This window comes from Prionailurus viverrinus, chromosome E2 (genome assembly GCF_022837055.1).
Source record: "Prionailurus viverrinus isolate Anna chromosome E2, UM_Priviv_1.0, whole genome shotgun sequence".
NCBI lineage: Eukaryota > Metazoa > Chordata > Mammalia > Carnivora > Felidae > Prionailurus > Prionailurus viverrinus.
Genome location: NC_062575.1, coordinates 54,042,693 through 54,144,841, shown reverse-complemented (window position 1 = coordinate 54,144,841; position 102,149 = coordinate 54,042,693). Strand labels below are relative to the sequence as shown.

The following is a 102,149-nucleotide window of genomic DNA, read 5'->3' as shown; positions in this document are numbered from 1 at the left end:
GCTAGAATCCCAGGCCCTCTCTGCCTGGCCCTTCCTGTAAGGAAACAGATAAGAGACCATAGTCTCAGAAAGCAGTGGAGTCAAGTGGATTATGGCAAAGTGGTTAACTATCTGCTAATTGGTGACTTCCTCCTGTCTCTCTTAAGCAGGAATAGCTGATCCATTTACCAAGTCTACCAAGGAGCTTAAACCTTTATCCAACATTATATATTTTTCCTAAGGTGGTCTAGGAGCCTGAAGGAAGGATATTTGCCAGAGAATGAGGGAGACAGTAGAGGTTAACTTCAGAGTTTGAAGACTCAAGGAGGACTTCATTGAAGGCAATATGACAACAAAATAAGACAAACAAGACACACCATAGATTAAGACACCTAAAGTGTAACATCAAGTATATTTCAACAATCCTCTTTATTTCTTTAAATTTTTTTAAGTTTATTTGTTTGGGTGAGAGAGAGTGAGAGTGAGAGTGAGTATGCAGGGGAGAGAGAGGATCCCAAGCACTAACAGTGCAGAGCCTGAGGTGAGGCTCGAACTCATGAACTGTGAGATTATGACCTGAGCTGAAATCAAGAGTCAGATGCTTGACCGACTGAGGCACACAGGCACCCCAACAATCCTCTTTAAATGCATAGATGAGCTTAGAAGAAATTAAGGGAAATCTTTAAGAGGTTCAAAAATTAGGGGTGCCTGGGTGGCTTGGTTGGTTAAGCGTCTGACTTGGGCTCAGGTCATGATCTCACGGTCCGTGAGTTCAAGCTCTGCGTCGGGCTCTGTGCTGACAGCTCAGAGCCTGGAGCCCGTTTCAGATTCTGTGTCTCCCTCTCTCTCTGACCCTCCCCTGCTCATGCTCTGTCTCTCTCTGTCTCAAAAATAAATAAACGTTAAAAAAAAATTAAAAAAAAAAAATTAAACCTAAGCTTGGGGCGCCTGGGTGGCTCAGTCGGTTAAGCCTCCAACTTCGACTCAGGTCATGATCTCATGGTTCATGGGTTCCAGCCCCACATTGGGCTCTGTGCTGACAGCTCAGAGCCGGAGCCTGCTTCAGTTTCTGTGACTCCCTCTCTCTCTGCCCCTCCCCTGCTCGTGTTCTCTCTCCCTCTCTCTCTCAAAAATAAATAAACATTTAAAAAAAATTAAACCTAAGCTTGAATTCAGCAAGGGTTAAAGCTAGTAAATGCCAGTGTAGGAACTTAGAGATTTTGGGTTTAAAGTTTAGGTGAAGACTAAAGAAGAACTTGGGTTCATGGAAGAAAAGGAAATCCCCACACATAGAAAGCTATGAAAGGGTTAGATAGCAAGAAAATATGTATGTATTGGTTCTGTTTCTGATAGCAGGCAAGTAATGTCTTTTTTTTTTTTTTTTTTTTTGAGAATTTGTAACCCAAAACCTTCTCTCACATGGAATTTTGGTTTAGATTCACACAACATGCATAGTCTGAAAAACCCAGTTGAGATTAATATAAAAGGTGCCGGTGGATAGCAACCTTGCCTCCAGCACCTGTCATAAGTAAATATACATAATCTCTGGGGGAAACACAACCTCTCCCAAGCCCCATAGCGTTTCATGAACATGAGGTCACAAAAAGAAATCACAAAATATGCAAGGAAAAAGGTACCCTAAGGGAAGATTAGAAGAAAAAAAAAAGTAGTAGAATTAGACCTTCAAAAACCTAATGTACTGGAATTAACAGGTACATAATATAAACTCAATATGCTTAGTATATTTAAAGACAAAAAGAGTTGAAATTAAAAACAAGATACAAAAGACTCAGAAATGATCAGGGTATTTGTAAAAGAACCAAAAAGAAGTGAAAAATCACAAAGATTAAAAACATCAATGGATGGGTTAAATAACCAATTAGAAAACTAGAAAGAGGCATATGGAAATAAATTACCATCAATGTAGCACAGAGAAACTATAGTATTAAAAATATGAGATTAATCATATGTGGAATTTAAGAAACAAATGAAGGGGCACCTGGGGTCTCGGTCAGTTAAGCCTCTAACTTCGGCTCAGGTCATGATCATAGCTCATGAGTTCAAGCCCCGAGTCAGGCTCTGTGCTGACAGCTCAGTGCCTGGAGCCTGCTTCAGATTCTGTGTCTCCCTCTGTCTCTGCCTCTCCCCAGCCTGCTCTCTCTCTCTCTCTCTCTCTCTCTCTCTCTCTCTCTCTCTCTCTTTCTGTCTCAAAAATCAATAAATATTTTAAAAAATTAAAAATTCTTGGTATATTAGGGAAATTAAGCTTTTTGTTATAAATGAACTTTTATGAGTTTGATGCCTTTTAATTTGTTTTATTTTCTTATTTTTTTAATTAATTACTTATTTTTTAGTTTACATCCAAGTTAGTTAGCATATGGTGCAACAATGATTTCAGGAGGAGATTCCTTAATGCCCCTTCCCCATTTAGCCCATCCCTTTTCTTATTATTTTCCCTACAGAGATTTCGTTTTTATATGGTCAAACTTACCAAATTTCTCCTTTATGGATTCTTGTTTTTATGTTATCCTTAGAAAGCCCTTCCCCGTGCCAAGATTATAGAAATGTCCGCCCATGTTTCTTCCTAGTGAATTCTGTTTTCATCTTTTATAGTGTGATCCTTGACCCATCTGAAATGTATTGTGATGTAAGGAGCATAATCTTTCCCAGGTGCCAATTGTTTCACCCCAATCACTGAATAATTCATGTTTTGTCCACCCATTTGAAATTCCACTTTATCACATCCTAATTTCCATCAGTACCCAGGTCCTCGTCTACACTTTGTAGTCTACGCCATCAGGTTACTGCGAACCTGCTCCCCCCTCTTTTAGATATTGAAGCTTTACATAATGTTGAATCTTTATGGCACAGTGGCTAAGAACGTGAACTCTAAAACAGGCCCCCCTCGGTTCCTATCTTGGCTCTCCCCTTACCTCAGTCCGCAAAATGTGTTAACCGTGAAGTCCACCAGCCAGACGAAATCTGCCTGGCAACCGGTGACATCACTCCGCCCACTGCAAGGCCGAATCTGGCAGGTAGCTGGTGACCCCTGGGCTCTAACCCAAAGAATAAGCTTGGAGAGATGATGCTACAAGGAGTAAGGGATGGAGGCGGGGTGGGGAGAACCGCTGGTTCTCGCTTCACACTTAAGGACTCAGATCGTCGGGTTTCTGCCCGCGAAACCGCGGGGCAGGCGTCGCTCTGCAGAGTGATGGGGCCCAGACGCAGGCAATGGGATGTGGGCTATGGACCCGAAGCCCAGAAGAATGAATCAACAGGCTCAGGCACGCCTAGGGGCTGGGCTCAGTTGTGAGCATCTCCAGGGTGAATTGCCTAAATCGCCTTATGGCTGCAGCGAAATATTAAAATCACCGCCGGCCCCAATAGCGGTGGTTCCCCGCAGAAACTCCGACCTTTGTCGCGCGCCCAGGCAGCCCCCCCTGCCTCGCCACGCCCACAGAAGCGACCGGTCTTCTCCAGACTCGTGCGTCAGTGGCGGGTAAAGGGGGGTGCAGTGGCCCTAGCCCCCGGCTCCTAACCTCTCGGGGCGCCAGCCATCTTGTTTCCCCGGCCACCACCCCCCACCGCCTCTGGATGTAGACCACCCAGCCTCCCCTCCTAATCTCCCTTTCTCTCCAGGAATTTAGGGATCCAGGATGCCCTGAGTCTGGGAGGGGAGGGTTGGACACCAGACACCGAGAGGCAGAGTAGTGAAGGCCAGCAGGTAGAGCGGAAGTCTGGTGGCACGTCTTGCCCCTTCCTCCCTCCCCATCCCACCTCCCCTCCCCTCCCCCTCTCTCTCTCTCCCTCCTCAGGTCACCGATGGGGGACACCAACTTTCCCCAGCAGGTCACCTGGGCTGAGTCTGTGGGGTTGGGATGCTGTAGGCACATCCTTCACTGACCGGCTCCGAGGTGGACTCCTGGGACGCTCCCATCTGGATCGAAGAGTTTCCTGCCTGGTCTTCAAACTGCTTGTCGCTCCTTTGATTCTCTGAGAGCCTGGCGGAGAGTAGACAGAGCAGGGGGGAGCCCAGAAAGACGGAGTTCCCATATCCAGGCGGGGCTGGACTGGTGACAAAGACAACTATCCCAGGCAAGTGCTACCTGGGCTGACCCCTCTGGCGGGGGAGGGGGTGTGAAGACAGAAGAAGCATTGGCAGCAGAGTGAATTGCAGGTAGCCTTGATGGGGTGACAGTGGTGGCCGCAGCTGCGGGTGGGGGCTGGGAGGAGCTGGAAGCACCGGCCCATTCAGGAGGGTCCCTGGATGCTGACCTAAACAGGACTGAGTCCCCTCAGGAAGATTTAAGCAAATGATAGATTTGGTCAGGTTTATATAATGATGCTGGAATAAGTACCCATTAAAAATCATATTCGTAAAGAATATCACATAGGAAAACACTCCTGATAAAGTGGAGATATATATATATAATCTCCAATATTATGTCCAATTTGCAAGTAATACACATATTCATAGAGTATATATTAATATATATTTATGTGCTATATGCTGCATTTAACATTATCCAATACATAATATATAGTAATATCCAGTTTGTAAGAAATACACATGCATAATATATTCATATATACATATACTATAATAATACCCAATTTATAAAATTGGCTGTGCCTCCTTCTAAAACCTAAAGGGAATCCCAGCAGTGCCTCCAAAAGAAAAAGAAAGAAAGAAAGAACTAAAGGGAGCAAACATTTTATTTTATTTCTAAATGTTTGTTCATTTTTGAAAGAGAGAGGGAGACAGAGTACAAGGGGGGAGGGGTAGAGAGAGAGGGAGGCACAGAATCTGAAGCAGGCTCCAGGCTCTGAGCTGTCGGCACAGAGCCCAACATACGGCTCGAACTTAACAAACGGTGAGATCATGACCTGAGCCGAAGTCGGATGCTTTAACTGCCTGAGCCACCCAGGTGCCCCAGGAGCAAACATTTTATTTATTTATTTTTTTTTTCAACGTTTTTTTGTGTGTGTGGTTTTTTTTTTGGGGGGAGGGGGGTGGACAGAGAGAGACAGAGCATGAACAGGGGAGGGGCAGAGAGAGAGGGAGACACAGAATCGGAAACAGGCTCCAGGCTCTGAGACATCAGCCCAGAGCCTGACACGGGGCTCGAACTCACGGACCTCGAGAGAGTGACCTGGCTGAAGTCGGACGCTCAACCGACTGCGCCACCCAGGCGCCCCATCAAACATTTTAAATCATGGTATTTTTAAAGACTGTATAGATGTTGCACCTAGTTAAACTAAAACCTCAAACTTAAGCAAGAAGAGGCAGATGGCCTGCCTTACAAATAGCAACAACCCTAAGCCATCTTCTAAAGTCACCAGGTTGAACTGAGCCAGACTGTGTGCTGCACTGGAAGCGAATGCTGGTGCCAGTACTGCCCACAGAGGAGCTGAGAGGCATTTGCAGGGCAGGGTGACTGGCTGCCCCTCAGGCTGGAGTCTGTGCAGTGGGCTCTTGAATGGGTGGGGTGGGAGAGGGGCCACACACTTTCCAACCTCTAACTGGAAACTGGTTACCTGACAAAGGGCTGTTCTAATAAGAGGAAAAGCCTGGGAGATGCGATCCGACTACCAAAATAGCAACATTTCCAGATTTCAACAGTTTGTGGAAGAATTGTGTTATTTTTTTTAAGTTTATTTATTTATTTTGAGAGAGACAGAGACAGCATGAGTGGGGGAGGGGCAGAGAGAGAGGGAAAAAGAGAGAATCCCAAGCAGGCTCCGAGCTGTTAGCGCAGATCCCGATGGCGGGCTCCATCTTACGACCGTGAGATTGTGATCTGAGCCAATATCAAGAATCAGACACTTAACCGACTGAGCCACCCAGCCCTGTTGGAAGCATTTTAATCAGGACATCCCCAAGAGGGGCTACTGGGGGCATTGCACTAGGCACGAGAAAGGGTGTTTAGGTGTAAAGTGTATTAAAATCTCAAGAGACCTCTGGCAAAGGTGATCAAGGCTGGCTTCCTGGAGGAAGTTAGATCTGAGAGGAGACATCAGTGATGAGTTGAAGTTATCTGGATGAGGGAGGATGGGAAGGGGCAGAAGGGAGGGTGTTATGTGAGAAAGAGTCCTCTGTGCATTTACAGGCGTGTGTATGAACACTTAGAAACGTGACGTCTTCTTTATATGGATTCTCTTTTTACATAAATGGTATCAAACATTTGATATTCTGTGACTTTTCACCCAGAAGTGTGTTTTGGAGACTCTGTTATGTTCTTACATACCATATACCTCTTTTTTATTATAAAATATTATACATATTCACGGAAGTCCACAAAACTGAAATGTTCAGCTCAACGATCTATTCTCAAGCAAATACCCCAACCATCCTGGTCAGAAAAAGAACATTGCCTATATCCTCCGAATATTCCCTTGAGCCTCTCCCAAACCCCAACTCCTTCTGCCCCTCCGTGGGACTCACCATTCTGACCCTTAGGACCATTACTACTTTTCTTTCACTTATGGTTTTACCACCTCTGTGCATGCCTAAACACTTTAGTTTTTGGACTTTGATATAAACAGAGTCATATGATATGTATTCTTTAGGATGTAGCTTCTTTCACCGAATATGAAGTTTTGGGGATTTATCCATATTGTTAAGTGTGGCTGTAGCTCATTTTCTTTGTTGTGTAGTGTTCTTTTGTACTGGCGATATCACTATATATATATATATATATATATATATATATATATATCCACGCTACTGTGTTGAACTTCCTGATCGTTTCCTGTTGGGGTTGTTGCAAACAGTGCTGTTAAGGAAATTCCTGTATGTGTGCTCTGTTGCACACAGTGAAATTGCTGTTCGTGGGATATATATAGCTTCCTTTTTTTTTTTTTTTTTAATGTTTATTTGCTTATTTTGAGAGCGAGAGGAGAGGGAGTGTGAGCTGGAGAGGGGCAGAGAGAGAGGGAAAGAGAGAATCCGAAGCAGGCTCCACGTTCAGCACAGAGTCCCACTCGGGGCTCGATCTCACAAACCGTGAGGATCATGACCTGAGCCTAAATCAAGAGTCAGATGTTTAACTGATTGAACCACCCAGGCGCCCCTGTATACCTTCAATCTTAATAGTAATGGCCCACCCATCTCTAAAACTAATTTTGTAAGTTTCCATTCCCCTCCCCCGCCAGCAGTGTATAATATTCCCCATGGCTCCTCATCCATCAATATTTGGTGTTCTTAGCCTTTCCATTCTACCAGTCTGACTGGTGTGAAGTAGCCCCTCAATGTGTTTTTTAATTAAAAACATTTTTTTGAATGTTTATTTATTTTTGAGAGACAAAGCATGAGCAGGGAGGGACACAGAGAGAAAGGGAGACACAGAATCCGAAGCAAGCTCCAGGCTCTGAGCTGTCAGCACCAGAGCCTGACGAGGGCCCTGACCTGAAGTCGGATGCTTGACTGACTGAGTCACCTAGGCACCCCTCCCTCGGTGTGGTTTTAATCACCGTTTCCCTTCTGTTTAAATAGTTTGAACCCTCTGATATATTGTTCACTGCCCATTTATTTGGAGGATGACTTTGGTGAAAGGTCTCCACATTTCCTGGAACATTTTTCTATTGGGTTATTTATATTTTTCTTATTAATTTGTAGGAGCTTTTTATAGATTCTGGACTTTTTAAAAAAACCTCCCTCAGCTACACGTGTGGCAGATTTTTTTCTCTGTGGCTTTTAACATTTTTAATGCTGCCTCTTGACGAATAGATGTCCTGAATTCTAATGAACTCAAATTTACTTATTGTTTCCATTATGGTTAGTGTTTTCCAAGTCCTGTTTCTGAAATCTTTCTCAACCTACAGATCATGAAGATACTCCCTCTTATTAACTTCTTTAGAAGCTTTATGAATTTGCCTTTCATTTTTTAATCTCATGGTCAAATTTCATTGTTTCCGTATGAATATACATTTTCCCATCCTAATTATTTAATACTGTCATTTCCATGATACTCTGGGTTGACATGAAATCTCTCTCCATTTATTTAAAATTTTTACTTCTCTTAATAATCTGTTTTAGGTTTTGGTATAGAAGTCTCATCTTTCTTTTGTTAGATTTATTCCTAAGCACTTGAAATATCTCAATGTTATTATTAATGCCATCTTTAATTTTTTTCATTACCTATTTATTTCTTGCTGGTATCTAGAAATGCTATTTATTGTATTCCGTTAACCCTGTATCCAGCCACCTTGCTAGACTCACTTGCTGGTCCTAATAATGTGTTTATAGATTCTGTTTTATGTTTTACATACATAATCGTATCTGTAAGTAATGACATTTTTTACTTCTCATCCCAACTTTACACTTTAAAAAATCTTTAAAAAAAAATTTTTTTTTCAACGTTTATTTTTATTTTTGGGACAGAGAGAGACAGAGCATGAACGGGGGAGGGGCAGAGAGAGAGGGAGACACAGAATCGGAAACAGGCTCCAGGCTCTGAGCCATCAGCCCAGAGCCCGACGCGGGGCTAGAACACGGACCGCGAGATCGTGACCTGGCTGAAGTCGGACGCTTAGCCGACTGCGCCACCCAGGCGCCCCTTTTTTTTTTTTTTAATTTTTTTTTCAACGTTTATTTTTATTTTTGGGACAGAGAGAGACAGAGCATGAACGGGGGAGGGGCAGAGAGAGAGGGAGACACAGAATCGGAAACAGTACACTTTAAAAAATCTTGTTGCGCTGGCTGGCACCTTGTACCAATTATCAATTGCCACCCAAATGCTGCAGAACAAATTACTTCGAAATTCAGTGAGTTAAAACAACAAGAATTTATTATTATACCTCATAAGCCATGAGGGTGGGCTCAACTAATATGTAAGGGCGTTAGTTGACTGGCCATTGACTGTTCGACACTAGCTTGAGCTGGGACCACTGGAGTGCTCAGCTCAGCTCAAATTTACATGTCTCGTCTTCCAGCAAATTAGCCTAGATATGTCCTCAGGGTGATGACAAGAGTGTAAGAGAGCAAGAAGTGGGGCACCTGGGTGGCTCCATCGGTTAAGCGTCGTGATCTCCCGGTTCTGAGTTCAAGCCCCACATAGGGCTCCATGCTGGCAGTATGGAGCCTGCTTGGGATTCTCTCTTTCTCTCCCTCTCTCTCTGCAACCCCCCCCCCCCTCAAAACTAAATAAAAATTTTTTTAAAAATGAAGAGAACAAGAAGCAACAAGGAAGGTCTTTTTCAGCAAGGCTCTGAATGGGCACACCAGCCCCAATGCAAGGGGTAGGAAAGTAGATTATGGCCTCGTTAGTGAGAGGAACTGCAGAATCACATTGCAAAGGGAGTGGATATAGGACAAACTGAAGACTTAGAACCATGAATGCTGTCAATCAGCCCAGACTTTAAATCCAGTTTGACTAGAAGGGACTGTGGTGGGCATCTTTGTCTTATTCCCGAACTCCAAGGGAAAACTTTCAACATTTTGTCATTAAGTACAGTATTTGCTGTAGCTTTTTTGTAAATAACCTCTATGAAATTACAGATGTTCCTTTCTACTTCTAGTTTCCTAAAGTTTTTTTTTTTAATGTTTATTCATTTTTGAGAGATAAGAGAGAGACAGAGCATGAGCAGGGGAGGGGCAGAGAGAGAGGGAGACACAGAATCCGAAGCAGGCTCCAGCTCTGAGCTGTCAGCACAGAGCCTGATGTGGGGTTCGAACCTACAAACCACGAGATCATGACCTGAGCCAGAGTCTGACGCTTAACCAACTGAACCACCCAGGCGCCCCAGTTTGTTTGTTTTTTTTTTAAAGGAATGGTTGTTGGGTTTTGTAGAATATTTACACAAATATTGAAATGATTGTATCATTTTTATCCTTTTTATGTTAATATTGATTTTTTACTTCTTTTTTTAAATGTTTATTTTTGAGGGAGAGAGAGAGAGAGAGAGAGCACGCGAGCAGGGGAGGGGCAGAGAGAGAGAATCCCAAGCAGGCTCCACACTGTCAGCACAGAGCCTAGTGCAGGGCTCAATCTCACTACCCAGGGGTCTCTGACATTTTACTTCTAAACTTCCCTGTATTACTGGAATAAACTCAATACAGTTGTGAAGTTATATTGTGTGTGTGTGTGTGTGTGTGTATGTGTGTGTATGTTTTAGTTTATTTATTTTGAGACAGGGCACGAGGTGGGTAGCGGCAGAAAGAGAGAAAGAATCCCAAGCAGGCTCCACACTGTCAGCAGAGAGCCCAGTGTGGGTTAGAATTCACATACCATGAGATCATGATCTAAGTGGAAGTCAGATGCTCAACCGACTGAGCCACCCAGGTGCCCTGATATGTAGTATTTTCATTATCATTCTGTTCAAAATATTTTCTGATGTCCGTTATAATCAATTCTTTAACCACTGGTTATTTTTAAATGTAGTTCTTAATATCCAAACATAGGGATCTTTAAACTAATTTTTGTTAATTTCTAGCTTAATTGCGTGTGGTCAGAAGTGTACTCTGTGTGACTGTGATCCTTTGGAATTTGTTGAGATTTGTTTTACAGAAAATATGGTTGCTTTTTTGTGTAATTGTTTAGCATGTTCTTTAAAAGTATGTAATCTGCAGGTGTTGAATATAATGTGTGTCTGTGTGTGTACATATAAATATATATTCATTAGGTCAAATGTGCTAATTAAGTTGTTCAGGTCTTCTACATCCTTAATGAATTTTTGCTCTTTATCTTTTATGCCTAAGATAAGTAGATTCTATCAATTTCCTACATTTTGAGGCCACATTAAGGAATGTATAACATTTTAGAGGCACTGGAGTGGCTCAGTCAGTTGAATGTCCAATTCTTGATTTCAGCTCAGGTCATGATTTCATGGTTTGTGGGATCGAGCCCCACATCCCTGACAGCACAGAGCCTGCTTTGGGTTCTCTCTCTCCCTCTCTCTCTGCCCCTCCCCCTACTCACACTCTCTCTTTCTCTCTCAAAAAAAAAAAAAAGGCATAACATTTTAGGATTCATATGTCTTCCCAGTGAAAGGGAACTTTTTATCATTATTAAATTTCCCTCTTGGGGTGCCTGGGTGGCTCAGTCCTTTGGGTGTCTGACTTCAGCTTAGGCCATGATCTCCTGGTTTGTGAGTTTGAGCCTCAAGTCGGACTCTGTGCTGACAGCTCAGAGCCTGGAGCTTGCTTCTGTGTCTCCCTCTCTCTCTGCCCCTCCCCCATTCACACTCAATCTCTCTCTCAAAAATAAATAAACATTAAAAATTTTTTTAATTTCCCTCTTTATCTCTGGAGGCTTTACTTTAAATATTAAATACATCTTAATAGGGGAGCCTGGGTGGCTCAGTCGGTTAGGCGTCCGACTTTGGCTCAGGTCATGATCTCATGGTCCGTGGGTTCGAGCCCCGCGTCGGGCTCTGTGCTGACAGCTTGGAACCTGGAGCCTGTTTCGGATTCTGTGTCTCCCTCTCTCTCTGACCCTCCCCCGTTCATGCTCTGTCTCTCTCTGTCTCAAAAATAAACATTAAAAAAAATTTTTTTAATAAAATAAAATAAATACATCTTAATATATAAATATTAAGTACATATAAACATTAATACTATAACGTGTAAAAATTATATATTAATATATTAGTAACGCTATACAAGCTTTCTTTTGGGTAGAGTTTTCATGAAATACTATTTTCCATGCTTTTTACTTTTAATTATTCCAAATTCTTACATTTTAGGTGTCTCTTGTTAACAGCATTTAGTCTGATTTCAGGTTTTTATTAAGTCTGAAAACTTCATCTGTAAGTGGAGCATTCAGTCCATTTACATTTAATACAAATACTGAAATGTTTAACTTTAAATCTCCCATTTAATTAGGTGTTTTGTACCTGCCCTATCTACTCTAGATTACTTTTTCTCTTCTTCTTGCATTCTTTGTGCATGGTTTGTTTTTATTAGTCTATTTTTTCCCTCTTATAGCTTAGAAGTTCCATTTCTTTGCTGTTCTTTTAATGGTTCCTCTGGATATTAAATATGCATGCATTTTATCAAATAATATTTATCGGTACCCTAAGCGAACCAAATGAGAGTTCGTCCACCTGATGCTAAGCAAGCAAATAAAAACCGGCACCAAGCTTTTGCAGTGAAGAAAGATTTACTGGGTGGCCACCACCCAGGGGAACCAGGAGCTAATGCTGAAAAGTCCCAAACTCCCTGATGACTTCCAAGTGGGGGTGGGGGAGTGGAGTTGGAGGGTAGTTTAAAGGGTGAAAATTCAGGGTGAGGGTCTCAGGGTCTTGGATCACTCTGATTTTTTGTTTATTTTTGAGAGAGAGAGATTGCGCACAAGCAGGGGAGGGGCAGAGAGAGAGAGGGAGACACAGAATCCGAAGCAGCTCCAGGCTCTGAGCTGTCAGCACACAGCCCGATACAGGGCTTGAACTCACAAACTGTGAGATCATGACCTGAGCCACAGTTGGAGGCTTAACCGACTGAGCCACCCAGGCGCCCCAGATCATGTTGATTAATTAAGGATTCGCTCAACTATATTTCCTTTCTTGACCATCTTGACCTTCTGGCAAGTTCCTGACTGGTTTGGGTGTGACTGGAGCAGGGCCATCGCTCTGCTTTAGGGGCCTGAACCGATAAACCATTCTGAGCAGACTGCATTAGTGATGTCATCTCTAGAGTACAGAGGCAGAAGTTCCACATCCTGTGACTACTAAGCCGCAAATTATTATGTTTTCTTGCAAACGCGGCACCTTAGACTTGTTACCTCCGGCAGAACAGCATCCCACAGACTTTTCAGGAGGCAACTCATTTCCTGAGGCAGTTTCTTTAACAGTAGCTAAGGGCTACGTGACTCTGGTCAGAAGCAGCTGAGAGCCCCATGTCTAAATTGTGGAGGGGGGGGGCGGGGGCTTGCATCGCTGGTCTCAGGACTTTTATCCTCTTCCCAGACAATAAAAAGTACTTACAACAATTAAATTCCACTAACCACCCTCCTTATCTTCACCACTGTGGTGCAATTCTTACTCTTTGCTTAATTAAAACCAAACAAGATGTTACCATTACTTTTTGTGCAGTCTCAGTTCCATCCCCATATTTGCATTTCCATTACTCCTGATTCCTTTCTGCATGTCTGACCTTCCATCGAGGATAATTTCCTCTCTTGGGGCGCCTGGGTGGCTCAGTCGGTTGAGTGTCCCTCTCTTTGGCTCACAGTTTGTGGGTTTGAACACTGCATCGGGCTCTGTGCTCACAGCCCAGAGCCCACTTTGGAGTCTCTGTCCCCCTCGCTCTCTGCCCCTCCCCCGCTCTCAGAAATAAACATTTTTTTTAAAAGATAACTTTCCCTCTCATGGAAGAACCCTCCGTCTTATTTCCTGGAGTTGAGGCCTTCTGGTGAGAGCGCTCTCTGAAGTTTTGTCTTTATTCCATCTTCATTCTTGAAATAATTCGGGGATCCACTAATTCCCAGCTGATTGCTGTATTGCTTTTGACAATGGCTGATGCATAAATTGTTCCACAATCTAATCCAGTTAAATTCAGGCTTTTTTATGGCAGTAAGTTTTTGAACTCAGTGTTTGATGTTTGTTCTGATGCCAGGAGGGATCTTCTTAGCTGTCTCTTTCCCCCCGTTCTCTCTAGTGTATTCCTGGCCTAAATTTACTGATTTTGAGTGTGCCCTCAGGCTTAAACTTCTTCACACCCTGTTTCAAATAAAGTCAGTTCCTTTGGGAAGAGCTTCTGGGCCCATTTGTTCTGAAGGCCTGTCTCTCTCCCAGGACGAGATCTTCAGAGCTGGATGGGAACAGAGGCCTGCTTCTCTCTGAGTGCTTTTGGAGCAGGGTGCCGCGTGGAGCATTAACCTCTGGTCTTACTGAGTTGCCCCTCCTGACATATAACCTCCACCTCACCAATGAGCTGGGGCAAGGGGGTGACCAGGGCCCCCAGTATTCTCCACTTGTCGAGCCACAAATGAGGGCAGAGTGGAAGAAAGGGGCTCCGGACCTTTATACCACACACTTTCCTGGAATTTCGTCTCTGCCACATGTCGCCAAAAAGGAATGACAAATGCTGGTGATCTGCCCCTCCTGGGAAGGTGCCTGTAGCCTCTGAGTGGGAACTGGGGAGAGAGGGAACCATGTGCAGTTTCCACAGCACTGCGCTGGGAGTGAGGAGGGAGGGAGCAGGCTGTGGGTCACATGCCACAGACTCTCCCTGTTCATGGTGAGTTTTAGTAGATTTTCCTGACTAAACATTTGCTGTGTGCCCTGAAGACATTTTCCAGAGTCATTGAATGTTTTCTTTCTTGGTAATGTTCACAGGCTGTGTTTGTTTCACTAGGGGATGGGTCCACAGAAACTCACTGCTCCCACCACCACCCCCCCACCCCCCCCCGCCATCTTGCTGCCTTTCCAGAAATAGAACCCCAAGGAAGCTCTTTAATTCCACCAATCTCTATACCCCACCTTAGATCTCTTGAATCAGAATCTGGAAGAGTGAGGCTTGGAGAATGAAAGGCAGGAGTCTGGAGGGTTTTGAGAGCTCCTCAAATGGTTGGGATACACAGGTTTGAGAACCGCTGGCCTAGAAGCCTGCATGCATTAGCTAGGCCAAGTAGACTAGAAGGAGAAAGGAAAGAAACCTGAGTTTCTTGAGTCTTTACTGTGTCCTTGGCACCAATATCCACTATGTCATTTTTAATCCTTTCAGATGGGGCTGATTTTTTTTTAACTAAGTTTTTTAAACTTTATTTATTTATTTTGAGAGACAGAGCATGAGCTTGAGCAGGGAAGGGGTAGAGAGGGGGGAGAGAGACAATTCCAAGCAGGCTCCACATTGTCAGCGTGGAGCCATGTGGGGCTTGAACTCACAAACTGTGAGATCATGACCTGAGCCAAAATGAAGAGTCAGACGCTTTTAAGCGACTGAGCCACCCAGGTGCCCCCAGATGGGGCTAATGTTCAGCTGACATTCCACGGGCTATGGCTGGTTCATTCTGATTGGTGCTCACACCATAACATTACTAAATATTTTGAAATTCATCTAGCTTGTAAGATGAGAGAGAAAAAAACAACAACCGAGTCTCAAGGCGATGAAATTATTTGCCCAAAGTCCACTAGTGAGAAGGGCCAAGAGGTAAATTGTGGCCCTTTGTTGCCCTGAAACCCTGCCGGCATGAAGTTTCAGTGTCTGAGACATAGCCCGTAAAGTCTGCTATTTTTGATGACCCCAAGATTCCGTCAGGAGTTAGTTGGCCTGAAAGAAGAAAGTCATGGAGTCCCTTGAAGAAATATCAGAGGAAGAGCCTCCCAAAGGACCCAGAACTTCCTCCTTCCTGTCCGGGAAGCTCACAGCCAAGGAGATTCTGGCCACCAAGACCCAAAACTACTTTGCTGAGACTAAAAGAACTGAGGATATCTTAATGCAGGTTGCTTTCTCCATTGGGCTGGGTAGCATATGGCGTTTCCCTTACCTGTGTCAGCGGAACGGAGGAGGTAAGGCCAAGGACCTGGGTCTTGAGTTTGGGGAAGGAGTTTTAAGGCTTGAAGCCCAGACTCCCGGGTCCTGGGGGAGGAGACACCTGGAGGTTCACCCAGACTTCAAGGGGATAAAGAGGAGGGGGGCCGGGACTCCTGGCTGCCTGAGCACAGCGCCTGGCTCCCTTCTCCAGGCAGCTTTATCCTGATGTACTTCTTCATGCTCCTCTCGTTTGGGATTCCCCTCCTGTACATGGAGATGATCATGGGGCATTGGCTGCGTGTGGACAACATCCGGGTCTGGAAGCAGCTCGTCCCCTGGCTGGGCGGCATAGGATACGCTAGCATATTGGTGAATGAGGGGCCCGGGCAAGAGGCATCCCCAAGTCACCCCCTGTGGTCTCCAGGCCCCCCGTCTCTGTCCATCCTGTCCCTCAGGCCCACTGTGTCCACCCCTAGGTGTGCATCTTAGTGAGCTTGTATAATAGCGTCATCATCACTTGGAGCCTCTCCTACCTGGCCAACTCCTTTGATAACTCCCTGCCCTGGAACCAGTGCCCACTGGTGAAGACCACCAATGTCACTGGTGAGGAGAGGCAGAGAGGAGGCCGGCAGGGCCAAGGGAGGCAAGGGCACCAAGGAGCAGGAGAGAGGCAGTGAGAGCCACGGGGGAGGAAGTGAAGAGCAGGGGATAGGCACCTAGTGAGGTGGTGCCTAAGCACCTGGGTCCCCCCCCCCCCCAGACCTCTCTTGCCTTCGGACTGTGTCCCACCAGTACTTCTGGTACCACACCACCCTGAGCGCCTCAGGCCACATTGAGGAAGGGGTCGACGCCCTCGTCCTGCACCTCACACTGGGCATCTTCGCAGCCTGGTTCCTCCTCTTCTTAACCATGATCACAGGGCTGAAGATTTCAATGCAGGTAAGCCACCACCCCTCCCCGCCCACCGACCCCGCCACAATCCGGCCGGACACCATCCCACTCCTTCCTGCTGACCTCTCTTCTCCAATCCCCAAGACCCTCCCCCACTCCCAGAGGACAGGCTCTGCCATCCAGGGCTCCCCAAGGCAGCAGCGTCAACCCCTCCTGTCACAAAGAACTGCCCCTGTCCCACCCACTGCAGGAAGGAGCGCCTGGTACCCACTCTTCCCCATGCCTCACCCCCAGGTCACAGCAGTGGAGACCTTCTAGAGCAGACCACAGCCTCGCCCCTTGAACCTTGCACCCTGTGCCTGCCCGAATATTGACAGGGCCTGTTAATCCCTGAAGGAGCCAGTTGGCTACCAGTTCCTTTCCAGAGTCTTCCATTTTATTTTATTCCAACCCATACTTCCAATCCACGCCCCTGCCACCTGGATCATCTTCTCCTTACGTGGAAAATTTATTCTGGTGTGTTTATTAGGTCACTTCAGTTAACCTTACCCGCAGCTTCTGGCCCCCAAAACAGTTCATGCAGTCGGTTTCCACCCCATGTGTCCCTGGAGCCATCTCTCCACAGCCTTCGAGATAAAGCAGATTTTACTAAAGGCTCAGTAGGGGCACATGGAGGGAGGGGACCTGCCTTCCTCTCCCAGAGCGGAAAGAACCAGAAATACTTCAAAATTCCCACTGACCGTGTTACTGTCTCCCAAAGTCCCTCCTCGGTTGCTTTTCCTCTGTCTTCACCGGTGACATTGTCCCATGCGGTTAACTCACGCCAAGACCATAAAACCCAGGCAGATGATAATGTCCAGCTGCCCTACCACATAAAAGCCATCTCTACTTGGTGTCTCACCCCTCACCTCTGAGCAGCTTATTGGCAGATTCTTCCCCCAAAACAACATCACCGTCTTGTAAGGATAATCCTCCAACAGTTCCCTCATGTCACAGCCAGGCCACCTTCACCTGGCTCAGCCCAGCTTATCTCCCTCTCTCTAGGCCTGCTGACCTGTGCTCCCTGTATTGCTTGCCTCCGCCTGCCCCTCCTCTCCCCTTCTCCTGACTTCTGGTTTCTGTCTTGACCCACCTGGCCAGATCCTGATTTTTTCGGTATTCCTCCTCTACATCCTCCTCCTCTGCTTCCTCATCCGAAGTCTCTTCTTGGAAGGTGCAGTTGCCAGCCTCAGACGTATGGTGACCACAGAGGTGAGGCTGGGGACTCCACACCTCCTCCCTCCCACAGCTCCCCAGGCCTTCTCTGACTCTTCTTCTCAGACACCTTTCCTAAGGCCCCCAGCCTGCCCCTCATCCCTCTGCTCCCCAGCCCAGCTTGCCCTTCTTCCAGCTCACCGATGGGTCTACCCTCAGGCTCATCCCCAAACGTCTCTCTCTCCCAACCCCATCCACAGCTCTCATCCTGGGCCTCGCTGGACCTCTGGCGTCAGGCAGGAGGCCATGTGGTTTATTCCTTAGGCCTGGGCCTGGGCACCACCATCAACTTCTCCTCCAAGGCTGGAGGCAACAGCTACATCCAGGTGGCCTCCTTGGTGGCCCTGGTCAACCTGGTGACCTCATTGCTGCTCACATCCATCATCTTTACAGTGCTGGAGTTCTGGGCCACCACCAGCGGCCACACCTGTGTTGAGAAGTGAGTAATTACAGCCTTGCAGGTCCAACAGGAGGTCCCTCCCTCCACTTTGGCAGTCCCCCAGCCTCATGGGCTTTCACGCTCCGGCCTCTCCAATAATAATAACAATAACAGCAACAGTTATCATAGTCATCATAATATCACATTCTCAGAGAAAGCTGCCAAATGATAATATTCTAAAAATTTTTTTAATGTTTATTTATTTGGGGGTGGGGGTGGGGGGAAGGGACAGAGAGAGAGGGAAGGAGAATCCCAAGCAGGGTCTGCGCTGTTAGCACTGAGCCTGAAGTGGGACTCAGTCCCACAAACTGTGAGATCGTGACCGAAGCTGAAACCAAGCATCGGACGCTCCGCCAACTGAACCACCCGGGTGCCCCCAAATGATACTGTTCTAATATCCACCACTTTATAGATAAGAAAATAGGCCCAGAGACAGGACTGTCCAAAGGTTTCCATAAATTGTAGTTGGTGTAAAGAAGACTTCAAAATCAATTCTTTAACTTGCAGAGGTTGTACAGCATCCTGGGCCACAATCAAAGGTTACTGGCCTAGGCTACATATTGGAATCATTTGGGGAACCTTAGAAAACACTTACACCTGAGTCTCACTTCCAGCGATTCTGATTTACTTGGTCTGGGATGCCTTCAGGCATTGGGATTTTTTTTTTTTTTTTAATGTCCAAGGTGGGGGATGCCCGGGTGTCTCATAGGTTAAGCATCTGACTTCAGCTCAAGTCATGATCTCATGGTTCATGAGTTCGAGCCCCACATTGGGCTCTGTGCTGGTAGCTCAGAGCCTGGAGCCTGTCTTGGATTCTGTGTCTCTGCCCCTCCCCTGCTCTCTCTCTCCCTCCCTCTCTCTCTCTCTCAAAAATAAACAAACATTAAAAAAATTTTATAAAAAAAAATCTCCGGGCCGCCTGGGTGGCTCAGTCAGTTAAGCGTCCGACTTCGGCTCAGGTCATGATCTCACAGTTTATGGGTTCGAGCCCCGCATCAGGCTCTGTGCTGACCGCTTGCTCAGAGCCTGGAGCCTGCTTCAGATTCTGTGTCTCCTCTCTCTGCCTCTCCCCACTCACGCTTTGTCTCACCCTGTTTCTCAAAAATAAATAAATGTAAAAAAAAAAAAAAAAATCTCCAAGGTGGGATTTTTCTTCCAGTTAGGATGTTGAAGGATGCAAAAGTCCATGCTTCCTTGGTACCAGCAATTTAAAAAATGGATAAAATAAAAATAATACTTTCCTATAATGTTACTGAAGAGCAGTAGACACAAAGGAGCCCTCATGAACTAAATAAAGCCTGGAGAGTAATGAGTTCATCCTACATGAGCAAAGAGCCACGAATGCCTTCATATCTGGGGGTAAGTGGCTCCTCGGGTGCATGTGGCTGGAGGCACAGGCCTGTCACGGATGGAGAGACTTTGCACTGGCAAGGAGAAACCGTGCAAGCATTTAATAACAGTATGGGCTGCCAGCAGGTGTTGGAATCGCAACGAGCCCCCAAGGAGGAAATACACCACTGGACCCAACGGTTTGCCTCTCTATTCCCAGGAAAGGTTTTTGGAGAAGAGGCAGAAGTGCAAGGGAGACAAGGGAGCAAGCAGAGGAGCTCCGCCTAGTCTTGTGGTTTCAGGACCTGTGGCCCCACTGGAGCTGTGTGCGAAGACAAACCCAAAACATCTACAGCTACTATCCAGCCCACTTCAACCCAAATAATGACAACATCAAAGATATTAGGCCTCATGGTGGGGGGGAAGGGCAGTGTGCAGGAAGTTGGGGCATGGCCCGAGGGCAACGTGAGCCCTCCTTAATCCCATCTGAAGGCAGAGAAAAAACTAATGAAAACTGTCACCCACCCCAGCTCGCCTCAACGCTTAGAAAACTAAATAGCCCTAACTCTTAGCTGCCTGTTGGAATAAAAGTCTTAAATTTATCGAGATTTCGCAAAATAAAACAGATCACAGACCTTCCTCCTTTGTTCTATCTACAACGCCCCACGTGGAATTGAACACTCTCGAGACATTCTGAAACCCAGGAAAATAGAATCCATAGCCAAGAGAAAAAAAAAGAAGACCCAAAGATCATCAAGACATTAGAATCAGCAGACAAGACCTTTAAAACACCGATTATAAATATGTTAAGGGATTGCATAGAAAAGATGAATAAAATGGAAGCAATGGAGGTATTTTAGGAAAGATATGGAAAATCTAACAAAGGACCACATGGAAATTATAGAACTCAAAAAGTCGATGAAAACAAAGTTTCACTGGATGTATTTAGTATTCACCCAGCAGAATAAAGGATCAGTTAATTTGAGGACAGGTAAATAGAAGTTCTACAAAGTGAAACACAAAGAAGAAAAAAAAGAACGAAAAAACTGAAGAAGACCTTCAGTGACCTATAGGACTAATATATGTGGCGGGGGGAGGGTTAGTTTATTTTTTATTTGTTCTGAAAGAGCAAGCAGGGGAGGGGCAGAAAGAGAGAGAGACAGAATCCCAAGCAGGCTCTGTGCTGTCAGTGCAGAGCCCGATGAAGGGCTCAATCTCATGAATCATGAGATGACCTGAGCCAAAATCCAGTTGGACACTTAACCAACCGAGCCACCCAGGCGCCCCAAGATTAATCTATGTTTATTTGGAGTTGTGGGATGAGAGGTATAATGGCCGAAACTGCAAACAATCCAAATGTCTGCTAGGAGGTGAGTAGATAACAAATCTTAGTATAGTCATTCAATGAATGGAATACTATCTGCCAATTAAAATGAATGAACTGGGTTTATTAATGTATATTTTTTAATGTTTATTTTTGAGACGGAGACAGAGCATGAGTGGGGGAGGGGCAGAGAAAGAGGGAGACACAGAACCTGAAACAGGCTCCAGGCTCTGAGCTGTCCGCACAGAGCCCGACATGGGGCCCAAACCCATGAACCGCAAGATCACGATCTGAGCCGAAGTCGGACGCCCAACCGAGCCACCCAGGCGCCCCTATTAATATTTTTTAATGTTTATTTTTGAGAGAGAGAGAGAGCATGAGCAGGAGAGGGGCAGAGACAGAGGGAGACACAGAATCTGAAGCAGGCTGCAGTGTCTGAGCTGTCAGCACAGAATGTCATGTGGGGCTTGAACTCATGAACCACAAGATCATGACCTGAGCCGAAGTCCAATGCTTAACCGACTGAACCACCCAGGTGCCCCCAAATATCCCCCTTTTTATTAGGACACCAGTCCTACTGGATTAGGGGCCAGTATGACCTCATCTTCAATTACTTCTGTAACAGCCCTCTTTCCAAACAAGGTCACATTCTGAGGTAGTGGGCCTTAGGACTTGAACATATGAATTTAGTGGGGGGCACACTTCAACCCATAACACTGAGGAGTCCTAGCTACAACAAATCTAGAGTCTTCTGCCCCTTCGGGGACTCCCCAGCGCAACTCCCCTGCCAAGTCCACCTGATTCACTTCCAGCCCCTGTCTATTTGCCCTTGTGACTCGGCTGAACTCCTCTTGCACAACTCACTTTCCTCTCAGGCAGCAGAGGGGCCAGACTGCTCACCACATTTCCTTTGCTTTTCCCGTTCAGGAGTGTCTCAAAATTGATAAGCCTGATAAAAAAGGGGGTGCTGCCTCAGGATGCCAAGCCCCCAGAAGACATCCTCCTCCTGCCCGCCCTGGACTACCTAGACTGGATCAGCAATCTCCCTCAACACCTCCAGTACCCGGTCATCCGCTTCTCCCCATCCTGCAGCATCATGACCCAGAAGGATAAGGTGTGTTTGTGGGGGTGGGAGGGTGCTTCCCAGAGGTCCCACAGGACACTGGGAAATGCATTTCCCAGGAGCCTCATGGGCCACCCACGCATCTTCAGAGGAAGGTGGCAGTTATAATCAAGTTTCCACCACCGTTACCTGTGCACTAGGGTCTTCGCTAAGTGGTCACTTGACTTTAATCCTCACATCAACCCTAGGAGCCCAGTTTGTTAGAGGAGGAAACTGCGGCCTCAAGAGGTGAAGCTCACACAGCTCAGGAAAGCAAGCAGGGCAAACACTCAGCCTTCTGCCGGCTGCCCACCACTCTCTGCCTCTTTCCTCTGTCCGAGACAGACATTGCTAATCGATCACTGCACCATTCCCCCCTCCCCCAATCCAGACCCACCACTGCCTGAGAGCCCTTCTCCCCCACAGTTCATGGAGGGCCCTGGCCTGGCATTCGCAGCTTTCTCCCAAGCCATCTCGCTGTTCCCTGGCGCCTCTCTCTGGGCCATCCTCTTCTTCTTGGCCCTGGTCATCATGGGGCTGAGCACCTTGATGAGCATCTTGGAAGGCATTGTCTGTCCCCTCCAGACCTCCTTCTCCCTCTTCAGGAGGTATCCCAAGCTGCTCTCAGGTACTGTGGGTTCTCGGCCTAGCAAAGACCCTGCCCTGCTGCCCCCTCTCCCCAGGCCACCCCAATCTCTAGAGCTCACTTTGACCCCTAGCCCAGCCCTGCGCATAGACCTCAGTGTGGCCAAACCTGCCTTTGTCACAGTGCTCATCTGCTTGGGAGGTTTTCTGGGCAGCCTCGTCTTCACCAGTCATGCTGGCAGCTACATAATGTCCTTGTTTGATGACTGCCTGGTCCCGCTCACCCTCATCGTCATTGTGGCCTTCCAGAATGTGGCCCTGGCCTGGATCTATGGAGCCAGGAGGTGACGTCCAAGCCCCGGGGGCCCATCCAGCCAGGGACCCACCCCAGGTCTCTGCTCCCTTTGTCCATCCCACAGCAGGGGGGCCCAGCCAGCAGCTGGCGGGGTACAGGCACAAAGAGCAGTCAGGAACCAGGGGCCATAGGGGACAGTCTGAAGGCAGAGGGCTGGAGCACTACACGCATGCAGGTTCCCGTCCTCAGCGAGGGCCCAGCAGGACTTGGCAGCCAGTGAGAGAACCGCTCCCAAGCGCTCGGGTCCCGGCTGCCAGAGGAGGGCTCCTACCCAGACATCTACGCCTGTTGTTCCCTCCCCAGGTTCAGGGAAGAAATGTTCAGTAAACTGGGCCACCTGCTGTGGTCCTTCTTCACTTTCCTGTGGCGCTACGTGACCCTGCCTGGGCTGCTGGCCCTCTTCACCATCTGCCTCACGCAGCTCCACCGGAGGGTACCGTCCTACTACATCGCCTGGAACAGCAGTATGGTGAGGTCCCCCTACCCTGGCCTCTCACCACCACTCCGGGCCCCGTTCATCTCATCTCCCACTCCACGGAGACCCGAGGTCTGGGCTCCTTCCATCCCCAGGGAACCTTTAGCCAGCTTCCCAGTCCCTGGGGAGTGGAATCCCCAGCATCGCAGGGATTGAACCCCCCCCCCCCGACTTCCTCCCACCCTGCTCCCTTCTTTCGGCCTCCAGAGCCAGGAAGTAAAACAGCCCTACCTGCAGAGCACCCTGAGCTGGGTCACCTTCCTCAGCATCCTCACCTTTCTGCCAATCCCAGTGCAGCCACTCCACCACTGGTGGCACCTCGAGGACCACATTGCTTTTGATCCCTTTGAAAAGCTACAGTCCAAAAAGATGCCCTTGGTGCCCCCCAAGTCGTTACAGTACCCCAAACACCAATTGGTGACGTCCCAGAAGACAGACACTGAATGCTCATCTAGAAAAGTCAACCCACCCTTGATTAGGAGGCTGAACCTGAGCTCCTTATGGAGGTTCAGCCTACCCTTGAGTGAGTACAACCAGAGCTCTTCCTGGTTCAGCCTGCCTGTCATTTCATCCCTGACGTCTGCACTGTCCATGAGGAATACCAGCACTCCCGTTTCAAGGCAGGTGAGCCCGGCCTCAGTAAGCATAGACAACAGTGACAAGAGCAGGGAGACCCAGGAAGAAAATTAGGACTCTGTTCAATAACTGGTGACACCACCCATTTTTCCAAATCTGGCATTAGCGTCCATCTTGCTACAGAAATAATCGGTCCTGTCGGGAAGTAGGGAGAGGGACACATGGAAATTTTGCCTAGCAACCACTGACATCACTCAGTTGGCCTTGGGAGGAAACGGACAACTCAGGAGCGCCTTCCTCTCCTGGAATAATACCGATTCTGCTAAGTGGAACACTCTGATCTGGGGTTGGAGAATTCAGAAGAAATCAACTCAGCCATTCACAGGGCTGCACCTAGGGCCTCCTTTCTCCCTGTGAGGAAGGAGCATCATGTTGGCATGATGGAGATGGGCCTCGAGGCACTTTCCGGGATCCAGCCTTCCCAGTTATCATGGAGACAGACAGTGTTCTCTCCAAACCCCAAACTCCACCACCAACCTGGAACACTGGGGTAGCTAACGCCTCCAGGGCTGCTCTCTCAGAACGGGGCTGGGATAACAAAGCTGAGTCAATAAATTGATCCACTGAGACCCCGCGCACAGGCTGTGGGCACAGTGTTCTTTCCATCAGCCTCCTTCTACACACATATCGTCCAGATCTCCAACCTCTGGCGAACCGAGTGTCCAATCTGGTGATCCCAATCTCCCACTCCCTTTGGGACACAGATACTGAGTTTCTAGACTCCTCCTTGTTCTGGAGTTGAGCCAAGCCATTGGGGAACTTTGCAGCAATCAGTATCACTCAATCTAGAAAGTGTGTTAACCCTTAAACCTAACTTGGTAGTTGGGTGACCATACTAAATGTCTTATAATTATCATCTACCAGGAGGGTAGCATGCCTAGAACAGCACCTGGCAGGTAGGTCCTTTCTAGCTATCATGCTTTGTTCTCACGTGGGGTGGTCGGTCACCCACTTGGGTGCTGGGAGGGAGGTCACCTGGATTCTGTGGGCTCAGGACCCAGGAGTCTTAGAGAAAGAACTTAGAGCTTACTAGGTTTGTCTGCGGGGACAAGTGGCACCACCCTACCTCTTTGAATATCAGATGGAGTGAAGGCACCTGGGGGGTGGGGGGAGGCACCTTCTAGAAGCCACACCTCTTAGGGACTTCCTGGGTAACTCCCCATCCCCAGAGGTCATGACCTTGGGCATCAAGGTCCCATCACCACCCTCTCTGCTTCCCAGTCACCTCCCAAGTGCCTGCCTGCCCATTCGTACCTTCTATTTACCTCAGAGGCCTCTAAACATTCTTTATCACACTCCCCTATCCATGACAACCTTTTGAGAAAATATTCCCAACATATGTAAGAAATCTACTTGTGACCTGCTGTCATTCTACATACTTAATATTGGCAAAGCTTTGTCTTGCTTATTTTGGTTGAAAAAAATCTAAATTTTTCCTCCTGCATCTCCAGTGTAAATGGCTTCTACAACCCGATTTGAAGAGCCCCGGAAAAGGCAGAGGCAGAAGCTCACAGGCCCTTCCTTGTGTCTAAGACTCACCCCTCCGGCCTTCCTGCCTCCTCCCTTGCTCTCTAGGGACCCTGGGTCTGGGATGACATGGCTCAGGAAACGAGCTGGGTGGAGAGGGCCTGGTCCCCGTACCCTCTCTCACCCTCTCCGAGTCTCTTCCCCTCTCCGAGCCAGGGCCGGCCACCCCAGGCCAGGTATGCCAAGAGTCCGGCGGGGTAAGATAAAAGCCAGTGTAGATGATGCATCTTAACCCACGTAGGGCTCTAGCAAGAAGGTGTTTTTTTGTGCGAGGTTGTGGGGTGAGAAGTCCCGGCATGGAGGACGCGGTCCCAGGTCCTCTGGGACCTCAGAAGCCCCCAGGCCTCTGTTAGCACTTAGACAAGGCAACAAGACGGGCCCTTTGCTGGGCTCCTTCACGCACCTCTCCTTCCAGGGAGTGGATACTGCAGGAGGCTCAGAGAAGAGAAACAGCTGCTCTGAGATCAAGTAACCAGTCAGTGACTCAGGTGCAAATAGAATTGAGGTCCTCGGGTTTCTAGTCTGGGAACCTTTTCTTTTTCATTTCCATACCAGGTTAACCACTTCTTGACCTACATTCCCCAGTCTGAGGTGGGTGCTTCCACAAGCATGGAGGCGAAAACGAGGACATTTGAGGTGACCTGTGTGCCGGGGGTGGGGGGTGGGGAGGCGCGGCGGGCAGCGATCTTGGTGAAAGTGGAGTGGGAGCCTCTGGCCCCTCTGCAACGGCTGTGGTGGAAGAGGTCTTGCAGCAGGGGTGAGGGGGGTTGTTTTAACCTGGATTTGGATGACCATACATTGGCTAAGTTAAGCCACATGCGTGGCATCAGCAAGTAGCTGCAGCTCAGACGGGAGTCGGCAAACCTTTCCTATAAAGGACCAGATAATAAATATTTTTGGCTTTGCAGGACATATGGCCTCTATTGTATATTCTTTGTTAATTTGTTTTTTTTATAACTTGTAAAAAGGTTAAAAAAAAAATCAGTCCTAGCTCAAGGGCCAGAGATAACAGGCCGTAGTTTGCCAACCTCTGATCTAGGGCCATGTCAGGCCAACAAGAAAATGCTGGTGGCTAAACCAGAATTTAGTTTGAACTCCGTAGTTGGCCCGCTTTGGGCTAGGCTGTCATCCAGAGGGTTGGAACCACCAGGCTGTCCAGCAGAAAGATGACCCAAGAATGGTCAGGAACCAGAATCCTTAATTTTCAGAATAAGTCTTTGTAACTCCCCCACCCCTTCAGCCTCAGCCATTATCCAGGAGACAGCCTGGAAGAGATGAAGCCTCTCCGGAAACACGCACATTCAGGGACCAAACCGCCTACCTAAGGTGTGTGGACCAGGAGAACGCGAGGAAGGTAGTCCGAAATATATTCTGAACTGATTTTTGAGGAAATCGTTCCAATAATACCAGATGCTTGTGGAGGGTAGGGAAAAGAGAAAGTCTCATCCAATACCTTAACTATAAATTTCAGTCTGTCTTCCCGGGTTGGCTTTGGGGTTGGGTGGCTGCCGCACCCCAGTGGATACTACCAGTTGACCTACCCCAAAACGAAGACGTAAGGCTAGAGAGTCACAACGCCTCCAGGGGCGGGGCCTCCTCTTTCAAGGAGTGTTTCACAGCGAAGCGGGAACAGCCGCCTTTTCCTAAAAGGTGCGTTCATGGAGGTTGTGTCAGCAGGTGGCGCTGTTGTGCTGGGAAATGGCCTCCCTGAGGGCCGCGGCAGGCGTGAGGACAGGAAAACCGGGATTCCCCTTTCTCCTTTTGGGATTCCTGCGATTTCTGTAGACCGCCCTGGAGACGACCGCACGTGCTCCAGTCTCTGGACGGGAGAATCCCCTGACAACAGGACATTCACAGTACGGGCCGGAGAAACATGTACCAGTAGAAGCCATAACAGCACGTTGAACTGGCCCCAGGGCCCCTACCCAACAGTCACTTCAGCTTACTTTCCCCCAGTGTGCCTCATCAGTTGAATTCAGGTTTTTCTCCTTGGGGAACATGGACCAAGGAGCTTCAGCAAAATCTCCACCTGTGAGCTATACAAGAGCCGCAAAAGGCTGATCCTTGTTGGAGGCTTGAGGACCAACCACTCGTAGTTTAACGAAATGTCTGAGCCCACATAGTCCTCAGGTGATGACTTGGGTCACGGGGCCTTCTTTTTGGCTTCATTTCAAACCCACCTATTCCTAGTTAACAGTGATTGGGTGGCAGGCAACGCAACGAAAGTGGTGGAGCTCATTGCTAACAGTCATTCCTTCCAAAGATGCACAAAGGGCCGACAAGCGCAGGTGAAGAAGGTCAACGTCATTCATTAATCATCAGGGGAACGCAAATCAAGCCCACAACGAGATACCACTTCACACCCACCAGAATACCCATAACCAAAGAAAATGGAAAGTCCCAAGTGTCAGTGTGGATCTGAAGAAATCGGAACCTCAGGCGTGGTGGGTGGGAATGTGAAATGTTGCAGCCACCGTGAAAATCAGCTTGGCAGTTCCCCAAAAGGTAAACATAGAAATATCAGCAATTGCACTCTAGGCACACACCCAAAGGAACTGAAGACACTGTTCAAAAAACAAAACAAAAACAAAACCTTGTACGTGAACGTTCATAGCATTATTCACAATCGTCAAAAAGTAGAAACCATCCAAATGTCCATCAACGGATGAATGGACAAAAGTGGTAAGTCCGCACCGTGGATGTTATTCAGTCACAGGAAGGCATGAAATTCTGATACAACACCGATGAACCTTGAAAACACTGTGCTAAGTGAAACAAGTCAAACACAGGGGACCTCATATGTTCTGATTCAATGTGTATGAAATATCCAGGATAGGCAAATCTAAGCGATAGCAGAATGGTGGTTGCCGGGGGCTGGGGAAAAGAATGAGCGGTGAGTTCTTCATGGGTACAAGGTTCCTGTTTGGAGTGAACACTTCTGGAACTGGATAAATAATAAACTGGAAAACAAATCTCTGTGCCCTTCCCCTGCTCGTGTTCACTCTCTAATAAAAAATTGGGGGGGGGGGGGTAGGGGACGTCTGGTGGCTCAGTCGTTTAAGTGTCTGACTTCGACTCAGGTCATAATCTCCCGGTTTGTGAGTTCGAGCCCCACATCCATCGGGCTGTGTGCTGACAGCTCAGAGCCTGGAGCCTGCTTCGGATTCTGTGTCTCCCTCTCTCTCTGCCCCTCCCCTGCTCACTCGCTTTTTCTCTCTCTTCCTTTCTAAAATAAACATTAAAAAAATTAAATTTTTTTACAAATTAAGAAAAAAAAAGGGGCGCCTGGGTGGCGCAGTCGGTTAACCGTCCGACTTCAGCCAGGTCACGGTCTCGCGGTCCGTGAGTTCGAGCCCCGCGTCGGCTCTGGGCTGATGGCTCGGAGCCTGGAGCCTGTTTCCGATTCTGTGTCTCCCTCTCTTTCTGCCCCTCCCCCGTTCATGCTCTGCCTCTCTCTGTCCCAAAAATAAAAATAAAACGTTGAAAAAAAGAAAAAAAGAAAATCCCAAAGAACCTGCGAAAATTATACTAGTGAATTTAGCAAAGTCATAGAATACATCAATGAACAAAATAAATCAGCAGTATTTCTGCAGACCAGCAATAAGCAATTAGAAAATTTAAAAATTTCAAACAGTGCTGTATTAATATTGCCACCATCGTTTATATTATTACTACTTGGGCTAGTGAGAATTCAGCATCTTCCGGAGAAATCTGGTTGCCACACAACACTTGGCAATATTTCAAAGCTATTCTGCACCCGAAGGTGCCAGATAGTTGGAATTCTTCCAATTTGGAGGAAGGATGTTTTGGTTTTGATTTTTGGATGCGATGGTTGTTGGTGGTTTTCTTGCTATTTAATAACTGCTGTCAGTTCAGTCTTGTCATTACCAGTTTAGGTTGTTATGGGTTGTTTAGTTAAACTGCATGTATAATGACGCATATTTGCCTCAATTCCATGTGTGCGTGGCCTGCAATTTCCCACTAATTAGACTCTTTAAAGACGTTTCTGCAGTGAGCTTCTCAAATTTGCATCATCTGTTCCCCTCTTGCCAAAGCAGATGTACGCAGCACCCACCCACCCCCTCTCCAGGAAATAATTTGCTTATTATCACTGAGTTCTTCTTCCACTGGAAAGGAAAAACTAAGGGGGTGCAGATGGTTGGGGGTTTTTGTCCCACCAAAGTGAAAACCAACAAAATAGTGCCAAGATGTGCTGGGCCTGGGGACACCTGGGTGGTTCCGTCAGCTAAGTGTCCGATTTCGGCTCAGGTCATGACCTCACGGTTTGTGAGTTCAACCCCCACAATGGGCTCTCTGCTGTCAGCACAGAGCCCGCTTCAGATCCTCTATCTGCCTCTCCCCGGCTTGCACTCTCTCTCTCTCAAAAATAAACATTAAAAGAGAGAGAGAGATGCTGGGCCTAAGTCAGACAGCAACAGTGGGCCTGGGATGGGGGAACAGACCGGGAATTATCTAAAATACAGCAACAAACTTCTCAATGACCCCAAACCCGGCCCCGGCCCAGCAAATGGCACACACTCATCATTCCCCCAAGAATCAAGCAGCAGACTCTACTCCTCTCAAATGGCTTTATTTCCCCAGTGTGGGGAGCTACAAGTAGGATCTGTGGTCCCTGCATCCCAAGGACCCTGCAGCCTTCTGCCCAGTGGGCTGTGGCAGGACCTTCAGAAGGTCAATGCCTGGGTTCCAGAGGCCGATCCTTCTAGATTGGGACTGGTTCTATGGGGAACCAGGCCTGCCGTGGTCCCAACGGATGACACTCCCTGAGGTGGTCCTGACAGCAGCCCAGGTGGTCCTCCATGAGCATGGGGCCCACCTCGAGGACAAGGCCAGGAGGTGCAAGGGTCCAAGACCAGCTAGGACTTGGGGAGTAAAAACGCCCTATGGGCCTACTCCTTGAAGTCTGCCAGCAGGGGTCAGTCTGGGGGAGAGAGAGAAGAGAGAACAGATGGTGGGGATGGAGAGGACAGAAAAAAAAATGGAAAAGTGGCAAAAAAAAAAAAAAAAAAAAGGAGCAATAAGGACGAAAAGCCCAAAGGAGACTGAGAGAATGACCCAGGGCCAAAGGAAGGGCGGCAAAGTGAGAAAAACACTCAGGGATCGAGGAACACAGAACCCAGAAAGCACGGTGGTGGTGACAGAGGCTAGGGATAGACACAGGTGGACCCTACAACACTGACCTTTGGGCCCAGGTGGGGTTGGAGGCGGTGGCCCCCCGGGGGGCAGCAATGCCGAGCGGCTCAGGGCTTCCGCCACCCAGCCCAGGACACGGCTGCAGTGCTGGACCTTGGGAGCAGGAGGGACGTAAAGGAACGAGACCAAAACCCCACACCCCGACCATACTCCCCCAGCCCGGTCCAGAAGTCCTCACCTCCCGTTCCAACCCTTTGAGACGCTGCTCATACTCGCGGATCTGTCTCAACTGCTTCAATGCCGTGTCCACCCTGCAACCCGGGACAACCTACGGCATCAGGCCAGTACCACCAGCCCACCAGCCCCACCCTCGGAAAGCCCCGTTCCGTCCCCCCCCCCCCGCCTCCCTCCCCAAAGTTCCAGGACCCTGTCCCGTGCAGGCTCCACCTGGAGCACCGCTCTTCTCTAGCCCTGCCCTGGGTTCCACTCAACCCAAGTCACAAGATCCGCCCCCGAAGCAGGAAGCCCAGTCCCCGGCCCGCCCCGCCCTCACTTTTGCGAAGTGCGCTTCAGACGCTCTGAGTCGCTCTCGCGCTTGTCCCGGGCGCGTGCCAGCAGGAAATTCTCCTTCTGCACCGACTCCCATGTCAACAGCTTCCGCTCTGCTTCCTTCGAAAGGTAGACCCCTGGAGGGCAGAGTAAGGATGGAGTCCTCGACCTCGCCTCCCTACCCAAAGCATCCCGAGGGAGCCCTCCCAGGCCACGCCCCCTAATATTGCACACCCGCCCCACTAGTGAACCTGGGTATCCTTCCCCGCCTGTCTATGCTCTTCTTTCTCTCCAGGTCCCGTCCCCTGTGTTTTTCACCAAATCCCGCTCTCACGAAAATGTTCGAAGATCGGGGAGGACGGCAAGCTGGCCCTGCGCCTGCGTAGTCGGCGGATGAGGAGGCGCACGTGCGAGACAACGATAAGGGGCGGGGCCAGTGCAGGCCTAGAGTGATATTCCCGGATGAGGCTGTAGCGCTGCGCCTTCCAATAGAGGTCGCTGTTTCCCTGTACTTTGCCGAAGGTGTAGCTATGGGGACGAGAGGTCAAGGGTCACCAGAGGTCAAAGCCAGCAAGAGACCAACGTTAGATGTTGAACAATATGTTTGAAGTCCAAGGCACCAGGCAGATATTGGAATCCATAAAGTCAGAGGTATTACAGGATGCACTTAGAAGCTGGGTGAGGAGGGCCAAGGGTCAGATGTCAGGAGTCAAGTTGGCATGGTGTCATGAATTAGCAGTCCAACTCTTGATTTCGGCTCACAGGGGCTCACAGTCGTGAGATCAAACCCTGTGTCAGGCTCCATGCTGAGCGTGGAGCCTGCCTGGGATTCTCTCAGCCTGCTTCTCTCTCCCTCTCCCTCTCTCTCCCTCTTCCTCTCTCTCTCATAAAAAAGAAAAAAAAAAAAAAAGTCAGCTGAACACAAATAGCTATAATCAGAATGAAAATGAGGGCATTACTACCGACCTTACAGAAATAAAAAGGATTATAAGAGAACACTGTCACAATTGTATGCCAACAAATTAGATAACCTAAATGAAATAAATGGGACAAATTCCTAGAAACACACAAATCACCAAAACTGACTCAAGAAGAAACAGAAAACCTCAAAAGACCTATAATAAGTAAAGAGATTGAATCACTCACCAAAAAATGTCCCAACAACAATAAAGCCCAGGCCCAGATGTTTTCACGGGTGAATTTTACCAAATAGTCAAAAAAAAAAAAAAAAAAAAAGAAAGAAAGAAAGCATTAATACCAATTCTTCTCAAATTCTCCAAAAAAATTAAGAGAGAACAGTTCCTGACTCATTCTATGAGACCAATGAGGTTACCCAGATAAAGAGATCACAAGAAAACAAAATTACAGATAAATATTTTTTATGAATATACATGCAAATACCCTCAACAAAATACTAGCAAACCGAATTCAGCAGCATATTAAAAGGATTATACACCATGACCAAGTGATTTATCCCAGTAATACAAAGGTGGTTCAACATACAAAAATCAATACAACACACCGCCTTCATAGAGAAAAAAAAAAAAAAAACAACATGATTATCTCACATGATCATCTCAACTGACATAGAGACACAGAAAAGGCGTAGGACAAAATCCAACACCCTTTTGTGATAAAAAAAAAAATTTTTTTTTTCCTTTTGACTTAGAACAGGACTGAAAGGAAAATTCCTCAACATAGTAAAGGATAATTATGAAAAACCTAAAGCCTACAAAATATTCAATGAAGAAAGACTGAAAACTTCCTGCTAAAATAAGGAATAAGACAAGGATGCCCAGTCTCACCATGCTATTCATCATTGGACTGAAAGTGCCAGCCAGAGCAATTAAACAAGAAAAAGAAAACGCATACAAATTGGAAATGAAGTAAAACTATTTCTAGTCACAAATGACATGCTCCTATATATCAAAAATCTCAGAGGAGCACCTAGTTGGCTCTGTTGGTTTAGCGTCAGACTTTGGGTCAAGACAGGATCTCACAGTTCGTGAGCTGGAGCCCCACATCAGGCTGTCTGCGGCCAGCACAAAGCCTGCTTCAGATCCTCTGTCCTCCTCTCTCTGCCCGTCCCCCACTTGCCCTCTCTCAAAAAAAAAATAAAATAAAAATAAAACATTTTCTAAAACATCTCAGAGAATCACAATAACAAACAAATTCAGCAAAGTTGCAGGGTACAAGATCACCAACCAAAAATCAACTGTGTTTCCATACACCTGCAATGAACAATCCAAAAAGGAAATTTAGAATGCAGTTCCATTTATAATAGAATCTAAAAGAATAAAACACCTAGGAATAAATTTAACCAAGGCAAAAGACTTCTACACTGAAAATTACAAAACAATACTAAAAGATATTTAAAAGAACATCTAAACACATGGAAAGACAACCTGTGTTCGTGAATCCAAAAACTTACTATTGTTAACATCCCAATACTATCCAAAGCAATCTACAGATTCAACACAATTCATACAAAAATTCCAACAGCCTTTTCTGCAGAAAAGTAAAAGCCGATCCACAAATGAATAGGGAATTGCAAGAGACCCTGAGTAGCCAAAACAATCTTGAAAAAGAACAAAGTTGAAGGACTCACACTTCCTAATTTCAAAATTTCCTACACAATCAAAACAGTGTGGTTGTACTGGCATAAGATAGACATATCAACCAATGGAACAGAAATAAGGGTCCAGAAATAAACCTATACATCTATGAACATTAGGAGTTGAATTGTGTCCCCTTCCCCCTCAAAAGAGGTATGTTGAGGGGCACCTGGGTGGCTCAGTCGGTCGGGCGTCCGACTTTGGCTCAGGTGATCTCGCAGTTCATGGGTTTGAGCCCCGCATGGGGCTCTGTGCTGACAGCTCAGAGCCTGGAGCCTGCTTCCGATTCTGTGTCATGACCTGAGCCGAAGTCGGAAGCTCAACCAACTGAGCCACCCAGGCGCCCCGGCCAAATGATTTTTAACAAGGGTGACAAGTCCACTCAATGGGGAAAAAACAGTCTCTTGAACACAGACCTGTAAGTACTGGATTTCTGCAAGCCAAAAAGCATGAAGTTGGACCCCTAGCTCATACCATGTACAAAAATCGAGTTGAAACAGACCAACAACCTGAATAGAAGAGCTAAAACTATAAAACATAGGAGTAAATCTTTATGACCTTGGATTTACTGATGAGTCCTTAGATATGACACCAATAGTACAGTTAATAAAATTTAAAGCTTTTGTGCATTAAACGGGATTGTCAAGAACAGGAAAAGACAACCAACAGAAAAGGAGAAAATATTTACATATCACATATCTGATAGGAGTTTACATCCAAAATATGTAAAGAATTGCTACAACTCAACAACAAAAAGACAACCCAGTTTATAAACAGGCAAAAGACCTGAACAGACATTTCTCCAAAGAAGAAGTGCAATGGACAATAAGCACATGGAAAGATGCTAACCATCATTGGTCATTAGGGCAATGCAAACCAAAACCAGAGTGAGGGGCGCCTGGGTGGCTCAGTCGGCTCAGCATCTGACTCTTGGTTTCGGCTCAGGTCATGATCACATGGTTCCAAGCTGACAGAGCAGAGCCTACTTGAGCTTCTCTCTCTCCCTCTCTCTCTCTTCCCCTCCCCTGCTTGTGCTCTCTCTCTCTCAAAATAAACTTAAAAACAAAATTATAGCCATCCGAGTTAGTTGGTATGATATGAACTGATATTTCACTGTTGTTGTTTTTTTTTAAGGTTATTCATTTACTTTGAGAGAGAGAGTCGGGGGGAAGGGGCAAAGAGAGAGGGAGAGAGAGAATCCCAAGCAGGCTCCTCTCTATCAGCACAGAGCCCGATGCGAGGCTCCAACTCATGAACCCATGGGTTCAGGGAGACCTGAACCCAAATCAAGAGACGCTTAACTGATTGAGCCACCCAGGTGCCCCCCAAGCCAGCATTAGATCCGAGTCAGAATTCAAGGACTAAAAACAGAATTGCTTAGGCTGGAATCACCAATCATGCTGGGGACAGGGTCAAGCTGGGATTGAGGGTCACGCTGCGGTCAAGGGTCATGCTGGGTGAGGTCAGATCAGAGAGCAGTCAGGTCTCACCTGAACATGGCGATGAGCAAATTCAGCAGCAGGATGTTGGCCACGAGCAGGAAAATGATGAGGAGGAGAATCACCAGCCAGTTGGCATAAAGCGAGACGCAGGAGCCTGCCTGGGCCCCCAATGGGCGTGCCCAGAAGCCCTGCTCCGACGAGCAGTTGACATGCTCCATGAGGGCCACTGTAAAGGGAGACACTCAGAGGTGGGGCCAGGGAGACAGAGACCGAAGAAAAACAAAAATTCAGGGGGGCGTGGGGGAGCAGAGACCCTGAGAGAGGGAGACAGAATCCCATAGAGATGGCACGGGGCCACCCAGAGGCCTAGGGAGAGCGAGGCAGAGACTAAAAGAGAGGGGTATAGAGACCCAGAGACAGGGGGACTGGTAGGGAGCCCCGAGGGAGGGTGTCAAGCCCTCTCATCCTCCATACCATCCATGTCCTCCTGGGGGATCTGCCCAAAGATCTGAAGGTAGGGCCGGTAGAAAACACGGCGCAGGATATTCGGGAGGTCACGATCCCGGGGCCTAAGGAGCCCCTCCGTGGCCACCCCGTAGGCAACCAGCCACACACCGAGGAAGAAGAGGAAGAAGAACACGTCCTTCATCTGTGTGGGGGAGGGGGGCGGGAAACGAGACGAAGTCTGGCCCCGCCCCCTGGGACCGAAGCTCCACCCCCACTCTGTTCCGTGCACGTGTTCCCAGCTTCCCTGCCCCGCCCCTTCCCTCCTCTGGACCCGCCCCCGGGCCCCGCCCCCCTCACCATCTTGTTCACGATGACGATCTTGGGCCCCAGTTGTTTGTTGACCGTGAAGATGTGCAGCAGCCGCAGCGTGAAGACCATGAAGTCGAGGCAGAGGACAGTGCGGCCCAGGTCATACAGGCCGGGGGTCAGCCTGGGTGCGAGGAGACGCGGCAGGGGTCACCAACACCAGGCTTCGGGAGGGGCCGCAGCCGGGACCCTCCGATTCCCCCGGGGTTCACCCAGGTTTCACAGGGCCAAGCTGAGCCCCGCGGGGCGCCCGCACACCCTTAAAAATGGCTTCGTAATCCACGGCCTTGGCAAGAATTTGGGAGGTCCCTGTAACAATCAAGTTGGGAAAACCGCCAGAATACCTGTCCAACCTATAAGAGGCCCACTAGAGAGTTCCAGCAGACCAGTAAGCAGAAGACAAACGACCTAACGGGAGAGTGGTTAAAGAGAACACACAATTCACAGAGGAAGGTCAAAGGCCAGTAACCTTAGCAATCCTATGGGGGAAATAAAGAATCACATCCCTGTTTTGCAGCATCACGTACTTGAACTCTGAATGGATAAAAAACGGAGTAAAAGGCAACACATTAAAATCTGACAAAACTGGGGCGCCTGGGTGGCTCAGTCGGTTGAGCGTCCGACTTCAGCTCAGGTCATGATCTCACAGTCGTGAGTTGGAGCTCCGCGTCCGGCTCTGTGCGACAGCTCGGAGCCTGCTTCGGATTCTGTGTCTCCCTCTCTCTCTGCCCCTCCCCTGCTCATGCTCTGTCTCTCTCGGTCTCAAAAATAAATAAAACATTAAAAAAATTTTTTTTTTAATAAAATAAAATCTGACAAAACTATAGAAGAATTCCTTCCTGGGCTTCAGAGGATGAGCTGTCACATAACAAGCGAAGCCTTTTATGCAAGTGATATATATAAGATCACACTAAAGGAAAAGACAGATTAATTTGACAACCTGGACATGTGAAACTTCCTTGCAGCAAAAGGTAACATAAATACGACCGACAGTGAAAGGCAACGCTGTTTGCCAAAAACGCATCGCCTACGTTTGCTCGTGAGGGAACCCGAGACTAACTCAAATGGAGCCAAATCGTACACAGTAACTGGTCTGGACTGTCCAAGGGTGTTAAGATCATAAGGGCCAAAGGACTGGCGAACTGGATTGGCTCCTGGAGCAGAAAAAGGACATCAGTGGGACAACGGAGGGATTTGAATAAGAATTTCCTGGTTTGGGTAATGCAAGATGTTAACACTTGGGGATCCCCGTGAAAGGTGTGGAGGAATTCTCTGTACTGTTGCTGCAGCATTTGTTGTAAGTCTCGGGGTATTTCAGCATGAAAACTTAAAGAGTAAAAAAATGTTCAGGATAATATACAAGGGGCGCCGGGGTGGCTCAGTTGTTCGGCATCTGACTTTGGCTCACATCATGATCTCATGGTTCGTGAGTTCAAGTCCCACATTGAGGGAGCTTGAGCTCCACTTTGGGCGAGCTGGAGCCCCAATTCGGGTAAAAATACGAACGCTGCTTCCCTCTCTCTCTTTCTCTCCCTCTGCCCTTCCTGGGATTCTCTCCTCTCTGCCCCTCGCTCACTTGTGCCAATAAACAAACAAACAAACAAACAGACAAACAAAATGCGGAACTATTCAGAGAAAGGGAGCAATTTACAGATAATGATGACAAAAAAAAAAAAGGATAATATACAAAAGCGAGGTGCCTGGCTGGCTGAGTCGATAAGGGCATCCAACTTCTGATCTCACGGTCGTAAGTTCCAGCCCCACGTTGGGTATGGAGCCTACTTTAAAAAATAAAATAAAATAAAATAATAATAATAATAATATACAAAAGTGAAAAGACAAGCTACAGACCGTGGGAAGATATTGAGAACAAATCCAAGAGTTTGTGGTGCCTGGCTGGCTCAGTCAGTAGAGCATAGGACTCTTGATCTTGGGGTTGTGAGTTTGAGCCCCTTATCGGATGTGATCACTTAAAATCTTTAGGGGCACCTGGGTGGCTTAGTCAGTTAAGCATCCGACTTGGGCTCAGGTCACGATCTCATGGTTCGTAGGTTTGGGCCCCCCATTAGGCTCTGTGCTCACAGCCTGGACATTGGAGCCTTCTTCAGATTCTGTGTCTCCCCGCCCCTCTCTCTCTGCCCCTCCCCCACTCTCTCTCTCTCAAAAATAAATGATTAAAAAAAATTCTTTAGGGGTGCCTGGGTGGCTCAGTCAGTTGAGTGACTGACTTCAGCTCAGGTCATGATCTCACAGTTTGTGAGTTCAAGCCCCACGTCGGGCTCTGTGCTGACAGCTCAGAGACTGAAGCCTGCTTCGGATTCCGTGTCTCCTTCTCTCTCTGCCCCTCTCCCACTCATACTCTGTCTCTCTCTCCTTCAAAAATAAACAAACATTTAAAAAAAAAAAAAAAACCTTAAAAAAAAAAAAAAAACCAGGGTCACCTGAGTGGCTTAGTTGGTTAAGCATCTGACTCTTGGCTTTGGCTCAGGTGGCGATCTCATGGATCCTGAGTTCAAGTCGGCTGACAGTGTAGAGCCTCCTTGGGATTCTCTCTCTCTCTCTCTCTCTCTCTCTGCCCCTCCCACACTCTCTCTCTCAAAATAAACAAATACATAAAATAAATAAACTTAAAAAGAAAAACAATAACAAGGGTTCAGAGAGCACCTACCCATACACATATGTAAAAGATCAACAAACATAAACGGACATGTATTTTCTTTTAATGTTTATTTTTGAAAGAGAGAGAGAGAGACACAGAATCCGAAGCAGGCTCCAGACTCTGAGCTGTCAGCACAGAGCCTGACGTGAGGTTCGAACCCACGAACAGTGAGATCATGACCTGAGCCGAAGTCGGTCGCTTAACCAACTGAGCCACCCAGGCGCCCCTGGGACTTTATTTAAAACAAAAAAAACAAAAAAAGAAACCTCATCAGCTAATACCTGATTAGAACTTCCTGTTATCTTGAGTAGAAAATGAAAGAGACTTTGTGGCAAGACTTTCGGCCAGATTTCTACCTCTTCCAGTTTAGAAATTCAGTCTCCCTGCCTTATGAAAAGAACTCATTCATTCAATACACTCTGGCCAGGAGAAGTCGGTCTTGTCTAATCTGTAGCCAACGGCGGCTGAAACCCCCTTCTTCTGGAACCGGATGACACATGTTCAAAGACCAAGGTATATCTGCAAACACGGTCACGGAAAGGATGGCAGGACATACCGAAGAGCGGAAAAAAAAGTTGGCGAAAAATACCGCAAATATAATGTCATTTGTGTGTAAACGTATGTGTCTCTGTCCATGTAAAAGCACAGAAAAAGAACAGGCAGAATGTGGGGCGCCTGGGTGGCTCGGCCGGTTAAGCGTCCGACTCTTGATTTCGGCTCAGGTCATATCTCAGGGGTCGTGAGTTCGAGCCCCGCACTGGGCTCTGCGCTGACAGCACAGAGCCTGCTTGGGATTCTGTCTCCCTCTCCCTCTCTCTCAAAAATAAATAAATCAACATTAAAACAAAAGAAAGACCAGGCAGAACGTGCACCAAACTCTTGATGGCGACCGTGGATGGAAGAGTGAGGACTCTCGGAAAGACTGAAGAATAATGTCGGTTTCTGTTCTGTGCCTTTCTTTTGTTTAATTCTGTTCACTGAGGACATCGTTCTGCATTTCTTTGACAAGAGACTGTATTTCAAAGACATTTTAAGTTGCTGGGAGATGCTGTCGCGTTTATAATCTTGTGTGAGGACAAAGACAGCACAAGCCAGACTGACAGCACCATTTGGGGTGACCTCAGGACAGGAGGGAGGCACACGGGAGGGACCCGGAGTCTGGCAAGGATAAAGGAAGCCTTCCAGAGACAGAGGCAGCAAAACTGAGGCCTAAAGGAAGCGGAGGCATTGGCTTGGCCAAGGAGAAGAGGGAAAAGTGTTTCGAGAAAGGGGAACAGCGAGACTCAAAGACACGACAATTTGTCCCCAAGGATGTGTTGACATGCCCCTGCCCTTTCCCTGGGCACCACACAGTATGATCTGGAAACCATGGAAGAAATGAACTAACATTACACAGCCCAGTCTTGGCGACAGAAATATTTGAGGTGAATTCCTGACAATTTTTTTTTCTTTTAATGTTTATACATTTTTGGGGGGGCGGGGAGGGACAGAGAGAGAAAAGGGGACAGAGGATCCGAAGCGGGCACTGCACTGACAGCAGAGAGTCCGATGCGGGGCTCGAACTCACGAGGGTGATGGAATCAAACCCCCAGTCAGGCTCTGCACTGAGCGAGAAGCCTACTTAAGATTCTCTCTTTCTCTGCCCCTCCCCCACTCTTGCACTTGCCACCCCCCTCTAAAATATTTTTTTTTAATTTAAAAAACTTAAATATAAATGTGAATCTATAAAATTTGACCCAGGAAAACTGGACACGAATGAATCAAAGCCACAAAGTAAAATTCACAAACCCAGAACCTAGGTTTGGGCAAAATTCGATACAGACAATAACACAAATGATAAGCCCAATATTTGTGGTACGACTTAACCCAAATAATAATTCATGAGGTTGAAGTAATTTCAGAAACTGAAAATAAAAATAACAATATGGAGTGCTTGGGTGGCTCAGTCGGTGAAGCCTCGACTTCAGCTCAGGCCATGATCTCAGGGTTCCTGAGTTCAAGCCTCACCTCTGGCTCTGTGCTGACAGCTTAGAGCCTGGAGCCCGTTTCCGATTCTGTGTCTCCCTCCCCTGCTTGTGCGTGCTCTCTCTCTCCCTCTCTCAAAAATAAATAAACATTTAAAAAAAAAGAAGAAGAAAGAAAGAAAGAAGAAAAAGAAAAGAAGGAAAAAGAAAATTAATTAGTTTAACTGCCCTGCATATAAAACTGACCGAGGAAGTTTGAAGAAACTGGAAAACACTTCCTTGATAAGAACTCATCTGTCCTGGTCAAATTCTGATTCCAATTTTGTAACTGCACAGATTGAAAATATTTAGGATCAAGGTCAAAGCCCCCGTGGCTGTGAGGAAGGAACTGCGAGCTGCTTGGAGGGGCCGGAGCCCGGATGACGAAAAGAGAAAGAAATGGGGGCACAGGCTGGGAGAGATGGGCGCGCCAGGACCGTCCAGGGCTCCCAGTGCCAAGTGCAGGGGTGCTGGGCAGCCACGGGTCAGTTCTGGGAGTAGAAAGACCCTTGCGGGCCCCACGGGAGATGGACTGGAGGGGAGAGGGGCGTCCAGGAGGCTGGGGCGGGGGGGCGGGAGGGAGAGGGGATCCAATGGGGGGGGGGGGTGGGCAGGAGGACAGAGGAGAGGAGAAGGCCAGGATGCTGTCCGCGCCCGGCCGGGTGTCTGGGGGGAGGACTCCGGTCCACCAGCTGGTGCTGCAGCTGTGGGGCCAGGTTCGAGGACTAGAGAAAAGCCCGAGAGCCTGCAGATCTAGAACAGCAACAACCACAGTGCGGTTCTTGCCCGATCCCCACGTCCCTCAAGCCGGATTCCCGCACGCGAGCGAGCAAACTGCTGGGGGCCCGCGGTTCCGCGGTGGGTGCCTTCCAGCAAGAAGGGGTTGCCTGCTTTTCAAGAAGAAGCGGAGCTGGCTCCAGCCCAGCGGGGAGGGCCCGCGGCCCAAGGTCACGGGGACACTCACCGGCAGCCCACGCCGAGGAGGAAGCAGGTGAGGGCCACCAGGTCGCACTGGTTCCAGGCGTCCGCGAGGTAGAGGTGCAGCCGGTGGCGCAGCGGGGCCCGGCGGGGCCCCGGGCCGGGCCCCCCGGTGGCCAGGCTGCCCCAGCCGCCGCCCAGGCCCTGGCGGAACTCCTCGCAGAGCAGGGTGAAGGCCCAGAAGTAGAGCAGCAGCTCCGGGGCGGCGGGCGGCTCGGGCCGGAAGTCGACGAGCAGCACGTGGGCGAAGAGCAGCAGGAAGAGGAGGTAACTGACCACGTTGCCCATGAAGGCGGTCACCGGCGCCCCCCAGAACTGGGGCCAGCGGCGCAGGCGTGGGGGGCACCTCCCGCAGCAGCCCCTGCGTCCAGGCCGCGTCAGCGTCCCCACGGGGGTCTGCTCAGGGGGCTCTGCCAGCCTGCGGGGGGGGGGGGAGAGGGGGGAGGAGGGCTCAGCCTGACCTCTGAGCCCCTCTTCCCCATCATCAAGCCTCTCACCTTTCCCATCTGACTTCTAACCCTGCCGGACCTGAAACCAAGTCGGCTGCCTGCCATCGCCTTGACTTCTGACCCGTGTATCTAACCCCTGACCTCTGAAATCTCCTACCATCAAGACTGCTGACTTTCTACCTCTGACTTTCTCCACCCTCTGGCCTCTGACCCGTGTCTGACTGCCGACTCCCTCTTCCTTCACCTTCATAGCCTCTGACTCTCTGACTTTGGACCATCCCCCTGACCTCTGACCCCCCTCACTTTCATGATCTCGGCTCCCCAGGTTAGACAGTGCTGTCCCTGAACATTAACTTCTGACCCACAAATTCTGATGTCAGGCTGTCTGGCCCAGTGTTCTCCGGATCTGACCTCGGACCACACAGCCGTATTTGGCTTCTGGATTCTGACCTCCTCGGTCCACTCCTGTCTCTGACCCTTCTCCTCCAAGTTCTGATCCTCTGTCCCAATTTCAGCCTGACTCTTAACTCCGACCTCAGATCAAAAACGCCAAAATAGGAGCATCAGGGTGGCTCCGTTGGTTAAGCTTCCAACTCTAGATTTCGGCTCAGGTCATGATCTCATGGTTTGTGAGTTCAAGCCCAGCATTGGGTTCTGTGCTGACAACTTGGAGCCTGCTTGGGATTCTCTCCCTCCCTCTCTCTAAAAATAAATGAATAAACTTTATTTTTTAAAAAGCCAACACGGGGCGCCTGGGTGGCGCAGTCGGTTAAGCGTCCGACTTCAGCCAGGTCACGATCTCGCGGTCCGGGAGTTCGAGCCCCGCATCAGGCTCTGGGCTGATGGCTCAGAGCCTGGAGCCTGTTTCCGATTCTGTGTCTCCCTCTCTCTCTGCCCCTCCCCCGTTCATGCTCTGTCTCTCTCTGTCCCAAAAATAAATAAACATTGAAAAAAAAAATTTAAAAAAAAATAAAAAGCCAACATGAATAATGCAAATTAATAGTAAACTCAGAAAGCTAACAGGAAAATTAAATTGGCTTGGAAAGGCATCTTCTTTTTATAAACCAAGCAGAAGGGGCACCTGGGTGGCTCAGTCGGTTGAGTGTCTGACTGCAGCTCAGGTCATGATGTCATAGTTCATGGGTCTGAGCCCCACGTCAGGCTCTGTGCTGACAGCTCAGAGCCTGGAGCCTGCTTCACGTTCTGTCTCCCTCTCTCTGCCCCTTCCCCAGTCATGCTGTCTGTCTGTCTGTCTCTCTCTCTCTCAAAAATAAACATTAAAAAAAAAAAAGGTGTATATATAAACCAAGAAGAAAGATAATAGCCCCAGAGTGGAAACAACCCAAAGGTCCACCTGCTTATCCATGGATAAGTAAAATATGGTGTGGCCACACACCAGAATATTATTTAGCGATATAAAGGGATGGAGCACTGACTGACACATGTTACAACATGGATAAATCTTGAAAACGTGATGATAAGTTAATGAAGCCAATCATAAAAGACCACATAGTGTATGGCCCCATTTATACAAAACGTCAGGAATAGGGAAATTCGTAGACACAGAAAACCAATTATTGGCCCCCCAGGGCTGGGGGGAGGGAGGAATGAGGAGTGACCCTTAACGGGTACAGGGTTTCTTGTGGCAGCGACAGTGTTTTCAGGTTCATTGTGGTGACAACGGCACAATTCTGTGAACATACTAAAAACCACTGAATCATAACCCCTTCAATGGGTGGACTGAATGTGAATTTTATCTCAGCAAAAGCTGCCCTCAAGAAAACAAGAGGAAAGAACTGTAAAAGCTAAAGCGAGTGAGATGCAGAGAGGACAGAAAGTTCCCTAGGGTCAAAGGAAAAGAGACCTGTTATCTGGCATTTCAGCCTCCGTGGGGCCCTGGGACCCAAGACCGCGTGGTGGGTCAGAAGCCTCCCCGCCGTCCGCCATCTTGAATCAGGCACGGCCGGGTCACACAGTTTCCTGGGCGCATCCCGAGCCTCCCTGAGGAGGCATCCGGGACTCTGTCTTTCTACAAAGCTCTCCATGGAGGTGGCTCTCCACAGCGGTTAAGAGCACGGACGGCTTCAGGAACAAGAAGCTGGTTCAAATCCCAGCTCCCCCATCTACCGGTCACATGAGCTGAGGCGAGTGACTTAGTCCCTCAGTCATTTCATCCTCAAATAACAGACTCTACGGCATAGGGCTGTTGAGGGAATGAAACTGATTTTCAAAAGGATTTAGCACCCTGGCTGCCCACTGCGAGTGTTCCAGGACATCAGCTATGGTTGCCGTCACTGTCACCATCATCATGGTGCAAAAGTCGGGAGCTCACTGGGTGAGCACATCGTTACTGATCCTGACACTGGGGACTTTTCTCAGCGGTCCCAATTTTTTTCTTAGCTTTCTCTTCCATCTTGACAAATATTTCGTATTCGTTGTGCGTTATCTCGGAAAAATACGTGTGTGTATACATATATACATTTAAATTTGCTCCTCGAGGCAGGTAGTGGATTTTAGAGACCGCCGGTCATGTTTCTAACACTTACCAGAAACATTTTTTCTTCTGGGATACTGGGGGCCAGGGTCCCTCCCTCTTCTCACCTAACTGCCTAAAGTAGAGACAGAGGCTATGTCTCTGTCTCTCTCTGCCCTGCCCCCCCCCCAGACTCTGTCTCTCTCTCTCTCTCAAAAATAAATAAACACTAAAAAAAGGGGGGGTGGCGCGTGGGTGGCTCAGTCGGTCGGGCGTCCGACTTCAGCTCAAGTCATGATCTCCTGGCTGGTGAGTTCGAGCCCCGCGTCGGGCTCTGTGCTGACAGCTCAGAGCCCGGAGCCTGCTTCGGATTCTGTGTCTCCCTTTCTGTCTCTGCCCCTCCCCTGCTCTCTCTCGCTCTCTCTCAAAAATAAATAAACATTAAAAAAATTTTTTTTTAAGTAGAGACGGAGGGTACAAAGATGCATATAAGCGTGCGCCTCGTTTTCTCCGTGTCTCTGTTACCAGAGGTTGAGACCCTTACGCCTACACACGTCGTTCAACAAAATAAGTGATAAATGGGTTAATAACCACAGTAGCAATGAACGATCCCGTTAATTGAGCGCTTACTGTGTGCCAGACAGTGTGATGCACTTGACACGTTATCCCCGTGAGGCCCCCACACTAACACGCCTCGCCGTTCCGCGGCAAACATTCTGCTTCCCTCTCAGTGGGAGAATGGGGGGCTGAGGAGTTACCATACGCCTCGTTTTTGCCAGTAAAATGTGGGCACCAGGGACACGTGTCTCTTCCACGTGGCGGCTTTAAGAGCCAGTACCTCGTTCCCCATTTCCCTTTTCCCGCTGCCCTGAGACCAGCAACATCCCAGCTGGGAGCTGCTCACTCGCCCCCCACGTGGAAGCCATATTGGAGGCATGACACAGACAACCCAGAAAGGGAGCGTGAGGAGTGAGCGTTGCTTGTGGCCAGTCGCTGAGAGTTTAGGGTCTTTTCCTTTTTGTCTTTTAAAGACCGGAGCATTCTTTTTTTTTTTTTTTTTAAGTTTACTTATTTATTTCAAGAGAGAGAGCATGCACGCGAGCGTGCCAGCGAGGGAGGGACAGAGAGAGAGAGAGAATTCTAAGCAGGCTCCACGCTGTCGGCACAGAGCCCAACCCGGGGCTCGATCTCACAAACCGTGAGATCGTGACCTGAGCCGAAATCCGGAGTCAGCCGCTTAACCAACTGAGCCACCCAGGCGCCCCTGGGATGTTTTCTTACGCAGCACTGCCCAACCTGAGCTGACACGGGTACAACCTTCCATGCACCTTCATTTAACAGAAAAGAAAACTGGGGCTCGGGGTGAAGTCACTTCCAAGGTCAAAGTCAAGGTTTGAACCCAGGTCTGCTTGACCCACCGGCCAAGTCCCTCAGCACCTCCACTCTGTGGCATCATCACAAGTTTGGTAGACCGTTTGCGTAGGCCTGGGTACCACAGCACAGAGCTTCAGGGCAATGGCCCTGGAGTCAGAAAACAAACAAACAAACAAAAAACGACGAAGGATCCCCTGAATGAACCAAATCCAGCTGATTCCACTTGCTACACGGAGACGGAAGTATGTGTGGCATGAGGCAAACTGGCTTCCAAACTTCGCGGCAGAACCAAAGCTTGACGCAAGCCGAGCGTGGCATTTGGGACACTTCCTCCGTATCGTCAACGGCTTCATGAAGCCATTACCCCCAGAAGCTCCGCCTCTGCCCTCTGGCTTTGCTCTCAGCGCCTGGGGCTCCTGAAGCTGCCCAGGGTGCCCCCCGTCACACGGAGCTGGGGCTCCACTCACCCCACGGGGCCTTCCCCGTTGACGCCCGGATCCACGTCAAAGGCCAGGTCCTTCTGGGTGGACTCCTCCTCTGGCTTCCTGGCATGGAGGAAAACGCAGGGTGAGGAACGGGGACGGGGCAAGCGGAGGAGGAATTCTCCAGACACAGACCCAAACTTCTTCACCCAGAGACATTGGCAGGGAGACAGCGAGGAACTTTCCTAGACTCACCCCAAAGGGATCTTCCCCCCCCCGGGCCACAGCCAGAGGGCAGAGGAACCGTTCCCCAGAGACACTGCAGAGCCCCCCCCCCCCCCCCAAGCTCACCTCCCAGACACGCCCCCAGTCTTGGGGAGGGAAAGAGAGCGAACGGGGAGGGGAAGCACTGGACACACCGAGTGGGGAGGTAGCCAGATGCGAGCAGGAAGGGCAAACTGAGCACCACCCCCTCCTGCCGGTCGGACCCCAGGGACTGACCTGAAGGTGATGAGGTTGGTGTAGATGAGTGGGGGGCAAAAGAAGGCGAGAACCAGGGCCCAGATGGGAGTGGTGCTGTCCATCTCCCCCCACCACTTCTGTGTCAGCAGAGACTGTGGGGTGTGAGGAGGGTTCAGAGCCTGAATCTCCCCACAGCCCCTTTCCAAAGACCCCAGGGAAGAACTGGGCAACAGCTGCAGCACACAGAGCAAGCGCCCAATATGGCGGCCGTAACTTTTTTTTTCGGGGGGGGGGAGGGTCAAAGGTGAGGAGAACCTGTCCCAGGTTTTAGGGGGTAGAGTTTCAAAACCAACGTTTATTAACACAATATGCTAGATACCAGGTGAAGCATTTTACATAGATGAGATCACTGAACTCTCACCACCCCCCTCCCCCCCCCCCCCCCAGGAGAACAGGTACTGACTAGTATTTTCTCCCTTTGCACAGATGGGGCACGGAGAGGTTAAGGAAGAGACCCAAGCTGGAACTCATAAGTGTCACCACCATTCAAAGCAAAGGACTCTGGGTAACTACTTGAAATGCCAGACAAATCCTTCCGGACAGGGGAGGACAGGACTTCCGGTTGGGGTGGGCAGGCTTCCTGAACTGAGGGTGGGATTCTCTGAGCCCCTGTCAGGTGTTGTGTTTTTTTTTTTTTTTTTTTTCTAAGTAAGCTTTATGCCCGACGTTGGGGCTTGAACTTACCACCCTGAGCCTGAGATCAAGAGTCACTGAGGCAGCCAGGTGCCCTACCCCTGTTCAGCTTTACATTGATATTGGGAAAGGTTTTAAAACGTCAGGATGGTCAGGATGGGAGCGACCGTGAGCCAAGCAGGGCTTCCCAAAGGAGAGGATTTCCCGGGGGGGAAGGGTGGGATTCCTAAATCAGAGTTCAGCTCTGTCCAAAACACTAGGTAACTGTCCAGAGAGGTCATTCTAATTGCTGAGACCTGGAACTGAGGACCTCTCAAAGGAAGCAGGAAGGCCTTCCTGTGGAGGAGGCAGGGCTTCCTTTGGGAGGAGTGAGACTTCCTGTGGGAGTGGGGAGGACTTCCTGTGGACGAGGCAGGGCTTCCGTTGGGAGGAGTGAGACTTCCCGTGGGAGTGGGGAGGACTTCCTGTGGACGAGGCAGGGCTTCCTTTGGGAGGAGTGAGACTTCCCGTGGGAGTGGGCAGGACTTCCTGTGTGCCAGAGGGGACTTTCTAAAGTCACCAGGAATTTCCCTATCGCGGAGGGAGCTTTTTAGGAGGGTGGGCTTTGCTGTGGGAGGGTTGGCTTTCCCGTGGCAGGGGGTGGGGCTTCTTCTGGGAAGAGCAGCCCTCCTGGGAGAGGGCTGAGAATTTCTGGAGGGTGGGTGGTCTCCCAGCGGGAGGCCGGTCAAGTCCATTCGCTGCCCGCAGTGGCAGGGGCTTATCCTCCATACATCCCAAAGTCCAGGTGGGAACTGTTGAGGATGCTGGCACCTCAGGGGCTCACCTGGACCCCATCCTGGGCAAAGAAGGCACGGGCGTCGGCCTGCATGGCAAGCTGCAGGCAGGTGGCATCCCCCCAGAGCGGGCAGCGGCGGAGCAGTAGGCGAGCGGCCCGTTTCTCGCTGCTGCGGTAGCACTCCCCGAAAAGGTCTGGGGGCGGGAGACACAAATGAGGGAAGAGAAGGAGCGAGGGCGCGGTGTGCGGGGAAGGACGAGGGGACCGAAGGGGAAGGCGCAGGGCTGTGAGAGGAGGAGTGGGGGGGGATGTACACACCCCTCAAGGCAGCGCCCTGTCCCCGCCCCCACGCACGCGTGCCTGACGCACCAACACCCAGGCCCTCAAACTTGGCCGCCAGGTCCTTCCTCCGGGCCGCCTCCTCCGCCTCCGACTCCAGGCGTGCCAGCACGCGGAGCAGCAAACAGGCCCCGAGAGCCGAGGCCACGGCGTTGGAGCCCTGAAGAGACAGAGAGAGGGGTCTTGGATACGGGTCACAGTTTATTTGTTTTTCAGTGTTTCATTTATTAGTTTTGAGACACAGAGAGACAGAGCATGAGCGCGGGAGGGGTAGAGAGAGGGAGACACAGAATCCGAAGCAGGCTCCGGGCTCTGAGCTGTCGGCACAGAGCCCGAGGCGGGGCCGGAACTCACACACCATGAGATCATGACCTGAGCTGAAGTCGGATTCTTAACGGACTGAGCCACCCCAGATGGGGTCAGAGTTTAGAGAGGCTCACGGAAGGTGGTGGTGGGGGGAAGCCTGTGGTCAAGGGAAAGGACAGAGCCAGAAGTGAGAAATTAACCAGGGTCATCAGAGGCCAAGATTGAAGCAATGTTTGTAGGTGAATCTGGGCATCAGGTGAAAATGTCAAAAGTCAGGAAGTTCAGGGGCACCTGGGTGGCTCAGTGGGTTAAACATCCGAATCTTGATTTAGGCTCAGGTCATGATCTCACACTTCGTGAGATCAAACCTCACATCAGGCTCTGTGCTGACAGCACGGAGCCCGCTTGGGATTCTCTCCCTGTTTCTCTCAGTTCGTGCACGCGAGCTCTCTCTCAAAATAAATAAATAAACTTAAAAAAAAAAAAAGTCAGATAGTTCAGGGAGCGGGGCTGGGGTAGAGTTCGAATGACCTCAGAGGTTACAGACAGGTCAAGCAGCAGTTGGAAGAAATGTCCCCTAAACTGGCAGAGTACGGAATTTCAAAACTCTGTCTCTCCAAAAAGCAACAGATAAGCTGGCAAAAGCTGTCAGAACCAACTTTCTCAGAGTCCAAGACCGGACTATAAAACTTACAACAAATAGGAGAAAGTTCAACGAAGAAAGAAAACGCCAACTTTGGGCAAAAGAGCACTGTGACATTTTAACTACCACTGTCAACACCCCGGCTCAAGGGCGGCCTGTTCCTGGTGCAAGCTGTTGGTACCAGAGGGAGATTCAGATCTTCTCCTTAAATAATTGTGGTTGTGTGCGCGTGTGGATTTAGCTGGTGGCTATCTGAAGGAACAGCTCAAGGGCCTGCGTTTTGTCTCAAGGTTCTCGGAGCTTCCCCCAACCAGAAATGGCTTCCCGGGCGGTGTCAGAAAGCATTTAAGGACAAATAGATTAGCCTCAGCCGCCTGAGGCAAAAAATAACAGTCAAGGCGAACAAAAGATAAATATACTCAGCAGCTGGGGAGGAAAGCGGCTGGGGGAGAGGAGAGTTGAAGGAATAAGAGTTTGAGGAGTTCCTACGTGTATCAGGGAATCTAGAAGGCTACATGCATGACTGAGATGGTGCAGGCTCCGAAGAGATTCGAGAAAACGCTAACTTTTCACCTCTTGCTGACCTTTTGTGTCAGCAAAAGCAGGAAGTGAAGGCTAAGGCAAAATGGCAAACAGCCTGCCTGAGTGTCGAAAGACAGCTCCAGGGGTGTCTGCGTGGCTCAGCCAGTTGAGTGTCTGACTCTTGGTTTCGGCTCAGGTCAGAATTTTTGGGCTCAGGCTTAAAAATAAACATTAAAATTTTTAAAAAGAAAAAGAAAGCTCCAACACAGAGACAATCTGCAAACCAGGAGTGTTGGGCCCTTCACCCCTCACCCCCCGCCCCCACCCCAGGCCCTGGGCATTTAAGGATTTCTCTGTCAAGTCACTAGCTGGCCACTAACCTAACAGAACAGGGACTTCAGGGGCCACACATGACAAAGAATAAAGACTTTACAAAAGAGCTTAGAAAAGTCACTGAACAAACACCACCACCGTCAACACAACAAACCACAACGCACCCTGAAGGAAGGGGGTGAGCTGACTTCCAGAGCGGCCACACTATATTATTCCAAATGCCCAGTTAAAACAAAACAAAACGATGAGGCAGGCAAAGAAACAAGAAAGTACGGCACGGTATCAGGGAAAAAAAAAGAAACAGAAACCGTTCCTGCAGAAGCTAAGACACCAGACTTACTAGACAAAGGCTTTAAATTAATTGCCTGAAATGTGCTCAAAGAGCTAAAGGAAATCATGGACAAAAACTCCAGAAAGCCAGGAGAAGGATGTCTTACTAGAGAATAGGAATAAAAAGACAGAAATTACCAGAAAACAAAAACAAACGTAATAATTCTGGAGCTAGAAAGTGCAGTCACTGAAATGAAAAATTCAGTAGAAGGGCTCCACAGCAGCTTTGAGGAGACAGAAGAAAGAACGCATGAACTTGAAGACAGATCAATTGAGACGATCCGGTTTGGGGTGCAGAAAGAAACAAGAATGAAGACAGATAAACAGAACCTAGAAGACCTGTGGGACACTATCAACCACACCAATATATGTATAATAGGAGTCCCAAAGGGAGAGGACCGTGAGAAATGGCTAGAAAGAATATTTCAAGATATAATGGAGTAAAACTCCCCAAATTTTGATGAAAGACATGACTCTGTACGTGCAAGAGCAAGGAACTCGAAGTGGGATAAATTCAAAGAGGTTCACGTTGAAAAACATTTTAATCCAATTGTCAAAAGCCAAAACCAGAGACTCGTAAGATCAGCAAAGGAGAAGTGACTGATCACACATGGGGAATCTCAGTAAGACTAACGTGTAGGATTAAATAGTTATAGTTCATATAATTACAAAACCATAAAGCCCTCGGAAGATAACACAGGGATAAAACTTCGTGACCTTGGATTTAGCGATAGTTACTTAGATGTGACACCAAAAGCAAAAACAAAGAAAAAAGACAGACAAGTTGGACTTGGTCAAAATTTAAAACTTTTGTGAATCAAAGAACACTGTCAACAGAATGAAAAGGCAACCCACAGCAAGAGAGAAAATATCTGCAAGTCATATGCCTGATACGGGATTGATATCCAGAGCATATAAAGAACTCGTACAATTCAACAACAACAACAACAACAACAACAAGATAAACAAACCAATTTATAAAATGGACAAAGGACTTGAATAGACATTTCTCCAAGGATAAACGGATGGTCAATAAGCCCATGAAAAGATGCTCCGTGTCATTAATCATTAAGGAAACACAAATCGAAACCACATTAGGATGGCAATTATAAAAAACAAACAAACAAACAAACAGAAAATAACAATGGTGGTGGAGATGTGGAGAAATTGGAACCCCTGCACGCTGCTGGCGGGAATGTAAAATGGTGCGGCCACTATGGAAAATAGAATGGCAGTGCCTCAAAAAATTTAACCCAGAATTACTATATGATCCAGCAATTGGAGTCCTCAGTATATACTCAAAACAACGGGAAGGAGGGACCCGAGCAGGTATTTCCACACCAGTGTTCACGGCACTATTATTCACAATAGCCAAAAAAGTCAAAACAACCCATGCGACCAGCAAGAGATGAATGGATAAACAAAACGTGGCGTATCCATACAAGGGCATATTATTCAGATGCAAAATAGAAGGAAGCACGGCTATACCTACAACCCGGGATGACCCACAAAAACACTATACTAAGCGTAAGAAGTCAAGTGCAAAAAAGCCACATCCGAGATGATTCCATTTCTATGAAGTATCCAGAATGGGCAGGTCCATAGAGACCGGGAGCAGATTAGTCATTGCCAGGGGCTGGGGGAGGAGGGAATGGGGAGCGAGTGTTAAATGGGTTTGGGGTTTCCTTCTGGGATGATGAAACCATCCTGGAACTAGAGGTTGAACCAACACTGCGAGCCTACTAAAGGCTACTGAATTATGCAGTTTTAAGTGGTTCCAATGGTGAATTTTATATTAGATGAATTTGATCTCAATGAAAAAAGAAATCTAAGGGCCCCTGGGTGGCTCAGTCGGTTGAGCGTCCGACTTCAGCTCAAGTCATGATCTCATGGTTTGTGAGTCTGAGCCCTGAATCAGGCTCTGTGCTGACAGCTGAGAGCCTGGAGCCTGCTTCAGATTCTCTCTCTCTCTCTCTCTCTCTCTCTCTCTCTCTCTCTCTCCTGCCCCTCTCTGCCCCCCACTTGTGCTCTCTCTCAAAAATAAATATTAAAAATGGGGGGGGGGGAACCCCTGGGTAGCTCAGTCGGCTAAGTGTCTGACTTTGGCTCAGGTCATGATCTCACGGGTGGTGGGTTCAAGCCCTGCCTCGGGCTCTGCGCTGTCAGCTCAGGGCCTGGAGCCTGCTTCGGATTCTGTGTCTCCCTCTCTCTCCCTCTCTCTGCCCCTCCCCTGCTTGTGCTGTCTCTTTCTCTCTCAAACACAAACATTAAAAAACATATATATTTTTTTAATTCTATATTTAAGCCATGGCCTGATGGGCTGAAAACAACAACCCAAGGCTGAAGAAGTCCTGTTAAGATATTTCTGTGCTATAAAAATAGGCTCAATCTTAGATCCTCCTCAAACCCTCCGACTCTTCTTTTTTTTCTTTCTTTCTCTTTAAAAACTTCTCAAGCTTCTCAAATGGGTCCCAACACCTCCATCGCACCTGTTTTAGTCCAGGCCCTCATCTTGGCTGCCTGGAGGCCTCCAGATTCACCTTCTTAGCTGGTGTCCTTGCCTCGGGTTTTGTCCCCTTCGACATGGCCACTACCACGATGCATCTCGATTTTCCAGGTGTAACTATATTTAAACGACTCCCCCTCGGCTACCAGATAACCTTCTAACTTCCCCCTTGGAGGTAACCATTCCGAGAGAACGAGGCGGAGTCCCGTGTATGGACAAGGGAAAACGCCCAATATATATTGCTGGTGGAAACGACAAGTCAGGAGAAAGGCGTGATATTGGGGGTGGGCGGGTGGAGAAGCAGGGGATGGCGTCATCTATCAGGAATGGCGAACGGGGGTGGGGGTGGGGGTGACGTCAGGGGCCGGGCACTGGGGTCCAGTAGAAATAAAGGACAGGGCGGGACACAGAGAAAAGTAGAATCGGAGATCACGTCAGCACTCACCATCTCCCAGAAGTACAGGGCCATCTGAGCCCTGTTCAGGAGCAGCGCCCAGAGGAGCAGGTCACTCCAGGGGGCCTGCCCGAGGACGGCGTCCAGCGTGAGTTCCGACGGGGCCTTGTCCTTCAGCAGGCACTTCTGCAGGCGAGGGAGGCGCGGTGAGGACTGGCCCTCCCTGACCCCGCCCCCGGCCATCAGCCCCACCCCCGTCCAGGCGCACACCCCTCCCCGGCCCCGCCCCCAGGTCCTTCGGCACCTCCTCCCCGCGCAGCCCGGCCTCGCTCGCTCCTTACGCTCTCCTGGCAGCCTTGGCCCGGGTGGGGATCCACGACGCCCCCGGCGCTGTACCTCGGCGCGCACGTCTCCCCCAGCAGCAGCCGCAGCACCTGCCCCACGTCAGGGGGTCGGGGCTCCCCAGAGGGTGTAAGGGCTGGGGTTTTGGTGCCCGCGCCGTGGGACGCCTGCTCCAGAAGGCTGCGGATGAGCGAGTTGGCGGGCGCGGCGCTGTAAAGCTGGGTCAGGCGCGTCGGGGTCAGGAAGTGGCCCACGCTAAGGCCGTGGGAGATGAGCAAGCGCACGAACTCGGGCCGGTCGTTCAGGAGGGCGTCCATGAGGGAGGCCTCCAGGTGGAAGGACTGGCAGGGCGAGGATTGATGGGGTAAGAGAAGAGCACAGAAGACAGAAGGCCCGCGGAGGGCAGACGTTAAGGACAAGAGATGGGGTACAGAGCCAGGAGTGCACCACGGATGGGTAGGTGGGTGGGTGGATGGGTGGGTGGATGGATGGGTGGGGATAGTGGAAACAAGACGGGAACAGATGGACAATTAAGAGAAGGCTGGACAGGCCACAATGCAAGGGCGAGTCAGATGTGGAAGAAGTCAGGGAGGGAGGAGAGTGCATCCTCCTTGTCAGGATCCACAGCCGCCGCCACCACCACCCCCGCTCCGCCCCCTCACCCGCCATTCAATGTCCCCTCGGAAGAGTTCACTCTGGGCAATGTCCACGCGGTTCCAAGCCACAGCCAAACGCAATTCGTCCAGGTAAGCTGAGGCTTCAGAGCTCCCACAGGCTGAAAGGGGGGGGGGGGGGGGGGCAAGAAATGGGAGGGGGGACTTCAGATGAATGTCTGTTTTGCTTCTGTGGGGGATACCTGACATTTAAACCCCATAAAAAGGGGATGTTGTCGGGTACAGCCTGGGGTCTTTAAGAAGTCAGGCTATTGCAAGCATGAGATCATGCGCAGACCAGTGGTCTAGAGTCCTCAAGAAGAAGGAAAGGAAATCATGTATCCATTTAACATTTATTGAGGTAGGTTATGGACCAGGCAGTGGGCGGGATAGAGAGAGAAACCCCATACAGCCTCTGCCTTGAAGGAGATCATTCCAGAGACATGTGTCCAGGAACCACAAAACTACCCTCAAATGGAATGGGGGGGGGGGGAGGCTACGCTTGCGGAGGGGTGAGGGGGATCCAAGGGGGCCTCCTAGAGGAGGGGCACTGAGGTAGGGCTTTTGAAAGACAGGCAGGATTCGGAGGTGTGCGTCTAAGATGAGGAAAGAAACTTCAAGGCAGCAGGGAGCAGCCCAAGCAAAGGTCTGGGTGCAGGAAAACACAGGATGTGATGGCAAAAGTGAGTCGCTCTGATTTCCTGAAACTTAAGGGTATTTGTGAGAAGACAGAGAAGAAAAATGAGTAGCAGAAAATGAGACTGGAAAAAGTATCCAAACATGAAAAGGGCTCTGGGAGACCCTGGAGATCACTGGGGTGGGGGTGGGGGACGAGGAAGAGCAAAAGTTGGATCCAACAATGCATGGATCCAAACAGATGCGGTCAACGAGAGCCTGAAAGGTGAGGCAGCCAGTGGTGCCAAGAAGTCGGGCAAGTGTAGACACGGCTGGGCCTCAGAGCCCCTGTGCCATGGAGTCCGTTTTTCCTTCTCCCTCTGCTTGCTCCACGCCAATTTCCAAAACAAAGGAGGGACTTTCAGCACATTTTGGTGGTTCCCAAAGTGGGTATGGCAGAAGGAGGGGGTGTAATCTAGTGGGGGGGCCGATGAGCAATGGGCCGAAGCAGGCAGACCTGGGATCCCATCCCAGCTCTGCCGGCACCAACTGAGTGTCTCGCCAGGAAAGCCACTGGACCTTGGGAGCCTCAGTTTCCTCATCTATAAAATGGGAATGACAATGGTTCCCCGCTTTGGGGACGCCTGGGTGGCTCAGTCGGTTAAGCCCCTGACTTCGGCTCAGGTCATGATCTCACAGTTTGTGAGTTCCAGCCCTGCCTCTGGCTCACGGCTGACCGCTCAGAGCCTGCTTGGGATCCTCTCTCTCCTCCCCTCTCTGCTCCTTCCCTGCTCGCTCGCGCGCTCTCTCAAAATAAATACGGTTAAAAATTTTGAATTAAAAATAAATAAACCTCCCCTACTTTCCTCACAGTTTCCAGAGAAGGAAAAAAAAAAAAAAAAAAGATTTGTAACATCTCGCTTTATATTCTGCCTAATCACGTCTCCCCAGTGGTCACCTGGACCTCCCCCCACCCACAGCCCTTCAGGTTCATCATGTCCCCCTGTGGAGCTCAGCGTCTTTCCCCAGAACCGACCTTCCCTGGGTTGGGCATCTCAGGGAGGGCCCCCCTTTGTCCACCCAGTGGATGAGGCAGCCCCCCTCCCACCCCGATTCGCTGTGCCTGCCCCCACTTCCGTTCACATCCCCAAGCCCCACCTCTCTAGCCCCCTGACCCTCTGGCCCTAGCCCCACCCCACCCCCTGCGGGCAAGAATGGAGGATCACGGGCAAAATGTATGCTAACTGCTCAGCCCAGGCTCATCCCACGCTCTTTAAGGAACATGCTTCCTTCCACACCCGCTGAAACCGCATCCATCTGCTATGACCCAGTCCGCCCGGCCATCTCCAATTTCCCCAGCAGAGGGGGATCACTTGCACCCCTTCAGCCAACACTGTCAACACTGTCCCCGGCAAAGCACCTCTTGTACAGAGCCACTCTCTTTTCTCCCAGGAGGCTGGGAGTCAACTTCTGTGAAGTGAACCAGATTTGCTCGCTGATTGCCATTCTCCATGTAAGAAAGTGTCCCCACAAGGGGCGCCTGGGTGGCTCAGTCGGTTAAGCGTCCGACTTCGGCTCAGGCCATGATCTCACAGTTCGTGGGTCCGAGCCCCGCGTCGGGCTCTGTGCTGACAGCTCGGAGCCCGGAGCCTGTTTCGGATTCTGTGTCTCCCTCTCTCTCTGCCCCTCCCCCACTCACGCTCTGTCTCCCTCTGTCTCAAAAATAAACATTAAAAAATTTTTTTTTAAAAAAAGAAAGTGTCCCTACGAGAAATGGAATTATATTAAGAAGAGCTCCCATGTAGGGGCCCCCCGGGGGCTCAGGCGGTTAAGCTTCCGATTTTGGCTCAGGTCACGATCTCCCAGCTGTGAGTTCGAGCCCCACCTCCGGCTCTGTGCTAAGAGATCAGAGCCTGGAGCCTGCTTTGGATTCTGTGTGTGTCTCTCTCTCTTTGCCCCTCCCCCACTCGCACTATGTCTCTCTCTCTCAAAAATAAATAAACATTTAAAAAATTAAAAGAAGAAGGAGAAGAAGAGCTCCCATTTATTGGCCCGCCCGTGGGAACCAGGCATTGTTCATGAGCTGTCCCTGGGGCTCACAACACTCCTGCAAGGTATTCTCTCCATTTTTCAGAGAGAAACAAACTGAGGCTCAGAGGAGGGTAGTCTCTTTCTCAAGGTCACACAGAAAGGCAGGGGCCAAACTGGTATTCCAATTCAGCTTTATCTGATTCCAAAGTCAAAAGTAACTGCTCGTGTCGGTTAAGCATCCGACTCTTGATTTCAGCTCAGGTCATGATCTCAGGGTTTGTGACGAGCCCCGCATGGAGCTCACCCCTGACCGTGCAGAGCTTGCTTGGGATTCTGTCTCCCTCTCTCTCTGCTCCTCTCTCTCTCTCAAAAATATTTTTTTTTTTAAAAGAGTAACTGCTCTTTCTGTCACATCCCAGAACATGACAGATACACCTGGGGTGGGGGCCTGGGGCTGAGAACGAATTATAAATTGACGCTATGCTCTCGGGAGTTTTTATCTATGGGAGTGTTTCCCCTATAACATTTCTGACACCAAAAACGACCCTCCCCACTCTATCATTTTTTTTTAATGTTTCTTTTTGAGAGGGCGCAAGCTGGGGAGGGGCAGGGCAAGAGAGGAACAGAGGATCCGAAGTAGGCTCTGCGTGGACAGCAGAGAGCCCGACGTGGGACTCGAACTCACAAGCCGCGGGATCATAACCTGAGCAGAAGTCAGACGCTCAACCGACTGAGCCACCCAGTCGCCCCTACTCCTTACCATTTATTTATCCCACTTCCTCATCTTACTAAGTCCAGATTCTACGAGCCCTTCAAGGCCCGCTTAAATACCTCCTCCTTGTCTCTTTACTGACAGTGGTTCCTCCCCTATGCTTTGGTCTTAAATTTTACTTAAGGTTGTGTCGGGACAACCCTCATAGGATCTGGGGTCCTTGAGAGCAGGAAATGGATCTGCTTTGATCTCTGGACCCTAAGGTGGTGTTTGCTGAGTGAATAAATGATCCCCAGCCCAGCCTCTACCAGGTAGCCATTATGCTCCCACCCTCGGTTTTCGCCATTCATTCTAATAGTGAAATACTGGGAATTTCTCAGCAGGAAGCAGCATTCTGGTTCCTCTCTGACTCCCCTACCCCTCGCTGCTTGAAACAGAGGAGCCACGTAGGCAAGGAAGACAAGGAGAGTGGGAGAATGGATGGGCGGATGGACGGATGGTTGGACGGATGAAAGATGGATGGACGCGGGCACTCGTGGATCCAACAGAAAGAAACCAATGTTGGCACATAACGAAAGTCTCTTGGGAAAACTGTCCAAATGACCCCAGGCAAAGCCCCAAGAAACACGGCCAAGGGGAATAATAAAAGGAAAGAGATAAAAAGGAGCCCGATGTAGATTAGAGACGATGGATAAAGTGCCCTGGGCGGGAAAGGGGTCCAAAGTCGAGCGGAGAGAAGGGAAGAGTTTGGGGGTCCAAGGCTCACCTTTGACAAGGGCCCTCAAAACAATGGTCTCAAATTCCTCAGGGCCATCCTCAGATGAATAGACTGTCAGCAGCTCCTTCCGGGTCATGATCCTCTCCACCTGCGGAATACCACCTTCTGTAACTCCCAGCCCAACTCCACCTGGGCCCTGTCCACGGTCACAGGAGACCGTTCCCCTCTAGGGCCTGGTAGTCTAGGTGCCAGCACCCTTCACCCCCCAGAACCTGGGGGGCTGGGCCCCCAGGCCTCTCCTCCCCAAATCCATGAGTCTAGGCCTCCATTCCCCTCTTCCCTGAAATCCAGGGCTCCAAGTCCTCAGCATTCTCATTTCTCAAGACCCAGGAGCTCCCTCCCATCTCAGGATCCAGAGTTGGACCCCCAGTATCATACCTGGGCCTGCAGGACCTCAGGGTCCCCTTTGGGGAAGAAACGCCTAATCCGATCTTGGACTTCACCTGGCCTGCTCCCCCCTCTCCCTGGAGCCAGAGTGTCTTCCAGAATCTCCGCCAGGCAGTCTGCAGCTCCCCCAGACCCAGCCACCAGCAGGCAGGGGAGCTGAGCCTGGGTGGCATTCTCTATCCGCTACAGGACAAAGGGGGGCAGTCAGGTGCGGGAAGGCAGGTGTTCGCCCCACCCAGAGTCCAGATCCCCAGCCTCCTCCCCCACCCAAGTCTCAGGAGCCAGGAGTCAGGGCCCCCACTTAGACCCAGGTGTCTGGGCCCCCACACCTGTATTATTGATTTATTGATTTGGAGCAAGAGAGTGCAAGCCGGAGAGAGAGAGAGAGAGAGAGAGAGAGAGAGAGAGAGAGGAAGAATCTCAAGTAGGCTCCAATGCTCAGCACAGAGCCTGATGCAGGGCTCGATCTCATGACCGTGAGACTGTGACCTGAGCCAAAATCAAGAGTCGGCTGCTCAACCGACTGAGGCCCCCAGGGGCTCCACGGGCCCCTATACCTTTAACATCTTCTCATCACCATCGATCAGGAGGAGGAGGACAGGGATGTCAATTCCAGTCCCTGAGGAGAGAGAAAGCCGGAAGCTTGGTCAACTCCTATCAGCCTTTGCCAGGGATGGGAAAGAACCACGTTTCCCATGAGTCCCCGGGACAAACATGGCTGCTGTGTAATCCTGTGTCCTGAGGCCCACGGGAATTGTCCTATCTTTGAGCACGTTGGGAGGGGCAGTCAATTTCGGCTTGCCAGGGGAGTAGGGGCTGGTGGCCCGGACTCCTGGACTCCTGACTGAGGCAGGTATTTATGGTATGAGTCACTCCTATAATTGGTTAATGGCCCAGGAGCCAAGAAAGGATGAAGTTCAAACAAAAGAGAAGGAAATAAGGAACAGAAAGGCCTATCTAGGGACACCTGGCTGGCTCAGTCAGTAGGGCAAGAGGCTCTTGATCTCAGGGTTCTGAGTTCGACCCCCATGTTGAGTGTAGAGATTACTTAAAAATAAAATCTTTAGGGGCGTCTGGATGGCTCCGTCGATTAAGCCTCCAACTTTGGCTCAGGTCATGATCTCACAGTTTTGTGAGTTCGAGCCCCGCGTCGGGCTCTGTGCTGACAGCTCAGAGCCTGGAGCCTGCTTCAGATTCTATGTCTCCCCCTCTCTCTACCCCTCCCCTGCTCACGTTTTGTGTCTCTCTGTCTCTCAACAACAAATAGACGTTAAAAAAAAGAAAAGAAAAAGAAAAGAAAGAGGACTATCTAAATGTTTTTATTTATTTTTGAGAGAGAGCGTAAGCGGGGGAGGTGCACAGAGAGGGAGGATCCAAAATAGGCCCCGAGCTGACAGCCGTGAGCTCCGTGCAGGGCTCAAGCTCACAAACCTTGAGATCATGACCTGAGCGGAAGTTGTACTCTCGACCAACTGAGCCACCCAGGTGCCCAAGAAAGGACTACCTAAATACAATAAAGACCTTTCCCAAAGCCCAACAGCAAAATCATCTCGGACAGTTTTCTCCTAACTCTATTCCCATTAAAATAACGAACAAGACAACATTACTCCTATTCATGCTCATATGTGAGTATTGAGCCAATGTAATAACGCAAGAAAGTAAAACTGTAGTACAAACTCGTATTTTTTCGAGCTGGAAAAGACAAAGGGATCTATTGGAAGAAAACATGGTTTATACTCTCAGAAAACTGGAAACTCCACTGAAAATAAACAAATATTGTTTTAAGAAATTATTTCTTTTTTTAATGTTTATTTATTTATTTTGAGAGAGAAGTTAAAAAAAAAAAAAAGATAAATTGGGGCGCCTGGGTGGCTCAGTCAGTTAAGCGTCAGACTTCGGCTCATGTCATGATCTCGCGGGTCATGGGTTCCAGCCCCGCATCAGGTTCTGTGCTGACAGCTCAGAGCCTGGAGCCTGCCTCCGATTCTGTGTCTCCCTCTCTCTCTGCCCCTCCCCTCTCATGCTGTCTCTCTCTCTCTCAAAAATAAACATTAAAAAAAAAAAAGATTAATTTTGTTCTTAAGTAATCTCTACGCCCAACATGGGGCTGGAGGCCACAACCCGGAGATCAAGAGCCTTCTGCTCCACCAACTGAGCCAGCCAAGAATTCCGTGGATACTTTTTAAAAGATAAAAAATGTTTACAAAGAAACAGCTTTTGGTTTAGTTGATTTTCTCCACTGCACATTTGTTCCTATTTTATTTATTTATTTATTTATTTACTTACTTACTTATTTGTTTATTTACAGATGGTGCAAATGCAGGAGAGAGGCAGAGAGAGAGAAGGAGAGAGAATCCCAAGCAAGCTGTGCACTGTCAATGCGAGACCGACGCGGGGCTCCATCTCACAAACCATAAGATCGTGACCTGAGCCAAAATCAAGAGTCCCACACTTAACTGAGTGAGCCACCCAGGTGTCGCTTTCCCTATTTTATTGATTTCCGCCCTTGTCTTTATTATTTCCTTGCTTCTACTTTTCCCAGGTTTGATTTGCTATTCTGGTTCTAGGGGTTTGTTCATTTAATTTTTTTGAAAGATTTTACTTTTAAGTAATCTCTACACCCAATGTGGGGTTCAAACTCACAACCTGGAAATCAGGAGCCCAAGGTTCTACTGACTGAGCCAGCCAGGGGCCCCTCTAAGTTTTGTGTGTTTGTTTGTTTTTCTCAATTGGAGCCTTAAACTCTTGATATTCAGTGTTTCTTCTTTTTTTTTTCTTTCAAAAACTTTTTTTAATGTTTATTTATTTATTTTTGAGAGAGAGATAGAGAGCGAGCAGGGGAGCAGCAGAGAGAGAGGGAGACAGAATCCCAAGCAGGCTCCGTGCCATCAGCACAGAGCCCGATGTGGGGCCCGAACCCAAAACCATGAGATCATGACCTGAGCTGAAACCAAGAGTTGGGGGGCGCCTGGGTGGTTCAGTCAGTTAAGTGTCCGAGTTCAGCTCAGGTCACGATTTCGCGGTCCGTGAGTTCGAGCTCCGCGTCGGGCTCTGGGCTGATGGCTCAGAGCCTGGAGCCTGCTTCCAATTCTGTGTCTCCCTCTCTCTCTCTGCCCCTCCCCCATTCATGCTCTGTCTCTCTCTGTCTCAAAAATAAATAAAAAACGTGAAACCAAGAGTTGGATGCTTAACCAACTGAGCCACCCAGGTGCCCCTCTTTTTTTTTCGATTTATGCATTTTAAATCTATAAATTTCCCTCTAGATACTGCTTTAGCTGCATCCCCCAAGTGCTGATATGTGATATGTTTTTTATCATGCAGTTGAAAATATTTCCTGGCTTCTTTGACCCATGGGTTATTTACAGACTACAACTCCTGCAATGATATGGATGAATCTCACAGAAATAATATTATCACAAGCCAGACTCCAAAACGTACAGATGGTGGAATCGATTCACAGGAAGCATAAACAGGGTCAGAACCATTCCACGCCCTAAGAGCAGGACCGGGGTGACCCTCGGGTGCAGGAAGGAGAAGGCTTCTGGGGGCCAGTAATTTCTTGAGCTGGGTGCGGGCTGCCCACGCGGGGTCAGTGTAAAACCTCCCCCGAGCCATCCACTCTTGTGTAGCTTACATTTCGAGATAAAGATTTTTCAAAACAGAGCAAATAATGGGACAAGACGCTTGACCAGAGGTAATTCCTCGGTCCCTCAATCCCCAAACCTCAACGAGACTGGACCACTGGGATCGGGAGCCTCGGGCCGCTGTCCCGAGTGGAAGCAGCCACTCACCTCCCACGCCCGTCTTCTGCTGGGCGACATAGGACTCGAAGCGCAAGCGGAAGCGGTTCTCCCCGCCCAGGCGGCCATGGGTGCCGTCATCCACCAAAAAGAAGGCCGAGTAGTTGTAATCGAGCGGAAATTGGACCCCGTCGTCCGGCTCACCGCGCCACGGATACCTCGCAGGGAATGAGCCCTGGGGTGGGGGGTGGGGTGGCGGGGGGCGAGGGGTCAGACAAGAGCGTTTCTCCCATCAGGACCAGGAGGACAGACACCAGCCCCTCCTCCCTCAGACCCAGGATTCCCAGCCCCCTCCTCTTCCAAGACTCTGGGTCCCACCTTGGGGTTGGTGAGGAGCTCTCTATTCCGAACCACACCCCAGGGGGCCACGCCCATGGCCACCACCTTGGTGCCCCCGGTGCTGGCTGTCTGGTGGTCTCGAACAGCCACACCAACGTGCCGGCCAATGCCCCTGTGCAGCCCCCCGGTGACAATCCAGGCCCCTACAGGGAGACACGGAGAGTGATGGTGAGGTCCAGAGACACAGGTGTGGAGAGACAGAGAGAGTGAGACAAAAACCCATGCAGAGCCGCGGGGAGACCGCATGCCAGCGATGCGGGGGGGATGGGCAGCGGCCGCCCAGCCTCAGTCACCTGTGCTCTGGGCAGCCCGCACCAGCCCGCGTCGCAGCAGGTCCTGCAGCCAGGTCTGGAGGACGCGGCCCCTTGACCCCCCCAACACTGACACCACCAGGTTCGGGGCCCGGAAGCCCCACGTGCGCGTGACCAGATTGTAAACTGTAGCTGGATCCGTGCGGTCAGAGAGCCGGAGGAACTGCGGACACACAGGAGGAGGGGACACGGGGAAAGGGGCAGAGACAGAGGAGGGGACAGAAACCCAGAGAGAAAGGCACAGAAACAGAGAAAGGGACAGAGACCCAGAGAACAGAGATGGGGGGTGGGGGTGGGAGTAGGGGGAGAGGGACAGAGACCCAGAGAGAGGGAGGATGATTTAGAAAAGACAGACAGGGGTGGAGGGAGAGAGATCCAGGGAGAAGCGAAGACAGGGATGGGAAATGGGGAGACACAGCGTTCAGCTGCGGCACCCCCACACTCTAACTCTGAGAACCCCCGAGGCATGCAGCTTCCGCTCCCGGACCCCAGCCCCGCCCAGACAGGCAAGCCTCACATTGCTGGCCTTGCGGCCGGCGCCCAGGAAATCTAGGTCCCCGTAGGCATCCGTCGGCTTCTCTGTGGTGTGCAAGTCACTGTCCCACACGGTCACCACGGCTGCCCCAAATGCATCCTCCACGGCCACTGACGGGTGGACACTCCGGGGACGCCCGCACTGGCACAAGTTTCCTCTGGGGAGGAGGGGGATGGGGGACCATGAACCCCAGGGGTGTCCCCCAGGACTCTTATTAAAGTTTCCTGCAGAAGAGCCCCACGGCCCATGCTGACCCTGAGGCGGAACAACAGCCAGAGCCACTTGCCCACCAGACAGAAGCCGCAGTGGTTCAAGCACAGGGTCCCACCCTCACAGCTACCTGCAGGGAGAAGGGCCAGCGGCCATCAGTACAAGGAAAATTCAGAGCGATCCAGAGAGCACTTGGGGGGGGGGGGGCAGCTGCGTGGCCTTGGGCTTCACCTCTCTGAGCCCACGTTTCCTCCTCAAATCAAAAGACAACGGTAACACAGCCTCCTCCGAGGAATTGTGAGGCGTCAGGGAAACAACACAGCGTTTTCTGAAATGAAGGCTGCCTACCAGACTCAGGCGGAGAAACCGCTCCACGGGACACGCCACACAGAGCTTTAAATAACCTCGAATGACACAGCGAGAAAGTCATTTCTTTTCCAGTGCTCCTGATTCCCGTGGAGGAGAGAGGCTTAAGCTGGGCGCTAGAAGATCTTTAACACCTAACCCTTTGTTACACTTTTTTTTTTTAAGCTTATTTATTTATTTAAGTGATCTCTACACCCAGCGTGGAGGTCGAACTCACCACGGGGAGATCAAGAGCCCCACGTTCCACCGACTGACCCAGCCAGGCACCCCATTACTCTTTTTTTCCCCCTTTATATTTATTTTTTTGAACTCACTCTGGTGTTTATTGGCTGGAACCCATTACTTTTTTTTTTTTTTTTTTCCTTAACAGAGAAGCCGGCCTCAGGCTCCAAAAATTGGGCTGGCAACAGTATCCAGTTAGAAGGTAAATACTTCTTTTTTGCTTTTCATTGTAATCGGCTCTTCCTGCTTGTTTCTTTCTCTTTGTGGCAAACGGAGGTTTTTCCATTTATGGTAACCATGGATGAAGCTTTTTGCTTCAAATGCGCAAGTGATTGGCACCTGCCTTTTAAAGAGCAAGCGACATGGGTTTGGCGAGTGAGGGATTTACTTGAAAATGTATCTAGGGGCGCCTGAGTGGCTCAGTCGGTTGAGCGTCCAACTTCGGCTCAGGTCCCGATCTCGCGGTCCGTGAGTTCAAGCCCCGTGTCCGGCTCTGTGCTGACAGCTCAGAGCCTGGAGCCTGCATCAGATTCTGTGTCTCCCTCTCTCTCTGCCCCTCCTCTGCTCGTGCTCTATCTCTCAAAAATAAATCAACAACAACAAAAAAAAATTAAAAGAAAATGTATCTAAATGTCTTTGGTCCCTGACTCCAGAAGAGACCCGCATTTACCTAAGTGGAGCCAGCCTCGACTTAAGGACCAATCCACACATAAAAGAATGGCCATCAATCCACACAGGATGAACAGAATACACTCAGCCCAACTCCTGGCACAGAGAACTACAGTGAAGGACACATCCTTCTTCATTTCTGAGTCTACCTTCAGGGACCCGGCATGCCTCAGTTTACCCTCTTGATCCTTTCACCTGTTTCAACCCCACCCCTGGACCCCCTCATTACCGTCCATCTACTTCCCACTAGCCCTGTAGGCAAAACTCCTTCATGGAATGTTCCAGAACCTCAGCCGTCTAATACAGTAGACCATAGCCGCATGTGGCTCTTTACACCTTTTTAAAATAATTTTTTTAAGTTTATTTATTTATATATATTTTTGGAGTGGGGGGGGGAGACAGCACAAGTGGGGCAGGGGCAGAGAGAGAGGGAGACAGAGAATCCCAAGCAGGACCTGTATTATCAGCGCAGGGCCGGACATGGGGCTTGAACTCACGAGCTGTGACGTTATGACCTGAACCGAGATCAGCAGTCCTACACTTAACCGACTGGTGGCTCTTTACATTTAAATAAATTAAAATTAAATACAATTAAAAATTCAGCTCTGGCCACGTTTCAAGTGCTCAGGAACCACATGTGGCCAGTGGCTGCCATATTGGATATGGATTCGGAACACTGCCCCCATTGCAGAAAGTTCTGGTGAGCAGACTCCCTCTCTGCACTTCTCACCTCCTACCTTTCTTCCTCTGTGAAGTCACCAGAGCTGAAACTGTTCCTGATAACATCAGCAATTACCGACATGTCCCCAAATACAATGGCCCCTATTCAGGTCTCAGGTGACTATCATTAAATAGCACTGGTCACTGCTAAAAGGCTCTGAGTCTAAAAAACCCTTTCCTTTCCTTGGCAGGGAACCCCTCCTTCCCTAGCTGCCTTGTCCCGGCATCATTCGTGGCCTTCGCTCTCTCTCTCTCTCTCTCTCTCTCTCTGCGCCTCCCAGAACCCTGGGCCACATGGCTTCCCAACTTGGGTCTCAAACTCGATGCCCCCAGAGGCCAAGCAAGGAACGCAAGGGAAAGAAAGAAGCAGGAGGTAGAAAACCTGTGGATGTGCTAGCAACTGGGGTGGCCTGAGGTGGCATGTTTGTTTTCAGGTGTTCAGAGACAGGTTTTCAAAAATACTCTTCCACGCGGGGCCCCTGGGGGGCTCAGGCGGTTAAGCGTGCGACTCTTGATTTTGGCTCAGGTCATGATCTCACAATTCGTGGGTTCGAGCCCCCTGTCAGGCTCCGAGCCTGCTTGGGATTCTCTGTCTCCCTCTCTCTCTGCCCCTCTCCCACTCTTTCTCTCTAAAAAAAAAAAATACTCTTCCGTGAAAAAAAAACCAAAAACGAACAAAAAAAAAAAACCAAGTCTTAAAATTACCAGCACAGCCCCTCCTCCTCCTGGATTCTCCACCTCAGGGACAATCCCACTGTCTCCCAGGTCCCAGACCAGAGGTCCAGGAGCCATCGTCCCCTTTCTCACTCCCCTCTTACTCCTGAAATCCATCAGTCCCCAAGCTCCTGCCCCTGTCCCAGCCCTGTGTCCCCACAGCCGTGGCCTGGCTCAGGCCTCTTCTGGTCCCACCCAGACCCTAGCCCAGCCTCTTCCGGGCCTTCCAGAACTCCTATTCAACCTGACACAAGTCCCAGCGGGTACTTCCACACCCAGAGCTGACCCCGCCCCTCCCACAGCACCCCAGCACCCCCAGGCCAAGGTCCCCGCCGCCGCCGGTGAGGCCCAGAGCCATCCGGCCCCACCCTCCGCCACAGAGCCCTCCTGCACCTTGAACTTCACTCCATTCTCCAGCCACACCGCACATGCTGCACATCCCATACCTGGAACCACCTTCACACCCCCCACCCCCACCCCACCTCTTCTCTCTATACTGCCTTCAACTGTCAAACTCCAACTCACCCTTCAAATGCCACTTCCTTGGCTCCTCCTCCTCCACTAGCCACCAGTGACACCCTGTGTCCCCTCCCCAGCCTTAGCCAGACTCTCCTCGGGGCTCCCGCAGGGCCAGCTGCAGTCTTGCCGAGTTCCTGTCTCCGTGCCTTCTGGTCCTCTTCCCACCAGCCCAGAGGTTCCGAAACTGCCTTGGCCACACTCCCCATCAGCAGAAAGGTTTAGAGCACTCACCCCCCCAGTAATGTAGATCTGTTTATTTATACATAATCGCAAGCCACACTGTGCTAATGTGTTCACAGCACACTCAACGTTAGGAATGCTGACATTTCCCACGCCCCAGAGATTGTCTTGAAAACAACCACAAGGCCAGAATCCACTGGAGAGACCGTCACTGAAAGCGGGGAGCTCCTCAAGGGAGGCAAACACCCCAGGGACTCACGCAAGTGGCCCCGGGCACCGGGCCCGCACACGGCGGTAACTGCTATCTTCCAGGGGGGATGGCAGGCCTTTTCCAGCGCAAACCATGTGCTGGGCGCTGTTCCAGAAACATCACAAGCATTTACTTGTTTAAATCCTCACAATACATGCTCCACTCAGGAGGCGGCCTGTCTGTCTGTCCAGGTGACAGATGAGGCCCAGAGAGGTGAAATGATTTACCCAAAGCCACACAGCACCAATCCCAGGTGACATTTGAACCCTGGCAGGGCCCGTGCTCCCGATAATTGTGCTCCCTTGGGAGCACTGAATGAAGGCTTCTTGGATGGACGGCCGGACGGATGAATGAATGAATGAATGAAACAGAAACAGCCAAAGGAGAAAGGGAGGCAAGGAGACACAAAGAGGAGACGCAGGGCAGGAAAGAAACAGAACCAAGCCCTGGGGCTTTAACACTGACTCTGACCAGGCAAGGGAAATTGGAAGCGTCCACAGGGACCCAAACCCTCCCCCGAGGGAGAGCGCCACCGGGAACGCCCTTGGGAGTGTCCGCAATGACATAAGGGGGTGGGGGGGTAGGTGAGTGGGGTCGGTGGGCCGGGACGCTCCGGGGACGCTCCGGGGATGCTCTGGGCTCGGTCCCTGGGGCGAGTTCCTCACCCCGAGTCTGTGGGGTCAATGATGAATGTCGTGCACGTCTTCTTCTTGAAGATCTTGGGGATCCAGCCCTAGGGACAGGAACAAGAGGTGGGAGGGCTCCAGTTCAGTCCTATAGGACCCGGAGTCGTCCACCACCCCGCACCCTACCCGGGGACCCAGCAGTCCGGGACCCCAGCGCTTTCCTCCCCCAGCCTCCCTCGTATTTGTCCCCAAGGACCCAGGAGTCTGGAGCACCCCCCCCCCCCCAGCGACCCCCACGACCCTCTCCTTTGTCTGACCCAAGAATCTGGGTCTCCAGCGCCCTCCTCTCCGGGAACCAGGAGGCTAAGCCTCCAGCTCCCTGTTCATTCAGACCCGGGAGTCCGGCCGTTGTACCTGCTCCTTCTCCGGACCCACCATGCTGCCGCAGCCGCCGCAACCTATCCGGCTCCCTACATTCCGTCCGGGCCAACCCTGACTCCAGACCCGCCCAGGACCAACCGGATCCGCCACTTCCCAGCTCAGCCCGGGGCGTTGCAGGATCTGGGGGGCGGTGCAGGATCTGGGGGGCGGGAAGTCTTGTGGACGTGTAGGGCGAGAGGCGGGGCAAAGGGCCTGCCGGGCCGGCCAGAAGGAGACGCACAGGGGGGACAGAGGCTCGGAGAGAGGGGGACAGAAATTCAGAGAAGGGGAGAACAAAAACCCAGAGTAGGGGGGAGGGGCCAGAGAACAGAGACAGGGGACCAGAGACCAGAGAGAGGGGGCAAGGATCCAGAGAAGGAGGGACAGAGACTCAGAGCCCGGGGAAGAGGGAACCAGAAAGAGGGGGACAGGGACCCAAGAGGGAAGGCCAGAGATAGAGAAGGGGTAAATTAATCCATGGGTGGAGGGCACTGACATTTAGGTGGGAGGAAGAGAATCAGAAAGGGGTGAACAGAGATGGGGGCGCGGGTACACTGACTCAGGGAGACACAGAGAGAGAGACCGAGAGTTGGGTGGAGAGCAGAGGTTCAGAGTGACAGGAAGACAGAATCCTGGGGTGGGGGGAGCGGGGACCCTCAGAAACTAAATGACAGGAATGAGAGCGGGTGACCCATAAGGAGGGATGGGGACCCAAAAGCCAGGGCAGTAGTGGCAGGGTGAGGAACAGGAGATAATGACACACAGATAAGCAGGGCCACGTGTCCCCTGCCGGCTCTGACAGGGACAGCTGCGGCCTAGCTGGGTAACCTGAACCCCCACCCCCTTGCTGTATTTATAGCCCTGGCCTGGCCTGGCCTCCTGCCCTTGGCTCTCAGTTCCAGGGACAGGAGGTCACAGGTGTGTGTGTTGGGGCCAATTGTCTCCACCCGTGTCCAGGGCCTCCATGTTGTCATCCATTCTCTCAACAAAGGATCCCATTCTGGCCAGAAGCTCCCCCCAGTCTAACCCCCGGTCTTCCACGGGAGGGGTCTCTCCTCTCAGATGCGTCCCTTCTGCCCTCCTCCCCCATGCCTCAGGCTCCCCCAACCTGGCCCACTAAAATTCTATCCATTACCTTTGCCGCTGCCAAACGTGAACTCGTTGGCAGTCCAAAGTCAAGTCCTTGGCCCCCATTCCTGGCCAAGGAGAGACCCCTTCACCCACCCCTTCCCCAGCTGGGAGGAAGAACAGGAGGGGAGGGGCAGGCGGGGACTGACCCAGAATAACTCAGGGCCGAAAGTAAATTTAGCCACAGGGAGGGGAGGAGAGAGACCCTATTGGCTGGAACTAGGGAGGGAGGGCCCGAGAGGGGGGTTAGGGGGCTCCTGAGACTGCCTCAGAGGGGTGTCCAGCAGTGAGGGCCGGAGGAAGGCAGAGACGAGAGAGACACAGCGAAGGAGAGACACAGACAGAAAGAACGAGAAGGACCCTAAAAGGGACAAGGACCTCAGAACTCATCCGGAAAGCCACAGCAGCAGCTGGAGCCAGCCCTGGACTAAGCTCTGTTGTCTGTCTGTCCCCATGGGCCAACGTGGGCCACGGGTGCACACTTCTCTCCTCTGGGCCGCCCTGGCCAGCCTGCTCCTCCCCCCTGCCATGACCCAGCAGCTGAGAGGGGTTGAGCCAGGCCCCAGCAGCTGGAACAACAATGCAGGAGTCGTGGGGCCCTCGGAGGACGTGTCAGGTGAGTTTGGCCACCCCATCCACAGCCACGGAGGCCATGGAGATGAGAAGGAGGATGTTTCTACAGAGAGAGAGTATCAACTCCGGAGCCACAGAGGCCATGGGGAAGAGAACGAAGATGTCTCCGGGGAATACAGTCACGGACTCCGAGACCACAGGTACCGAGACCACGAGGTCAGAGAGGAGGATGTCCCTGATGAGGGAGTCTTCACAAAGCATGCTCGGCAAGCCCGTGGGCACAGAGGTCATGAGAATGAAGATGTGGACGATTCAGCCGAGCATGGGCACCACTTCCCCAGCCACAGAAGCCACAGCCATGAGGACGAGGACGAGGGTGAAGTTGTGTCCAGCAAGCATCACCATCATATCATCAGGCATGTACATGGAGGCCACGGAGAGGAGGAGGATGAAGATGAGGAGGAAGGGGTTGTCTCCACGGAGTACGGACACCAGGCCCACAGGCACAGGGGCCACGGGAAGGAAGAGGATGAGGATGTTTCAGATGAGCATCCCCATCACGCCCCCAGCCACCATGGACGCCGAGGCCACGGAGAAGAAGATGACGACGATGTTGATGATGATAATGATGTCGTCTCCACTGAGTACGGACACCACATCCACAGGCACCAAAGCGACGAGAAAGAAGAGGATGAAGACGTCTCAGAAGAACATCCCCATCATGTCCCCAGCCATGGACACCGAGGCCACGGAGAAGAAAATGACGACGATGATGATGATGATGATGATGATGATGATGTCGTCTCCACTGAGTACGGACACCACACCCACAGGCATCACAACCATGGGAAGGAAGAGGATGAAGGTATCTCAGAAGAACATCCCCATCATGTCTCCAGCCACGGACACCGAGGCCACAGAGAAGAAGATGACGATGATGTTGATGAAGATGATGATGATGTCATCTCCACTGAGTACGAACACCACACCCACAGGCATCACAGCCACGGTAAGGAAGAGGATGAAGACGTCTCAGAAGAACATCCCCATCATGTCTCCAGCCACGGACACCGGGGCCACGGAGAAGAAGATGACGACGATGTTGCTGATGATGATGAAGATGTCATCTCCACTGAGTACGAACACCACACCCACAGGCATCACAGCCACAGGAAGGAAGAGGATGAAGACATCTCAGAAGAACATCCCCATCATGTCCCCAGCCACGGACACCGGGGCCACAGAGAAGAAGATGACGACGATGTTGATGATGATGATGACGATGTCATCTCCACTGAGTACGGACATCACACCCACAGGCATCACAGCCACGGGAAGGAAGAGGATGAATACATCTCAGATGAACACCATCATCATATCCCCAGCCACAGACACCGAGGCCACAGAGAAGAAGATGAGGAAGAGGATATGTCCACTGAGTATGGACACCAGGCCCACAGGCACCGAGGCCATGGAGACAAAGAAGATGAGGAAGAGGATGTGTCCACTGAACACTGGCACCAGAGTCCCAGACATACTCACAGCCTTGGAGAGGAGGAGGAAGAGGAGGAGGAGGAGGAGGAAGAGGAGATCACAGTCAAGTTCAGCCACCACGTTGCAAGCTCCCAACCCCAAGGCCACAAGAGCACTGAGGAAGAGGATTTTCCAGATGAATATAAATCAGCAGTCCCAGACCATCACCACCATGAGGTCCCCAAGGAGGAAGATGCAGACGTCTCTGACAAGCTTGGCCACCAGGCTCCCAGCCACAGGCAACAAGGCCACCAAGATGAAGGAACTGGCCATAGAGGATCCATCAAAGATGAGATTAGCCCCCAGCCCCCAGAACACATGGGGATCAAGGATAGAAGCCATTTGAGGGAGAGAGATTCTAAGGAGGAAGAGGAGAAGGAAGAGGGCCACAGCTCCCATGAAGAGGATGATGAAAGTTCAGAACAGGGAGAGGAGCACACCCGCCATGGCAGCCTGGACCAGAAGGATGAAGAAGATGAGGAGGAAGGTCACGGCCTCAGCCTGAGTCAGGAGGAGGAGGAGGAGAGGAGGGAAGGGAAGGCTGAGGTTCAGGCCCCTCTGAGCCAAGACCACCAAGAGGAGGAGGAGGAGGGACTGGAGGAAGATGAGCTCCCCTTCACCATCATCCCTAACCCACTGGCCAAGAGGGAGGTGGCTGGAGGTGGCTCCAGTGAGGAGGAAAGTGGTGAGGACACTGGTAAGTGATCTGGCCAGGTGGGGGCAGGGAGAAACAGAGTCAGCTGGCTTCACCGCTGTTCTCCTGTCCCCACAGGCCTGCAGGGTGACCAGGAATACGGGAACTACCAGCCGGGGTCTCTGTGTGGCTACTGCTCTTTCTGCAATGTGAGTCCCCAGCCCAGGTCCAATCCAGGCTGTCCCTGGAATTCATCCCTGGGCTCTAAGGTGGTGCCTTGGGACTGCTCTGAGCAAAGGAGGGGCAGGGGCAGGGGCAGTGCCAGACCAAGACACTTCTGGGGCCATGTAGGGGACAGACTGGAGGCCAGGAGCTGGGGAGGAGGCTGGGGCATTGGTCTAGGAAAAAGAGAGTGAGGTCTGAGCTGTACCTGCAGATATGGGGACAGAGGGGAGTGTCCGTAGGGTGGAAGGGGCAGGTGGAATGGGGCTGGGGACTGGCAGGCTGTAAGGAGAATAGGGAGTAGGGACGAAGAAAACACCCGCACGTCTAGCCCACAGTGACAGAGGGATGTGGTGTCGCCCCGTAACAGGGGAAGCAAGGGGGAAGGAAAGTGGGTTGGAGGAAGATGCTGAGCGGGGGAGGGGGGGAGGGGGGCGGGGGGCAGAGGTAATGAACCGTCAGGAGTTGGGGACCTGTCCAGGGGGCAGGGTGGAGGACTGGCGGGTGGCTCCCAAAAGGGGTTAGGGTTTCCTTCTAAACCAGAATCCTCCCGTCCCCAGAGATGTACTGAATGTGAGAATTGTCACTGTGACGAGGAGAACATGGGAGAGCACTGCGACCACTGCCAGGTGACACTTTCCCCGGACCCAGTCCCAGGATGCCCGGGAACCCCCTGGGCACCCACAGTCCCAAACCCTAGCCTCTGTCCTCAAACTGACCCAACCCCCTATCCCTGATGCCGCCTCAACTCCACACTCCATTCCGCCTCTGACCTTAACCTCTGCCTCAGGCCCCCGTACGGCACCCGCCCCCAACCTGGCTCCGCCCCTGATCTCGTCTTAAACTTCTCTCTCCCCATCCCCGCCCCCAGCACTGCCAGTTCTGCTACCTCTGCCCGCTGGTTTGCGAAACGGTCTGCACTCCAGGTGAGCGCGGGCGAAGCCCAGCGTGGCAAACCCCGTGGAGGCGGAGCCAAACCCCGCAGGCGGGCCCGGGAGGTTTGGGGCGGGGCCAGGCGCGGAGGCGTGGCCAAGGCTGGAAGTCTACGGGTGGAGCGGGGCGCGCGCGGAGGGGCGGGACCTGGGCCGAGGGAGGGTTTGGGACTGATGCTGAGGCCCAGTAGGGAAGGGGTGGAGGCTTCAAGGGTGGGCCTAGAACCGAATGGGCGGGGCCAAAGCAGGTAGACTTGGAAGGACCCGGGCTCCTGGAGAATGGGAACGCCCAGAGCGAGGAGGAAGGAGCAGGACCTTGAAAGGAGTTCCATTAGAAGGAATTCAATTGAGGGAAGGAATTAGGAAAAAGGGGGCGGAGCTAGTCGTGATTCCGGATTCGGTGAATAAGTGGCCCCCTAATTTCACCCGTGGGGTACCCCTCAAGCCTCTTCTCTTTTCTCCCGCAGGAAGCTACGTCGACTATTTCTCCTCCTCCCTGTACCAGTAAGTGTGTGTGTGGGGGGGGGGGGGGGACAATTTAAGGGCCCTGTTTAGAAAGGCACTGACCCCTGAGTTGTGGACTACCCTGGGACTCCATTTCCCTGTCGGTAAAATGAGCAGATTAGCGATCTCTAGCTAAGTGCCTGGGGTGAGCTTTGAACACTTCGGCTGTCTAACCCCTGCACCCCCCTCGCCAGAGCCCTGGCGGACATGCTGGAAACTCCGGAACCCTGACCCGGCGGCGCGGCTGCGGCGCAGACGCACCTCCCTCGCCCTCCAACCCCTGCCCACGAGCCATATTTATTGAACTGAATATGAATAAACATGTTCCCCGAAACCTCATTGTCAGGCGTGGGGTCTGGATTCTCAGGGCACCAGGGAGCGCGCGGGGGGGGGGGGCACTGGGGACTGAGGAATCTGAGGGAGTCTGAGGCCACTCCCTGTGGCCTCCTGGGTTCTTGAGGAGGTTGGTTCCCTAAGGTCCTGGCAAATAAATCAGTCAACACGGGAGCTTTTTGAAACAGTTCTCTTTACCCGTGATCACTGAGTGACGCCTGGGGCAGGGAGGCCGACCAAGAGTCTCGGGCGAGGGCTCCCCCACCTTCCTCCCTCCCCCCACGCCACGTCGCCCAGTGGCATCGTGGAAAGAGGATTCTCCCATGCAAACCCCGGAGCCGGAGGGGAACCGGGAGCGCAGTTCTGCACCCCCTACCCCCGGGGCACGGACACGGCCACAGCACGGGGGGCGGAGAGGCCCCGGGGACACGAGACACTGGGGAGGAAGAGGGGACTCCGCCCGCAGCTGACCCCAGGCACCGGCGACCTGACCCGGCGGGGCGGGGATGAGTGGCACGTGGGGCGAGGCTTGTAGCAGCGAGTCCCCCCTCCCCTCCTGTCGGACGAAGAAGGAAGACTTGGGCCCCGCGACGGGGGAGGAAAAAGGGGAGCGGGCAGCCTCTCCTAGCATGCGGCCCGGGAGGGAAGCCCCGCTCCCTTCCCGCGGGGAAAGGGCCCCCATCTCCCATCGGAAACTGCTCAATAAATTACAAAGTAGAGAAAAGGGAGGCGGAAGTTTGGGGCGGGATTTCTTCCCGCCCTCTTCTTTCCCCCTCTCAGTCCAGTTCGTGTGGTTTGGTCCAGGCCCAGTCCTTTTGAGAGGCGGGGACGCGCACTCCCCGCTTGTCTGTACAGATGGTCCGGTCCGCGGCGCGAGCTCCCCCGCCCGCTCTCCCCGGCGAGACCATACTCTGGGCAGGAGGGGGAACAGCCCAGCCTCTGGAAGATTCTTCCGTCCGAGGGAGGTCACCTGCATTGACGCCGGGGCAGTACGTGGAGCAGTGAAGATCCATTGTGCCGCCCCGGACCCCCAAGATCGCCCTGTACAGTCCTCACCTGGAGGCCTACACTAGCAGGAATAGGTCCGGACCGAAACGCCGTCTGCCCGGGAACTCCCAGAAGTCTGGCCTGGAAGGAGAGCAGGGGGTGTGTTCAGTCTGGTGCGCGTGTCAACCACACACACAAACACAGACGCACGCACGCACAGAGCAGGGTTTCTCTGATCCTCAAACTCAAGCGTCCTCTCTTGGATTTTCCCCTCCCGAAATAACAACGAACGCCTGGCTCCACGCCGGTTTCCCTCCCTCTCCCCCAGCGCCCCCCCCCCCCCCCCCCCCCGCCCCCTGCAGCCTTGGATTCATCTAGGGTGCCCCGGGTAACAGCGGGCGAATTCATTTCCCACTCTGGAAAGGGGGTGCGGGAGTAATCCATTCCACACCCCGAGGTGTGGCATACTGAGCAATCCATTTTTCTTGGATGGGGGAGAAGGGACTAGGCCATTTCGGAACCCGGAGGGAGGCTTCTGGAATGTAGAGTTGGTCCTCTTCCCACCCCGAGAGAGAAAGGGGAAGGGAGGAGGGGCTGCCGCATTTGGGAGCCGCCCACCTTCCGGCTGCAGCTTGCGGAGAGGGAGCCCCGGAGATCCCAAGGCCCCTGCTGCGGCCGAACGAAAGTTGGGGGGCAACATCTCAGCTGAATCGGGGGTTACGCCTCGGAGGTCCTTCTCTCGGAACATCTTCCGCCAGGATGGGGAGCGGCTGAAGGACTTGGCGCTGTCCTAGGTATAGGGGCCAGACAGAGCGTGAGGGACGAGAGCCGGGGTCTGAGTCAGCCGCTTCCTTTGACGCCAGACCTCTCGGATTTCATCTCTCCTTTAACCCCGCCCCTGCCCTAGTCCCGCCTCCAACCGCGTCCCGCCGCAAAGTCAAGCCCCACCCCTTCGGCTCAGACCCCAGAGGTGCCGCTAGGAGCTGAGACCCCTGAGCGGCCGCCGCGCCCACCTCGTCCAGCCGCCTGTCTGTGCCCAAGGAGATGAGGTTGCTGAATTCCTTCTCCAGGAGCTGCCGGGCCTGGGGACGAGAGGTGAAGGGAGGGTTGCAGCGTGCAGTCTGCGAGGTGGGGATGCCCAGTGTGGCCCAGTGTGGCCCGAGCGGTAGCTCACCTGCGCATTCTGCGTGGGGATCTGCAGGAGCAAGGCCAGGTCGGAGTAGTCGAAGGTCTCGTCCAGGGCGAGAAGCGCCCCGTGCACCCCGCTCTCCGTGAGGTTCGTGGCGAATTCCTTCAGTCCCAGTCCGGACACCCAACCCATGACCCGCTCATTGGACCACACCATCACGTCTGGGACAGAAGGGACTGTCAGCTGCTAGCTGGTCCAATTACCCCCATTTCCTCATCCTGGCCACGCCCCCATGCTGGCTCCACCCCCTCCCCAAAGGCCCCTGCTCCTGCCTTCCCAGTCCCCCGCCTCCCCTAATCATACCTCCTCCCTCACCCGTCCTCAAATCCTCCACCTGGCTGCCAGGGAGACCTTTACACTCCTACTCACCTCGGATCTGGGTCTGACTCTCTTCCCGCCTCCGCTCCAAGTCCTTCCGGTCGTAATTGAGCCGTTTCAGGCACATGATCCCATAATGCAGACTCACCCTGAGCAATAGGGAAAGTGGGGTCACAGATGAGCCTGGACAACCCCAATGGCTGCTGTTTCTTCCCTCCCCATTGGCTGCGGTCTTCTGGGAAAGGCTGGGGAGTTGTTCCACAGGGTCAGTTTTACGGATTGCTGACCTTCCCAGGAGTTGGGGTGTTTCCAACAGGCAGGGCCTATTGGTTCCCCTGGGCAGGGTATGGGGTCAACTAGCTAACTAAGCTTTTCGAGGACGTGGACTTTTCCTAGTGAACTATCTTATTTGTGGAAAGGGCACGGAAGTCGGGATTTCCTGAGAACCCAGGCTAAAGGGACAAGGATAGTCCAAGGAATGTCCCTTCACCAGTCCCATTGGCCAAAGACTCTGGGAGTGAGGCTCCCCCCTGGGCTGCCCCCATTGGCCGGGCAGCCCCCACCTGTGGAAGCTGTCCACCATCTTGAGTTGACCCCGGAGCTCCTTCTTGTTGAGATGATCCAACATGCGGGCATCCACCAGCGACTCCATGAAGTAGCTTCGGTATTGGGGCAGGCCCAGGCTGGGCAGCCAGTCGTTGCCCACCCACTCGTGGTTCATGTCACCATATGCCAGGATCTGGGGCCATGGGCAGGTGGGGGAGGGGTCAGGCCCTCTGACCCCTTCCCATGTGTGTATGAAAGGGTGCACCCCAGCCCCCGACCCAAGGTTGTTCTTTTTCCACCCCATATGAGGACAATGGTCATTCTCTGCTCAGGACAATGGACCAATCCAGTTGTCTCTTACTCCTTCGGAATGACAGAATAGACCCTTGCCTACTCAAAAGTAGGGGCCGTGGACCCGCAGCATCACCATCACCTGTGCACTTTCTGGAACTGGAGAATCTCAGACCCCACCCCAAGGCTACTGAATCAGAATCTGCATTCTCACAAGATCCTCGGGCACCTGAACAGCACGGTGTGCGAAGCACTAGGCTACCACTGTCCCAGCTTAGAACAATGGATTAGTCCAACATCACTACTCCCCCCAAGTCAGGACCACGGATTCTTCCCACAACAAACGATAATGGATCTATCCATCACTCTGGCACTGTCCAAAAATATTAATGCTATATCTGGCCCAGGACAATATTCTGAATCAGCCCAAAGTCCTGCACTCCCTGTAGCATAAGGAAACAATCAATACCTCCCCCTGACCGGAGGCAAAGACCCCAGTCTAACCTAGGTCAGGGGAGTTCAAGCCTTCCCCTTCTTGAGAACCAAGTGTAGCTCCTCCTCCTCCCCCCCAACTTGAGGCCTGACCTGCCGCCTCCCCAAAATGCTTTCCCTTTTGCCCCAGTACACGGACCGGTCCCACTCCCTCCCAGCCATAGAGAACACGGACTGCTCGATGTCTCCCTCTAGTTACAGCAGTGGAACAGCCCTGGACCCCCGCAACTCACGATAATGGAATGGCCCATGCCCCACGCTAACAATGGAAAAGTCCAGACTCTTACACCGACCCCCAACAAGCCACAACTAGACGGTCCAAAGCCCAGCTCAGTGCAGCGCCCCCCCGCGGTGGTGATGGAACGCTGCGGCCAGGGTGGGGGTGGGGCTTGGGAAAAGAGGGGTGTGCATGCAGCGTGCACAGCCTGTTCATGCGTCCACGTCCCGCCCCACGCCCCCTACCTGCTCCCAGCTGATCTCCTTGGTCTCCTGACCCGTTAGTGGGAAGAGGGGAGAGAAGGGGTGGGTTAAGGGGCAGGCGGACGGCGGAGGGAGGGAGGGACGAACAGACAGACGAATAGACAGACGAAGGGACAGAGATTCGCCCCCCCACCCCTCCCCAGGGACAGTTAGTGCCACCCCCAAGGTCGCCGGCAGGGGGCACTCACAGGCTTGGTCGTTGCCGTAAGGGACTCCATCTCCTCGTGTGTCATCCACACGTTTCCTGTGGACTGAGGGACAAGGGGTGTTACGGAGGTTGAGAGAGGGCTTGTGGATAGGGGAGGGGAACCGGGTAGTATTCCTAGAGGCCCAGGCCAGATCCATTTATATACATTCTGCTTTCTGCCTCAGAAAGGACAGTCACTGCTCTGGGTCAGGCAGCGGAGGAGAAAACAAATGATCATTTATTGAGCACCTACTGTGTACCAGGCAAAAGAACATGGGCTTTGGGGGCGCCTGGGTGGCTCAGTCCCTTAAGCGCCTGACTTTGTTGCAGGTCACGATCTCGCGGGTTTTGAGTTCGAGCCCCGCATCGGGCTCTCTGCTGCCAGCACAGAGCCTGCTTCGGATCTCTGTCCGCCCGCCTCTCTCTCTCTGCCTCTTACCCGCTTGTGCTGTCTCTCTGTCTCTCTCAAAAACAATAAATAAACATGAAGAAGAAGAAGAAGAAGAAGAAGCAGGAGAAGAGGAAGAAGAAAGGGTCCGGGGTCCGACAAATTTAGGTAAATTGCTGGTATTTTGCTGTGTGGTCCTGGGCACAACGTCACCTCTCTGACCTCACACAGATGGATTCACAGTGAGGTGGCAGATACAGCAATGGGACAAAAGTTTGGAGCGGGGGGGGGGGGGTGATATGGGGATGCGTAGTCACATTTATTGGCCACCTGCACCCAGCAACCCCACGGGTTACGAATTCATACACTGATTCAAAAACATTTATGTAGCTCCTCACGAGTGCACAGTTGGTAGGGTCTGGGATGCACGAGGGGAAATTTGAAAATAGACTGAATAGATGACTTTGATGATAATGGTAACGTCCTTGGATATGAGGGCACGGTGGCTACGTAGGCGAATGTTCTTATTGTTAGCAGGTGCCCTGCAGAAGTCATTTTTCAAGCTAACCAGTAATGACGTCCGCAAATTACATTCAAGGGCTTCAGATAAACACGAGTGCGCACGCGTGCACACACACACACACACACACACACACACACACACACAGCAAGCAGGGCAAGGAGTTAACAATTGCTGAATTAGTTTCTTCACGGATCAAAGGATAAATATTAGAAGGCAATAAACACTAGGGAGGAAAATTAGGTGTTAATGTGTTGGGGTGATGGGGCGGGTGACCAGTTCGGTTGCTGAGTTAGGGAGGCCTCTTGGAAGTGGTGACATTTGAGGAGAGGCCTCAAGGATAAGAAGGAGAAACAGGACGGGGTGGGGGGTGGGGGTTGGGGGGCGCTGCTCCAGGAAAAGGAGCAGCATGTGCTAAGCCGGGGGTGGGGGGTGCTCATCAAGGGGGGTTTATAAGGAACCACATGAATTCAACTTTTTCTCCAGGATGGGGTCCCCTCTGTATAAGACAGACTGAGGTGTGGGGGTACAGGGAAGGCAGGGAGACCTGAGGAGGAACACCTCCCCCACCCCCCACCCCACCCCACCACCCCAGGGATAATCCAGGTGAGAGATCAAGGGAAGGGAGTCTGAGAGACCAGGCTGGAGTTAGCGAGCCCAGTATTGGCTAGTCTGAGGACAAGAGGCGGGGCCCTGAGGCGGCAAGGGCTGGGACTGGCCTCCGGACACTCACCGTGCGGGAGGAGGCGGGCGCTGAGGGCGAGGTGAGGGAGACCATTTCCTGGATGGCGAGGCGCAGCTTGAGCCGGTGCAGGGGGTTGCTGATGCCAATCTCCCGCTGGATCTCCGTGTCCGACAGGTTGGCCATGATGGCACCGCTCTTGACGTTGGCCCGGCAGGCGGCCACATACCATGCAGGCATGCCTACCCACAGCTGGGCCGGAGGAGGGGTGGGGCGGGGAGGGAATGAAGAGACAGGGCATGGAGACGGAGACAATATGGGAGGAGAAACGGGAGAGACAGGAGAGAAACAGAAAGAAAAGGAGAGAGGGGGAGACAGAGAGGTGGGAAAGTTAGCGGTGAGAAGCAACAGAGACGGGGCAAGGCAAACAGACAAGAGGGCGTCAGGAGGAGACACAGCAGGGGGAGAAAGGGGGAGAGTCAGAGGGTAACCCCCAGAGTCACAGGGGAAAGAGGGACGGGGAGAGACAGAGATGAGGAGAGACATACAGAGATGAGAGAGAGATGGGGAGAGAAAGAAGCCAATGACATTGGGAGGGAGACACGGGAAGAAATGTGGGGAATGACAAAAACACAGATGGAGAGCGAGACAGAAGAGAAGACACAGAGAATCCCATGCAGTCAGAGACATGGGGAGACACAGAGAGAGAAAGAGAGAGACCACAGGAGCGGAGCGTAGGGCCGAGGTGGGCATGGCCAAAGGGGCAGGGGATGGGGGGAGAAGAAGGAGGAAGCTGTTTAGATCAACAGCGAGGCTGACCTCTCCCGGGGCCTCATCCCCCTCTGGCCTCCGTCCCCCCGCCCCCTTCGGGCTACAAGGAGGATGCGGGGTGGTGCTGGGCAGCACTCAATGGCAGGGCTGTCACAGTCACAGGAGTTGGGGATCAAGATCAGGGCATTTCTGGGCCCCAGTACCTCCAGCCAGGAGACCACGGTGGGCCCATCCCAAGCGGCGAAGGGCAGGCCCTGGCGGCAGGCCTCTTCCAGAAGTTCGTGCCTGGGGGACAGAGGCTTAGGGCAGGAGCTCTCAGGAGTAGAGACCCCCAGCCCTCCAGGATGGGCCCCTTTACCACAAATTCCCCCCCCCCCCAGCCCTTTTCTGTTATTTAATGGAATGCTTCGTGAATTTGCTTGTCATCCTTGCACAGGGGCCAAGCTATCTTCTCTGCATCGTTCCAGTGTTAGTATATGCGTTGCCAAAGTGAGCATCCAAAGCACTTTTTATGAAAGTAGAAAATTTGGAAGGAGGTTTTAAGAAAAAAAAAAAAAAGTGAATCTCTGTAAGTGGTCTCCCCCAGTCCAAACAAGAAAGAAGAGGGAAAAAAATGATAAAAACTTGGGGGTTCCCAAGTTCTCAGGCAAGCAAATCCCCTTCCAGCATTTTCTTCTCACATATGACCACCAGCCCGCTCCTCCCCCCTCCCCCCCCCCCCACCACGCATGCACTCACTTCCTCTTGTTCCTTCGGTCCTTGTCTCCTGGGCCTGTCAGCTTGGCTAGCCCCAGAGGATCCGTGGCCAGTGTCTCGTCTGAGGGTGTTCCTGCTGGAGGCAGGGAGGGGCCAGAGTTTGGAGAGTCTCAAGTGGGAAGGAGATTCTTTGATGTTGGGGGATGCTGAGAAGGATGCCAGGGAAGCAGAGGTCCCGAGGGAGTCGTAAATGAGGCCACAGAGAGGAAATGACAGAGCCAAGCAGGAACCAATTGCACCTCCCAGGCGGTGAATTGGGGACATCCCCAAAATGGGGATGTCTTCCTGGGGCTGGCCTTGGTAAGGTGGTAAATGTTTAACAACTAGCTCTCCAGGGAGGGAGCGGGTATTCCCCGATTTGTAGTGGTTGTCGGTTTCCATGGCGGAAAGAATCCCACAAATTTCAAGCTACCAAGGTAATGTCAAGCAGCTCACTAAATGCCTGCAAGTTGGCTTTCACAAGCCAGTATGAGCAGGCTTCAGGACACCATGTGCCTTGCCTTGAAGCGGTCCTCTCTCCTTCTCTACTAAAGAATAGGCTGGGGTGCATGGGTGACCCAGTCAACTGAGTGCCCAACTCTTGATTTCAGCGTGGGTCATGATCTTTACGGTTCATGAGTTCGAGCCCCACATCAGACTCTACACTGCTTGGGATTCTCTCCCTCCCTCTCTCTGCCCCTCTCCCTGCTCCTGCACGCTTTCTCTCAAAAGAAATAAATAACCATTTTTAAAAAGAGGTAAATGAAATAAATCTGTTTAGCCTTCTCCTCACCAAGTCACACAGGCAGGGCTCAGAGTACCTTCTCCTTGTCCTTCCTCCTTCTTGCTACCTCTGCTAAGTCTGACCCCTTTCACATCCTAGACTCACATGAATGTCAAGTGAATTTGTGAAAAAGAAGATGGAAGGAAGGAACAAAGGAAGGTAGGAAAGAGGGGAGGGAGGAAGGAAGGAAGGAAGGAAGGAAGGAAGGAAGGAAGGGAGAAAGGGCAAAAGGGAGAAAGGGAGAAAGGGAGAGAGAAAGGAAAACAGGGTTGGCATCAGAGTACTCACCCAGAGAAGAGCTGTCCCGGCCTGGTGGTCCCATTCGTCCCTTCTCCTTCTTGCCAAAGAGACGGCCTATGGATGACTTGATGCTCTTCTTCTTGGGGGCTTTGTGCAGGGAATCTGGGGTGCCTTCACTGGGTGAGCAGGACAGAGTAAGGGCCGACTCCATCTAGGATGTCTGCTCTTCTCCCAAGTCCTTGTCCATCCCCCTGATACATCCTCCCAAGCAAGCCCCTCCCCATCCCATCCTTTGTCCCTGCTGACCTTCCCCGTGAAGGTCCCCCATCTTCCAGGGATCCTGCTTGCAGTGCCAAGGCCTGCGTCATTCTCTCAAGACGGGCAGAGCGGGGAGTGGGAGGTGGGGTGTCTCCTGGGATGGCTGGTCCCTCCCCTCGTGGAGCACCAGCTTCCTCCTTGGGGACATGATTCTGGGGACAGAAAAGCAGAGATCCTGAAATGAATTGGAGGGGTCATGTTGGGGGCTCTTCATTAGTTGGGATGTCTACTAGGGAGTGTCTGGAATGGCCTTGGTTCTGGGTACCATTTCTGAAGGTAGCCTAGATCAAGTAGGGGTGAGTTGCAGAAATATAACAGCAATGAGTCCCACTGGAGCTTGACCAGTGTTCATGTATCCTAGCTTCTGGTGTCAGAAGTGGGATCTGCTCAGACTCAAGGAAAGCTAATAAGTTACTCATTCTGGAAGCTGGGAAACTGGGTTTAAGGTAGTAAAATAGGCCTAATATACTTTATTCCTCCCCAAAGGTCAATTCTGATGATCTAATGGTAGTTCTCAAATGTACGTTTAGTCACAAAAAAAAACCTTATAGAAACTTAATGCATACAACAGGTAAAAGCAGGCCAGATTTGACTAAAGTTCAAGTTAAGGTTCATAAACTCAGTAGCTCAGGCTTTATGCCCTTTAAGTTGGAACTTTTAGGAAGAGCTAAGGTTACTTTTGAAAATCACTGGTGTGAGGGGCTATTGTTGCTGTTTGTTGGGGAGCCCTGTATCTGACTTCCCCTGGCCACCCCACCAAATGAAGGATTTCAGAACACTCACAGCTTTGTCGGTGCCCTCGCGGGCAGGGCTAGGAGGTGCCAGACGGGGTGTTGAGTGGCCAGAGCTGGGAGGGGAGGGGCTGGCAAGGGTAGAGGTAGTGAGGGAGGGGGGCAGTGAGCAGCTACTGCGGTAGCGGCCCAGTGAGTCCAGGCCAGAGCCAGACACCCGGCTCTCCAGCTCCTCAGCCCTTTGTTCTGTTGTCTCCTTCTCCTCTTGGATGAGCCTGAGGAGGGAATGGGGGGAGAGTGCATGAGAGGACAGAGGCAGGCAATGGGGGACAGAATCTGGGGATCCCAAAGGGCCAGGAAGGCTTGATGGGGCACAAAGAATTTCTGGGGAAAGCACAATGAGGTTAGAGGGTCTTGAGGTATTATTCATCATGGCCTCATGGGTTCAATGGGAGTCAAGGGATCATCATAGTTCCAGAGATCATGGAGGAATGGGGGACAACAGGATGATTAGGGTCTACATCAAGGCTACCAGGATGGTAAGCTCATGGTTCTGTAAAATCGTAAAGATTACAGAGCGGGAGGTCAAATTCCAAGGAGGAGAGAAAAAAAGCAAGATCATAATATCAGAATAAGATCAAAGACTCTGAGGTCCACCTAGGATGTGGAACTTCACGGAGTCATTTGGTATGTGAATCGATGCCTCAACTCAGAATGAATGACTTTGGATGGAAAGTGGTGGTCATGTTGGTATATCTGCTGAGACCCACGAAGAGTTGTTGTTAGAAAATTGCCAAACAGGGCAATTTCTGGGAAGTCAGGGTAGACTTTATGGCAGTGGAGGATTTATAATAAATTGAGGATTCTTGTTAGGTAAAAATTCTTGGTATCTTGAGTTGAGGTTCTTGAAGTATTAGGATGAGATTCTTGGCGTTTTGGATTGGAGACCTTGTGTTGTGTTGAGATTCTTGGGATACCGGGGGACTCTGGGCATTAGTTGTGTGAAGCCATGACCTCCATGGTGTATCAGAGGACTCTTGGTGTAGTGGCTTAAGAACTTTGGCATTTCAGGATGCAGTCTTTGGTGTATTGGGCAATTGTGAATACTGGATGGGGAATAGATAGAAAGATGATAGATGGATACACAGATAGATAGATGGATAAATAAAACAATAGATAGATAGATAGATAGATAAGAAGCACATAACATAGGAGACTTCTGGGTGTTTCCTGGGGTATCCTCGTTACTGGAGGGAGCGTTGGGCTGGAGGAGTTCCTTGAAGCTAGTAGGACAGGAGATACGCTCAGACCTTCAGATCAGTCTCCAGAGCCAGAGGGGCTATGGGGTCAGCTCAGGCAGGGCAGAGAAAAACTGGGCCAGTGCTCACTTGATCTCCTTGTTAATGGCTTCCAGCTGCTCTTGAAGCATGATGGCCAGCGTCTGCACGTCGGCCTGTCCGCTGGGGGAAAGTAGCTCAGCTCCAAACATCCCCTCAGCCTCCTCTTCGTCTGAGCCATCCAGCTCCCCAGGGAACGGGGGTGGCATGGACCCCGCAGGGGCAGACCGCTCCCACTCCTGTCTCTGTGTGGGGACAGAAGGATGCCAGGTGGGTGGTGGCCAAAGTAGGTGCTGGGTCTTCCCTCACCTGTACTGATCTTGTCCACCCTCCATGACCCTGCCCATGTCCCCTGAAAATGACTGGCCACACCATGTGATCCCACCCGACTTTGTCTCTTGACAGGTCCCTTGCCTCGACCAACCATGACTCTATCCCGTCTCCTGATTCCACCATTTCCCTCGACCCAGCCCCCTTCCTTTCTTCACCTACACCCCCACTGTAGGATTCTATGCCCTGCCCATCCCCCAGACCCCACCCCTCTCCCCACCTCATCATTCCTGTAAAGTTCTCACCAGGTAGCAGGATATCCACGTGAATAGATGTTCAGGCAAGTGGGGATGATGGAGTTGTGGGAGAAAAAAAAGACAGCATGGGTCCAGGAGACCCTGTTTCTCAGCCCAGCCCCCTTCCAGAGCCATTGGACGCCACCCCCTGCTCAGTCCAGGCCCCAGAAGTGGCTGCTGACCTTGGAGGACTCATCCTTGACCCCTGACCAGCGGCCCCTCTTGCCTGCCCGGCCACTGCCGGCCCCATAGGGGTCCAGGTGGGCACCAGAAGGTAATGTGGGTGCCTGGGAGTAACGAAGTTCCAGGGCACTACCGGGGAGAGACCTGTGGGCACGGAGAGGGCAGTCAGAGACCAAGGGGTCAGGAAAAGGGAAGAGAGGTCAGGAGTCATGGGAAACGGCCTGGGGTCAGGGGACGGGGAGAGGGATCTGAAGTCAGAGGTCAGGAAAGGTCAGAAGTCATGAAGTCAGGCGTCAAAAATAACAGGAGTCAGCGGAAGCTTTGGGAGGACAGGGAGTGGGGGGTGGGGAAGACCCGGCCATCAGAAAGGTTGCGCTTGGCCAAGGGGGCTCCTGTGGGCAGAAGGACTGTTGTCACCTGGAGTAGGAGGATGGTGGCCTGCCCCGCAGCTGGTCGATCTCCATCTGCATCCGCTCCATCTCTGCCAAGAGCTGCTCCTGGTGGGAGAAAGTTGGAAGCACCGCTTCAGAATCTGCCCCATCCCCGAGAAACAGCCTTCCCCTCCCAGCAATGCCCGCTCCGTGTCCCTGGTCCCAGGCATCCCCCCCACCCCCCGGGGGTCTTCCAGGCCCCTCCTTACCTTGTTGAGCAGCAGTTCGTCCTGAAGCTTCTTCATGTTGGCGATCTCCTCACTCAGTGAATTCTGTGGAGGACACGGGTGCAGTGAGGGGTGGAGCCTGAAACAGGCATGTCCTGGGGGCTGTAAGTGTCCAGGGACTGGCCGAAGGCAACCCCAGGGGAATGAGGTGGGCATGACTAGTGAGCTGGAGGGCATGGGGGTTGTGGGGCCAAAGATGCATCTGGGGAGGGGAATCCCTGGGAGCCCCAGAATTTGGCATCCTGCATCATGAAGATTCAAAGTTTGAGGGTGCCAAGGATCAGAGGCTTGGGGAAAAGCCAAGAACTCAGGCTCTGGGTGCCCCAGAATTCAGCCCTCGGGGTGTTTAGACCAGGTGAGAGAATGGTACCAGCCAGACCAGAGAAGTCTGTTGGATTCGAACTCGCAATGCCCAGGTTTGGGATCTCAACTACCATTACGGGGAAAGGTCTGGGGCCCGGGGATTCGGGCAAGAGGAGGTCCAGGATTCCGGGTTACTGGAGTCCTGGGTCGGGTCGGGGCACACCTTCTCCTCCAGCGCCCCCATGCGCTCCTTGAGGTGCAGCTGTAACCGTTCATTGGACTCGCTCAGCAATTTGTCCACTGTCTCTGACAGCCGCTTGTTGTGGTCATCGTTCATCTTCTCCCGCTGCCGGGCCTGCCCAAAAGTCGGCGGAAGGGGATGATCAAGCCCACGCGGCCCAGAGCACCGCCCCTGCTCTCAGCTCCCGCCCCCGACTCTGCCCCCTCACCTCAGATCCTCCCCCTGCCCTACCTCCCCCGCCCCCCTCCCCCCCCCCCGCCCCGCCGCTTCAAAGCCCCACCCTCTCCCGTCTTCCGCCTGCTCACCCGTTGCAGCTCCTGGTTCTTTTCCTCCAACTGGGCCTCCAGCTGCCGAAGCCGCTCCTCGAAATTCCCATGACGTTCCTCGGCCTAGTGGACGGAACCCCAAGGCATCTGACTTTGCTCCGCGAGGACTCAGTTGGGCCCAAGGTCCCGCCTCCCCCAAGGCTGGATGCCAGGCCCCGCCCCCCGCGCTCCAGGCTCCTCCTTCGAAGGGCTACAGACTCCGCACTAGGATTCAGGCCCCGTCTTTTCCTCAGGCTCTGTTCTGTCTCTTTTGCGTTCCGAGCCATCCTTTCAGTACAGACTAGAAAACACCCCCCACCAAACCTCCAGGCCCTGCCTGCATTCCAAGCTCCCTCACTTTCCTGGACCCCGGGCGCTGCCCCTTTCCCCAGAATCCCAGCTGCAAGTCTCCTACCCTACTAGACGGAAGACCCCCGTCTCATCCCCAGACGCCACACCCCACACTCCCGCCCCTGGCCTCTCCTCACTTTGTTGAGCGCAGCCACACGCTGGGCCAGCTGGGCCTCTATCTCAGGCAAGGTCTCGGCCTTTTGCAGCGTCTGCTGAAGCTTCTGCTTGGCGTCGTCCAGCCACTCGGCTAGCTGACGGCTCTTCTCTTCACTCTGGGGGAGGACAGGGATGGGGGACGGGGAGAGCGGGAGAAGCTAGGTCACGCGGGCCACGGCCTCGCCCCCACAGCACCTCCCTGGCCACGCCCTCACCTGCCGGTACAGCGACTCCTTGCTGGCCAGCTCGTTCTCCAGCTTGTCGTTGGCGTCGTGCAGCGACGTGGCCTCACGCTGGGCACTCAGGTAGCGCTTCTCCAGCGTCGTGATCCGCTCCTCCATATCCTCCCGCTGCGCAAGCGCCTGCGGAGGGGGCAAAAGTTCACGTGGACCACAGCTCCCAGAAAGCCCCGGGGGGTGGGGGTGGGGGGGGAGTGTAGGCTTAGAACCCCGGATCAGACACCCCAGGGCATCCTGGGAAATGAAGTCTCCCGTATCGGGGCGTCAGAATGATGGAACCACACCTGCCAAGAACTCCCAGGAATAGCCAACGTTAAGACCCCGACCGACCACCGGAGGGTTGAAATGGTGGTACCACGCTTTCCATGAGCTTCTAGGGCAGTACTGTCTGAGACCCTCCCCCTATGGATGACCTAAGGTCCATGGAAGGGAAGTCTTCACTCTTCTTGGCCCACTTCCCTCAAAAATCCAGGCCTTAGGGCGCCTGGCTGGTTCGGTCAGTAGAGCATGCAACCCTCGATCTGGTGGTCATGAGTTCAAGCCCCACACCGGGGGCAGAGCCTACTTAAAAAATAATAAACTACTTAAAAAAAAAATCCAGGCCTTAGGTTTTCAGCAACTTCTAGCACAGCCTAGGCTTAGAACCACAGAGCAAGTGCCCTAGGGTCTCATAAAAAACAAAAGTCCCTTCCATGTAGGAGGCAGCATCTCCCAAGAGCCCCAGGGTCACACATGCTTAGAAAACCTAAGACGGTGCCCCAGGGTCTCATGGGAGATGGACTTCCGTCTGGGAGCCCGTGAGGCGGGACCACACTTTCCAACAGGTCCCAGTGCCACCGAGGTTCAAAAGCGGAGGCGAAAGTCCCAATGATGAAGAAAAAGGCTCACTCTCGTTTCTCATCAGATGACTTCCAGAATCCATACCCTACACTTCCCAGCGGTCCCAGGGGCGTAGGACTTAGGCTCAAGGGGCCTCAGCCAGGATGGGGTGAAATGCAGACAAAGGAATTCAACTTAGAAGCACAGAGAATTTTCCAACGGTAACCTAACTACGACCAGTCATTGAGCGCCTACCATGTATGTGTCATGTTCCAACCCTCTGGCAAGGGTCATAAATCCCATCGTACAGGTGAGGAAACTGAGGCTCAGAGAGGAGGAGAGTCCACACAGCTTGTGGACTGAATCCAGGCCTGCACCATTCCTGAGCTCTGTGACTTTGGGCGAAGGGGGACGGGGAGGGTTAGGGGGAGGGAGGGACAGAGGGCAGCCCAGCAGGGGCTCCGGCCTCACCTCCTTGAGGTCGCGCTGGAGCTTGGCGTTAGCTTCCTCGGCCTTACCCAGCTCGCGGTGGGCGGTGCCCAGCTCCTCCTCCAGCTGGCTCATCTGGCGGCACAACACCGCCAGGCGCTCCCGCAGCTGGCACACCTCCGCACGCTGCCTCTCCAGGGCCTCCTCCAGCTCCGCGGTGCGCCGGTTCGAATCCCCGCCAGGACCAAGGCCGTTGGCAAGGGGCTGGAGTAGGGACAGTGAGAGAAAAAGGGACAGAACCCAGAGTGGGGGACACAGAGATAGAGAGAGGATGTAAGGAGAAAGTTGACGGAGGGCAGGGGAATCAAAGACCAGTAAGGGTCCTGGAGGTCACAGAAGTTAGCTAGATGACTTGAATCAGAGGTCAAAGGCCAGAAAGGCTCTTAGGACTTCCGATGTCATAGAGACATTGAGGATCGCATCAAACATTAAACGGACCATCACAAAGTCAGGGGGCTGAGTGGAGGTCACGGGGATGGGGATCCTTGAAAAGCAAGGGGAGCGAGGTACTTGCATCTCTCACCTGCCCATCCCCCTCCTTGCCGGGCTCCTCCAGCCCCGACCGGCGCCTAGACAGCTGCTCTCGAAGGCTCAGGGTCTGGGAACGGGAAAGGGAGATCAGGATAAAGGGAGTCCTAGAGCCCCCAATTCTACTTCTCACTGGCTCTGGTCCTGCTGAGGCCATCCCAACCCCCAGTCTATCCTTGTGTCTCTCCTTGGCCGCCCAGCATGGAGTCCACCGTTATTCATCCCCCTAGCCTCCTTGTGGCCCTGTCCTCTACAGTCTTAACTTTCCCCGTCCAACTATTTCCTCCGCTTTCAGTTCTTGCCCTTAGCCCCGAACCCACCCAATCAACTTCGCCCCATTGGTAGCCCCTTAGTCCCTCCTCCTTCTTGGCCACGCCCCCACCTCCTGATTGCTTAGCTCCAACTCCTCCTCCAGCACCGCCACCCGCTCCAGCGCCATCCGCAGCCGCTCCCGGACCTGGGGATGGGAACAGGACAGAGTGAGGTGGAGATCAGACCCAATCTAGGACAGGCAGAAAACCCCTGGCACGGCCTGATGGGGCAACACGAGCATTACTCTATCTATGGTGTGTGTGCAGCTCCAGCCAGTTACCAAGGCAGCCCCACCCACTGGTAGCCCCCCCTCCCAAATTAATTTTTCTGTTATCAGTCAAGTCCCAATCTGAAGTGGCATGTCCCAATCAATCTCAGGCAACATTCTTCCCATTTAGGACATCCCCAATCAGTCACAGCCAGAATCTGTCCTATCCAGGGAAGCCCCAGCCAACCACAGCCTTTCGTTCTGCATCCGATTTTCATACCTTCTCATCCAGGGCCTTGTGATGCTCGAAGAGGGATTTTAGAGCCTTGAGCACCTCCACCTCGGAAGAGACCCCACCCGGGGACTGGGCCTGGCGCTTTACCACGGTCATGCGCAGTGACCTCTCGTGCCTGGACACCAGGCATTCCAGGTGTTCAAGGAGAAGCTACACGGTTAGGTCACCGGGCCAAGGAAAAGAGGCAAGGGAAGAGAGGCAGAGTCAGGACAAGGGTGGTTCAGACAGGTGGGACGGACACACGGAGGAAGGGGTGGAGCCAAGCATAGGGGTAAAGGAGAGAGGTCAGGAAAAGACAAGGATATGAAAGGTCGGGGCATGGTCAAGGAGGGAGTAGTGCAGGAAGAGAGAGCCATTACGGAGATAGGGGAGAAAATATGAAGCAAGGAGGGGACCAGAGGAGACAGCCAGGCAGTGGCAGTAGGGAGGCAAGATGGGTAAAGAAATGATGGGTCAGGCTGCAAACCCCCGTGGCCCCGCCCACCCCGCTTAGGCCCCGCCCCACACCCCGCCCCCTCACCCGCGTGTTGTTCCGCTCCGCCTTCAGCTCTGCAATCTCTTCCTCCCGCTCCAGCAGCTGCTCCCGACATAAGTTCAGCTCTTTCGTCAGAGCCGCAAACTCCTGTCCAGATGTGGGCAGGAACCGGACAATTAGATCAATCCTTTCCCCATGTCCCTCATTACATAGGACTGGGAGTTTGAAGGCCCCGCCCCTCCCTGCTAAATCCCCGCCCCTTTCCGCGGCTCAGGCCCCGCCCATCACCGGCACGGTCTCCCCCCCCCCTCCTTTCTAAGCGCCAAGTCCCGCCCCTTCCGGACCGCCCCCTCCGCGCCTTCAGTGGTCGAGGTCCCGCCTCCCGCAAGCCCCGCCCCGGTGCCGCCCAGACCTGGGGCAGAGCGATGCTGAGCTGGCGCTGCAGCGAGTCCTTCTCGTGGCCCAGCTCGCGCAGCCGCAACTGTGCCGTAGCCAGCCCGTCCTGCGCCTCGCGCAGCGTCTCCAGCAGGCGCTCGCGCTCCGTGAGCATCGTGACCATAAGGCGCTCCAGCTCGCCGCCCGCCTCGTCCGGGCCCAGCGCCGAGCCCCGCCGGCCATCCTCGCTGATGGTGGGCATCACCTCGCACATCATGGCGGCGGTGCTGGCCTGCGGGAGTGGGGAGGGGGCAGGGAACAGAGACCGGCCTCGTCGAGAAACTGAGGCACGGCCATTCGGATACTACATGGTGGAAACTGAGGCGGCGCAACCCAGGCTTTGTACTGAAGAAACTGAGGTCCATCCATTCTGATCATGGCACAGGATAAACTGAAACCCATTGCTCTCACGAAATCAGGCGCAGCTACCTAGGTGAGAGCATCTGGGGAAACCGAGGCCCGACGCCATCAGGCACTGGCAGCAAATCTAGGACCAGTCTAGTCAGAGAAACCAAAGCCAGGTGACCCATTGCCTGAGTCAATATGGGAAAATCAGTCTCTCCCTGTTCTGACCCTGCTGGGGGCCGGCATTAACCCACTGCATGAGTGAGAAACCGGAAGCTCAAACGAGAACCATGCATTCAGGAGGCCAAGGAACTGGGGTCACAGAATTAGGTCAGTGGCACCGTATAAGGTCACAGGGATGTGACCTATACAGCCCAAATCCTGCCCTCAATTTTCCAGATATCTGGATCCCAGCTCCGGAAGAATCTAAAAACCACTCCATTTGCTAGCCATCTCCCACAGCCTAGGAGTCCAAGATCCAGCTCCCTCCTACCTCAGGTCACAGGAGGCTAGGTCCCCAATTCCCTTCTTTCCCCTAGACCCAGGAGTCTGAGCCTCCAGCCGCTTCTTCCCCAATCCTGGGGGTCAGACAGGGACACAAGAATCTGAGCTTTCAGTCTCCAACCTCAGACCCAGAAATCCCAGCCTTCAGACCCCTCTTCCCCCAGAACCTAGGAGTCCAGGCCCCCAGGTCCCAGGAATCTGGGTGCATGAGCTGTGGGCGGAGATAAAGGGAGGTCTCCTGAGCCGCTCCCTCCACACACATCAGGTCAGACGGGTCCAGCTGGCCCGGTGGAAAGCAGAAGGGACTTTCGCTCTGTTCCCTCCTTTCCTTCTGTCCCTTCAGGCAGCAGCATAACCGGTTCTGAGAGTGGATAGTTCCCAGCCCCACCCAATGTGCAGACTATGTCCAAAACCTGGAACTGGGGTCTTGGACTCCAGTGAGAAGAGGAGGGGCTGGAGGGCCCTGGAACCTGGGAGAGGAGGCAGACAGTCGCCTTGGTCTTTGAAGAGGTACACCTGGGAATCTAGACGCCGGCATGCCAGCACTCAGAGGCCAAACTCATGACAATGTGTATAAGGAGACAGGTCAAGACCAACATCGTGTCTAAAACCCAGAACCTACTCAGGAGCTGCAAACAGGATGTTTTAGAGAAGCCGCTCCGGAACTTCAAATGCACTGAGAACGAAATGAGATCTAGCAAGGCTGGATGTAGAATCTAGAAAGCCACTGGCGTGAATACAGCACAGAGGGCAGAAAATGTACAGTAAAATCCTCACATAGGGCTAAGGAGAGGGAGGGGCACATTCTAGAACCCAGACCTAGAATCCTGAACCAGCCAAAAGCGATCCAATATGTTAAAGAGTATCCGGGTCACCCAAGAACCCTGAACACAAAGGGGTGCAGAATGATATCTAAGAACATACCTAATGCAATGCATAACGAACCCAGTCAGGAGAAATAATCTAGAAAGTGACACCTACCAGGGATGCAGGTACAACAAAGAACAAATCAAGAGCCACACTCTTAGCTTTATCATGTGTCTACATGATAGACAGAAGGGAGAAGATATGCTTCAGAATTGAGAACAGGCCCTGGAGGTGGGAAAAAACCCTAGAAAGTAGCAAGGAGTCTGCCTGGAACTTAGAAGTGCCTGGGGGAAGACGCAGAAGCATGCTGGGAATTGGGAATTTACTGGCATAAGGACTGAGCTGGCAAAGGAAGGGGGGAGAGATGTTCTGGAAATGAGGACATTTCTAGCTGAAGACTCCAAAAAGAGGAGATGAGCCTAGAGCCTGCTAAGAATGCTAAAGTAGCAGATGGAGGAGGAAGCCCACGATCCGCCAGGAGATAAGTTCTACACAAAGGTCACATTAGGGAAAAGATGGACAGAAAAGGTGGGAATGGATGGGCCTAGAACCCAGTACCTGCAAAAGGGGGAAGACGTACAACATTTCAGTGGGGATCCTTTAGATTTAAGACCGCAGAATTGGATTGGAACCTAAAACAGGAAAGTGCCTCTTAAAATTGACAGCCCAATTTGGAAAAAAGCTAGAGCCCATATCTGGAACACACATGTTCTAGAATGTAGAATGTCCCCGGGGAGAGAAAGGAATCTAGAACAGTGCCAAGGATGTGGCTGAGCCTAGAACACACCTAAAATAAAATGTTCGCAGAGAATCAGCAAGTTCTGGTTTCGAAAAATTTGGAACACGTGTGAGAAGGAGGGATCAGCATTTAGCTTGGGGGCACTACCAAGATATTTGAATTCCTTAGGGAAACACACGCCTAGAATTGACCGCCTAATCTAGAATTTAGAATATACCTTGGGTGAAAACGGAACAGAGATATTGACTGAGAGTGTTCTCAGATTCAGAATGAATCTAGAGCATTGCAAGAGCACAGTTTAACCGGAAATATGGAAGATAGCGGGTAGGTTCTAGATCATCTGATGAACCTAGGTCACAGAACGCATCTAGAGGAAGGGGTGTATGTTTGGCTCATCAGCCTGAGAAGGTGCACTCGGAGGATGAGACATCATAACATAGGAACATCTTGATGGGGTGTTGGAAACATCTCAGGAAGCTGGGTCTCAGGGAAGAGAGTAGAGAGCCCCCAGCACCCGAGATGATATGGGGACGAGGCAGGGGTTTGTTAAGGCCAAGGGAGATGTCAAGTAGATGGGGTTTGTGAGGCTGTAGGAACCTGGGTTCCTAAGAGTTAGAGCTAAGGGTCTAGATACTTGGTGGGGGCCTGGACTCCTGGAGATAAAGGACAGGGGATGGAAGCTCGGAGCCCAAGTCCTTGTTGGGAAGGAGGGCTGTGGCAGGTGGCTTTGGTGAGCAGCACAGAAGCTGGGGTCTGAACCCCTGGGTCCCTGAAGGGGATACAGGACCTGGGACAAAGCATCTAGGTCTCCAAGGGGGGAAAGGTGGGCAGAAGGCAGAGAATTGCATTAAGAATTGCATTCCAAGCCCCTGAAAGGGAGAGAGTCATGGTGCCTGAATCCCTAGTCAGGCAGCCGCTGGGGTGCCAGGAGCCTGGGTATAATTGCCTGAGGGGCACAGGGGCTGCTGAACTGGGTTTCTAAAGGGGGCAAGAGCTGGGAAACTGGATTCCCAGGTCCTGAGGGGCTGGGGGCTACCAGCTAGGGCCTTTAGGCAGACGGAGTGAACACTGACAGGGTTCCCAGAGTCAGGTGGGAGCTGAATCCCTGGGTGCCAAGGTCCCTGAGGTGGACTAGGCAGGAACATTCAGAAGCCCTGACTCCTCGAGAAGCAGCTGGGGTCCCAGAAACCTGGGGTACTGAGGACGCGGCCGAGAGGCTGGCCAGAGGAGCCCTGAGGCCCAGGCGCCCGGGTCAGAGAGGCCCCGGGTATCTCCGGGTCAAAGGCGCGGCTGGGGGGATCCCGGCGCCGCAGGCGCCCCCTCCCCGGCGGCAGCAACAGCAGGAGGTGGGGGAGGTGAGGCTGCCGAGTGAGCTGACCATGGACAGCTCCAGAGCGGGCCTGTGTCCAGGGCGGCCGCCGAGCCGGCCTGGACTGAGGGACCGGGCTGGCTGTTCAAGCCGGAGGGCTGGAGATGGGCAGACCCGGTGCACGAATAGGGGACTATGCAGACGCGACGGGGGGCAGCTGGCCCTAGCTGGGAGATCTGACACAGCCACAGCAGGTGTCTGGAGCTCCCGGGACTGGGCCGAGGAAGAGAATGTAGGTCCAGAGGAGGCTCCCGGGGCTGAGCTGAGAAATCCAGGCTCCTGGGCCCTGGACGAGGCGCAAGGCGGCAGTACGCCTGGAATTCTAGGGTTCGGTTGGGGACTCTGAGAACCGGGAGGGGCACGCCTGAGTGTCTGGGGTTGGGCTGTGGAATCTGGGCTCCAGGGCCCCCGGGTATAAAGAAGGGAGTCCAGGATCTCGGCAAGGCGAGGGAGGCTCGGCGAGGGGTCCCCGGGGTGGGCGCTGCCAAGCGGGCTGGGCCGGGCTCTCACCTACCTGGTCCGCGGCGGCTGCGGGCGGAGCTGGGCTGCAGGAGGGACGTGGGGTGGGGTGGGGGGACCGGGCGGGGCCCCTGGCGGCGGCCGGGGCCCGGATCTGTGGCTCCGGAGCCCTGTCTCCGCCGCTCGCGCGGGCTCCGCGTCTCTGGCTCCGGCTTGGGCGCTGGGGACCCCCCTCCCCCTCACAGTCTCACAGACCTCTACCCCCTAAAATAGCCCCCTGCCCCTATCACCGTTCAGCCTCCCCCCCGCGAGGCCGAAGCCGCCAGATCCAGGGGTGCCCACCAGCGCCCCCAAAATCCCACCTCCCCCCCAAAAAAATTCCTCCTCCCTCCCCCCCACAGCTCCCGTGCGGTCGTGGCCCCTTTAACAGGAGACTGACAGACGGCCCTGAATGGCCAATGGAAGGCGTCGTCGGAGCCGGCCGGTGGCTAAACCCCGCCTCCGCACGGACTGGGAGGGGTCGCGCGGGCGGAGAGCGGAAGGCGGGGCTCAAGGAGCGCCGGCCAATAAGCTCGCGGCGTGCGGCGGCTGGGGCGGGGGGCGGAGCCCGGCAGGGGGATGATGTCACCTGGAGCTAGTGGCGCGCGGCGTGGAATGCGAGTCGCGACCCCGGATCCCGGAGGTGGCGCGCGCTAGCCCTAGCGCCGCACGGGACAGCAGGGCTGGACCGACGGTGAGGTGGGACTAAAGGTTGGATTTTAAGGCGGGGGCGGCTCCCGGAGACACGCGCTCAGGTTGGAAGGTGGGGTGAATGGCCGGTCGGCGAGTGCACCTTACTCTGCACCCCCTGCGCCCACCTAGGGAACTGCACGCGGCACCCTCACCCCCCACGCTGGTGATAGTACGGCCTGCAGGCCTCCCCTGGCGAACGAAGCTAATGGTTCGTTCCACCCCGCCCACACAGAGGCTGCCCACAGGCTCTGCAGCTTCTCGGGACTCCTCCGTCAGACCAACTACAGAAGGGGTTTGGCCTTCGCCCTCAGTCTCTCTTAAGGGCAGGGGACGTTGTCTTCGGCTCTGACCCCGCAGTCGGACCCAGACCAGGTCCCATCCTCCGCCTCGGACTTATGCCTAGGGAGCCGGCCAACCACCGCCTTCAGACCTTGGGGGAAAGTTCTGCCTCTGCTCTCAGGCTCTGAAAAGCAGTCTCTGGACTTCAGCTTCTCTCCACCCACCCCCAACATCTCCAGACACTCTAGCCCCAGGATGCAGGACAGATACACAGACACTCAATGAGGGTCAAAGATCTTTAAATAAGGAGCCGGTGACAATAAATACTGTACAGGGGAGGGGGTGAGGGTGAGGGTCCAGATCTGTGGTTTCAGCCTCGAGACTCCAAGGACCTGCAAAGAGGGGGAAGAGAGGGGAGTCAAGCTCAGGGAAGGGGACCCGGGGAGGCATGGGAGAGAGCCGGGCCTGGGCCCAGGGCAGTGGACTGAGGGATTCTGGAGAGTCGGCTGCAGACCTTGGGATGAAAGTGAGCCTAGGAGACCCCCCCAAAGGATTTAGCCAGAATAGCTTGTGAGAGCCTGGGTCAGGGGTCAAGGGTCAGAACCCCAGAGAGAGGAGCCGGGGCTGGGGGTGGTGGCCATCAAGGTCCCAGAAGTCACTGGTCTGGTCTGGGACTCTGGGGATAAAGGAGGCGGTGGAGGCCGCAGGGGTGTGGTGGCAAAGGGCTCACGAGTAGCTCTGGTGCTGCTGGCGCCGGCGAGCAGAGCGCATCTTCTCGAAGCGGGCCTCCATCTCCTCCAGCACGCGCGGCGTGTAACGCACCACCAGCTTCACCGAGCCCTGGGCTGCCTTCAGCAGCTCCACTGCCTTCTCGTGCTGCTCACCCTCAACACTCTGCAGGGCGGTGTACAGACACCTGGGCCTGGGGCCTCCCACCCACACCCAGCCCCGACCCTACTGTGAGTGAGCCTGGTACCAGCCCGGGCTGCCAGGGCCTTGTGTCCTTCTGGGAGAGGCACATTCACTCTTGGCTCAGCGTCCTCCTCCCCCCAAACCTGCCAAGTTCCTCATGTCAGGGACAAGCCCTCAAAGCCCTCAGTCACCAAGCCGGACCTCCAAGTCCACCTTTATCCCCTCCCTCCCCAAAGCCTGCTGTTCCACGGCCCCATCCCTCCTGCTCTGACTCCCTACTTTGTCCCTGCCACCCTGGCCCCAGTTCAGGCCTCATCTTCTCCCCAGGGACTTTCACCTAGCCTCCTCCCTAGAACTTCTGGCCTCCAGTCTCTACCTTCAGTCCATCCCCTACAGAGTTCCAAAGGGGTCCTTCGACCCCTCCAAGCTGAGCCTATCCCTCCGCTGTTCACAGCCTTCCCAAGGCTCCCCAGAACCCTTGAGATGAAGTCCCAGCTTCCCAGGTTGACACTCGGGCCCTGCATGGCTGGCCCCAAGCCCTTTCTGTTCAGCTCAGAGGAGTGTAGAGTCACAGCCCTGACCTACAACATCCTCAGCTAGTAATACTCTTCTCTACCCTATTTGCCTGGAGAACTCCTCTGCATCCTTCAAAACCCAACTCAAATGTTCCTTCCTCTGCAAAAAACTTCCCTCACCTACGCTGGTCTAGTGTCCCATTTGGGCTCTCATAATGCTTTGTGCTTCCTCATTATTATCTCCCTGGATCAAGATTATTTCAGTCAGAGTCTATCTCTCTCACCAAAAAGGAGTCCTTGAATATGGGAGCTAAGGCAAACTTCTTTCAGTGTCTCTAGCGGTGCCCAGCACAGGGCTGGACAAAGAGGCAGTACTCAAGCGGTGCATGTTGAATGAATGTCAAAAGCAGGGACTGCGCTAACCTTGAACAGACCGGGAGCCCAGCCTCAGTCCCCACTCACCACGCCATTCACGGACAGCAGCTGGTCGCCACGCTTGAGGCCTCCGTGGCGGTCAGCCACGCCTCCAGGGATGACACGGGAGATATAGATGGGGGAGTTCTGCTCCTTGCCCCCCATGATGTTGAAGCCCAGGCCCTCATCTGTCTTGGGCAGCTCCACTACCCTGGGATGTGCATGGCCCTCACTGGCTGTGAAGGCAGCCACCGTGGCCTAGGAGAGAAAAAGTGTGGGGAGGTGAGGGCCCCTCCCTGGTGGGTGTACGGACGAGGGGGGAGGATCTGGGCCAGGGAGAGCAATTTAGGCCAGATCACTTTCCCCACTCACGGGGCACCTGCCGCCGTTCAACACAAGCTCACACTGTTATGAGTCCCTTTTAGTTCCCTCTCAATGCTTCAGACATCAAAGAGAATGTCTCCATTTTGGTATGAGTGCCTCTTAAATACTCACCACTTGCCAATCTCGATTTTTAACAGAGAAAAACAAGGCCTGGAAGGAACTGAGAGCCTCCAGGGGGCGGCAAGAAATAGCATACAACTATAGTTTACTAAGATTTCAGTGTTTAATGCTATTTCGTTGTATAGGTGTTAAAGGGTATCCTCTTGTCAGGTATGCGGTACTAGCTTCCACTGGCGGTTGCTGCAGATGCCTTTATATGACATTTAAGTAAAACGTGAGATTATTGAAAAGATCAGTAAATAACAATAACGCTGGTACATAGGTTCGGCAAAAATCATGAAGGAGGAAACGGGCACAGTTGACTTTAGGAAGATACTAAACCAGACCATGCAGTTCAGCGGATAGCGTGGGTGATGGGGTGGGGGACACCAACCTTGGCCGTGGCGTGGGCCCGGATTTCAGCACTGCCGGTGATGTCCAGCGTGTCATAGAGCTGCTCATACACCTGGTGAGGACGCAGCAGCATCAGCGAGCCACCAGCCCCCTGCTCCCTTCAACGCCGGAGTCCAGGCCCGCAGACCCTCCCACCCAAGGATCCGCCCCGCCCCCGCGACCTGGAGCCCGAGGAAACTACAACTCCCGAAGAAACCCGGAGCTGAAGCGCTGGCACCCCAAGGCGGGCCGCCCCCCGGCGCTGCTGGGAGGCGTAGTCCCTGAGCTCGGGGCGACGATCAGGACGGGCGGCCGCCCGCCTGCGTCCCGGCGCCGCGCTGCTCTCACCTCCCGGATGGCAGAACAGAAGCGGCTCTGCAAGACTCGCTGGAGGGCCTGCAGCTTCTGCGGGGGCAGCTCCCCGCTGCGCTGGAGCCTCTCGAGGAGCTCCACCGCCCGGGACACGTCTGCGGGGCGGGGGCGGGGCGCATAGACACAGAGTCAGAGACACGGAGAAGCTCGGAGAGATGCGGCCAGAAACCAGTAAGGGCGAACGCAGACAGATCCCGGGAAAGACAGCCGAGTCTCAGTCGGACACCCGCAGAGTTGCCGGTGGCAAGGGAGACTGCGGCCAGCCAGGCGCCCTGCGCCCCAGAATCCCCATACGCACGCAGGCAGGGCTGTGCGGTGGGCGCCCCTCCTGGGCCCGCTAGCCCACGGACCCTCCCACACCCACGAACGGCCGACTCGCTGCGCCCCGCCCCGCCCACCCCCGCTCGATTTGCCCGCCCACCCGCCGGGGCCTGGCCGGGAGGGGCGGGGACCGGGGTCCCGGACGCGGGCCGCGGCCGGTGGGCAGGGCCCCCTGGCGCGCTTACCCCGCTCCAGCCCCAGCGGCTCCACCAGAGCAGCCATGTCGGCGCCGCCGCCGCCGCCAGCTGCCCGCCTGCCCGGTCTCCGGCGAGGAGGGCGGGGCCGCGCGAGGCCACGCCCCGGGCGGCGGGCGCCCCCCTGCGGGGGCGCGGCCCGACGTGCGCTCGGCTCCCGGCGTCGCGGCCGCCCCACCTGCTGCCACGCCTGTCTGGCTGCCCTACCCGCGGCTGCCGAAGGTCTGTCCGGTTTGCGACCCCTCGTCTTGCAGCTTCTGTTTACACTCCTTCCGTTTCGGTCTGCCCTGCCCGCCACATCTGTCTCTCCCCTTTCTCTTTTTTCCACGTTTGTTGGACAAACGTTATGTTAAACATCCGGACACTCCGGTGAGCAGGACAAACCCATAGCCCTCAAGGAACTTAGTCTATGGGGGAAGGGAAGTAGGCAACCAGCTGCGACTGTGACAAATTGGAAGTAAGGAGGTGATGATCTAGGAGGGACACTGACGTAGAGTCCTTGGAGGGAAGTTCATCAGGAGGTGGGGCATGGATCATTTTCCAGGCAGAAAGGAGCCCACGGGGTAAACATTAAGAGTGGTTCATGACGGTGAAAAGGTAGGCGGCATACAGGTTATGCATGGCCTTGTGTGTTGGCATATACATGATGAGGATTTTGGACTTCATGGTAAGTCCTAAGAGTACTGTGATATTCCAACGTGTATTTTAAGATCCGTGCAGCCACCGTGTGCGGACTGGATTGGATGGTAGCCATAGTGGAAGCAGGAGGCTCTCCCAGCAATCCCGTGATGGCTTGGACCAGGACAGAGGCAGGGAGGATAGGTGGACAGATTTTGAAACGTCGGGACGTGTCCTGGTAATTTGCTGTGTATGATACTAAGGTGCTGGT

General features: G+C 52.4%; 6 protein-coding genes and 1 non-coding gene across 23 annotated transcripts; 3 read left to right on the top strand and 4 right to left on the bottom strand.

Annotated features, from left to right (window-relative positions):
• The first annotated feature begins 3,465 nt into the window (after window positions 1–3,465).
• Window positions 3,466–24,362, top strand: LOC125153226 (orphan sodium- and chloride-dependent neurotransmitter transporter NTT5-like). 7 transcript variants are annotated; one of them, XM_047836159.1, is made up of 13 exons: window positions 3,467–3,703; window positions 3,867–4,074; window positions 15,169–15,429; window positions 15,606–15,763; window positions 15,871–15,997; window positions 16,155–16,333; window positions 17,426–17,536; window positions 17,740–17,978; window positions 21,559–21,745; window positions 22,160–22,361; window positions 22,503–22,662; window positions 22,977–23,142; window positions 23,356–24,362. In XM_047836159.1, exons 3-13 carry the CDS (start codon window positions 15,207–15,209, stop codon window positions 23,836–23,838), a joined length of 2,235 nt encoding a protein of 744 aa, XP_047692115.1. In that variant the 5' UTR covers window positions 3,467–3,703; window positions 3,867–4,074; window positions 15,169–15,206; the 3' UTR covers window positions 23,839–24,362. The 7 variants fall into 7 exon arrangements, with proteins under 7 accessions (XP_047692118.1, XP_047692117.1, XP_047692115.1 ...); XM_047836157.1 differs by having other exon boundaries at window positions 3,829–4,074; XM_047836156.1 differs by having other exon boundaries at window positions 3,826–4,074.
• A 5,521-nt stretch (window positions 24,363–29,883) lies between these two features.
• Window positions 29,884–69,251, bottom strand: TRPM4 (transient receptor potential cation channel subfamily M member 4). 3 transcript variants are annotated; one of them, XM_047836147.1, is made up of 25 exons: window positions 68,939–69,251; window positions 68,564–68,631; window positions 64,031–64,205; window positions 63,496–63,676; window positions 63,182–63,345; window positions 62,855–63,038; window positions 59,621–59,682; window positions 59,055–59,246; window positions 58,665–58,764; window positions 54,550–54,662; window positions 53,887–54,228; window positions 53,597–53,731; window positions 48,542–48,671; window positions 48,221–48,366; window positions 46,744–46,856; window positions 46,288–46,365; window positions 41,511–41,942; window positions 35,876–36,008; window positions 35,546–35,720; window positions 35,120–35,297; window positions 31,349–31,542; window positions 31,019–31,151; window positions 30,704–30,776; window positions 30,513–30,618; window positions 29,884–30,253 (listed from the first exon to the last, which is right to left on the bottom strand). In XM_047836147.1, the coding sequence occupies exons 1-25, from the start codon at window positions 68,960–68,962 to the stop codon at window positions 30,249–30,251; spliced, it is 3,636 nt and encodes a 1,211-aa protein (XP_047692103.1). In that variant the 5' UTR covers window positions 68,963–69,251; the 3' UTR covers window positions 29,884–30,248. The 3 variants fall into 3 exon arrangements, with proteins under 3 accessions (XP_047692103.1, XP_047692104.1, XP_047692105.1); XM_047836148.1 differs by lacking the exons at window positions 63,496–63,676; window positions 64,031–64,205 and having other exon boundaries at window positions 68,939–69,250; XM_047836149.1 differs by lacking the exons at window positions 63,496–63,676; window positions 68,564–68,631; window positions 68,939–69,251 and having other exon boundaries at window positions 64,031–64,115.
• PPFIA3 (PTPRF interacting protein alpha 3) lies at window positions 59,621–96,877 on the bottom strand. 8 transcript variants are annotated; one of them, XR_007147439.1, is made up of 30 exons: window positions 96,701–96,877; window positions 92,340–92,594; window positions 91,973–92,074; window positions 91,438–91,602; window positions 91,020–91,094; window positions 90,633–90,707; window positions 90,092–90,313; window positions 88,778–88,924; window positions 88,544–88,678; window positions 88,056–88,139; window positions 87,733–87,864; window positions 87,189–87,251; window positions 86,966–87,045; window positions 86,548–86,692; window positions 85,851–86,038; window positions 84,515–84,737; window positions 83,720–83,883; window positions 83,462–83,589; window positions 82,393–82,486; window positions 81,858–81,939; window positions 80,935–81,135; window positions 79,295–79,357; window positions 77,861–78,036; window positions 77,349–77,446; window positions 76,965–77,140; window positions 76,804–76,872; window positions 76,409–76,580; window positions 75,860–75,931; window positions 68,564–68,631; window positions 59,621–59,682 (listed from the first exon to the last, which is right to left on the bottom strand). XR_007147439.1 is itself a non-coding variant. In XM_047836153.1 (29 exons), exons 2-28 carry the CDS (start codon window positions 92,577–92,579, stop codon window positions 75,873–75,875), a joined length of 3,558 nt encoding a protein of 1,185 aa, XP_047692109.1. In that variant the 5' UTR covers window positions 92,580–92,594; window positions 96,701–96,877; the 3' UTR covers window positions 67,456–68,631; window positions 75,860–75,872. The 8 variants fall into 8 exon arrangements, 5 of the variants coding, with proteins under 5 accessions (XP_047692109.1, XP_047692107.1, XP_047692106.1 ...); XR_007147441.1 differs by lacking the exon at window positions 59,621–59,682 and adding an exon at window positions 63,314–63,345; XR_007147440.1 differs by lacking the exon at window positions 59,621–59,682 and adding an exon at window positions 64,167–64,205.
• On the top strand, window positions 70,392–74,809 carry HRC (histidine rich calcium binding protein). Its single transcript, XM_047836155.1, has 6 exons — window positions 70,392–72,875; window positions 72,951–73,021; window positions 73,595–73,663; window positions 73,906–73,960; window positions 74,434–74,470; window positions 74,665–74,809. The coding sequence occupies exons 1-6, from the start codon at window positions 70,526–70,528 to the stop codon at window positions 74,699–74,701; spliced, it is 2,619 nt and encodes an 872-aa protein (XP_047692111.1). The 5' UTR covers window positions 70,392–70,525; the 3' UTR covers window positions 74,702–74,809.
• LOC125153867 (U6 spliceosomal RNA) lies at window positions 82,046–82,149 on the bottom strand. The gene has a single exon (XR_007147608.1). It is a non-coding gene; the product is annotated as a U6 spliceosomal RNA (small nuclear RNA).
• On the top strand, window positions 96,197–98,066 carry CE2H19orf73 (chromosome E2 C19orf73 homolog). Its single transcript, XM_053447899.1, is given in 4 exon segments — window positions 96,197–96,418; window positions 97,348–97,488; window positions 97,490–97,645; window positions 97,647–98,066. Coding segments are annotated over 4 exon segments (717 nt in total). The 3' UTR covers window positions 97,845–98,066.
• Window positions 97,920–101,329, bottom strand: LIN7B (lin-7 homolog B, crumbs cell polarity complex component). Of its 2 annotated transcripts, XM_047836168.1 has the most exons (6): window positions 101,252–101,329; window positions 100,722–100,840; window positions 100,375–100,446; window positions 99,546–99,755; window positions 98,387–98,550; window positions 97,939–98,048 (listed from the first exon to the last, which is right to left on the bottom strand). In XM_047836168.1, the coding sequence occupies exons 1-6, from the start codon at window positions 101,286–101,288 to the stop codon at window positions 98,027–98,029; spliced, it is 624 nt and encodes a 207-aa protein (XP_047692124.1). In that variant the 5' UTR covers window positions 101,289–101,329; the 3' UTR covers window positions 97,939–98,026. The 2 variants fall into 2 exon arrangements, with proteins under 2 accessions (XP_047692125.1, XP_047692124.1); XM_047836169.1 differs by lacking the exon at window positions 98,387–98,550 and having other exon boundaries at window positions 97,920–98,048.
• Window positions 101,330–102,149: the final 820 nt, after the last annotated feature.

Coding starts and splice junctions, on each gene's coding strand:
- TRPM4 (XM_047836147.1), bottom strand. CDS start 68,962: ATGGTGGGTCCGGAGAAGGAGCAG. Junction 36,009..41,510: donor CTCCTCGGCGTGGGCTGCCG/GTGAGTGTCCCC, acceptor CCTCGCACCCAG/GCTGACCCCCGGCCTGTATG. Junction 30,777..31,018: donor CTGAAGCGCACTTCGCAAAA/GTGAGGGCGGGG, acceptor CCCGGGTTGCAG/GGTGGACACGGCATTGAAGC.
- PPFIA3 (XM_047836153.1), bottom strand. CDS start 92,579: ATGATGTGCGAGGTGATGCCCACCATCAGCGAGGATGGCCGGCGGGGC. Junction 91,095..91,437: donor ACAAGGCCCTGGATGAGAAG/GTATGAAAATCG, acceptor TCCCATCCCCAG/GTCCGGGAGCGGCTGCGGAT. Junction 84,738..85,850: donor GCCATTAACAAGGAGATCAA/GTGAGCACTGGC, acceptor TTCCCTCCTCAG/GCTCATCCAAGAGGAGAAGG.
- HRC (XM_047836155.1), top strand. CDS start 70,526: ATGGGCCAACGTGGGCCACGGGTGCACACTTCTCTCCTCTGGGCCGCC. Junction 73,664..73,905: donor AGCACTGCGACCACTGCCAG/GTGACACTTTCC, acceptor CCCCGCCCCCAG/CACTGCCAGTTCTGCTACCT. Junction 73,961..74,433: donor CGAAACGGTCTGCACTCCAG/GTGAGCGCGGGC, acceptor TTTCTCCCGCAG/GAAGCTACGTCGACTATTTC.
- LOC125153226 (XM_047836159.1), top strand. CDS start 15,207: ATGGAGTCCCTTGAAGAAATATCAGAGGAAGAGCCTCCCAAAGGACCC. Junction 15,430..15,605: donor GTGTCAGCGGAACGGAGGAG/GTAAGGCCAAGG, acceptor TCCCTTCTCCAG/GCAGCTTTATCCTGATGTAC. Junction 21,746..22,159: donor TCATGACCCAGAAGGATAAG/GTGTGTTTGTGG, acceptor TCTCCCCCACAG/TTCATGGAGGGCCCTGGCCT.
- LIN7B (XM_047836168.1), bottom strand. CDS start 101,288: ATGGCTGCTCTGGTGGAGCCGCTGGGGCTGGAGCGGG. Junction 100,447..100,721: donor TCTGTTCTGCCATCCGGGAG/GTGAGAGCAGCG, acceptor CGTCCTCACCAG/GTGTATGAGCAGCTCTATGA. Junction 98,551..99,545: donor TGCTGTCCGTGAATGGCGTG/GTGAGTGGGGAC, acceptor ACCGCCCTGCAG/AGTGTTGAGGGTGAGCAGCA.